Source organism: Emydura macquarii, unplaced genomic scaffold (genome assembly GCF_026122565.2).
Source record: "Emydura macquarii macquarii isolate MOO-44397 ecotype Brisbane River unplaced genomic scaffold, CSIRO-AGI_Emac_v2 contig_312, whole genome shotgun sequence".
NCBI lineage: Eukaryota > Metazoa > Chordata > Testudines > Chelidae > Emydura > Emydura macquarii.
Window position 1 is genome coordinate 9,518,362 of NW_027130449.1, and position 108,317 is coordinate 9,626,678.

Here is a 108,317-nt window from a genome sequence, read left to right on the forward strand (position 1 = left end):
GCTGCGCCAGAAGATGCAACGACAAATGCACCGGGCAGAGGACACAGCTCCCCGCCCCTGCTGCAACTGCCAGCCGAGGCAGCACCTGCGATGAGCCCCGGGGTAAGTAGGGCACGGACATAAGAACATCGTTCCCTGACCCACTGAGCTGGGAGCGGCTGAGCGCTTTATCCTGCCTTACGCAAGGGGAGCAAAGCTGGATTGCCTTTCGCTCTCCACCCGCGCGGGCTCCCCCGTCGAAAAAGGACGCCGCCGCCGGCCCCAATGCCCAGGGTCTCTCCCCAGCCTGCACGAACCAGCCCCTGAGAGAGCCAGGGGGAGCCCCTTGCCCCCCTGAGACCGGGCAGGATGAACGGGTGCGCGCCTCCCTTTTGGTCCGGAGAGATGGGAACCCCCGTGCGCCCCCTAGGTCCGGAGAAATGGGGACCTCCGTGCGCCTCCCTTCATCTGGAAAGAAGGGGACCCCCCGTGTGCCCCCCTAGGTCCGGAGAAATGGGGACCCCCGTGCGCTCCCTAGGTCCGGATAAGGACCCCCGTGCATCTCCCTTCATCTGGAAAGATGGGGACCCCCCCGTGCGCCCCCCCTAGGTCCGGAGAGATGGGGACCCCTGTGCGCCCCCTAGATCCGGATAAGGACCCCCGTGCGCCCCCCTTCATCTGGAAAGATGGGGACCCCCCCGTGCGCCCCTGGACAGATGAGTTTCCATGCGCCCTTGTCCCGCAGTAACTGGGATGCCCGGGGAGCTTACCTGCCAGCGCTCCAGGCCGCAGCCGGGCGAGATGCTGCTCGCCTCCTCCGCCCCTGTAAGCAAAGCGTCTCTCGGTAACAGGAACCACAGAGCGCCGCGCCGGATTGCCTGGACGCCGGCTGCAGACAGACAGGATGTCGGCGTGGGGTCGCCTGCTGGTAGGGAGGACGGACGGCAGCACGGAGCCAGCTGAGCAGGAAGCAGTGGGAGCAGAGAACAAATTCCCTCCAGACCCCCCCACGGACAGGGTTTGGTTTGTGTGTGGTGGTGGTGGGAAAGAAACACAATAACCCCGCCTCTGCCCCGTGCACAGCCTGCGGGAACCGCAGTCTCTCCCAGAGCACAGGGGAGAGGCTGTGGCTTATTCTCATTATGTATATTACAGTACTAGCACCCCCAGGGACACCCCATCCCAGGCCCTCCTTGCACTAGGCACTAGCGGAAGGCATCCCCAGCCAGGCACAAACAGAAGCAGGGAAAGAGCTATTTCACCCTCTTCACCCCATGCACCGAGCCAGGGCGAGGCAGGAGAGATTACCAGACCCCACCCCTATGCAATACATGACCCCTAGTGAACGGCTGCATGACTGTCTCAGTGGGACTGGCCCCAGCATCTGAGGCTTTCTCACTGGTGGGGGAACTCTGCTTCAGCTGGGCTAGCAACTGCCTCTGCAGCTGGTATGGACCGCCGAGGTCCAATAAAACAAAATACAGCCACACTCGCTGTCTGGTCACCCTATTCTCCTTGAACTTCCTCCTTCTCCTTTAGCTGTTCCCAGCTGATGGGTTGTTGGTTCTGATCAGCCTCCTGCTTAATGAAGCCATTGAACACCTACCTCCCAGTTCAGTTCAGTTCAGTTCACACCAGGGGGAATAGCTGCTACCTTAGTGGGCAGAGTGCTGAGTCAGCTCTCAGCTTCCAGCACCGCCACACAGATGCTTTGGCCATGAGGCCATACCCTAGAGACCTGGACCCAAAGAGGAAGCAGTGGGGTTCTGGAGGAGGGCAGCAAGGAGGGGAAGGCAATACATTTGCTTTAGGAGAGAGGTCAGCAAGGAAGCCACAACTGGGGCCACAGCAGTACTGGGTCCTACCACCCCCCATCTAAAGAGAGAGACCATACACAGCAAGTTTATGCACAAAAGACTTTATTACAAATCTTGTCAATCCATCCCTGGTGGTGCATTAATAATTAAACTTCAGCAAGGAGTTCATGCCTCGTGCGGCTCCAGTCACACAACCTTGGCATATCCAAGGGCTCCAGCTGATGTGCATGCGTATTTCCAGGAAGACTCCGTTTGCATTCCCAGCCATGATGCATTCAGAATAAATGTAACCACCTATGAGGCTGCATCTTCGCTTGCTTTTTCTTCCAGTTCCCCTTCATTTTTCTTCTCTCCCCTTGAAACTGCAGCTTTCCTTCCTGCCCCCACGTGACAGTCTCTCCCCCACCTCCAGTTACGCTCCTCCACTGCCCTTCCTCTTCAGCTCCCATCATGCATTTCTGCATTCCCCATCCCCCCAACCCAGTCACCTGAGAGTACCACTTCTCCCACCCTCAAGCTCAAGGCAGATAACAGCTCAAAGAGGGGCTGCCACAATAGACCAAATAAGAGACTCCATATAATGGGGGGGGGGACCCTTGGATCATCACAGGATTACTATAGTCATTCATCCTCTCTTCAAACTCCCCTAGCAGGGGTGACACCAGGGCTTTGACAGAGCAGGGGGAAGGCTTTCCTTTCCTAGCATGAACTTTCAGAGGAAGGTGGAGTGGAAGGAGGTAGAAAATCAACCTAGGTAGACTGAGGCCAAACACATGGTCCTTTAACAGGAGATGTTTTGCAGCAGAGCTGAAATTGGAGTTGCTGTCTCAGGCACAGCGCAAGCCAGCCACAGGTAGAGTCAGTGCAAGTGCAGCAAGATTAAAACAAGCGTCCCTGAGAAGTGGTGTCCATGGTGACAGATCCTGTGCAACAAGGCCCCAGAAGGGACGCTGCTTTGAAGCCTGCGCGCAGACATTAACTGTCACAGCTGCAAAATAGTCTCTGGTTGTCATGTGACTATAGCATTAACAAAAGATACTTGCTTCACAGCTCTGAAGATGGTTTAGATGCAGATCAGGTATGGCATGGGGGCAAGATTGTCCTCTATTATCCTTCACCTGGAAGGACTCTTCTAGCAACAGGGTAGGGGGCAGAGGGCGGGCTTCAATCTCCACCTCCCCTTCCATCCCTGCTCTTACATTGCTGAGAAGGCCAACAAGCACCACTTCACTGGAGCACCTCTCTACGAAGAGGTGGACTGAGCTGATGGGCCCAGCTCTGATCCCGCTTTTGCTAGTGCAAGGCCAGAGTAACTCCACTGAAGTTTCATGCCTGTAAATAAGATCAGGACTGGGTTGGGTGAGAGCGTAAGTACAAACAGCAGAAGCAAGACTAAGGGGCGTGGGGGAGAGGGAGAGGCATTTCATTGAAAGCAGGCAGGCAAAGACATGGCCTCAGGTATTAACCCAACTAGAGTTCCAGCCCTTCACAGAACAACTTCGCCTCTAAAGATCTCAGGCTCAACCTCAAGAAGTACTTGGCGTCTGTGCAGTGCCGTGCCTCTCATCCAAGTGTGCATTATGCTGTTGCACAGCTTGGGAAAGTGAGGCTAAGAGTAAGGGATTTGACTGTCTCACAGCTGGTAGTGGAGCTGGGCAGACCAGACTCCCCACAGACCTGCTGTCTGGTTCTAGTCCTAAAGCAACGCGGAGGAGGAAGGTGGAGTTACAAAGTGTGCCTGGACCAAGCAGTTTGCCTGGAGCAGATTGAACAGCTTGAGTGGTACCTGTCATCCCTTTCGAGACCCTCCCACCTCCACCTCAGTACCCGAGGAGTTAGTATCTTCACATGGATCTGTGGGATTGGCAAGTTATTTCGTCTTCTGCTTTAGCCCTTTCCCCATCAGTATTTATTAGCCACCTACAGGACCATCGGATTCAGTCCAGGACTAGCCCATGACAGACCACTTCACATTACTGCTGGCATTGAACCGTTCTCTCTCACAGGACTTGCTCGCCGAGGCCGGGATTCCCAGTCCCTTATCCCCAGGTTAGACACATTCATCCCTTCAGCGTGTGGCGTCAGATGCCCATTCTTTTTCGGGAGTACCCCCCTGCTGCTCGCATTCCTCCAGGCATGGTACTTTTTCAGCAGTTTCCTCCTGGCGAAGCTGCAGATTTCGACCATGAACCCCAAGGACACTACGTACATAGCCAGGCCTCCAGCCTTGAGTAACCACATGGGGTTGGGCGAGACGGTCATGGAGTACAGGATCCGCCCTCCCACCCCAATCCGTAGCACCAGAAAGAGAGCCACAAAGGAAAAATCCACCACGTCCCCTACGAAGCTGTGGTAGCGCCCGGTTTCCCGCAGGAACCAGCGGGCCTGCAGCAGCGGGTTGGTGATCTCGCTGACGAAGATGACGGCGTTGATTTCGGTGGCTGACTGGCCAAGGCCCAGCACGATCATCATGCCACAAATACTCAGCATGTGATGGGACAACATTAGGTCTCCCTCTGTCTTGAAGTACATGCACCAGCTGAGGTCAAAGATAAAGTAACCCAGGGTAAGGCACAGCACCCGGACTTGGACAGGTGTGTTTGGTGTCCCTGAAAGGAAAGACACGTGCATTAAACTGAGAAGGGTTACTCCTAAGAGCTCCATTCCAAGAGGAAACCTACATAGTGGATCTCGCTATACAGGGTCTCCTTCCCACCAGACCTTGTTTTGCAAGCAATAACGTGCTGTTCTATCCTAGGGTGCCTATGAAAAACAATGGCCGCCTACTCAGTAGATTTGCTTTCTGCGTGTATGCAGAGTCAGAGCTGCCAACTGGAGTGAAGAAGAGACACTTCCCCAGATTTACTACTTCTGACTTCCATTAGCACAGCAGAGCTTACACAGCTCACAGAGAGCTGGAGTCTGCTCTGCCTCATGCATCATCAGTACAGCAGTGAGCTCTGCAGCTGGAGCAAAGGTATATTCCGCCAATGGAACGGCATCGGTATAACTGAAGCAAAATCTCCATAGTGATGCACAAGTCAGAAAGGACCCAGCTTGACTCTCAGATCCCAGGTTGAGTCTGCAGGGAACTGGCAGTCAGAAAGACAAACTGACTGCCTTCTACATCCTGGGCTTGTTGGGTGGGGGGGATTTTGTCCACCAGGAGGACTCTCCCACACAGACCCCTTCCCCATTTCTACAGTCCCGAGTACATAGCCTTAAAACTTCACAGTGCTCACTCACTAATGGTAGCAGATGTTTGTGTGTCAGATTGTGGCAGCACGGCCTGAAGAGGGGGAATTAAGAAGGGGGGTGGCCCACAGGTTCCTTTATGCCACTTAGTAGTTAAGCATGACTGGGGGAAACAGGTTTAAAAAAAAAGTGTGAGGATGGGGCTAGGCAGCCAGGGATTGAAAGAAAGGGAGATGGGTCTGAGGGAGATCACAGGGGCTTGACGTACAGGCAGGCAAAGAAAACATGGCTCCAAGCATAGATGGGAGCATGCAAAAGGGAAACCTGGGCCAGTCAGCAGGAGATGGCAAAAGAGCATTCAGGAGAGGGAACTCATCCTCCTGCACGGATCCCAGGCACAGTAAGACAGAGACACTGCCTCTTTCCAGCGACAAGATCACCTGTCCCAGGGCAAAACTCCACCAAACCTACCTGCGTGAGTTAGAGGCGAGGGGCCAGCGATAAGAGCAACGTAGCCAGAGAGGCCGGTGACAACGACCCCGTGCATCAGCGTGACCAGCCGGCAACTCCACTCGTAAGTTCGCTGCTTGTTCCAGCAGCAGAAACAGGCGTAGAGGAAAAGCCACAGTGTCAGGCTGCAGGTCACCTGGAGCAGGATGGAGAACATGGTCCTAGGATGGACAGAGAATGCAAGTTAGGGAGAAGTGATCTCTCGGAAAAGGCCCCAGCCCCACGTTAGCACTGACCAGCAAACTTGCCCCCAAGACCTCAGGTGGAAGAGACACACACAGTGCTCTGGGAGCCCCCCTCCACCTGCACTTCTCCCGTCAGCGCAAACGCTCCAGCGGCTGCAGCACTAGCCAGGTGCTGCCTTTAGAGCGGGCAGCGGAGGAGTGAGACGACAGCTCTGCTCGCATCGTAGCTTGCACCCGGCCCACCTGCCGCGGGGAACCAGCAGCGCCCCGCCTCGGACAGGTGCGGGGGGCGATAGCGCAGGGCCCGCCGCACCCTGGAGAGCTGCGGGAGGAGCCGGGGGCGCCCGCCCCAGCGCGCCCCGCCGCCGCCACCACCAACCTCAGCCGGAGCCGGGTCCGGCCCAGGCGGGGCCCCGCTGCCGAAGTTACCTGGCTGGGCTGGTTCGGTTCGGTTCGGGCCGGCCGCCGCTCGCCTCCATAAACCCAGCTGCGCCGCCCAGGTGCGAGGAAGGAGGCGGGGGCGGGGACGTCGGTTCCCTTCACTAGGCACAGCTGCTGGCACGGGGGGAGGGGAGAGGGGCGCCCCCCCCTTCACTTGTAGGACTGGAGATTGGGGAATAACCCCCCGCCCCCGCAGCACCTGCACAGACCCAGGAGGAAGAGGGGTAGATACCCCCTAAAGCGAGCACAGGTGTGCAGAGAGGAGCAAGAACCCCGCGCCGTGTACCGACCTAGGGCAGGGGGGAGAGGCACTAACCTCTGCCCCCCTCCTTCCCGCTCAGGTCGAGGGGTGCGGGGCTGGGCAATCTCAGATCCTCCCCCCCCCAGAAAGGGACTGGGATGGGGAACCAGCTAACGTCCCTCTCGAACCGGTTTGATGTCGTGAGGTCTTTCTTGCGGCTGCGAGAGGAAGGGGGGTGATCCCGCTCTGGTGTTTGTTTATTGGGGGGCATTAGATGGGGCTGGGGAAAGGGAAGTGAGGGGGTACCCTGGCCCTCTGCCCCAGCCCCTCTTCTGTCCAGTTCCCCGTCGTACCAAACACAGCAGCTCATCCTGGGGTTCAGAAAGAAGGGGTGGGGGATACAGGAGAGGGCAGGGAAAAGGATGGATGTGGGGAGGAAAAGAGACGGGGAAGGATGCAGAGAGGGAGTAGTAAAATGTATCTGCCCCTGGTGGAGGGGTGGGGTCCATGGTTATTTCAAGATGTTCCAAGGGAAAAACAGATGTACTCATTAGCTCGCTCCGGCTGATGGGTGTTGGGGCAGGGGAGGCGGGGAAACCGGGGCAATCAGCTGGACAGGCAGTGGTTAGAGGGGGTCATTAATTTTGCAAATTTTGCCAAAACTCTCCTCACCCCCCCAGTCATTACTATTATCAGACTGGCTTTCATAGTGACTTTGGCCAGGGTTTCATTATTTCACAGGCAATGTGATCACATACCTGGATTCAGAAGTGTTTTCCGAAGGGTGCCTCCAGCTTTCATAAGGGTGGGTTGAAAAATACATGCCCTGTTTCCTCTGAGAGCAACACCAGTCCATTGGCCACTTACCCGGGGGCAGGAGGGGGCAGCAGCTGCCTTCTTAGGTACTTCAGTGGTCCCTGTCCCCATAGCATCTGTGTGCTGCCCTCTCAGGGGTGGTGCTAGGAGGGGTTAGGGGGGCACAACTCTGTGATTCTTTTCCAGTGAGTTGTGGGAAATCTTGTTTGTCCTGGGCACAGAAGAGGTAGGGGGAAGGCTTCGGAGGACTAGCAACACGCAAGTGATTGAACTTGATTCCTCACTGCAGGGTGCGGAGGTTACAAGCCAGAGTGTAAGCAGCACTACGGCTTTGGCCTGTCCTACAGCACCACTGTGATTGAGGAGAGGTTGTGTGTATGTGGACAGAAAGGGGGCAAGGGGCAGCACATTAAAAAGAACTCAAGTTAACTCTGCAGTGCGGACGAGCGCTAAGGGACTTGCCCAAGGTCAAAGAGAGAGTCTGTGGCAGAGCAGGGAATGGAATCCCATCCTCCCCCCAACGCTCAGACAAGCACCCTATGCCGAGGCCCATCCTCCCCTCTTCTCATCAGGAATTTTAAGGAATCCTGTTATAAACTCTTGGGAGAAAGTTTACAGTGGGAGAAGTAAACAAGGGAATGATCAATCAGGGAAACAAAACCTGAGCCCAGTTTCCACACCTTTTCACAAACCTGCTCAGCCACGGCGGCCCTGAGAGCACGGCCACAGAAGGGGACCCGGTTAGTCATTCGCTGCACAGCTACCTTCAAGGAGCTGCTTGATCTTGCGGGGTTGAGGGTGCAGCCTCAGACGGGGGCTGTGTGAGGGAGAAGAGTCTCCTAGGGTAAGTCTCTACTGCAGTTTCGAGCTGTGAATGGCGTCTGAGTGTGCTTTAATCTGGTTAGCGCTGGTATAGGAGCAATGAAGCTGTGAGGCCCGAGGGAGGGCTAGCTGGCTGCATAATTACCCAAGATTCGGTGCGGGGATTTGTACAGCTTCACTGCTCCTCTCTCTGAGTTAACAGTATAGCTGCTGCAGTGTAGACACCCTGGGACCAAGGTTGGATAACATTTTCCTAGAGATCCTGGCTCCTGGACACCTCCCCTCCCTTTTGCACTCACCCCCTGGCTGCCACAGCAACTGCTTTCATGGGAATGTCACGTTAGAGCCCAAGAGTTTAAATGTAGTTTTTAGCTTCTTTTAATGCAACTTGGCAGCTGGAAGCCAGGAGAAGGGCCACAGCATGTGACAGCTAACACCCTGCAGCCCACCTGTAGAGCTCTGCCGACCACAGGCTGGGGACCTGTCTGAGACAACAGCAGGCGCAAGATGAGAGCTTCCTACAGAAAAACATTTCACACAGAGAAGTTCCGTGTTGACTGAAGTCCGGGGCTGCCCCAGCTCAGGGGTCTTTTCATCAGAGGCCTCTTTAAACATCAGCAAACTACATATCTATATCTAAGCTTGGAGTGGCTACTCACAAACACAATACGGATGGGGCTCACCCAGATGTTGTTGAAGCAGAGGCTCGGAGCACAGCAGATAGTTCACTCTTCACCCCCTTCTGGGATTTAAGTCACCGTTGTGTCTGTCGTGAAAGGCAGATGGACAATGAAACTTTCTCTCTTCTCTCCTTGCAGAGGGGCGCTGGGACAGTGAGCTATCGCCAAGACCTGTTTCAGGCATATGGGTTCCTCAGGAGAAGTTTATCTGAGCTCTCACAGCCTCTGCATCCTGAGCAGGTCTGTTTGTGTCAATTTGTCCTCTGCATTTTTTAGATGGTATTGTAGCAGGTGACAGTCAGGCTTGTCAAACTGGAATTTCCTGCCCTGTGCTTATATTTATGCTTCAGAGTGCGGGCCCAGGATACCTAAAATCATCCAAAGACCCCGATCGACAAGTTGGGTCCTCTGGCACAGCAGAACTCTCAACAATAAGAGTAAAGCTCATCTGTGTGGGAGCCGGACCCTTCCCGCACGGGCGGTCCAAGACTGTGGAATGAACTCCCCCAGGAATTAAGGACCACCACAATCTTCACCACCCTTTGTGGCATGTGTAAAGTGAATTTCTTTGATCTTGCTTTCTCTAATATAAACACGGAGGGGTATGCTTATTCAAACCTACCAAAACAAGACCTTCTCGTGCACACACTTCTCCCTCTGGGGAGGGTATAAGAGAACAAACGTGCATAGTCAGGTTGCTTACTGCACTAGGGTGAGAGCTTAGAGTAGTTCTCAGACAGCTTGCAAATGAAAATATACACACCTGAAATTTACAATGTTTGCAGGATTGAGATGTGTGTGTGGAAGTGACTGAGAAACCCTAAAGATCCATTTAATTCATTGTAGGTGCAACCCCGGAATGTAGAGCTTTTTTGGGGGCTTTTAAAAATAACATTGAATAAAAAAACCAACAATTGTTCAGAGCACTAATAAAACAGGGTTTTTACTCCTAAAAGTTTTGCTAGCGTTTGCCTTAAAATAACCATCAGACATCAGTAAAAGAAATAGAATAAACTGCAAACCAAAATGTCTATTTACACTTTTATGACCCAGATTCTCAGCAGTAGAGCTTCCGTGATATAGAAGTCCCTGGAACTATGACAATAGACAGCAGTTGAGGATCTCGCTCATGACTTTGTAATGTAATTCATGTCTTAATTCTACTCTACAAAATGAAATATTTACTCTTTTCAGATAGACAAGCTGTGAAATAAGCATGATTTCCCTGTTGATGTTCTGTGAAATGTGTTAGATTTTCTATACTTTGGTTTTTAATAACATTAAACAACACACACACACACACATGCAGAGAAACATAAAATCCACAAAATTCACACCTGAGTTATACAAACTGTCCTCCTAGGAATGGAAGAACATACCACATAAGAATGGGAAAGCTATTTACATGTTTATAATTCAGCAAAAATGATCAGCGCGCAGACACACACACACACACAAAATTAGGGAGGTCCTGTTTGGTAGCTGATGAAGCCCAATGGATAAATAAGAGGGAAACAAAAGAAACGTGAGGAGAAAACCTTAGACAAAACTCCTGTTGGCTTCAGTGGAGCTGAAATTTCACCCATGACGTCTAACAGTGGCAGTCTACAAGGGAGCAGTGAGCTGAGGCTCAGAGTTGAGCAATGACCAGGGCAGTGTCTTTACAAACAGGGGTGCATTTTTTAAAGGGAAAAAAAGTAAAAGAGGCACGTGGCTTTAAACATTTAAAGAGAGAGAGGAAAGCGTTTTAGAAAAGGGCAGAATCATTCAAAGGAAAACTGGCTTAGTAGGGAATAAAGCACAATGGCATTAACCTGGGAAGTGGATAGAACAGCAAAGCACACACGTAGGTGCAGGGTCTTTGGTGAAATGAATTTGGTAACCTGAGTTCAATTTTGGGGTTTCGGGGACGTCTGCACGCATGTATGTGGGGTCAGATATGGCACCCGAGACCCGTCCCATGTGAAGCTCAGAACTGAGCTAGAAGAGGGAGGATTATAACATGTAAATCCTTCCAGGTTAGCTATTATCAGGCAATACAGAGTATGGCGGATATCCGCACATGATGGACAGCGGTTGGTGCTGACAGGGCGGGTTAACACCCGGGAGGGTATTACATTTCACTGCTGGAGTTGAGAATGGCCTGGGAGTTTCAATTACAGCTTGAGTCTCTTAACAGTCCAGCTGTGTTGGGCTCCCATAAGCAAGACCTTCATTCTGCTGCACGTCGAAGGCACCGTAGCTCCAACCGTTGCCCCAGAAGTTGGTCCATAGCTAGAAGTCAAGGCTCCCTTTATGCATGATGGAGCAAAAAACCTCAATGGAGATAAGTGGGTTGATTCCATCGGTACCAAGATCTGCTTGAAACAAAGGAAACAGACATAAATACACTGTTGTTGTTTTCCTTTCCCCTGAAACGTGACCTAATCGTTATTTCATTTGTAGCTCTCCTTAGACTCGGAGCCAGCAACTGGTTCTCTGACCCCAACAGGGGGGTGGTCTGTAACCAAATTAGTCTTCTCTGGATGGCTAACAAGAAGCGCCCACCTTGCTCAGATTTCACGCATGCGGAGTCACAAGGACAACCTAAGAGAAGTTCCGGCCTCATCTCAGTGCTGGATCAGAGCGAGTCCCTCCATGATTCAGGAGCCACAGCAGCTGCTGCAACAGCCAACATGGGGTGGGAGCAGAAGCTGCGGTGGCTGGGGGTGGAGGACACCAGCAGCAGCACAGCATGTGATGAGGAACAAGAAGAAGGGCTTCACCCCAGGGCATGGGGGATCTGTTGAGGCCAGAAGAGACAGAGGAAATGTATCCCTTCTGCTTTATCTGTCACCCAGCACCACTGCCGTGAGTGGACACTCAGTCAGCTCCAGGGAGAGCAACTTGGATGCGGAGGAGTTAATTTAAATAGGAGCAGCAGCAAAATACATCTTCTCCTCTGCCTCTCTCCTTTCCCCACTTTTCCTACCACACACAGAAGGAAAGCATTGCCGTCCCATACCTGCTCTCTCACTGCATTTTTGCTAGCGTGACGTTTCAAGCAAACGTGGCATTTTCTGTAAGTTTGGGGGCACAAAACTGCCATTTCTCCTGGACCCTCAGAGTGAGCATGGATTCATCTAACTTAAGAAAAACTAAGTCCATCACTGTAATATGCAGCGAGCCCTGATTGTTCTTCTCTAGGGTCCCATTTTCGCCCCCACTCCCTGGGCATTTCTGCCAGGGGCTCCCCCGCTGCCTTACCCAGAAGGGTTGAAACTGGACGAGTTCATTGTGGCTTTAGAGTTGCTTTGGGATGCGCTGGGGCTGGTGGCATGGAGCCCTGTACTGGGGGACGAGGGCCTGCTGGTGTTCCCAGGGGAACACGACGATGTTACTGCAAAAGAGGAGAGACAAGAATGAGGCTTCTTTCCTACTGGGGAGCAGGTACATCCGTCCCACTGCTCTCCTTATCCCTGGGCTTGCTGCAACAGCGAATGCATTTTAACTGTGCCCTGGTCTGACAAGCTAGACACCCCTAAACCAGGGGTCAGGGGACTTTCTCCCTACAGCGAAGCACAGCTACTGCAGCACATGGTTCCTCCGGTGTGAGATCTGCCAGGGCTCTGCTGAAGAGATGCCAGAATCTTCTTCCAAGGACACACCCCATGCAGCATGATCCCAGTCCAAAACCCTCGGCCCGAACGTGGAGGCAGCGAGTTGCTTTTGGGGATAGAATGGAAGGAAGGAAGACAGCAAAAGAAGGGGGGGGGGAGGAGAGATTAGAAGAGAGCAAGTGAAGGAGTTTTTTTTTAAAAAAAATCCCGGGTTGGGGTTGCGGAGATGAGTCTTGTTCCAAAGCCCTTCACGTTAGCAGGGAAAGACGCGAGCCCCTATCAATCATCATCGCCATCGCCCAGGAGCCCTAGTCATGGACCAGGACCCCCTTGTAAGAGGCGCTGCACAGAGACAGAACAGACAGACAGTCCTTGCCCCAAACAGCTTACAATCTAAGTACAAGGCAAAAGACAAGAGAGAGAGAGATCCAGAGCCAGCTCCCCGCAAAGTTCAGGAGTGTTTGGATCCAGCGTTGTGCTCTGGTCTCTTCCATCCCTAAATATCAGCGTTTGCCTGTGAGGCTACAGGAAACGTTCCACCCAGGGGCATTTCCTCTACTGGGCCAGCGTGAAGATGCGGGTTCTACCATCTGCACCCATCACGGATGCACTGGCCAGGTCAGGCAGCTAATTATGGTCAGCCCAGGGGCCCAAACGTTGAAACACACACAGACTTCAGGCCAAATACAAGGTCTAAGTACTGATCGGCGGCAGAGCAAGAAGGAATTTGGTATCAGTGAAGGGGAAAAAAAAAAAGAGGCATCAATCCTTGAGCCAGTCTTACCTGTCCCGGGCATGGTGCTATGGATTGGATTGGCTGAGAGGGGGCCCAGGGACCCTGAGGTAGAGACCTGGAAGAGAACAGAACCAACAGTGGATTAGTGACACAAGGTTATTAATAAGAACACAGTTTCCAGAGTGCCATTCCCTTAGGAGTATGCACAGTCATGCACAAGCTTCCCATTCCCACAGGAATCCCTTCGTATACTATAAAACTAGCCCGGCTACCCCGCTGGAACTTTTAGTATGCTATGCACACACCCACACAGATTTCTTAGCCAGATACAGTTCAGATTCCCACAGACTGTTCTTAGTATTGCATTATTAGTATTGCAATATATGCACCCCATTCCCATGGACAATAGCCTGCTCTCTACACCTGTAGATGTCACTCTTGCCAGCAAAAATTCACTCACGAAAACATTCATGGAGAATGAATGAAAGAGGCCGCTAACGCTCTCAAAGCTAATTCCCTGAATGAGGGTTTGCAGGTACTTCTGTAGCAGGATTCACCTGATACTCTCGCCAGGCCTATTAGACCGTCGGCAAGCTACAGACCTGCCTCAATAGGAAACTTCTTTGTGCCAAGTCAAGGCCTGCAGTGACCGAGGTGGGTGAAAAAATAGGGAGGGTCTCTTCTATATGCAGTGCCCCAATACTTGGTGGCAGCTCATGCTCTGTAGCGAGGCTACGCAGGAGACACATGGGAAGGCGAGAATGTGCCACCTCCCGCTGGCACCGCCATGCCTCCAGAGAAGAAGGGAGCCATGTCTGCAGGTCAGGCTGTGAGCGGTTATAATGCTGCACTGCAAGGCGTGGTGAGGGGCGAAAGAAGCTGCTCTGAGGCCTCCTCCTAGTCTCAGGTGCCTTGACTCAGCAGCGCTCTTACATACGTGCTCAAAGTCCCACTGAAGTTAAGCATGTGCTTAATGCTTTACTGAACTGGGGCCAAAAGGGAAACGCATCACCCTCACCTGGCTCCTCATATGTGGCTTAATACTTCACTTCCAGGTCCTTGAGCCATCACGTTAACGAACATGACATTAAACGCGAATTCGTGGTCAGTGTCATGTAGGCGGGAACTAGCTTTGTTTAACATCCTGTGAGCTGGTCATGGGTAACGCTAGCTTTCCCAGCTGGCTTTATCCAGGACCAGCTGGCACCTTGAACAGGATTGGGCTCCCTTTAAACTGACTGCAAGGTCACATTTGCCATCATGTTAGTTAGCACAACCTTCTCAAGGCCGTGCTCTGCCACACCCTCAGTTTCTAATCCATTGTGTCTTGCTTCTAGGTGGCCCTCCCAATTCTCCCATCCCTGTAAATTCTCCAGCCACCACCATGCATGGCAGGAGAGGAAAATGGATAGATTGGTGGACTAGTACTCCACCCGCTGTTCCAGAGCAGTTCGATGTTTTTGCTCACATGTTCTGCAGTCAGCTACTTAACAACATTGAGATTAAAACCAGTAGGCTTCAGAGTTAACAGCCCACTGAGATGAATGGATTCAGTTTTCACCTCTCAGTGCTACTGTTGAAGACTCAGTCTCCATTAGCACTTGAAAGCTTTTCTTTGAAACTTTAAGGGCTAGAAATATTAAGGCCAGATATTTAGCTGGTGTAAATCAGCCTAACACGTCACTGATTAACAACAGCTGCGGATCTGGCCTTCAATTAAAAAAAAAAAAAAAAGAGAATAAACTATTACATTCTATGGAGAGGGATGAGGCCATCAGACAAATGCAGCCCGGCATGCTGAATGCCAGCTCAATCCATCCCCTGCACAGCAACATCTGCACACCTTTCTCCTCCTCCTTTCCTGGGAGGTGCTGGGGAATCAGAAGTTGTTACTTCACAATGCTCTTCCCTCTGAGTCAGAGTTAACCAAAGCCCCAGCTAGAGGGAACCGTACAGCGGGAAGTGGAGCTGATGATTCAGTAGATAGTGAATCAGTGCTGAGCCAGTACCCTCTAGGGTGCTGTTGAAAGCGCCGTATTTCTGGGTGCAACTTAAAACGAAAGAAGTCTTGCCCGCTTGCTGTCAAGGTATTAGCCCCAGAAGCGTTTGGGTAATTGCATTCTGATTACATAACCCATGCTTGTTGTTTCATCTGGATGCAGGATTCTTCTTACTTCCTCCCTTTAGCTATTGCACAGGGTGCCAGTGCTCCAACAGCTGTCACAGTCCACCTTGCTTTCCAGCGGTGGGCACAGCAGTTCCCACATGGGAGTCTGCAGAGGGTTTGGGGCGGGGCACTTTTCCGTGCCATACAAATGTACGGGATCATCCCCTGCTGCTGCCTCCTTCTGCAAACCACGTGTTTCCCTAGCACCCTGCTACGTTTGCTGCCTCCTGCAGAGTAACCGGTACCCCTTGGTGCATCGGGTCTCACCAGTCTGGAGTTGTAGATGGGCGATTTTATGGGGGATGGCATTGGACAGCTGATCCGCTTCTCCTTCTGGCGCCGGTTACAGAACCAAACCCGAACCACTTCCTTTTCCATGGAGAGCTGCTCTGCGATCATGGAGATCTCCTCCGAGCTGGGCTTGGGGTTCTGGTAAGAGAGGGCCTTAGTTTAACAAAGAAAACCCTTTAGAGCCGCTGTTAGAGCGGCAAGAAGAGAGAAAGCTGGATGTGGCTCTTAACTGGGGAGGGGAAGAGATGTGGGTTTCTCTACGGGAAAGGGTAGAGATCTGGTGGAAGATCCACGTTTTCTGAGTCACACTGGTGAAAGCCTAGTGACGTCTGTGAAGACGCACAGTTGTACCTTCTCTGCATATGAAGCACTGCACTCTATTCTAAGAGCCTCAGATTGGTATTTAAGGAGAAGCTGCCACCTAAGGAGAAGCTAAGGAAGGATAGTCTTGCGGTGAAGGCACTGAACAGGGACTCAGATATCTGGATTCTACTTTCTAGATCTCCCACAGACTCCCTGTGTGATCTTGAATGAGTCTCTGCTATAATCTCTCTGTTCCTTATTTTTAAAATGGGAATAACGAAACCTCCTTTCTCCTACCCTTTGTGGATGTTAAACTCTTTGATGCAGAGATGCTCTCTGTATGTTTCTACCGCTCTTAGCACAAAGGGGCTCCAGTCTCAATTAGGACCTCTAAATAATAAAGAAAACAAAAGCCTAACACCAGGATATTGAGAAAGTTTCCCCTTTCTAAAAAAGCCCCAGAGTAGGAAGCTCCAGGCTGGCCAAAGTGGCAATGTTTCTGATAATTTGAGAGAGGCTGCCTATTATTCTTTCACCAACCCTAGGAGGACAAGTTTGATACACTCAGATTTACGGCAGGAGGGTAAAAACTGGAGCCAGTCAAAAATTTTCCATCTAAATTTTTTTTTTTTTAAATGGAAAATTGTGTTTTTGACTGTATACGTTTGTTTGCAAGAAGTGTTTGCTTTCTGTAGCAAATTCTGATCTCCCTTTGAAAATCTGAATGTTCTAAAACTGGAAAGTTTTGATTCTGAAATGTCGCCGTGGTGCCTCATGCTCCCATCCTCCTCTGTGCGCTGATCTCCCCAGCTGGAATTTCATCTCCCACGAGACACCATAAGACTGTCATAATACACCTGACAACGAAGGTAGACCATGGTGCATCCTGGGAGATGCCGTCTGACCAGGGATCTCAGTCTATCACGGGGGATGAGAGCTGAGGCACGCAAACTAACAACTCCCATGAGGCGGTATTTCTGAATTAAAATATTTCTATTTTTGATTTTTCACCAAAAAACTCAAAATTTTCTCTGGAATAAAATACTCTTTTCCAACCAGCTGTAATAAAATCCTCCTTCTGTCCCTCTCTCCCCTGAATCAGATACCTGTCTGGCAAATAACGGATATTTTGGTTTGCTGGCAGATCCAAAAAATTAAAAAAAAAAAATCATTCATTTTGTGTCAAACCAAAATTGCAATTTTTGGTGAATCAAAGAAATAGAAACATTTCATTCTGCCTGAAGTGTAACGTTTCTTTTGGATGTCACACATCTGATGTTTTGAAAATTTTAAAAGTAAAATGAAAGGAAATTTCTAAATGAAAAAATCATTTCCAATCGAAAAATTGAAACTTAGCATTTTAAAAATGTCAAAATGAGATGTATAGGTTTTTTTCAGATTTTTTTTTTTTTTTAAACCAAAACAATCTGCTGAAATTGACATGCATTCATGAAATGTTTTGGTGTTCCCAAATCTGCATTTTTCACCAAAAAAGTTTCCATCAACACTTTAGCTAAAGTTGTTTTGGTTAATAAAAAACAAAACAAAACAAAAAACCCTGAAAGAAAAAAGAAAATTTCTCTTAGCTCTATCCAGAACTAGCAGGAAGTTCTGGCTAGGAGATACAGCTCATAACAGGTGGTAAGATTTTCCCCTCACATCTTGAAATCTCTTCTCTAGCGTGGAACGAATGTTGGTCTCAATGCTGGTGCGTTTCTTTCTCTTCCGCCCAAACATCTCGCTCACTGAAGGGTAGGAATTCGGGGTGCTCGTGGAGGAATCCAGAGGAGTGGATTCTGGGGAAAAAGAGGGAACAAAGTGATTCAAGATGATTTGGGACCAGTGATGTTCACGCCGGGAGGGTGTGTTTCCTGAAGCTAACTGCTTGTGACAATCTGCTGTCCTTGAAACTGAAAAAGCCAAGGGTTTGTCCATGCCCCTAAGGCAAAAATTACCAATTAAAGTTTGCAAAAGGGCCATCCCTGAATCCTGACTGTTGGTGCAAATGTACTGAACATACAGCCAGTCCGTCTTAAGGACCTAGCTAGAGATCAATCTGCATGGTGCTCAATCTGCTAGGAGGCTACGTCCCTTTGGGATTTGCTACAATGATAATGAAGATTTATTCATGATTTATTGGTTGTTTGATTTTTGCTCCTGGAAGTTAGCAGGGAACCACTGGCCCCTCCCTAAACAAGTTAAAGATCCTGGCTCAGAATATGGTCTAAGAACCCTTCCTTCCCTAGTGGTGATACCTTTAGAGTGGCTCAAAATAGCCCCAAATTCTAGCGTCTAATGAGGCTGGTCAGAAAAGGAGTGAAAAGTTGCCCAAAATATTGTTTTCCACCTTTTTAAATGACATTTCCAAACCAGCAACTTTGAGCACTATGTTTTCAACTGTTGTAAATTGGTGTAGCTGCAATGACTTCAGTGACGCTATGTTGATTGACACCAGGTGGGGACCATGCTGGGAGTTTCACCCAGTTGCTGAGACGTTTCCTGTTGCAATAAAAATTGGCTGAATGTGTCCATGTCACCACTAGATGATGGAATGTCACAGTCGCTCAAGTGTATGTGGCTACAATGCAGTCTATAAAAGGATATGAACCACAGAACTGCTGTGCAACAGCTAACAGGGAGTCTCTCAATAATAAATATCTAGCTCTCATAATCATGGTTCATGAGTAGATCTCAGGGCACTGTATAAAAGGAGGTAAGTCTCAATATCCCCAATTTAGAGATGGGGAAATGGAGGCAGAGAGTAGCAGAACGATTTGCCCAAGGTTAACCAGCAGAAAAGCCAGAAATAGATCTGAAAAATCTCCTGAATGTGCGGGCGACAATCTGGCCAAAGGAGCACACTACTTCTCAGGTGGCTGAGGCGTGCGTTTCTGGAATGAGAGGACTCCCTGTTTGCGTGGCTTAGCTTGCAACACCATGATAACTGACTATGGGTTCAAGACATCGTCGGCGACCTTACCCTTCTCCCTGCAGGTGTATCCCATTGGTGAGCGTGTTTACCTGTCCCCCTCTATGCCCAATTGCCAGAGGACATTAGCCTGTTACAACCCCAGGCTGGGAACTTGGGCAGAAGCTGTTGCAGTTTATTCTTTTAGCTAGGGAGGTCCACAGTTCAATCCCTGTCTCGTTGGCCAAGACGGCAGCCTTCACACAAGCACGGCGTGGTGCCCTACCTGCATCACTCAGCCACTTCTCCAGCAGGGGTTTGAGCTTGCACATGTTTTTAAAGCTCAGGTTGAGAGCCTCGAAGCGGGAAATGGTGGTCTGACTGAAATCGTTGCCGTACAGCTTACCCATGGCCAGCCCAACATCGCCCTGCCAGGGGAATCCAAATGAAAAGATTAGCTGAGGAAACCCGTTTGCAGCTCCCCACCGTGTTGTTAATTCACTCCCAGGTAACTCCTACAGTAACAACAAACCAGGTTCTTCACCAGCCTAGTTTCTTCCATCACTGGAGATAGACCCCCCCAAGGCCTCCCTGCGTCTTTCCTACACTCCAGTATTCAAAGAGGCTGCAGGTAATTGTTACGCTTGGCCGGAGTTTACAGGTAATGCATCTTCAAGAGGGGTTTGTTCATCCATTGTTCATCTGTGCTTTCCAAGGGGTGTTCCCATAAAGTACACATCTGTACAAATCCCCTCCTCTCCGTGCCCACATCCATATTAAATCCTCCCCACTTTGTGCATCTCACCATTAAGCCACTCATCACGAGACTGCCTTTTCCGTCTCACCTGTGTGAACCCTAGTTTGATTCGCCTCTGCTTGAAAGTCTTAGCAAACTTCTCTAGTTCCTCCAGGTCGCTGGGTTCGTCAGACACTGCTGAGGATGGCAGGTGTTTTGCAACTTGCAAATGCTGTGGCATCTCCAGATGGGGCTCTAAAGATGGCCCAGAGAGCCCGGAACGTCCCACTGTCTGTTAAAAACAAAATCAGAGGTACAACAACAGAAAAGCCACAGGATTTTCTGCACCGTCCTGCCTTAGGGAACATGGCTTTTTATGGCCATGCTGTTAAACAGCTACCACTTCCCACTGCTGAGGGGGCTGCATGTTAATGGTGGGCAAAATGATCCTTCCAGACAAGTATGGGATGAGAAGGGTAAACTGTTTTACGGGAGATGGGCTCAAAGTTCTGGCCGCTACAAAAAGGCTGTAGAACAAAACCTATGTAGATCACGGAGAGCTGGCATTCATTTGGGGATCAGGTATAAAATAGCAACAAATACCTGGTGTTAAGGGTGGGCATTTAAAAATGAAAGGATGGACCATTGGCTCATCTGATCAGCTGCAAAAATCAAGGGAGCTGCTGTTTGAGTTACTAAGAAGGGCAACGCCAAGGGTGTTTCCGCATAATCTTGTGGGTTGGGTTGTGAATTTGCAAACCTAGGGCTGGTCTGACTCTGCATCCCATCCGAGCCCCCACAGTCTGGGGTGGCATGGGAAAAAGGAAGATAAAAAGGTTTCGACCTCCGGGTTGTGCCTGATGCAAGTAGGGCACAGGTCTGGAGAGTATTCAGTTCGCCTGATGAGTGGAGGATGGTTTTTGGTGAGCCATGGAGGGTCATCTATGGAATTCCATTGCCCACGGAGAGATGTGACCAGCCAGAACCCGTAACTCCTCAAGAGCCCTTCCTCTGCATGATCCCATTGAGGGACCTACAGACCAGCTGGGGCCACTCCCCTTAGGAACTATGCATGAGGGGAGGTGAAAGGGGCAAGTGGCTCCAGTGGAAACTGCTCTCTCCCAAAGGGTTCAGAAACTGACGGCCCAGGTGCCGAGAGCCCACAAGTGGGAAGGAGCGGAGGCTACCACAAAGGCAAACAAGCCAGCAAAAGCAGAGGCGGAGGGGAAATATTTTGGAGGTTATTAGTTTTATTTGCATAGCACCTGCTTTGGGGCAGGTGCTTTACAAGGCTGGAAAAGACAAAGCCCCGGCCCTGAGGAGCTTCTTGATCCAAGCAGGAAGCCAGCGCATGCAGGGGCGAGGAAAGGAGGCAGCGCCATGCCATGGGAACGAGCTAGGACGTCTGGCCCAAGCCCCGCAGCCGCAGTTGTGACTGGATGGGGGCACTGCCAGCGCTGTGGATCGGAGGCGAAGAGGACCAGCATGGGGAAAGCTTGAATCCCCTCAGCTTGGCTGCGATCTTCTTCCCTGGTGCAAATCAGCCGAGGCTCTCGGGCTCCTGCCCAGCCGCTGACATGAGGCCCATGACCAATTCAATCCCACTTCCGGCTGAGAAAGTAGTTACCTGTGACGCTAGGCTGGGTCCAGGCTGCGAGAGGATGAGGCTGCTCTGTTGCTGGGGAAAGGAGAGGATGTTTGACTGCAGACCTGATAAGAGAGGGAGAAAGAGAGACCGGATTCGCCTGACCACTCCTCAAGTATCTAGACAGATCTCTCGCACTCAGCAAGGCTGGGGCTGGAGCCTGCAGTGCCCAAAGAGGGGATACGGCTGTGGGACATGGCACAGTGGTCCGGCAGGCAGGTCGGACACTGTCTCCAGAGACAGAGAAGCACTTCAGCTTTGAAAGAATGGGCTTAAGACCCACTGAAAACAATGGGGCTGAAGCACATGTTTGGGTGTCTTATTGAACTGGGGCCTTACTCTTTGTACGAGAGAGACAGACGTTTTCTTCTTCTGTTGGGCACAACAGCCCCCAGAGATGTTCTGTGATATTTCTATACCTGTTATACAGGGCTTTTCATCCAGAGATCTCCAAGCATTTTACAAAGGAGGTAAACATCATTTTCTCCATTTTACAGATGGGGGAACTGTAAGGCATCATAGGCGTGTACAACTTTTTGGTATCTGGGCTTAGGCATTATGGGGATGGGAAACCAAGTAATACCACTGATAGTTAGTAGTAGATTTCCGTGCTTTGTTGCTGAAGGTCCCTGTGTTTAAACCCTGGGAAGTGTGTCGGCGTGTTGCTACGTGCGCACACTCCATCTGAATGATTGCTGGATCTTGGTACTTTAACCCTGGTCCTACCTCACCCTTCTCCCTCCTGTTAATTATGCTGACTCATCACATCACAGCTAACATCTGACTGAGCTCTGTTGGGGTTATTGGGCCTAAATATTTACCTTAATTGTAAGCTCAATTGTAAAAAGTATGCGAAAGTTTATAAGGTGTCACAAAAACCTATCACTTTTTGCCTGCTTGGGAATTAACCGTGGAAAGTAGATCACGTTACTTTAAAGAAAGAATGTTATGAACTGGTGCAAGAAAACCAGATACAGAGACTGAATTATTCCGAACAGAAAAAGGCCTACTGATAAGATTCAAGGACAGTGATTGAGGTTGGACTTAATAAATAAGACGACGTGGGTCCGGAAACTAATGGACCAAAAGACCAGGAGAGTAGGCCAAATTGGTGGACACAATAACAAGGGGATAAACTATGCTGCACACTTTTTCCCCTTTCTGCGGTTCTTTAAAGGAGACTTTGAAAAAAAAAAAAAATCTTATCCCAATGCCTCTTCACTTCCTATCTCTCATCTCGCCTCAGCTCATCTTCCCCAATCCCAACACAGAGGGATCAGACCAAACTGAAGGATTTTCTCCCCAAGAGGAAGGCCTTCAGGCCTTTCTCTTGTTTAAAGAGCTTTGTTTTTCCACCTATGAGTCCTGAAAGCCATCGTATCATCATGACATCCAGTCCTCAGCCCATCGGTGGGAATATGTAATTGCCAGGACTGCAGAGGCACATAAGATCCTGTTCTATTTCCTTTCCCTTTTGTGTTACTTTCTGCCCCACTATTTCTTTCCTTCTATCCCATCTAAGGTTGCCAAGTTTGGCTGGACATATTCCTGGAGGTTTCATCACATGACAATCTTTCATTAAAGATTAATTCCTGGAGACTCCAGGACAATCCTGGAAGGCTGGCAATCCTAACCCTATCTCTCACTTTCTCGGCTTTTCATCGAATCCTGAAATCAACTACACTGCATTAGCACAGCAAAACGAGATGGCCACAACCCCGCCTTGACGAAGGAGAAAGGACCCAACTAGATGATGTCCTTCACTGAAACGTGAACCAGAGTCCAAGCAACAGATGTCTTGGTCAACCTGCCAGCCAAAGCATCCCTTAGCAATTGACCAGCCATTCAGTGCTCTAGAAACCTCAACCAAAGCCGTAGTTCCCTCACCTTTTCTATCCTGTCTCTTCTCCACCTCCTGTCTGCCTGTCTGCTAAAATCAGAAGTGAATACCCCTCACAGAATGGACTGATAGCAAAACTGACTCTTTCCTTTTTATCAAAGCTTGTTAATGAAAAGGAGAGGCGCTGATATTCTGCCTCCAAAAGGAGAGAGACAAACACATTTTGATGAAGTTTGTTTTGCATGATTACTTAATTTCAAGTTTCAGTATAAATGCTTGTTTTGATTTCTTGTTCTCTCTTGTGTTTGTTCAATCAACTTTCAACTTTAGAATGAATACTTTCCTGTGCCTGCCAAGATACTGAGTAAACCAGGGACTCTGTAGAAACGCCCCCAGTCCCCTCCATATCTTTGTATCACTGTTTTAATGTTGGACAGTGAAAGAGTTTAGGACACCTTTAGCTCTTTTGACTGTGAAGATTAATACCATAGCTCCTTTGGATAGAGATCTGGTCCTTTTCTTTGACCGTTAAAGCATTTGGCTCATTTTGGATGCTGCATAAACCATAATACTGTCTTGCAGAAATCAGATGATGAGGGTAACTGTACTTAGCCCTTCTACCATGCTTATTACTTTCATGGTGCTTTAACAACCTTAACTAATTGAAAAGACAAAGCTCCCTGGCGTCACCATCCGCCTGGAGACTGGAGGAGTCTCACTGTATTGACTGTCTTCCTGGAATTTAAATCAGGTGCTTAACATTTAGATTTATAAAATGGATGCCATGGAAAGGATCATCTGATGGGCTCTGGTTGTGCGTGTCTCCAGAATAATCACACGCTGGTCGAGGTTTATTCACTATTGTAAAACCAAAACACATTCCTTCCCCGACCACGCAGAAAAATGAAAGCGTGTAATAAGGAGGGAAATTGTATCCGAGACGCAGATTCATCAGGGAGTTAAAGTTATGGCCTTGATTCAGTATGCAGTACTGAATTTCAGTGGAGAGGCGCATTTCTGACGCATGCCTGAGATCAGTGCATACAGCCCCTGGGTGGCGCTACTGCTGCACACAAATGCAGCAGGAGGAGCATCTCCCCAGCTGTGTAGCCCGAGAAAGAGGAGAATTCAGTCACCAAGTGGTTTAGTTCAATTTGCCTTTTGGTTGGAGCGGCTGCTTGGTGTCAGGGCTTGAGGGCGACTTCAGGCACATCCGGGGAGGGAGCTGTCGTGCACGAGAGAGGGAGAAGGGAAAAACTTTGGCAATACAGTAGGGGAACGGTCAGACAGCAACAATGGGTGAACCATTTTATGCTCTTGGTTACCATGGCCTAGATCTGGAGCGACTCTCCTGGCTTCAAGGGATCGAAGCCACTGAGAGATCGGTGTCTGGCCCTGGATATCACCTTCCCATCTAGCCAAGGGTCAGAGGTGGGGTGATTCTTGAATCACTCTATGTACTTGCCTGTGACTGCACCTGTATCAAGGGCACTGCGTTAATTATTCTAGTGAGTGGTCTATAGCTATTACCTTGTTGCCCAGCCTGGGCCTGAGAGAGCAGGAACTGAGGAACTGATTGCATGGGACCAGGAACCAGCACAAGCTGCTGCAGGGTGTGAAGAGAACTCATATCCTGATGAAGAAACGATGCCGATCAGATGCGTTTACCCTTCAGACAGCACCACCCTTTCCCACACCTTTTCCCAGATCCCTTCTCTCTGTAAGTGGCACTTAACACCCCCTCCATCCTCCCCGCCCCGCTTCTCTCTTCAGCCACAATAGACTGCAATTCAAGTAGCCTCACCCCCCGCCCTCCCCCACACAAACCTTCTCCTGCCAAGGGATCTTACAATATGCACTAAGGAAAGAGGTGCCAAAAATCTTTGCGTTTCTTCCTCAAGCACAACACTGCCTATATCACCACTATATCACAACTCTGACTCCTTGGCTGACTTTACAGACAGGAGGCTGGGCTCACTGGGGTGAAATTCACAAGATCTATGCACCAGCTGAGCCCATCAGCGTCAGCACCCGCAGTGGGGGGGTCAGAATTTCAAAGGAGCTCAGCAGCCAATGAGCGCCCCAGTGTGGTGAACTCAACAATCTGCCCCTCTCTTCTGAAGCAGTGTGTAACTGTAAGTGCTGCCGGTGCCCTGGGCAAGGGCTCTGCACAGGGGTGAACTTCACCCTTTCATCTAAGGGGCGAGCATAAAGGAGGAGATTTTCAAAGGGACAGACAACAGTCAGGCATCTCACTCCCGTTGGAAGTTAATGAGAGTTAGGTGCCTAACTGCTATTTGGGCCTTCAAAAAATCTAAAACACATTTAGTCTCTGGTGTAACTCGACTGAAGGCAACAGTGACACGAGGGATGGCCGTGACCCTTGCAAAGCAAATTGAATCAGGATTCTCAGTTTCTGACTATGGGATCCCTCTCCATTGCCATTCCAAGAGGCATCTCTAGCCCGGTGCCTCTTTAAAACGACTTTCAAGCAATGTGTGATCCTGAACCAATACCACGAAGGACTCCTGGAGTTCTTGGGGATGCTAAGCCACTGACCCCTGTTATTTGGCTTCCAGGCATCATCGATCCTTGTACTAGGTGGCCTGATCTGGACGGTACCGTAGATTGCAAGGAGTCACTGAGGTCTTCGGTTTTAATCTGCAGGGGAGAGCAGAGCAGTGATCAGCAGGAAGCATGCACAGACAACACTGAGTCAGAGGAAGGTCGAAGATTCAGGAAGTTAGCAGGCTGAGAGTTATGGGCACCTGGGGAGGATCCTCTCTTGTACCTGTGCCCTGCATCACACCAAGGTGATATCTAATCATTAGTGTCAGGACTCCTGGGTTCCATCCGTGGTTCTGCAGCCGCACGTGTGAACTTGGACAAGTCACTTTCTCCACTCTGCTTCAGTGTCCCCACCTGCAAAATGGGCATGAATCTACCGACCGGCTTCTCCAAGGGAAGGTGTGAGGTGTCCTTAATTAAAGGCATTCTAATTAAAGCATAAGTTAAAGCCCTACTGACTTCTACGATGCTTAAGTGGTCTTTTGAATCAGGGCCTCAAAACATTTTGCGGATCTTGGAAGAAAAGCACAAAGTATTATTAGAACAGGTAATGCACGGGAATTGATGGGATGGCTGAGTCACTACTCCCCTTTCTAGGAGCTGCACTCTACATCCGGCCTCTCTGCTGTTCTAGAGGTGGCAATGAGGGTGAGGGGACCAGAGAGGGGAAGAATAGGGGATGGTAGGATTAAAGCACATGAAAACAGGGCAACCTGGGCTTGGCTGCCGGGCTTGGAATGTTACCAGTCCCTGCACTAAAGCTACTTGCTGACACTTTGCCGCTTATGAAAACGGAAAAACAAATGCTGTTTGACTTGCCTGACAAAGGGGGGGGGAGGGGGGGGAGGGGGAAGCTATTTGCCCAGAGCAAGCAGGCAAGTAGCATTTTGCACATTGCATTGGAGTTACCTCCTGGACCATTTGCCCTATTTTAAAGGTCAGGCAAGACTCGAGCCCACAAGATCTGGATTTCTGTGTCCAGCTTTCTAAGACAGGAAATTCACCAGGCATGAGACCTGGAGTTTTGAGTTTGTCCTGTTCAAGTTAATTTTGATCATTTCTGCTCCAAAACAAGGCGAAACCCATAGCTTCTCGGTACACTGGGTGTAATCTGTCATGGAAGCATGGAGCCGCCGTTGGGTGGACAACAGGATTTCGGAGAACAAAGAGAAAGGGATGCTCACACATAACCATGGGAGGCTGAGTGGAATAGTGCAACATCAGGTTAGGGTCTTGCTCATCCTCAGTTGGTAGAGTGATATCCTGTACTTGCAGGGGGCAGAGAAAACTTTTTGGCCTCATCTAACAGGTCTTTTCTATAGATGGATCCAAGTGGCAAAATTCTGATCCAGAGCCAAACCTTCCCCCAGTTTGAGGGTGCTTGGATCTGGGGTTCTAGTTTGGGTCCTTTAAACTGACAGTCTTGCTCCAAGTCTAGCCTTTCCCAAAGTCATGAAAACCCTGGGCTTTGACTCAGGGATGTGGGCTCTCTCTTAGAATCTGGGCTGTATCTTGCAACCAGCAGCAGTTAATGATGGAATGCAACATCCCTGCAGAAACAAAACCTTTTCATTCGCCAGTATTCTAAGATGCAGGTGCAGACCGTGAGCAATGCAACCTCCTACCAGCAGAGAGAGACAAGAAACCTAGGTTTTCCCACAAACAATGAGCAAAGCATGCCTTTCCCAGTTGAGAGGACCTTTATTACAATGAGTAAAAACAACAAAGAAAGAACAAATATAAAAGTCTCCACGAGAGAGAAAAAAAACACAATGCCACTCTCACTCTGAATTGAAACGCATAAAGGAAGCGGCCCCATCAAGATTAATTTACCCATTTAAAGGGGTAGTATACAAAAACCAGAATTACGACATCTCTTTTCAATAACATGCTGTAGCAATATACGCTGCATACATTTATTGTGTGGTATTAATCCCTTCCAGAGGCAACTGAGAGTTCTAGTTCTTTCCCCCCTCTCAGGAGAGGGTGATTTTCTGCTAGACAGATGATAAGAACTTTTGATTACTAACAATCTGGACAACGTTTGAGTTGGTGACCATTAAATGAAAGGCCCTATGGAATACTTCATTTCCCCTTCTCTGAGCCAGTCACTCCACCACAACTCTTTCACACCCTCCATGCTCTTTCTTTCCTGAAAATAGATTTACCAGAAACAACCACATTAAAAAAACAAACAAACAAACAAAACGAAAAGAACTTTACCCCTACTTGCAATCGTTTCAGTTAAAGATCCAGCAAACTGCCAACGGATTCATGTGCCTGTGGCTCACATGACTCAGGAATCCAAATTGAAACAGCCATCAGGAGAAAAGCCACCATGCCCTCCAAGACCAGGGGGCTTTCTCCTGCCTGAGATACCATCCCGATCGGAGCCGAGTGTTCAAGAAACACAAGCCATTTCCAAACTGAAATCAATTTTTACAGCTGCCAAATGGAATGATTTGGAAACATTCCAGGAAGAAAGGGGTGTGTGTAGCTGCATCCCAACATCATATAAAATGAAAACAAGAGGTGGGTTTGGCAAAAAACTGGTTCCCAATTTAGAAAACAACATCTCCAACAGCTTGTCGCCCACTTTCTGGAATTCTCCACCTTTCTTCTAAGAAGATGGGGGTGGGGAAGGGAGAGCTTGGGTGTAACTGACAAAATTCTTCTCCACTGCACTTTATTTCATTAGTTTTAGACTCAAATTTACCTCTCTCTCTCCACATATCTGCTGCTTCCTAACTGTTTACTACTGTATATTTGGGATGTAGCCAAGTCACAAAGTTTGGGGGTTTTATGCAGATCCATCCATCTTTGGTTCATCCAGAGAAAGCATTGCAGTATTTCCAACCCGAAGCATTCAACAATGGTGAGTCAGGCTGCTATCATGAGAGTTTAAATATACTATTTTTCCCCTTCTGGTTTCAGAGTGCACCTGGGTCATGTTTTCAAGCCTTTTCACCATAACCAAAAGGGTCAGAAATTTACCTTTTTATAAAAAGAAAACAGATTCTCACATAATCGCCTGACTCCAGGCGTTAGGACTTTATGAAAAAACAGCAACTATATTGAAACCCATGATAAAGTCAGTATCTCAGCTCTTGTGATTTTAAGTGAGAGCGCAAAATGAAGGTCAGCTCACACTGAGTTTCTCTGTGGTCTTTGTACTGAGGTCAAGGTAGATTGAGCCAAGTGAAGAGAAGGTTGGCAGGGAGAAGGTAAGTTTCTTCCTCTCCTATGTTAAACTCAGGGAAATGACGCAATCTGCCTTGGAAAAAATTGCAGATTGCACAGGAAACTTAGGAATATACTCACTGTGCCCCTGACCCAGGGAGAGAACCCTGCTGGGGGATGAAATACAATGACATCCCACAAACAACCAACACCATTAATATATAAATCATGCACATGGGGAGGAGGGACTAGAACTCTAGACCTTCACCTGCAAAACCACAGATATTTACCACTTCAACTAAAGGGGATCTCCTAAGAGTGGTATAATAGTAGGGCAATTATTCTCTTGGCGATCCACTATTGGGTGACAAATACACAAATGAAGCTACTGCATTAAAGGATTACTGGTGCACAGGAAAGGAATTGCTCCTGCAAATCTAATCTAGATGTTCTCCCTACCTTGAGATAGTTTGTTTTGGGGCAGCTGACCTCAAGTGAAAAACAAATGGAGGGCAAGCTGGTTTAAAGGAAGTCCCTTTCCTCATGGGCTAGTTGGTCCCTTCACAAGTTGGCAGGTGGGTCTGCTCATCCTGACAGCCAATTGATGGGTTTCTCACCCAATTCTGGTGGAAACCTCCCCACTCCAAACAAAACAAAAAGCAAATCATGTGTAATGGAAAATGATCAAAGCTGTTCGGCTCACTTGCGTAATCCATTTGTGGAAGATGTTTCATAAACATTTCACAAGACAGAGAATTATGGAGAGAACATCTCCCAACCTGCCTGCAATTATTGTACAAACTTTTCCTTACCAGTAGAGAGAAGGTTAAAAAAAAAAAAAAAGCACATCTGTTTTGCAACTGATCTATATACATTTGGCAAAGGCTGAGCTCATGAAAACATCCTGAAGACATCCTGCAAGCTGTGAAAGTCCAGGCTCACGCAAGGCGGTTAGAAAAGAGCATGCTAGCAGCTCAGATGCTATAGTGATGAGGGTTATGTCAGTGGTTGGTTGGCAGGTAGGGAGGTAGGTAGATAGGAAGGCAGGCCGGCCCCACATTTAGTCCTATGAACTGCATGTTGGATTTCCATGGGTGAACTCAACATCCACTCTGTCCTCCTCCTTGTAAAACACAAAGTCACCTTCTCTTCCTTAGCATCTATGATGCAATGTGAAAGCCCTCCCCTCACCCTGTTGGCAAGGGTGGGTTTTTATTTACTAATAGTGATGGGGCCCTTTAAGGGTTGGGGTTGACTCAGCCCGCCCCACAATCTGAATGCTTCTTCTAACCACCCGGACTAGAGTTTCACCAGGCACTATGTGTGTGTAGCCAATAACACCACCTCTTACATACACTACACGTTAGGCAAAATGGTACTCTGGTAGCTGAGAATGTTCTTGGAGGATCCATCTCAGGGTGCTGTGGATGAGCATGCATTTATTATGTAGCTTCAATTTAGACTGTCAGCTCTTTGAGACTCAGACTTCTCCTATTTATCTAGCCCACACTGCTGTTGCATCTAAGCAGCTCATAATCATTAATACATTTACTCTCACAACAGCCCTGTTGAGATAAAGTTGCGTTATTATTCCTCTTTAACAGATGGGGAACTGAGGCACAAAGAGTCAAAGGGGCAGCTTTTGATTCCCTTACTCATGCTGAGAAGTGTGTCACCCCACCGATGGTCTCACTGCAGTCACTCCAGAGTAAAGTGCTACTCAACCGGAGTAAGGGTGTGAGAACCTGACCTTAATGGAGTTGGCTACAGTCACACAGGAGTTAGTGACAGAAATAGGATTCGAACCCACAACTCCCAGGGTGCTGCTTGAACCACAAGACCATCCTTCATGCCTTGCCTGTTGTGTTTTTCTGCGAAGTACCTGGTGCCCTTGTGGGTACTATGAAGTAAAATAATTTACAAATAATAATAAAGAATAGCAATAATATTAATAGCTTTGCAATGACCATTTCCACATGTACTATGCTCAATGTGCAGATAACAGATGCCAAGAAGTCAGGAACGTAACGTAAATACAATGCAAACCCCTGCCCCCACTATAAAACTCTGCAATGTTATGGGTCGGTAGGACATTGAGGAGCAGGATTTGCAAAGGCTTTCAGCACAATGCAGCGTTCAGAGTTAGGCCATGGCTGAATGCTTTGGAAAAAACCATCCTAACGAACAAAAGTCAGGACATTTATAAGTTATATAGTTCCCTTCTCAACCATAATGCACCCATGTTATTGCACCTGAGTTATTTTTGTCTTATTAAGATGGGCGTAATCTAATATTCCTTACAGTGCAAGATCAAATCTATGTGGCTAATAGTTATGCCTTAATATGTAACTATTTTATGGGGCTGTGGGAAGCAAAACTTTCGATGCACAAAAGTTACACCTTAAAAAGTGTCACCCGCAACTTTACATTAACATACATTTTTGTATGGAATTTCCTTAGTGTTTTGGTTTTTTTGGAACAGGAAAAAAATAAGGTAAATAAATAGTCCCTTCAGAGCAGAGAATTACATACATCAAAACAAACATGTCTGGCACAGCACAAAACAAATGGGGGAAGAGGCAGAAGGAGAGAAAGGGGGAAAAAAAACCAAGGGGAAAAACAAACAAACAAAAAAAGAGCAAATGAAAAAAACCCAGTTTGAATGCTATGTGTAGTTGCTCAGGTAGATGCGTTCAGATAAAATGCAATTGTGAGCAATCATTAAATGAAAGGGTGTCTGCCGGGTTTATTGCAATGTACCGCATCCCCGGACACAGAGTCTAGCGATTGCCTTTATTTAGAGATCTGTGCTCAGAGGGCACTGATATGGCAAAGGAAGAATGGTGCATAGCCAGGATATTCTTTCCAACTGATTCTAACTTATTTACATCTCGGCCAACATGGCTTGGAGTTAGCCGAACTGCTTGCTCCATGGGAATCCACAGATATGCTAAGCCAGCCGTTTACAAAATGAAGCCATTTGAGTTGTCTGCGCAACGGGAGATTCGGAGAGCCGTGTCGAAAACAGAAAGATGAAATATTGCTCTTGGATTTCTACTGTGTACCTATCATGGAGTCCTTTCAATCTCCTCCTTCCTGGCCTTCCCCTCCCCCCAGTCATCCAAAATCCAGCCACCAAACTTATCTTCATGTCTTGCCCGTGTCTCTTCCCACCGCACAGCACCACCCTTCCACCCCTCCCTGCCCCCAACTCCCCGTCTTTTCTTAAATGCAGGCTCTTCATCTTCAAAGCTCTCCAGAACTCCACCTGTTGCCCACATCTTTGCTCTGCTTTCCTCTGCCCCCTTCCTGGGCTTGATCCCTGACTCTCTCCTTATCAATCCCTTTGGTCTGTTTCTCCCACTACAGAGGTCCGGGCTTCTTCCATGCGATGCTGCACACTTGAAATGACTCCACAGGGTCCAGTCCTGTGCCCACTGAAGTCAGTGGAAAAACTCCCCTCTGATATCCATGGGCCAGGACTGGGTGCTTTAACATTCCCCAAGAAATTCCTCTCTCCCGGGACCATTCTGGCTGGGATGACCATCCCGCTTTTGTTCTGTATACTGCCTCCTGTGCCCTAGAACTGCCAGACAATCAGGGCAGGGACCATCTAAGGGCCACCTGCTGTCGTCCATGCCCTAGGCAGAATGGCGCCTGCTTGGCATCTGAGATATGAGAACCAGGTGCAGCCACCCCCATGCCGCAAGGCTCCTCGCGCCGTGTCCCACATTAGAAGGAAATTATCTTGGCATCAGCAAGAACCCATGACTGTGGATGGCCTACTTCTGATTCTACTCTGTTTCTTGATTGGCTCAGGTTAGTTTTGGCACCTCTGGGAGGAATCCTGTCCTAATGCCAGAAGGAACTGGGACACAAGAACGGCAGCCAAAGGAACTGTTTTAAATACATACAAGAAAAATAATTAAAAAGAGATCGGCTCTATCGTACAATATGACTTCTCTTTCCATGTCGGGGCCAGGGAGTGTGGCCTAATGATTAGAGGCGTTGGGAGCCAGGGCTCCTGGGACCTACTTTAACTGCATTTATGGCTAAATCACTGCAGGACAAATTTTCATGGAAGCTAGTGGCTTTCATTTTTTTTGGGTGCCCAACGGGAGCCGGCCTGGATCTGATTTCCAAAGATGCCACGCACCTGCAGCTCCCACTGATTTCACAGAGAGTCCCGGCTGCCTGGCACCTCTAAAATACCAGGTCTGAAGTCGGGCATCCCCAATTAGAGATCTTGTTTGAAAACTGGCACCTTCCCCCACTGTGCCTCGACTTGCCTTCTGAAAAATGGGTGTAGCCCCCCTCTTTTCCAGGGTGCCAAGAGGCCTTTAATTAATTAAGCATTCGCAAATGCATCGAGATCTTGAGATAAAAGGCCCTAGAGAAATGCAAAGTCGTGTTATTACCGGTGCCGATCATCGCAGGAGCTAGCTAAGCAATTTCCAGGAATTTTGGTTCACCCAATGCAGGGCTTTAAAAAGAGTCCGGCAATAGCTCCTACAGTGTCATCCATGCCTCTGAGCTTAGCTTTTAGTGCGCAAACAATGGGTGTCCCTGCAAACAGCTTCTTAAAGCCAGGACTAGCCCACAACAAGCTTGGACAATATTTACCCAAGGATTATAGGAGTCCACTTGGAGCAAGGAATTTGCATGAACTCTGCAAATTCACCTACTGGTGAATGAAGAGTGATGGGGGGGGACACTTCCTTATGTGTCTCTGCGTATGTGTGTATAGCAGCAGCTCCTGAAAAGCTGAGTCCTGCACAGAGTACCCGGGACGGGAGTAGTAATATGGGAAATAGCCAGAAACCGAGGCTTCCCTGGGGCAGCCTGAGACTGGAGACTAAGTGCTGGCAAATGGTTTGGAGAGAGGCAGATGTAACTGGAAGCTTTCTGAAGGTTTAAGGGTTTGGTCAATGGGATATTGAAGGTTTCATCGCTGGGTCATTGGCTCAGCTCCAGCTCAAGTCAAACGAGGACTATAAGTTGTAACAAGCTGTTTGAGGAGTCTGGTGGGTCTCACTCCATCCCCAAGTGGACGCTACGTTTCCCAAACCACTACTGCCATTAATGTCCTCCTTCACAGTTGGTGGCGATGGGGTTCCTCTGAGACAGGGCTGCATCAAAATAGCAGACAGTGGTGGTGGGGCCAGCAAATGGAGTTGGCTTGTACTGCCAGGGCCTATGCTGCAGCTGCCGTCACCACAAGAATGGCCATCTTGGATCAGACCAACGGTCCATCTAGGCCGATATCCTGTCTCTGAAAGTGGCCATTGCCAGGTCCTTCCGAGGGAATGAACAGAACAAGGCAATGTACCGAGAAGTTATGTCAACCTAACTTTTAGGTGCAGAGAGGGCCTGATGTTCTTTGTTCAAGACCTTCCAGCAGCTCTGCAATTCTGTCCCTCACACACGACCTATGTTATAAATTAGATTTGGATTTCAAAAGAGTATTTGGCATTTGCTGTGGTGCCTCTGGTTCTGGCCAAGGGACTAAATCAGAGGCGATGAGTGGCTACCATTAGCTTTGAGACACTGCTGGCAGACTGAAGGCAGAGAATTTACGCTGGAAGCAGCTACTGTGAGAACAGGCTATTCTCTTGGGAATTCTGGCCAGGTTAAAACCCTGCACCCATGACGTGGATGGTCCAATTCTGGAGGCTTTTGGGGGCAAGGAAAGTTCAAAGAAAAATTAAATTTTAGGGGCTGATTCAGCTCACTGGAAATTCACCATCAAGAACACCTTCAGCACAAGGCTGAGCTTGGAGCAGAATCACTCCTAGGCAAGGATGAGCCATGTGATGACACATAGTACCTCTTTGTCCTGTGCTTCCTCCTCAGGCAAAACACCCATGGATGTGGATGGGAGTGGTAGCAAGAAAGAATATGGAATGAGCGAGAAGCAGGCACGCCGGCGGCAGGCAGAAGGAGCAGTGGGAACCTCTTGGGGAGAAGATGGGTTGGAAGGGAAGCAAAAGGTGAGTTTAGCACACCCTCTATCAATATGGAAGACCCACATTGGCTTGGGAAAGAGGTTCCTCTACACACGTGACCTAGCCCAAACCCTGCCACATACAGAAATGGAGGAGGACAACCCCTAAAGCCAGATCTTACTCTGGATCCTTTTCCCCAGGGGTTGCATTTAGTAGAAGAACCAGCTAACAGATACGGGTCCATGCTAGATACACAAGTGCAGGGAACGGTGGGGAAATGTCAAAGGGGAAGGGACAGACTGGAATTCAGCTCGCATGCTGTCGGTCGATACAGATGTGGAGAATAGAGCTGGTTTCAAGCCAACGAGGTTCTTTTCCAAAGTGGTTCCAGGAGAGACAAAGCAAAACTAAGACCCAGCATGATACTTCAGGGCAAGGAGGGAGAAGAGAAAGTGAAATCTGAGCTGACACCTGGAGGGGAGAGGGAAGCAGGATAGGAACTGACCCCAGACAGGAGGGCAAATCAGGGAAGGGGTGGAAATCTGGAGGGCAGAGTGAATCCTGAGCTCAGCTGATACCCACAGGGGAGAGCCAAGCAGGAACTGAAATGACATGTGAGGAGCACATGATACTGAATGGTGGGGGTTGGGGGGGTGGGAGGCAGATGACTTGAAATGAAACAGGATGAGAATTGATCCCGAAGGGGAGGGAAGCACAGGTCTAGCAAAAATAAACCTGCTGTGAGATTTTTCTTTCAAAGAATTACTAATAAAAATGCTTAGCACTTCAACAGCATTTTGCATCTTCAAAGATATTTGTGGGAGGAAGGATATTCATCTGGTTACAGAGCAGGGCTCTGAGTCATGACATCTAAGTTCATTTCCCAGTTTTGCCATAGACTCTCTGTATAACCTTGGGCTTGATATTCAGAAGTGCTGACTCCCTGCTGCACCCAGAGTTTCAATGGCAGTCGTGAGTGCTCAGCACCTCTGAAAAAAATCACTCTCTCTATGCCTCAGTTTCCTCATCTGTGAAATGGAGATAATACTTCCTTCTGTCTCTCAGGGGTGTCATGGTGCTACACTAGTTAGCAAAATGCCATTAGCTTCTTGGATGGAAGGTACTAAACAAGGGAAAATTATTATTAGGGTGTTTTTTTTAAAAGGCCACTGGGAATTTTAGGTCTCTCAAGTGGAAGTAGTGTACTCTGCCATGTCAGTGACAATGTCATTTGCAATGTTGGTCCCAGGATATTAGAGAGACAATGTGGGTGAAGTCATACCTTTTATGGGACCAACTTCTCTTGATGAAGCTTCCTGTCTTTCACCAACGGAAGTTGGTCCAATAAAAGATATGACCTCACCCACTTTGCCTCTACAATGTCAACAACAAGGAAGATCACGTGTTACAGAACATCAGCTCTGGGATCCTTCCCCTGAGAAGAGTCAGTGTCAGACCCTCCTTTCTCCCTCCATGGCACCTGATGTGAGACTCACTTTAACCTCAAAAATCTAAGGTCCCCTGATGGGGCTGGTATGTGAAATCTGCCTTCCAGCAATTCTCCCCCTCCCAAATATGAAGCACCTTCCAGATCAAGCTGCCATTTGAAAGGCTGAACTTCTACAAAGGTGAAAATCACCCCTCTGCAGAGAGCTATTGGCCTATTTGGAGGGGTTAAGTGGGATTAAGTAGCACATAGGCCCCTGTGCTGGCTGTCTGCACAAGGGTGAATTTCACCCTAGAGGAGACTTTGCTTTAGATACTATGGGAGTGTTTTTCAAAGGCACCCAGCTCTAGCTTCTCTCTGCTTCTACTGATGTAATGGGACATTTTATCATTGTTTGCCCATGGGAGCAGAGTTAGGCCAACACTGCGTGCTTTTGAAAATGCAACCCATAATTACAATGGCCTCAATCAATGTGGCCTAGTGGACAGAGCACGGGACTGGGATTTAGGAGATCTGGGATCTATTCTCTGCCCTACCACTGGCCTTCTGGGGGACTTGTGGGCAAGTCACTTCCCTTCCCTGTGCCTCAGTTTTCCCATCTGTAAAATGGGGCTAATGATACTCACCTCCCTTTGTAAAATGCTTTGAGATCTACTGATGAAAAGTGCTAGATCAGAGATAGTTATCATCATTATTAGGTCTTATTATCCTTTGGTCACATCTCAAACTATCAGTGGATTTGCTATCCTCTCAATTCTACCCTATCAGTTCTCCCCAATCTCATCCTTCCTAAAATCCAGTGTATCATCAGCATTACACTGGAGAATGTAAACCAACAGCAAACCTCTACGTTATTCCCAGCCCTGGATTTCCAGTGCAGTCTGGTGCCCGCGGTCTGTCTACACAGCAAGTTCTTTGGGGCGGGATATCCTTTACATTTGTACAGTGTCAAACGCATCATTAGCACAAAACAAATGACATCTTATCTGCAGGGATTACCTTCTGCTGGGATGAAAGGACACTGACATCGCACTTCCTGATATTTCCATGCAATCTCCACACTGTTGTATCAATAGACCTCCAATCCCTAGCTCAAGGGGACATGCCATCTCCTGGAGTTAGAGGGGAATTCAGCCTCCTATCACCCCACCTATATACCCTAAACTTGCCTGGAAAGGTCCCTTTGCTCCCTCTGCTGGGAGAAGAAGGAAACTGAGTCTCCTTTTTTGTTCAGTGTCCCATGTGTCTCCCCTCTGCCAAGCAGTAGCAGATATTTTGGGGTCCTGCAGGTTGGCTTCCTAAAGAATGAGAAATCAGTGATGTAGAGTCTGGTACATTCCTAGGGTAACACTACAGTTACAGAGTGTACTACATATTTATACAGCCTACCGCTACATACAACATGTGTGCTGTACAGACCTGTCCTTAAACAGAGGGGGCCAAACTGGCATACAGGCAATCCCCTCCTCCAGAACTCTCTGCCCAAACCCCAGTGCCCTGCTCCCAGAAAGCAATTTTGTCCCGAGAATTGACTCCAGTCAGAGAGAAAATTCTCTTGCTGTTTGCAACAGCTCCCCGCAAAAGCTCGGCATCACGGAATTAACCGTACAGCATGTGTTTAAGGACTGAACGCTGCTTGCACACTAAGAACCTGTAAAACTATGTGTAACAGCACCACCTGGGGACTCCTGGCACAACATGTGCTGGAAAAAAACTCCCACAAGCTTCTATGGGCTTTGGTTCAGACCCTTTGCAGGTGTAGGTGTGTTTGGCTTCCCGCTGCGCTCCGAATTTCTCCAAGCAAATTGAGACGAAACCCATTTAGTTTGAGAAAGAAGCTGTGTTTGCTGAATCACCCAGTTCCGTCGCTGACAGCTTGGGAGAGATCCCGCACCCCAGGGAGAAAGTTTATTGCTGCCTGTTTCCCTGGATGTAAACAGGAAGCAATTGGAGTCAGACTCTCCAACCAAAAAACCAAGCCAGACAGGCAGAGCAGGGGATGCCTGTCTCTCTTTCGCTCCCCAACCCACATATAATCACACATGAATAACCACACTGAAAGGATGTGGTTCAGGTTGTGAAGTCAAGCACTCCAAAGTTAGGAGATCCCAGAGAGGAGAAGCTTTACATGATGCGGGATTTGTGATCTCCAGAAATGAGCACAGCAACAAGAGTGCAGCAACTGTTCAAGTCAGCCCTGAGATGTGCTTAGATCCAGAATTCTTCAGCTCCAATTTGAAATCCTGAACAATGGACTAAGGAGCTTAAGTAAAAATAAAAACAAAACCAATCCTCTCCTTCCCCCCCCAAAAAAAACCACCACCAGATTTTTCATGGATACCTGCAACACCATTTTAGTGATTGACCAAATGCCCATTGAAGTCAATGGAAAGATTCCCAGTGGCCGTTGGATTAGTCTCTTAACATCTAGGTGGGACTGGACAAAAATGTCACACAACCCTGGCTCTCCAATTCCAAACTGGAGCAAGTTATGGATGGAGCCTGAATAGAGAGAATCACAGAAGTTAACACCTGCCCCTGCTCTCTTTGGGTTTATCTGTACCAGAGAGGTATTTCAACTGTACATAAATCGACTGCAGCAAACACAAATCAGCGCCTCTACATGTCACTAGGATTAAACTCCGGTTCTAAAAACATAAGCCTCTAGCTACTGCGCTAAAGGACTTACAAACTACACCTCGTCTAGCCACCCCACTGGGGAGAGGGGGGGGGGGGGGACAAAGAGCCAGGCTTTGTTAGCAAGGGTTACACACGTCTGCTATTCACACACATATCTAGACAGCTGGCTGTTACCACAATGGACTCCACCATGGTTAGCACACACGACTAAGCTCAATGGGTATGTTTGCTGTCGACGTCTATTGGGGAAGGATCAAACCTATTTTGCCAGACACCCTTGCTGTTGCGGGCTTGTTTCCTACTGTATGCTATTTTGGCAAGTGCTTGTGCTTCTCTGAGACATGCAGAAGTCAACAAACAGTTGTGTGTTAAAGCGGGATGAAGAGATTAATGAAAGCACTGCTAATGCATAGCTGTCTGACATTCTGATAAATGCCCACCGTCTTGGAAGGAGTACACATGGAAAGTGATGACCTGACGTTTAGTTTCCCCCCCCCCCCCCCCCTAGTCATTACAAAGAAATCCCATCTGGATGGCTTGGCCAGCACTGGGGAGACTATGGGCAAACAGCCCATTGCGGAGCCTGCATTTCTGATGTAAATCACTTAGTATAGTAGGGCCCACTCCTATGAGATGCAGAGCGGCCTCTGGGCCTGATCCAAAGTCTGGTGAAATCAATGGGAGTCTTTTCATTGACATCAAGTGGCTTTAGAACGGGTTCTATATCAGGAGCTGAGTGCCCTCAACTCCTACTGATGTCTATGGAGGTTAACTGAATGTTAGGAACCATTAGGAAATGGATAGATAATATGACAGTATATTTCACAATGCCACTATATAAATCCATGGTACACCCACAGTTTGAATACTGGGTACAATTCTGGTTGCCTGATCTCAGAAAATATATATTTGAGTTGGAAAACATACAGAGAAGGGCAACAAAACTAATTAAGGGTATGGAACAGCTTCCATGTAAGGAGATATTAAAAAACCTGGACTTTGCAGCTGAGAAAAGAGACGACTGGGTGGGGAAATGATACAGGTCTATACAATCATGAACCTTATGGGGAAAGTGAATCAGGAAGTGTTATGTACCCCATCACATAACGCAAGAACCAGGGGGCACCCGATGAAATTAATAGGCAGTAGGGCTTAAAACAAAGAAAAGGAGGTATTTCTTCACACAACACACCATCAACCTGTGGAACTTGAGATGTTGTGAAGACCAAAAGTATAACTGGTTTCAAAAAAGAATTAGAGAAGTTCGTGGAGGATAGGTCCATCAGTGGCTATTAGCCAAGAAGGTAACGGACAAACCCAATGCTCTGGGCATCCTTAGCCTCTGATTGTCAGAAGCTGGGAGTGGATGACAGGGGATGGATCACTCGATAATTGTCGTGGTCTGTTCATTCCGTCTGAAGCATCTAGCACTGGCTGCTGTCGGCAGACAGGGCTCTGGACTAGGTAGACCATTGGTCTGACCCTCTATGGCCATTCTTACGTTTTTATTCAACACCCATTGGACTGGGTTCCTAGTTATTTCAGGCAAATATTCTCCTCACCACTTCCCACACCCAGTCCTGGTTGTGCCATGAACCCTGCTGCATGACGTTGGCGAGGTCACTTCCTCTTTTGCTTAGATTGGAAGGTCTTTGGGCCAGAGACTGGCTCTTACTAGGTGTACACACACTTAGCAAAATGGGGCCCTGATCTCAGCTGAGACCTCCAGGTGCCATTGTGATGCTAATAATAATATTGTGAGATATCTGATGTGCAACTAAAGACAAAAAAGCGACTTGGTAGTTAAGTTTTTTCACATTTTGCTGCAAACTTGAAAAACGTGACTGCCAAAACGTTGCCACATTTTGCAAGATTATTATTTTTTTGCTCAAACATGGGCCCCTTTTCGGGGGTAGTGGAGCTCCTCCTCATTGAAAAGTGGTTTCCAAAATCTGATTTTTCATGCATTCCCCATGGGTGAAAACAGGAATGCCTTTGAATTTCATGGAAAAGCAAAATCTAAGCAGCATCCAGCCACCAGGAAACAAAACAGCAAATAACTTTGTCACGACAAAATGTTTCAGTGGTTTTTGCACAGTCCTGATGACAACAGCTGATGAAGGAACAACAAAATGGAGGCATTATATCATTGCAAGAAACACTCATTGGCTGATCACTAAGCCTGAGAGCAGGGACACTTTTACCTAGCACGTTCTGGTCCCGACACTGCAAGACACGTGGTTATAGTGCTCCATGAGGATGCCCATGCAGAAGAGCTACAGGAGCAGGGCCTTAAAGATAATGAGCCATATCCTTGAAGCTTTGCCAATTTACACCAGCTGAGGAGCTGCCATTTTTTGTAGCCTTGCCATGGGGAAGGTTCACACCCCAGAACAAAGTTGTACTTTCACTGCCTATTTTTTATCTTGAGGGAATTTTCCCTTATGACTAGCTGTGAGCAGCTCAGATGATCCCCTTGGCTCACGGAAGTTCCCTGCTGTCAGTTCTGGAGGCCACGGTGTTGAAGTCACAAGGCTTTTTGTGTTTAGCGTGATTTTCCAATGGAAGATAACTGAGCGTGTTAAAACACCTCCGATGGGAAGGGATTGAATCCTCCCCAAGTCCAGACGAGCCAAAGCAACAAACAGTTCAATGGCCCACTCACACCTTCTCAGATGGAAACCACCAGGGCAAACCCTGAGGAACAGGGAAGACAGTGGGACAGGGCGAAGGGCCAGAACAGCCCATCCACCAACAGGGTGGTGAGTCTAAGTCATTATCGCCCTTAAAGTTGAAGAACTTGAAACTCAGAGACAAGTGGGTCACAGCTGCAGGTATGCAACGTCTGCTCAGATCCCTAATGACAGCCCTGAGAGTCACGGCCTCTAATGGCTTTCCCCTCCCCAACCCTACGGCCAGAGGCCAGAGCTAACCTGCAAATCTGCCGCCTCCCACGTCTGTCTCTAGACCTTCTCCTTTAGGCTATGAGGATCTGATCCAGAGCCCACAGAAGTCAATAGGAATCTTTCCATTGGCTCCAGTGAGCTTTGGATCAGGCCCCACACCATTTTCTGACATCTCCATGAGGAGCTGGGAGCTAGACTGCAAGGAGTGCTGACGCTACCTGCCTCACCGTAGGGTTTTGACCCTGGGACTCAAGACTCTGGGAGACTTCTCAACACTGTCCGCAAAAATCTCTGGGCAACTTGGGGCTACACAGGTGCCATGGCTGCAGATACCACAACCAGGAAGGTAACGTTGGCTACAACAGAGCGGCAGGGGAAAAGTCCAGGGAAAGTTGCAAAGGAGACAGTTCTTGAGACCCTCGTGTCCAGATGGAGACACTTATACCTGGAAATATACTGCCCTGAGATTTTAAAAGATCTACATTTATCTAATTTCCTTCTCCTCCACTCTCTTGCAAAGGGAAATCTGCAGAGGAATGGGAGGCTTTTCCGCTCCCCATCACAGGAAAATAATGGTGTTGATCCAGGCACTGCCAGAACTCAAACCACGCTTGCCACGCCTATCCCTTGCACTCATGGGCATCGGCCTTGTGCACCCAGACATGTATGCTCAGGGTGACAAGGTCACACAACAGAAAGTCTGTGGAGTCATGGAGCCAAGGCTAGATTCTCCCCAATGGAACAAAAATGCCTTTCACAGTGTGATCGAAAAGAAAATGTTCATGTGGATTTAAGCAAAATCTAAAATCAACAAAGGGCCTATGGAATAGAAAGGCCAATGCAGAGAAGCAGCATCCGTCATCCTGATTCATGAGGGGCAGTTCCTGGAGACTCAACAAGATATATCTGTACCAGCATATGCACGATGTACCCAATGAGATCAGCAAATACAATGTCCTGCCTTGCAAAAGGAGAGGAACGTTTGGTAGATCTTACCTGTCTGTTAAAGTCCAGCCCATTTCGTTCATTTCCTACAACGAGAAGAAAAGAATGAATCTTGGTTTTGCTATACAGCCGAGAGATCCCATCTGGCCTCATTGTGCTCAGCCCTGTACAAACATATATGAAGACCCACTCCTTTCCCCGACATGCATACAATTTAATGCAGGACAAGAGACAACAAGTGAGCATGACAAACAAGGGCAGGGAGATGGGGTGGCAGGACATAGGCAGTGAGAATAAGATCATGCGGTTAACTAAAGCCGCTGTTGCGCAACTCATTGGCTGCGGAAGGTACCAAATCTTTACCGAAATAAACAGAATCAGCTCTCCCTGAGTGATGACTTACTGCACTGTGACAAGGGAGGTCAAGAGAGGGGGGTCTTGGAGGTTACTGAGGGAGGGATGTTCCATGGTATCAGGCAGCTAGGAAGCAAGCGCAGAGAAACTGTGGGAGGTGCTGGCAAACAGGTGACGAGGCTGTTCACCTGTGATCCTTTGGGGACTGTGTGGTGCTGAGCAATTATGGGAGATCTAAGGGAAGGGGCTGAGGGGGTGTGCTAAAAAGGCAACTCTGTGATTCAAAGGGAGACAGGCAAAAGCAAGGGGAATCAGACAGGATCCAACCCGAAGATGCAGCACAGGCCCTCACTCATTTCCCTTGGATGATAAACATCCCCTTCCCCGCACCCCCAAATCCCGTGAGTTCATTGGAACTTGGAAGTCAAACCTGGACCTCAATTTTCAGCCAGTTGCTACAATGTCTTGAGCCAAACCTCCCAGATCAGCACCCCAAACTTCAGAGGGTTCAGATCCTTGTTCCACATTTCCCAGCATAGGCTCATGTCTAATCCGCAGCTGCTGCCAGTCTCAGCGTCACACGTTCTTCCTTTTGCTCTATCCCTCCCAACACAGGCAGCGATGTCTGCCTGGCCATTATCCTTCCCTTTCTCTTCTGCTCCTTCAGCGACTTTACACAGTTTCCTTCGGCTCTTGGACTTGGTTATCTCATTGTCATAGACAGCGGCTGGGATGGGGGTTGGGTTTTACAGAACATCTGGGCTGGGATTTTTGAAAGGAGCATAAGGGAATTAGGCACCCAGCGGGAATGTCAACGGGCGGTGGGTGCCTAACTCTTTTTGGCTCCTTTGAAAATAAGCTTGAGGTTAGGCAGAAAGCCTTTCTTTCAGCAATTTAAACCAATGATTACCCAAGAGCAAACAACATAAATCCATGTTTTTATCTAGTTTCGATCTACACCGGCTTGCATGGTTGTAGGAACTTTTTAAATCTCACTAGAGGAACATGCGCCGCAAAGAGTAAGGATCTTTGTTTGAAATCTTGCTTTGCTCAGCACCAGACAACCAGAAAGAAAGCACACGAATGAGTCAGATCCTCAACTGCTGTAAAACACCACCGCTCCATCAGCTTCCTCTGGTTTCAGTCGGCTCGGTACCCGACTCTTGGTGCTCTGCCAGATTCAGAAGGCACCTAAATCTCCCAAGCCTGGAGTTTTGCTCTAAAGTTAGAACCCAGCATTTCCAAGCAAGGTCTGAACCTGCCAGAGTGACTCTGCCCCTCTTTAATCATGAGGGTGTGTGGCAAGCGCTGGTACAGAAATGAGGGAATGACGTGCTTTGAGAAGTACTCTGAGGGCGGGAGGAGACTTTCTCCCAGCTCCTACTTTGAGGGCGCTAGGGTTGGAAGGAACAAGCATGGTTGGCGACCAGTCACACATCGGGTGAGGATCCAACTCCTCTCCCTGGTTCACCTGGCAGTCAGCAGGTATGCGGCTGTTTTGCATAGTTCTGGCAGGAGCTCTGCTGCGAGTTTGCCTGGGGAGGTTTCTCTAGGGATGGGAGAGAAGGGGAAGCAGCAGGCTTCCGGCCAGATTTTTTTTGCCTGGAGTGTTTTGTTTACCACAGAAAAGACACACAAACAACGTGGTTGGTTCACAACCAGCGCAACCCCCGTTCGGATCCCTGGTGTCACTGTGACAAGCAGTGCAAAAATATGTCGGAATGACAGCATGATCTATTCTGGTGGGGGAGTGGCACTGTATGTGAAAGAAAGCATAGAGTCAAATCTAGCAAAAATCTTAAATGAATCAAACAGGACCATAGCATCTCTAAGGAGAGAAATTCCATGCTTGAATAATAAGAATAGAGCAGTAGGCGTATACCGCTGACCACCTGACCAGGATGGTGATTGTGAAATGCTGAGGGAGATGACAAGAAAACCCCAGAAAACCCAATTATAATGGGGGATTTCAACTATCCCTATATTGTCTAGGAGCACGTCACCTCAGGATGGGAGGCAGAGATAAAATTTCTGGACACCAATAATGGCTGCTTCTTAGAGCAGCTAATCCTGGAACCCACAAGGGGAAAGGCAATTCTTGATTTAGTCCTCAGTGACACACAGGATCTGGTCCAAGAGGTGAATATAGCTGAACTGCTGTGATAGCGACATGATGCAATTAAATTGAACATCCTTGTAGGAGGGGAAATCCTAAAGAAACCCACCGCAGTAGCATTTTACTTAAAAAAAGGGAACTACACAAAAACGAGGCTAGTAAAATGAAAATTAAAAGGAACAGTCACAAGAGTGCAATGCCTGCAAGCTGCATGGACACTTTAAAAAACACCATAGCACAGGTTCGACTATCTGCATAGCCCAAACAATATATCTGTTTAAAAAAAAAAGTCAGAGGACAAAAGAAAATGCCATCATGGCTAAACAACAGAGTAAAAGAGGTAGTGAGAGGTAAAAAGACATCCTTTAAAAATTGGAAGTCAAAACCTACTGAGGAAAACAGAAAGGAGCATAAACTTTGGCAAGTCTAAAATATAATTAGACAGGCCAAAAAAGAACTTGAAGAGCAACTCGCAAAAGACACAAAAACTAACAGCAATTTTTTTTTAAAGTACATCGGAAGCCTGCAGAACAATCAGTGGGGCCACTGGACAATGAAGGTGCTGAAGGAGCACTCAAGGAAGCGAAAAGCTATTGTGAAGAAGCTAAACGAAAGCTTGGGACCGGTCTTCACTGCAGATGATTTGAGAGATTCCCACACCTGAGCCATTCTTTTTGGTGACAAATCTGAGGAGCTGTCCCAGATTGAGGTGTCATTAGAGAAGATTTTGGAACAAATTGATAAATTAGACAGTAATAAGTTACCAGGACCAGATGGTATCCACTCAAGAGTTCTGAAGCGACTCAAATATGAAATTGCAGAACTGCTAACTGCGTTATGTAACCTATCACTTAAATCAACTTCTGTACCAGGTGACTTGTGGATAGCCAATGTAATGCCACTTTTTAAAAAAAGGCTGCAGAGGTGATCCTGGCACTCACAGGCCAGTAAGCTTAACTTCAGTACCAGGCAAACTGGTTGAAACTATAGTAAAGAATAAAATTATCAGAACACATAGATGAACACGATATGTTGGGGGAAGAGTCAACATTGCTTTTTGTAAAGGGAAACCATGGCTTACCAAAGCTAATAGAATTTTTTGAGAATGTTAACAAGCATAGGACAAGGGTGATCCATTGAATATAGTGTACTTGGACTTTCAGAAAGCCTTTGACGAGGTCCCTCACCAAGGGCTTTTGAGCAAAGTAAGGAGTCTTGGATAAGAGGGAAGGTTTTCTCATGAATCAGTAACTAGGAAACAAATGGTAGGAATAAATGGTCACTTTTCAGTAGAGAGAAGTAAATAGCAAGGTCCCCCAAGAATCTGTCCTGGGGCCAGTGCTTTTAAACATATTCATAAATGATCTGGAAACAGGGGTAAACAGTGGGTTGGCAAAGTTTACCGATGATACTAAATTACTCAAGATAGCTAAGTCCAAAGCAGACTGCAAAGACTCACAAAGGGATCTCACAAAACTGGGTGACTTGGCAAGAAAATGGCAGATGAAATTCAATGTTGATAAACGCAAAGTAATGCCCATTGGAAAACAGAATCCCAACCACACATACAAAATGATGGGGTCTAAGTTAGCTGTTACCACTCAAGCAAGATCTTGGAGTCATTGTGGATAGTTCTCTGCAAACAGCTGCTCAATGTGCAGCATCAGTCAAAAGAGAGAACAGAATGTTAGCAACCATTAGGAAAGGGAAAGATAATGAGATAGTAAATATCATAGTGTCACTATATAGATCCGTGGTACAGCCACACCTTGAATGCAGTTCTGGTTGCCCCATCTTAAAGAAAGATGTATTAGAACTGGAAAAAGTACAGAGAAGGGCAGCAGAAATTATTAGGGATATGGAACAGCTTCCACATGAGGAGAGATTGAAAAGAGGGACTTTTCAGCTTGGAAAAGAGACGACCAAGGGAGGTCTATAAAATCATGAACGGTGTGCAGAAAGTGAATCAGGAAGCGTTATTTACCCCTTCACATAACAGAAGAACCAGGGGGCACCTGATGAAATGAATAGGCAACAGGTTTAAAACAAACATAAAGAAGAACTTCTTCACACAAAGTGGAGTCAACCTGTGGAACTTGTTGCTAGGGGATGTTGTGAGGGCCAAAAGTATAACTGGGTTCAAAAAAGAATTCGATAAGTTTATGGAGGATAGATACAGAAGTTCATGGCTATTAGCCAAGATGGTCAGAGATGCAGCCCCATGCCTGTGATGTCCCTAAACCTCCAACTGCTAGAAACTGGGACTGGATGACAGAAGATGATCACTCAGTCATTGTCCAGTTTTGTCCACTCCCTCTGAAGCATCTGGCACCGACCACTGTCAGAAGACAGGGTACTGGGCTAGATGGACCATTGGTCTGACCCAGTACAACCATTCTTATGTTCTTAACCTCAATGTGAATCCCTGGCGTAACCGGCGCAACCCCCTTACGGATCGCCAGTGTAGCCATTACAAACCAGCACATCTCCTCCAGTTAGTTCCGAGCCCTGAAGTCTGTAGTGCTCTGGGCTTCCACTGGACAGACGCCCCTAGGCCTGGCAGGGCAAGCTTCCGTTACATCACCCCACATCATTGTGGCTCAGCTCTGACCCAGGGAAGATGCCCTCTAGGGGGCAAGAGGTGAGCTCCTCTTCATGGCCCATTCTGTCACTGGTCTCTCTGTTGAGATGGCCAGCAAAGGGGCCAGTTAGTGCTCATTGTGATGGTGGTTTTATTACACGGACCAAGATCCACCAACTCAGTTCACACAGGCCACTGAAAAGCTCTCACATGAGGATGCTTTTGTCTCTCTATCTTTCTCCCACCAAGGGCCATCGATACTTTGAGCAGCTAAGAATAATTTCTGGTACAAGAAGCCATGGAACAATAACGGCCAAGGGAGCAACAGTGATGTGACAGCTGATGATAGGTCACCTGTGGTAGCAGGAAACTGAGAATGTGGCATCATTTATAGAGACAGCCCACAAAGCAGAGGGAGTAGAGTGCTCACCCATTACCAGCAAAAGGACCTGTGGACAATTCTGTCTGCACTGACTGATCCCAGACACTCTGTCACTCACCCACTATCCCAGGCTTCCCTTGGGGTGGCTGGGTTGCATCCTTTTGCATTTTAGTTTCTCAGATGAAGTAGTGAGCCTGCTAAGGAAATTCTGGTGTTGTTATTGCTAACTCCTTGGGTTAGTTTGTCTTCTCTCCATTATCCCTAGCTGGGTCAGGTCTCCGATATGGCTAACAGAGGTGTTCATTTGCAGAATTTCTCTGTCTCTTAAACTTCCCGTTTGGGACAAATGCAGAAGTAGAGGAGACAGCTAGCTGTCACGGTAATGCAAAGAAAAGAAATCAAGAATGCCACAGTCCTTATCTTTGCCAGGAAACCACAAGCTGTAATTAACTCATGACACAACAATTGGTCTTACAACTTCTGAAACCATTCTCTAGTCACGTACAGGGAGCATCAGTTTGCCAAGAAAGCAACCTGTTGGCAACATACTGACTACACGAAAAGGGTTGTAGCCAGAAAAAAAGGCAAAAACAAACCCTAAATTAATTCACCCTACAAATCTGACTGAGCTGTGAAGAATGGAAGGGGATTGGTCCCTGGAAAATTTGGGCCATATGCTGATGGTGAGTTAAATGTTTATAAGGAGGGGCTGGGGAATTCACAGTGGGAACCGATTCCCCATGTGCTGCTTTGGATCATTTCATTCTGTGCAGTTGAACAATGAAAGAGGAACAATGTCAAGTAAGGAACAATGCCAGACAGACAGAGTGCTAGCTGCACTTATTTAGACAGTAAAATGTCATTACAACACCACACAGGGGACAATAGGAAGAACATTATTGCAATCGGATGATTTATATATTTGAAAAAAATGGTTAGGAAATTGGCTTGCTCACATTGACTGTCTATTGACATGATTGCTCCTACCACCAGCTCCATCATATCAACTATCCCATGATATTCAATGCCCGCTCGGCAGCAGAGAAGGAAAAAACCCCAGCAGCAATCATTAGAGCTATAAACGGCATTAGAGTCAGACGTTATAAAGGAGCAAAACCTCTTAGCTGCATTGAAAAGGACTTATGTTAAGCATCAAGTTAAAAGTGGTTAAGAAAATGTTCCTACTTACGGCCACAAATAAACGTGACGATCAAAATGAAAAGAATTGTAAAAAATCTAATAGACTCCTTGGTATTTACGTTATTTGGTTTTACATCTCACTCAGCTCGGACAATTCACAGATTTTAAGGCCAGAAGCGACCATCATCCAATCTGAACTCCTGCAGAGCACAGGCCGCAGATCACCTGATGATTCCCGCATTCAGATTGTCAATTTGTGGCTGACTAATACCACTACCTAGCTCTCATGCAGCAGGTTCATCTGTAGATCTCAAAGCACTTTACAGTGGAGCATCATTATCCCTATTTTACAGGGAGGGAAACAGAGGCACCAGGTGATGAGATTTGCCCATGATCGCCAGCAACCCAGTGGCAGAGCTGAGACAGAGCCCAGATCTGCTGCATCGCAGACCATTACGCTATCCACTAAGACACACTGCCTTCCCTACAGCATGGCTCTAAGTCAAGACAACGAAGTACGGAGACAACAGTCTCCCCACTCACTTCCCGCTGCTAGTCATTTTCGCTTTTCTGTTCTCACGCACTAGGACAAAGAGGCTGCGTTTGAATGGCACATATGCAAAGGAATGGTTTGTTTACTTTACACAAACAAAAATGCATGGAAACATTTCTATACATGTTCAATTTTTGTCAAAGTTCTTTTACTCAAAAGCTACATATGGGGCAAAATTTGACCCAACCATCCCTTGAACGTACATTGCAAACTCACTGGCGAAGGGATGACCTATTACTACGCCTGTGCATAGTGCCTGGCAGAAGGGGGTCCAGAGTTTGATGTCTCTGGATGTTAGCAGAATACAAATAAGTAACAGTACCAATAATGGTTGGAAACGGGTGTCATACAGTTCTGCTATATCAGCGATAACAGTGTCAATCAGGGATGTTCTATTATTTATTAGCTGTATTGTGGTAGTGCCTATGATCCATGGTCATGGACCAGGACCCCTCATGCTAGGTGCTGTACAATCACAGAGTACAAAGCTGACCCAATTTCACTCTTCTATTTTGCTAAACATAAAGGGACAGATCCTCAGTTGGTGTAAATCCCCATTCCTCCATTTACTTTAATTAACAGCCCAGATTCTCTCCTTCTGTACCGGTTGCTGGGCACCACTCAGGTGCTACTAAGTGGCAGAGTCTGGTCCCAAATGGCCAGCTGAAAGCATCCGCAGTGTAGGGGGGGGGAAATCAGCTGGCCACAAGTGGCATTGTGAGCTTCGACCCCCACATCATGGCAGCAGGCTGGGGCATGCTGGGGACTGGACGGAGTTCACCTGTGCCACCCGACATTTACAGCTGGCATACGGTCCCCTGGAGACCATACCCCGTTGGTGTAAGTGACAGCAGGCTGCGGGGCGGGGCAGAGCAAATGCGCTAAGGTAAACAAGGGAGCATAAATTCTGCTCGACAGTCCCCCTCCAACCCTTGGCAGTGCCAGGATCTCTCAGTGCAAGAGGCGATCTGGGCCCCCGTTTCCAGAGCCAGCACCATTAGTTTAATATATGGCTGGTGCCCAGAGTAGCTCACCAGACACCAGAGCCAGGAAAGACACATCTCCTCACTCCTCTCTCTTGCTGTCGGGAACGTGGATGCCTGGCTGATGAATAATTTTATTGACTGGAGTGCTGGCAAACTAGCCCCGGCCACTCCCCATTTATGGTCTGTCTGTTGGAGTGCCTTTTAAAACATCCTCCTCCTGTACACGGCCAGTTAACCCAGTGCAGGCCGATGTGCTGCAGAGCGAGGCCACGGGGCAGCACGGAGCAGGAAAGACAGATGCTTCACTCCCACGTTATCCAGGCTGAAAGTGCAGGCGGGGAGTTCCTCAGGGCAGGAGGGCAGAGGGGATAGTGGGTAGGGGTGGGCTATGGGCGAAGGTGAGAGTGAGTGAGATAACAGGGAGGAAGCGGATAAAGGAGAGGCAGCATGGGCTGAACAAAGGGAGGGAGACACCAGAGAGAGGCAGGTACATTCAAATAAGATTCTGCAGCCGCAACTACAAATGGAGCTATTCAGAAAGCCACGTCGTGCTCCCACGTCACCCAATCCCTGCTTGCCACCTTGGAATCACACTCGCTCCAAGGTTAGATTCAAGAAACATTTCTGGCGGGGCCCCTAGGATTCTTGAGGAAGCCGGGCAGGGCCTCGGCTGTCAATGGACAAACAGCCTGCTGGACAAACCTGGAGTCAGCTTCTGGGCATCCGGCCTGGTCTCCGTGGGAGAGTTGCTGCCGTTTGGTTAGAGGCGTGAATTCAAACCGATTGATGCAACTGGGGCAACCCCCTGTGCGGAGGCTCTTAGAGTGGCCTGTTTTGGTGCAGCTGAAACTGTTTAGGTTCAAAACTGATTTAAAGTTAAACCCATGCAGCTCTCCTGTGTAGACAAAGCCCCGGAGAATGCCTGTCTAGCCTACTTCCTGACAGAGAGACCCAGACGCTCCACAAGAGGGGAGGAGGACGGCAAGGAAAAGTGGAGGTGGGGGACACAGACAGGGTCCCAGAAGGAAACCCCCCAGAGTGGCACTTGTTGCCATGAGCAGCATTTCAGATTGCAAGGGCGGGGAGAGAGGTCTGGGGGAAAAGTCAAGCGGGCCTGCCCCTCCAAAACATGCCTGCTCTTCTGAGAGCACGGGATGCGCTTGTCCCTCTGATAAAGTCCTGATTAGAGTAAAAGCAGCCTTTGTCACCCCCCTTCTGTCCTCTCCCCTCCTTAAGCTGTAAAACCCCCTAATCACCTTCATTTGAATTTCAAATAACAGCCCCTCCTATGCCTCGTCCCACACCCCAACTGCCTCCGAGCTGGGCATATGGAAATTTCTCCTGCCTTAAACCCAGCTGCACTATGGAAATCAGCAGCCATATGCAAATCCGAGCAGGCCCTAGCACCATAGTAACCAGGTGTTTGCAGGCTGGCTGCAGCTGCCTTTATTTATCTGGGACCTGCCCTGGGGCTGATCCCTCTGCTGTTCTGGGCGGGAGAGGAGAGAGGCAGGCGAGCTCATTGGGTGCTGAAGGGAGTTGCTGGGTGGCGAGCGAAGGTGTGTGGTTATCCGAAGAATGAGCACAGCAGGGCGCCCTTCCCCTCCCCGCCCCACACGGCCCTGCCCGTCCATTTCAAACCTGCCCAGGCGGGACTCCCGGGAGAGTCAGCAGTGGGTGAGACATGGGGTCAGTGCCCCCGGCCGCGCCGCTGACTGTACCGTGGAGACAGCCAGTTAATGTGAGCCTGTTCGTGCTCCACAGTGGGCTGAGAACTCACCAACTCATTTCACATCAGCCACTGTACTGCAGTAACAGCACGAGAGAACTGTTCCCTTGGCCTGCATTTGAACCACTGACCTAGAGTGAAAGACTCCCTACCCCATTGAGCCGTAATCCAATTAGCTTTAAATGGACCCATATTATAAACAGCAGCACCTACGGCCCCCCAACAGTGATCAGAGCCCATTACTTCTGGTGCCGATCAAACATGAAGGGGAGGTCTGCGCTGGAGCTGTATAGCAGTACCTGCCTTACCGCTGATTGAGCCAACCTGATAAAAATAGCTGCATGGCTTGCAGGGCAGGGTAGCTGCCTGAGTACGTACTGAGGGTCAGGGGACAGGATTGTACGTGGGCAGCTAGCAGGGGCTATGCTGCTATTTTTAGCACACTAGCTTGATCAAAGCTAGCGTGGGTACGTCTTCCTGAGCTGGAAGCTCCACCTCCAGCTGCAGTGTTGATGGAGCCCCAGGGGGAGAGACAGTCCCTGCCCCAGAGAACTTACCATCTAACTAGACAAAAGGTGGGAGAGAGGCTTATTGCCCCCTGTTTTACAAATGGGGAAACTGAGGCACAGAGGTTGTGTGACTTGCCCAAAGTCACGCAGAGAGTCTGTGGCAGAGCTGGGGATTGAACCAAGCTCCCCTGTCCCCTTCACAAGAGCATCCATCCCCTAATCACCCAGCAGTGTCGATACAGATTAGCACGCTCAGGACTTCCAAAAACAATAGAGTATGGACAATAGAGGAAGGGAGAACTTTTGCTCATGACGTTTTTGCCTGCAGCGGTGGCTTTGGTGGCAGACAGACACAGCCTCCCATCTCAGGAACTGCCTCCAGTCTCTTGAGCCGCCTGCCAGTAAAGTTTGGGTGCTTCCGTGATAGCCACTCTTTTGGCCAGCGGCCTGGAGACCACCTGAGCTAAAGTTGGCTCGCTAGGGCTGTGACAATTCACATCCTCTGCTGACTGGCACAGAGCAGGACCTGTAACACACGCTGGGCAGTGGGAGGATGTTGGTACGAGGCCAGGCTGGGGTTCAAGAGGGAGAAGAGTGGCTCCCAAATCAAGGGAAACAGGCTCCCAGGGGGATGATTTTCAGAAGTGTGGGGCAGCCGCAATTCATTTGCCTTTGGTGGGAGCTGGGGTGCTCAATTGGACAGATCTTTGCTTAGGCTCCTGGAGGCGCCTCGTGGGGGAAAACAAAGACCCACCGGTTAAATAAGTCAGCCTGTGATGTGATGTAAGTTACGTCAACAGTAGAGTAAGACAGAGAAACCAGGGCTTCTCACTCCCAGTCCAGCGCTCTAGCCATGCCACCACGGGCTGTCCTGGAAGGGTACACAGGGGGACTCCTGAGGCATTGGGCAGCACAGATTGTGCTAAGCTGGGCTTCAGAGGGCTGGGCTGCTTTGTCCCTCCTGCCCTAGGATGCCTATGCGCCGTGCTCTCCCTGGTCTCCTGTGTGGCCGTACAGCTCCCCACTTGCCCGGTGGAGCAGGGTGGGGATGGAAGATGTTCCCAGTGCCTGCAGCCATTCAGCTACTGACGGTTGTGTTTGAAGTGCTTCCCCATTGCACTTTTGTTTAAGCCTTGGTTCTCCCCTGACTGCGACTGAGAGAAATCAAAGCGAAGTAGCTCTGCTTGGAGCGACTGGTGGTTCTGATCCAAACAGACAGCACACAGCAAAGGCCTGCCGCAAAGCAAAGGGACCCAGGAGAGTCTTGCCTTGTTATTTCATTACACCAGATATGGAGGTTTCAGACAACCGCAGGACGAGGCAGCTCTCTGCTTGCTGGCTTGGAGAGCCGGAGCGACGCTGATTGGGGCTGAGCCCCTCCATGACCTTTGAAGTCAACCCATTATTTGCTGGCATGGCCATGTCCATTTCCCCATCTTCCACACCTGCACAAACCGGGCTCAGAGACGCACGGCGGCACAGGCAGGAAGAGATGAGACGAGACGAGAAAGACGCACTCAGAAGCTCCACTCCCTCGTGCCGCCTGCTTTCTCCCAGAGAAAACACACTCGGTGTCTCAGCCCAGACCAACAGATCCAGCACATCAGAGGGGGCTGTGCCCACCACAAACCCCCGTACTTTCTTTTATTTATCCCCCTCCCGATCATTTCAGGATTATGATGTAGTATTTCACCAGTCCCACAGAGGAGAATGGTGCCTTCCAGGAAAATACAAGGGACGTCCCCAACCCAGCCCCACGAGGCTGCATACGTTTATTAATACTCCATTGGTGCCAAGAGGCCGGCATGAGAACGGGGCTCCATTGTACTTGGGGCGGTACATACACACAGTAAGAGGCAGTCCCAGCCCTGACAAGCTGACCCTGTACCACAGCCCTCGTTACTGTAGGTAGCTCCATTTGAATCAGAGGGATTGCTCCTCGTAGTAAGGGGAGTAAGCGTGGCAGCATCAAGATGGAAGACAGACACGACATAAAGGCTAACAAGGATCCTTTGAGTAGAAGAATGGTCCAGTGGTTAGGGCTCTAGCCGTGGTCTTGAGAGAACCAGGCTTAATTTTCTGCTCCATCACACACTTCTTGAGTGACCTCAGAGCAGCCTGAGAGGAGACAGCTACACTGCAGCTGGAGGTGAAACAGGCAGCTCGAGGAGATACACACCTACTATCTGTAGCCGGGCTAGCGAACCGAGGCTATGTCTACACTGCAATTAAAATCCCACGGCTGGCCCGTGCCAGCCGACTCGGGCTTGCGGGGCTCAGACTGCGGGGCTGTTTCATTGCCATGGAGACGTCTGGGCTCAGGCTGGAGCCTGGCCTCTAGGACCCTGTGAGGTGGGAGGGTCCCAGAGCTCGGGCAATAATCCGAGCTGGAATGCCTGCACCACAACTAAACAGTCCTGGGTGGCTAATTGTACTTGAGCCAGATCCCGAAAACAGCAGCATAGCCGCAGAGGCGTGGACTAGCTGCCCGAGTACGATCCCATTCCAGACCCGAGATACACACTCAGGTGGCTAGCCCAGGCCCCCATGGCTACAAACTGCTCACAGATACTGAGGTAGAAAGATCCTACAGGAAGGGGAGCCAGATAAGACCCTAGTAGCACAGAACACCTGCTGGAAGGTGCTGCGCATACTCACCTCCTGTTAGCACTAGGGGAACTGAAGATGCACCGAGTGGATGGGGGGTAACGCCGAGCTGGCTGAAATTTTTTGAGACTTTTTTTTTTTGTTGGGCGGGTGGGAGAAGGCCTTTTTTCTAAAACAAGAAGTTCTCATCCCAGATCACGTCAAGATGGTTCCTCTTACGTGACAGACGTCATGTCTTTTAAAAAAACATATTCAAAGTGTTTCGTATCTAAATAGTCAGGATCAGTTTTGATGGGCTTTTGGTAAAGGAAAAATGTGACTAACTTCTTCTGGGGAAAAAATAGAAAATTCATGGGAAATTTTGAAAAAGAAAATAGGAAAATGGGTCCACTTTGAAATGAAAATCAATTTTGAAGTTAATTCTTTTTCCCTCCCCCTCCATGAAAATAGGTCATCATATTTCAGCCAGTTCTGAGAAAAGTCATGAGTTATGCTTTTGTTGTTGACACTTCCCATCAGAGCCGGTAGCTTTGTTTTTTTAGATCGGGAGCCAGTTCTACATAGGTATTTAGGTGCCTGAAGAGGCAGATACATGCCTAACCTGCTTTAGCAGGTAAGAAAATCCCAGGTGCCTAACTCCCATTAAAAGTCAATGAAAATAAATGTAATTCCCACTAGGTGCCTATCTGTATCTTTGTGTGTCTGTAAGTCTGACCCTAGTACTTTTTCATTCTTTATCATTACAATATCTGTAGCTAGGTAACTCTTCCTGGGAAGAGACAAGATTCCTGGGGGGCTGCTGTTTGGTTCATTCCAATTCATTAGATCTTTGAGAAATGGAAGAAAACCAGCCCTCAATTAATGAGCCTTTCAAAGGGACTTTTTATTTGAAGCTCGTAAGCAAAATAGGTTACTACTCTGAATTGCAGTAGTCCTTCCCCTGACAATATGAATGAGGGAAAATAAAATGAACTTTTCTGGCAGTTCAGTAAATGTGTCTGGTTATTTATTAATCAACAGAATAAGAGTTAAAAAAAGTTTTATTTAAAAATAAAATATATGGCCAGTTCCCTTCAATTAGCTTAGATCCATTGATATCAGTGGAACTAAACCACTTTACACCAGCTAGGGATCTGATGCATCAAACTCAGCCAGAAAGCCCAATCCTGTACAGAGCAACCTTACATTCCACTGATATTTGTGGGAGGTGAAGTCCAAGAGCTCTTAGCAATTCATAGAATTGAGGCTTGAGGGTTTATTATAGCTAGGACAAAACTCCTGGGGGCAATCCTGAGAAGGTTAGAATTTCATTGCAATACCTGCACACATGTGGTTACAATCTCCCCCTTGTTTATTCACCTCTGAAGATCCTAAACATGCCAGACAGCTACAGAGGTTGTGTTAAAAGAGTCGCTAAAAAATTAATGACCAGATCATTGCTGCTGACGGAACAGAACTATTTCCTCCAAAACTGAATGGAAAATCTTTACAGATTTTTTTTCTCTCTGCATGACTTCAAGGTCTTGAGAGCACTATTGACTCAGCTCCAATTATAAATTTATGTTTTTAAACAAAGGTGCTTCACCCACGTGCTTTCACTTCCAACCCATCACTAGGAAGAGGACCTATTTTCCTGTTTAAATACAGCTAGTTACTAAGTGAATTTAAAATGAAAGTATTTTATCCAGCGAGCCCAATTCTGATCTCAGCTATACAAGTTTCACATCAATGTAACTCCACTGATTTCAGCAGAATTACTCTGCAATTAACCAAGTGTTACAGAGCAAAATGGGGCCCAATCACTAGGTAAAGAACTGATACTAGAAAGAGCACTTGATGTAATGAGCTACGGTTTCCCAGGCTTGAAACAATTAAAATGAGATTAGTGTGATCTTCCAAGAAATACAGGGTCAGAATTTCAGAAGAGTTCACCATCAAAATAACTGGCCAGACTGGGTGCATATTGGACTGTTTTGAATATCCGGCCCTTCTTCTGAGTGCGGAAGACTTGAAAAATCTAGCTCTGAGTTCTTGTGACACCAATGGAACTTTTGACGTTGACGTCAGTTGAGGCAGGCTACCATCCCCACCCTTTACACAGAAACCTGCATTGACTAATGGTGGTGCTCCTGGCTAACCCAACAGATCAGTGAGCTTCGCTATTTTCCCAAGCGGGAGCCACTTTGGCAAAAGACCTTCAATGTGAGAGCCACTCAACTACTAAATTTACACGTTGGTTGCTGTGGTAATATTACACACATTACAATATTATACAATGGATATACTTAGATGTACTTATTGTTGCACATCACACCGTGTGGTCAATGTGACGTGTAAAGGCGGCGGACTTTGATCGGCTGGGTACATATTCTAGTGTTAAAAATAAAATAAATTGGAATATAAACAATTAATCAGGGAGCCGCCCTTAGGGTCGATGGGAGTCACCACTGACTCCCTAGCCTTGCAACGAAGAACTCGGCGACAGAATTTTTCCACTTCCAAATTCTAATATCTAAATAAAAGGTGAGTTCAAGTCCTATTAAAATGTCTTCAAGATTCTTTTGTTGTTCTAAGATGATCTCATCTCCTCCAAATCTTTTTAAATGAGAAGAGTAAAATGACAGTGAAATCATGGCATTTAAAACTCTGTTTTGTTGTAATGCAAACAGAGATTCTTCAGAGGCTCCAGCGGCAAAAAAGAGTTCTGCACATTGGATACGCGACGTCGTACCGAGATCTTTGAAATACCTGGCTACGTCACAATGGGTGCTGCTGGGTTCTGAGAACAGTTTGAAATGTTGGTCCATATTTCAATGCATAAGTGGGAGCTAGCCCTTTTGAAAACCTGGCCCCAGTTGTGAATGCCAATCACTTAAAAATCTGACCTTTTGGGAACCTTTGTCCCTAAAAGCCTCTGATTCAACGGGAACCTGCTTGTGAACATTGTAAAATATTGAATTGACACATCCAGCATATTTCAGGCTGTCCTACACTGGGACTGGAGGATTTGGTGGACATTTGTGCTAAATTTGCATCCAAAAAAAATCAACCTAAAGGCACTGTTCATCAGCACCCCATATTCACGGAGCACTGGAGTGAAATGAGAGCCAAATGAATCCCTGTTGTAACTTTACTGATTCCACTTGCATATACACCAAGGAGAAACGTGACCCTGGGAGTTTTGTCTGAGTAAAGACTCCTAAATAAGCTCTTAACTGTACTTCAGGACCATCTGTGCAAGGTTGGGTACTTCAAGAATATTTTAATATTATTAACCCACTTAACAGCATGTTGGTGTATTTCAATGCTTAATCATGATGAACATGACTGAAATTTGAGCTGGTTAATAGCGATTAAGAAAAAGAACTTTCATGCTGTTCTGGCTGCGAGCTCAGTTCTACCCCACCACAGATTCTACAACACACAAGCTGGTTGGATGAGTCTGGACGCAGAGCACGAATGCAACATCCAGAAACGCACACCTCCCCCTTCTAGCACCCCAAATCCTGGGAGAGGAGAGAGAAGAAGCTCTCTTACCTGGTTCCACTTGGTCAGATTCATTCGGCGCTTCCGTAGAGTCTGCCACATCGCCACTCATCTTGAGTGCTGAGAAGAAGGCATAACTGATTTTAATAACCAGTCACAGACCCAGGCATATGTGGCTTCCACTGACCACCACAAATCGATGTGGAATTACAATAAACCATCAGACTTTCAAATTCCTGCTTCCTCAACATAGAATATTCATCAGCTCCAAGAATGCTTTTTCCCTCCTGTTGCTCTCCACATTTCCCTCATTCCTTTCTCCCTCCTCAATTCACCATTAGATTTTTCACCTTTTGTGCCGTCCATTTCGGACATCAAGGGGAGTCTTTGGCAATTGGGATGGGAGGTCCCCTTTCCAGATCGGGCTCTTCCTAGAGTTTATTAAACTGGTTTCCTGACTGAGCTAACTGGGGAGAAAATGTCCTACTGATGCTCCTCAGTTTGGGGCCCAATCATGAACTTTCCCTACCTCATTCTTCATCTTTCCCCCTCTCCCATTATCTGTTCAGCAACCACAACATGTCTGGTGCTGTACAAAACACACCCTATAGATGGCCCCTAAAGAGGCGCACGCAGAGGTGATGAGACGCAGCAGAAGAGGGAATAACTTAGAGGGCGGTCTCTCTCTCTCGCTCTCAATCTCACTCTCCTGCCAGTTACCTCCCAAATTCAACTTGCCTCTCTCAGTCCCACCCTCACCTTGATCACAGCCCCCCACCCTTACCCTCACAGCCCCCCACACTTTGTTCTTTAACTTCCAAAAAGACAGTGCGCCACTTCTGGCAAAGTGACCCCCCAATGACAAGCGGAGCCATCTGCTATCTAACACCAGCATTTCTGCCTGAGCCCTTTTTATCTCAATAAATCAAACATTTACCCTTAAAGTGACAGCTGCCACCACGCCTGGGGTCAGAACCTTCTTCAGGGACAGCTGAAAGAAAGGGAAGGTGAGAAATAGTCAACTTTGCACTAACTTGCTGTATAGGTCGTCTCCTTATTAAAGAGCCAGAGTACAGAATCAGTTGAAGAAGGAAGAATGCTATAGTCAAATTCACACGGACTCCCCCCTTTCCAGGAGGGGGTTTAACTCCTTCCAACCCAGCTGGACAAAATAATAATAATAATAAAAAAAAGAACAAACCGATTAATTTGCATAGACTTCCAGCAGCCAATCCCCCTTGAGGAAATAGGCTGATTTGCATGAGGTAATAATAATACAATATGCAAGCTACATGTGTGCGCTCATGTGGTTTGTCCTGGATAGAAGAAGCAGGTGGAAACCGTCCCCTTAAAAAGACATTGTCTGAATCAGGCAAACTCTTTTTAAAAAACATAAACCAACTATTTTCATGCAGCAAGAAGAGAGGAGAAGTTAATAGTGTTTTCATATCCACTCCCCTGTGTTGCTAATGTTAATGCTGCTTGACAACATTCCAATGAAGCTTTTATTTTTTGGATAGAAAATTCCTTTTTTGACCAAATTTAAATTTTGTTTATTGTGGACAACCTTTTTCAATGGAAGTTTCAAAAGAGAAAATTACGTTTCATTTTGGTGGAGGAGGAAAGTAACTGTTTTTTACCAAAACAAAAATTAAAAAGTGGGCAAAAGGAGTTTCTTTACTACCAAAACTACATTTGGGCCTGGATTTTCATTGATGATAAGAATAAGAATATAACCAATTGTACTTCAGTCCTGCCCAGAGTCCTAGGCTGAGATTGAGGCTATAGCTGGTTGAAAAGTAGTTTTTTATGCCCATGAAACATGTTGACAAAAAACAACAAAAAGTTTTTGGCTTTGTCAACATTTTTTCTTCAAATCTTTTTTGGGTCTCAAACAACCACCAGAACCAAAACTAAACACAAACAAGCAAAAAATGGGTTTTGCAATGCTCCCCCACCCCAAAAAAATAATTAACTCAAAACTAACATGGAAATTTCCATTTGGACAAAAAGGCCATTAAAAATAGTTTAAGAAAACCTAAAAATGCCAAGTATTTCTTGACGATCAAGGACAGTGGTTTTCAACCTTTTTTCATTTGCAGACCCCTAAAAAATTTCAAATGGAGATGGGGACCCCTTTGGAAATTTTAGATATAGTCTGTGGACCCCCAGGGGTCCATTGACCATAGGTTGAAAACCACTGCTCTCAGATGTGGATTCTGATCTGGTTTACAGCAATGTAACTCCACTGGCTTCAGGAGAGTTACTCCTTATTTACCCCAGTGGAAGGGAAGACCAAGGCCATCTGCTGTAGTTTTTTTGGCTGGGATTGCTGGTCCCAGAGGCAGGGCTGCCAACTCTCATGATTTTGTTGCCATCTTTGTGATATTTGGGATTGGAAATGCTGCAGCTCATCTCCTCGGAAGATTGTTCTAACACGGGTGAGAGATAAACCAAGGCATAGATGGCTAAAGAGATGTCAGGCTGCTCTGTGCAAAAGGAAACACCTATTTATTGACCATTCAAAAGCTCCAGCAACAAACATGTGAGGTTTAGGCTGGATGATAAAACAGACAGATCAATAAACCTGAAACAATCAATCCGATAAAGTACACTGCTGGACTGGAAGCCAATTTAAATTCATAATCTTCCCACGGTTTCATGTTTCCATTACAGCTTTGCTAAGCAGGAGATTCATACCGAATAAGCACGGCAATACAAATAAAAAGGAAAACAATTATGTGAATCTGTTTTAATGCCCCCAGATGCTGGCCAGTGCTGTATTGAAGGCAGTCACTGGGGTCTGCTCTGCACTGGAGCACACTAGAAAAGGGTCGTTGGTGAAGCTAAATGGAGATAGGTCTCCTAGGGGAGATGCAGCTTCTATGCAGAGCGTTTTGGCGGGTATAGCTCATACCACTAGTCCAAATAAAAGAAGCTTTCCTGGCAAACCTGCCTTTTTGCTGGTATGACTTTGTCCACTGTTACTGGTATAACAGTGTCGCTGTAGCTATGTTGGTCCCAGAATATTACAGAGACAAGGTGGGTGAGGTAATGTCTTTTATTGGACTGATTTCACCTCACCCACCTCGTCTCTCTGATATAACGCCATTAGAAAGAAGTCATCTTTTAAAAAGAGTCAGCTGACTTTACCATATTTTTAAGGGTAGACCTGGCCTGTGGCTTTAAGGAGAAACTATTAAGCAAAAAAATCATATTGGCTGACATTTTCAAATGGATCCTATGGAATTTCCAAGGATTTTAGGTGTCTAATTCACATAAGCCGAGGTGATGGGTGGAGGGGCGCATCCAAATTACGAGCCTCCCCAGGTTTGTTGCTTGGTGTGTTCTGAGCATGCTCAGTAACATCTGCTGAAGCTGCTGCCCTCACTCTGCCCGTCCTCCCCCCCCACCATCAGCAGGTATGGGTTGCATCTGCACATAAGCACCTAATTCACATAGACACCTCACAAACAGAAGATGGTCCAGTAAAAGATATTACCTTACCTACTTTGTCTCTAATTCACATAGACTCCATTGAAAATGCTATCCATTATAAACACAAAAAAAAAAAAAAACAAACAAAACAAAAAACCACCAGACACACACACACACACACACACACACACACACACACACACAAACAAACAAGAAATCTGCAAAACAAAATCCAGACGAACAACCAACTGCAAATGTTTTTCCTAGTCTGATAACACACCAGGGCAATATTTTCAAACAGAGGATCTAAAGTTTAGATTTCTCATATTTAGGCACCTAAATAATAGCAGGTTGATTTTCAAAGGTGTTTGTGATCCTCCGAACCATTCAATGCCAACAGGTTCACTGTTCTATAACAGCAACTCCTATCAGACCTGACAAACTCATTACACCTAACCCATTGCTTTTTGTCCATAAAGAGTGTTAGGTAAGACCTTAAATGAAAGCTAGGCTTATGCTGATCATTAATATCAACGGTGTGACGGATATATGGATTCTATTTAAGGAGTTGTGTATAGGTACTGAAAAATACATCCTGCAACCAGCAGCATCCACAAGTCAGCAGTCCCTTCTGTTCCCAGGACTTAGGGTGGCCCTGAGGGATAATACCAAGTTGCTCAGGCTTCAGTTAGTCAGTCTGGGAGCCAGAAAGAACCATGGGTTCAGCTCTGAGTCCAGCCACCTCATTAAAGAATCCACCTTCTATTGACCGCAGCCAAATCCTCCCAGCTCAACGTGATGAGAGAAATGACCAGGGGTGTCTCCCCCGCCTCTGTCTGAAGGCTGCGGATCCTGACTGGCTAAGGATGAGTTGTGTGCAATGTCTCATTACAGTTCTGGGACGGGGCAGGAGGGATATTCCCCACGTTAAGAAAAATGGTATCTAAATCATAACACAGAGAAGATGTGTGTAGAAGGGCCACTGATTTTGAGGGCCTCCACTTTTGGGTGCCCAACGTTAAATACCTTGAGTCAGATTTTCAAAGGCATGGCTGAGCACCCTCTGCTCACACCGACCCCAGGATTGGATGCTGTTAGAACTCAGCTCTTTTGAAAACCAGGCGCAACTTGGGCTCCCCCAAATCCGTGGCCGCCTTGTAAACTTGTGGCCCTGATAACAGATGGCTAGGTAGGGTGCCCAGTCTGACCCCGAGAGCACGAAGCCTGCCCTGATGAAACACACCAGGCCAAATCCAGTCTCGGCGCAACTCCATTGACTTTGACGGAGTTGCCTCTACTTATACCACGACGGGAACCTGTCCCCTGAACAGAGCTGGTTCACTCAACTATATTTCTCGTCTTCTCTCGTAAGCTCCTGTGTTTAAGATGACAGCCCTAGTCCGGCTACTCTCACATCAGTGTCACGGCGCACAACAATGGGCTGGGCAATCTCCTTGGACGGGGGAGGGGGGGCATATTTACACACACAGAGATACACACACTCAAGTGCTCCATGCTGACGGCTACACAATGGACTGACCCAAGAGGCATACACTCACCTGCAGACACTAATCTATGCCCTGATGCACGCAGCTCTGTGTAACATCAAAGAAATGCACCCCCTGATTATATACACCAGTACATGTGTAGACACAGACGCACTCCTGCGTGTACTCCAACATGCACACACCCTGCTTTCTCTCTGGGGGCTTGTTAGGGCTCATCTGCACCGTAGAGTTAACTTGAGTGTTGCCCCTCACTCGAATTCTGTCTATACACCAACGCCCTGAACTGGAGTACGGTCGTGCGTCTACGGGGAGCTGGCTGGGCTATTAGTGGGAGAAGGGCTACAGTTCGAGCGCGCCCCACTCCTCAGCTGCGAGCACAACCTCACTGTGCAGCTTGAAGGTTGTTTCCCAGGTCTAGACTCAAAGGGTAAGTCGGAAAGGAGTGGAAAACGCACACTCCTGAGGGACGTGGTTAAGCTGGCCCAAGCCCCCGGCGTAGAGAGCGCTGCGTCGACGGAAGAATGTTGAATTAGCCACAGCCTCTGGGGATTAACTATAGCAACGGGAGAAGCTCTCCTGTCCTGTCACCACAGTGGGTATCTCCACTGAAGCGCTAGGGCAGCACTGCTATGGCCATAGCGTTTCTAGTGTAGACAGCCCCTCGGAGCAGCCACTCCCTCTACAGCTCAGCTCCCTGGCAAGGAGAACTGCAGAGAAGACATACCCACAGACGAGCACGTGAACCCTGTCAGGCTTGGGCCTGGCGTTCCCTGCTAGCTCCCTTCCCCTCTCAATGACCTGAGTCGTCATTTTACCCAGCCTCACCTGCCCAAATCCCTACCCCACAGCCCCGGTCTCCCCCATTCCTTCGCTCTGTCTTCTCCACCCCTTTTCGCCTAGCCACTGAACCTGCCCCGCCATCCTTCAGTGCCTCCTCATCGATCTCCCTTAGAACTGCTAACTCATGGCATGTCTCCGCCCGTTCCTTGCCTCCCTACCTGCCCCAACGTGGCAGGGGACGGGCAAGAAGCTCCACGGGTAGTTAACTTGCAATAGGCAATAGCAGTTTTCCCTGGGGATGACAGATTCAATGCGGGAGGGCGTGCGCGCGTGTGTGTGTGTGCGTGGGGGGGGAAATCGTCCACCCTTCCCATCCCCAGCCTGACTCTGAAACCTCTGCAGCCTGCTGGATCACACCAGAGACCATCCTTCCTCCCACAGGGACCTCTTACCTGTGTGCAGAGACTCCAGAGTCACCATCCTGCTGGCGGGACAGAATCCACAGCGTGCCCAGCCTTCTGCAGCCCGCCCCAGACTGGTCTGTGGGGCTGCCAGTTTGCCCCCACCTCTGAAGCCGGGCTCAAGACAGCTCCAAAAGCACCTACACCTGCATTGCCTGGTGACACATTGGGCCAGGTGAGCACGCTGCAGACGGGTGGCCACGCCCCCCACCCCCCTGCTTGGCAGTAGCCTGGTGTTCTGGGAGCTGCTGGCAGGCAGCCCATGCAAAAAGCCAGGATTTGCATATTAGTAACTCTGGAACTGTTGAGTCCCTGCAGCACTAAACAGGGGGTGGGGTGTGCAGGAGGAGAAGGCAGCTGTCTCCGTAGACTCAGCGCCGTATACACACCTTGCAGCACCTGCCTGCCCTCCCAATGCCAAGCCCACAAGAAGGGGGTTTGCTGAGACTCGGCCATCCGCGAGAGCACCAGATCCTGATAGCTCCCTGTAAGAAACGAGGTGGGATCCCTCACTCCTCAGCGCAGATAAAGGCCAAGACACCTGCCTGGCCACGCTGAATGGAAGCCAAAGGACCGAGAAGGAGGATTCTACCTACCCGGCTGCTCAGCCCTTAGATAAGGCTTTTTGGTCTTCTAAGCCCTGAACAGATGCTGGGCCCCCACTCCAGCCATCAGATCTGGGCTGGCGCACCGCTGCACCCCATGGGATTCATGTGGGCATGGGGTCTGCCCATGTGGCTCGGATTGCTGGGCCAGGGTAATTCAATGAGCCCTGCAGAGCCAGGGTAATTAACTCACGAACCCCCATGATACCTGTCCATACAAGGGGGAAAGGTGGGCACAGAGAGATGAGGTGACTGTCCCCAAAGAGCTAAGGCAGAGTCTGGATCAGAACACAGGAATTCCTGCCTGCCAGACCTGTGCTCTGTCCACTAGGCCATGCTGCTGCTCTGTGGGGTGCACACCTACCTTCCTTCCTACCCGCCATCCACTTTGGCCAAAGCTGAGGTTCTTACCCCTGGCTCTAGCCAGCAGAGTGGAGAGGCAGAAAGAACCACGTTTGGTTTCTGTTGGGTGGTCTCACAAGGCTCAGATCCTTCGCTCGCCAGCACCAGACCCACGCTGGTGTGACACCACCGACTTGAGCGGGGTCGCTCCACATTTACGTCGCCATAACAGAGAGCAGAATCAGGATCCCGATGGGTGCCAGCCCAGACAGCACTCAATCACTCTGCAGCCTGGGTGGGCCCGGGGCTCTCATCAAGATTTCACACTCTCCTTCAGCGTATGTTCAAGGCCCACCACAGGCCGCGAGGGTCACCCACCCCAGCTCTCTCATCTGCAATTTCAGGGAGCCATAAAGTCACCCCGAATTCCGCTTCAGAGCATGTCCACACAACACAATTAAGTCGACCTAAGTTACGTCGACGGACAGCCACCGCAGTAACTGAATTGGTTTTACACGTCCCCTCCACGCGCCTTGTGTCGGCGGTGTGCGTCCTCCCCAGACCAGGCCTCAGAGTGCACATTCACACACCCAAAGTTGTCTGTGGTTTCCTGGTACGAAGCCTCCTCTCCTTTCCACCCCTCCCCACGCAATTCCCTAACCTAGGTCTTCTGATTTAAGTGCTCCTACTCTTTATAGCTGAATGTCTGAGCTCAGATCTCCCCAGGCCTCTGTGCCCGGAATCCATCCCGAAAATGTTAACAAGCTATCAGTAGCTGCCAGGTGCAAGCCATCACACATCCATTTCTCTCTCCCTAGCCCACGTTCTGGAGCTCTTCACTTTCCCACATACCGCACCACTTCCTGCTCCCTAGAAGTACAGGTTTCTCCTAGGGATGGGCGGGATCATTTTGCCCAACATCAAACCCCCGTGGCTTTGAGAGCCTGAGTCAGATTGTGCAGCCAGGAGAGACTGGGGGGAAGGAGGGGACAGAGCGGGAATCCCCAGTGAGGGAAATAACAGTGTTTGAACAAAGAGACAGCGAGAAAAACAGGGCAGAGAGCTGGAGTGTGAAAACCAGAGGGGAAGTCAGTGGGGTGGGACAATTCTAAGGGGAGTCTAGGAACCATTTCAGAGCTGAAAGGGCTAAAATGAGGCTCAGATCCATATTTAGGTACTCATGGCCTGATTTCAAAGGGGAGGAGCCCTTCCTGCTTCTATTAGCTAAGATGGGAGTTTTGCCCACATTAGCGAGTGCAAGATGAGGCTGCCCGATTGCATGAGACATTGATTTGTCTCAGGCCACCAGTAAAAGAAACAGTTAGAGGCAAAAAGGCATCTTTTAAAGAGTGGAAGTTAAATCCTATCGAGGAAAACAGGAAGGAGTATCGACTCTGGCAAGTGAAGTGTAAAACTATAATTAGGAAGGCCAAAAAAGAATTAGAAGAACAGCTAGCCAAAGACTCAAAAAGTAACAGCAAACATTTTTTTAAAGTACAGCCAAAGCAGGAAGCCGCTAAACAACCAATGGGGCCACTGGATGACTGAGCTGCTAAAGGAGCACTCAAGGAAGATAATGCAGAGAAATTAAATGACTTCTTTGCATTGGTCTTCATGGCTGAAGATGTGAGGGAGATTCCCATACCTGAGCCATTCTTTTTAGGTGACAAATCTGAGGAACTGTCCCAGGTTGAGGTGTCAGTAGAGGAGAATTTGGAACAAATGGATAAATTAAACAGTAATAAGTCACCAGGACCAGATGGTATCAACTCAAGAGTTCTGAAGGAACTCGGATGTGAAAATGCAGAACTACTAACTATAGTATGTAACCTATCATTTAAATCAGCTTCTGTACCAGATGACTGGAGGATAGCTAATGTGACACCAATTTTTTAAAAAGGCTCCAGAGGCAACCCAGGCAACTACAGGCCACTAAGCCTAACTTCAATACTAGGCAGATTGGTTCAAACTATAGTAAAGAACAGAATTATCAGCCACATAGACAAATGTGATTTGTTGGGGGAAGAGTCAACATGGTTTTTGTAAAGGAAAATCATGCCTCATTAGTCTACTAGAATTCTTTGACGGGATCAACAAGCATTTGAACAGTCTAACTCGATGCACAGCACTCTCTTATGGTCCATTAGGAGACTCTGATGCTTATTCTGCAAGGGATGAAATGAACGTACATGAAAGGGGTTGGAAATTCTGCAATGACCAGAATGAAAGCTCAGTCTTGGAGTTTAGGTGCAGCTTGGGAGGCCAGAAAAGTAAGGCACTCCTGGCCTCCTCCTCTGATCCACTCGGGAGACATTTTTGATCAACTGAATGACAGAGAATCGTTAGGATTGGAATATAGGAGCAGGGAACCAGATTCCCCTTTTGGCTTCAGTCCTGAAGTCTGAAGCACAGGGGAAGATCCCTGCACCTCTGCAGAAGCCTTCTTAATATCAATAGCATACCGCACAGGTCTGTGTTCACCAGATCAAGCCCTTTGTTACTAACTGCTTCAACTACTATTCCCACTGACTGAAGACAAATCCAGTGCTCCTGCACCAACTCATTATTTAGTTAGATGCAGCCATGGAAATAAATTAACATCTAACAAATCCACAGGTACTGGGATGTCCTGCTATCTAAACTGCAGAAAAAAAAAGCCCTCTTCTACTGAAATGTCATCCTTCCTCCACTTTCATCGTTCATTATGGTCTTGCTTCCCTTCATCTCAGCCCTTATGGAAAAACTCCATTTTTCTACCAGAAAATGACAACTTTTCTATAGAATTTATTGGCCATTCTATACCATCCAATGAAGAATTATATCCCTGCTATAGAATTCTATAGGATAATTAGAAAAATACTCCCACTAGATGGTCATAATAGTCCCCTCTGGCTTTAACAACATACGAGTCTATGAACAAGAGTGGATATTATTCCATTCCCTTATTCCGTGGCCAACATTTTCACAAGTAGGTAGTGATTTTGGGTGCCTCAGTTTCCCAGGGCCCAATCTTTTGATGCTGAGTACCTGGAGTTCTTTTTGATTTCAATTGGAGTTGTTGATTCAATAGATGAAAGTCAGGACGCAAGCTGTTTCAAAATGGACCCCCTACTCCCCACTCAAACTGCAGCATGTAAGAGTGATGGCCACTTTGGAAAATCTGGCTGCATGCGCCGTTTCAGAACATCCTTGAACTTGTCCGCATGAACGTTTAGTTGGTGGCAAGCTAGGTATAAATGTACCCCACACTGACTGTGTGGGCCCTGCTGCCATTCACTAAAAGGCCCTGAGTGGTTTTAATTTACTCCCATTTCAAAGTGGGATTAGATTAGTTTAACCTAATCTTTGTGTAATGTACTTAATAGTTTATATTATCCACTTGTGACCATAATCAAAAGCAATCTTTAAAATAACATGATTGTAGATTTTGTGTAAAATAGGGCAGGGGAAAGCACTGGGTGAACTTCATCTGCATTAGATTAAGACCATTTTTCCAGCCTAAAAGGGATTTGCTTTTACACTGTTCCTTCTGATGGTTGGTTTAAAGAGCGTGACCCTTCCCATAAGACCTTAAAAGCCAAGCTCCCATTTCAGATTTGCATGAATGTTAAAAATATCCTGATGTTTTTCCTGAGAGCATGGATTTATCCCATTGTTCTAAGCCAAAATTTCCTTACACTGCTTGTGGTGTGTCAGTTTGCTCCTGCAAACAGCTGCCTTTCAGTAGTGTTGACTGTACAGGTGGGTTGTGTGGTACTTTGGAAAGAAAATATTTGTGCAAAATGAAGCTTATTCCTCTCTTGGATGCATTATTCTCATTCTTATGGGGACTGGGATCTCTTGCAAAGATTGGTGAGTGTCTTTTTATTTTGGAAAGTGGGGGGAAAAAAAAAAGGTTTTAGTGCATGGGATTTAGCTTCATGTTGCACCAATTGAGTTCTCTTCCCTGGGAAATGTATTGCCACAAACTCCCTCCTCAGCTGAAGAGGATTCTTCCTTCAGCTGCACAGATGTTTTCCTAATTCTCAAAGCACAAAGCAAGTGAAGTGCTGTGGAAATTCAGGCCAGCAGCACACTCTTGTGGAGACTTTGAAAACCACACTGCAAGCCCCTGGCTCCGCTTGTCTCACTAAAGGAGACAGCAAAAACCTTTAGGTAAACCAGGAAGCCAACGTCCCAGCTGGGGAAGCTTACAGATTTCAGGGGGGCTACACTAATGTACAGGAGCTCGCCCCTGCTGGTTTCCAACCCCTGGAGCATAGCAATGCAGCTACTCTGGAAGATCAAATGGACTCTGGGCACACCTTGGAGACCCTGAATAGCTTGCCCCAGGGGACAGCCCAAGCTTTTGCTAACAGAGAGGATAGCACGGATCCCTGAAACCCCCTCTATTCCAGATCAGAACACATGGCAGACTGAGGGCCTGAACCCAGGCTTCGGGCAGGTAAAGGTCTTTCAGACCTTGGCAGAGTGGACGGGGGCGTTGCTGTATTTGGTCAGCTGGAACTGGGATCTCGCATGGTTTTGGGGGAAGAGCTCACCTGTAAATGCAACCCCCTGAGGTCTCACAATCCATCAGCGGCATTGCTGGCTGTTTCGCAGCTCTGCGTCACGTCCAAGCCTGGACCGCTGGTCTGGTCAGTCGAGGAGGTGGGGGGAGACCAAGCAGCACAGGGGTCTCCAACAGGAGGGAGAATTTCCTTCCAGCAAGATCAGAGAGCGAGCCCGTTATCCAACGACAGACAGGCAGAACATTGCCCTGTGGGCCATGACCCCACACGGCCGAGAGGGATAAGACGGTGGGAAAGACGGCAGCAGAGGGGAAAATACCTAGGAACATCTTAGAGAAACAAGCCCGGCGCTGCAGCCTGAAGTGAGGGTGGTGCCTGTTCTCCCTCCCTCACAGAAGGATTGTAACTGTTTAGACTATCATGGTGCCCCCGTCTCTCCTGGGGCATGTAACCGCAGAGAGAATCCCAGTGCCCCTGCCGCCCTGTGGGGTCTGACTCCATCGCAACATGGCTGCAAATCCTCTCTGGGGATGGAACAGCAGAGCCACGTAGGTTTCCTGGCCCAACCGTGGTAGCGGAGGAACTGGAAGCCTCTCCCCAATCCCCACGAGCAGCCCCAGCCACAGGCATGGCTTAAACTCATTTAAGAATAGAGGGAGAAAATCCTCGGATGACCACGCAGAACGAAATGCAGGGGGCTCAGTAAGCGGAGAATGGAAACCCCGGGTGGAAGAGGGAAAAGTTTGCCATTTGGAGGGTCCGTGGAGGAAGATGAGAGATGGGGCAGACACTCAAGTGATTTGTGCCAAGGCCCTAGATGCCAGGCAGCTGTCGCTCAGCCTCCCTGGGAAGATAAAGGGCTGCTCTTTGGCTGCTTTCCTCCAGAGGGAAGCAGCAGCCCAAACATCTCCCTGCTCCAGTCACAGATCGTGATGCTTTGAGACGGGAAAGGCCTATTAAGCCAGAGCCTTCACCCCTCACTGGGCAGTGTCAACAACAGACATGACTCAGCTGTAATGAATATAAAGGGTTCTTTATTGAGGATGCTGGACCCAGGCAGACCCTGGGGTTCTCTCTAGCACCCAGACAGTTGTCTAGAGTCATCAGTCTGGGTCTCCTTACATCTTGGCCTGGATTCAGCAATCATGGAAGGGACTGCGAACCACACAAATTGAAATAGGCTCTAATTCCAGCCCCGATACCACTGGATTTCCACCAGAAAGCAGCAGCCCTAAATCCAAAGGAGCCAGACAACAGGAGCAGGTCGAGAGCGAGTTGTGGAGGCACTGATGCTAGAGAGCTTTCTAAAAATCCATTTATCTTACAAATGATAAATAATTTGCTTTAAAAATCTTTTCAAGTCTCTTCTTTTTTTTTTTTGGTTTTTACTTCATGTGGCAATATTAAAAAAAACGAAAACAACCTTCCCCTTAAGAGATTGATACAAAAATATTTCTATGAGCAATTTAAAAAGAAAAAAAAAAAAATTCAAAATAGCTTCTTGGTTTTTGTCTGAAATTTTGCCTGGATTTTAGGCAAAAAGGCACGTGGAGAGGGTTAGGGTTAAAAACTGCAGCTACTCGAGGGCACGGCTGTGCGCGCGCCCGATCAGTATTTTCCCCTCATGCTCCAACCCTAGGGAAAAGGGAATACAGTAAGAATGCTCAGCGATCAAGTGGCGCCTTTCAGCTCAAAACCTCCAAGCACTTTGCAAAGGAGCCAGTTTCTTCCTCCTCCCCATTTCTACAGACGGGGAAACAAAGGCAGAGCCGTGGCGTGACTCGCCCAACTCACGCAGAGGGACAGCAGCAGAGCCGGGGATAGAATCCAAGAGTCTCCATCCTCTTCTCTAACTGCTAGACCAACACCCCCGCCCTCCAAGTGAGGGGCAAAGCCAGCCTGGGTGCGCCTCTCCCCGTCGCAATCACAGTCTGGCGGTGGCGGGAGGAAATGTGTGGAAGCGTCTCTCTTACTGGGAAGTTAGTGGGACACGGGAACCTAATCCGCAGCAGGGATGGGTCATGAGAACAAGCCAAACCAGAGACTATTTAGTGTCCTTCAATTTTCAGAGGCTGAGGGGGGGGTTTAATGACAACTCCTGCTACAGACAGCTCCCTCCTCCAGACAGAGGGAGGAGGCAACATCACCAGAGCAAGGCTCCTGATTTGTGGGCCCCGTACGATCCTGGCCTGGGAGTGACCCCACAAATCACCTGGCCCCCTTTGGTGGCAAGTGCTGCTCTGGTGTCGCCGGAAGGTGGTGGAAGTGGGAAAGGGGTCGGAGCTGCTCCTCTTCCCACCCCACGCCCGGTGGCTGCGGCTTTTTAAGACAAAACACCAGGTCACATTTTGGCGGTTGAGAGGCTACAGTTAAAGTGGCTCCCCACTTAAAGCGGCTCCATCCATGTCCCAGTCTCCTCCCCAGAGCCGGGCAAACTTGCTAGGTCAAAATGCACCCTTCCCGCCCACAAAAGGTCATCCCCCCTGCCTCCTTGTGGCCCCAGATTGCCGTAGGTGAGTGACGCCCAGGGGAGCTGGGGCAGGGCACTCAATAGGTGGCAAGCTGGACCAGTTTTCACAGTGTGAGGCCGATGGGGAGTGGGAAGGAAAGACGCACACAGAAAGCACAAGGGACCTCCATGGCCCTTCTCCCCCTCCGAGCAGCCAGCTCCACCCAGAGTCTCACGGACGGGCCGCAGGAGGCAGAAGAGATGCCGCTTGGAAAGGCCTGGCCAGGGCCTGCTAGGTCTCCTCATCCCACAGGCACAACTGCTTCTGCGGCACGTAGTAGTCAAAACTGTAGCCCTTCTGGCAGCTGCGGATGCCGCACTTGTAGGAGGAGACCTTGCCGCTGGCATCACGGCTCTTGCAGTATTTGAGCATGCACGGGTACCACTCGATGCTCAGGGAGTAGCTGCAGATGCAGGGCTTCCAGCGGTCCAAGCACAGCTTGCAGCGCTGCAGGTCGGGCAGGTCGGCCGACTGGGGCAGGACCTCGAACATGGACCCATCCACCCCTGTGGGAGGAAAGGGAGAGAGACACACGCACAGTTTAGGACATGGTCTCCTGCAGTGGTGGAGAACCATTAGGAGAGACTGGCCCATACAGAAGCCATCAGGCTAGGCTTGGGCAACTGGGAATAAGCTAGAGACCTTCTCCCCTCCAGGGCAGCAGTTCAAATCTGGTCCAAGTAAGCTACAGGCCTCAGATGGCTGTTCAGTAACCCCATTCATGCAACAAGTTTGGTGGGGGCTCAGCTCAGTTCCTGCTGGTCAGGTGTCCACATCACAGAAGCCACTAGTTACCTTCCCCCCACCCCTCCAATTGGCTTATGGCCTCAGCCAAGAATTGAATAGGACTTACTTATGCCCAGGGGTCAGGGTCATTGCACCCAGGCAGGTATAGGTTTGGAACTGGGGGGGGAGGGTCGCTGGGGAGAGGGGAAGGGGAGCGGGATCTCACACTATGGAGATGCGGGCCCTTGAATGTAGCATGCTCCGTGTGGATTAATTAGGAGAGCAGCACGTGAAAACAGACGTGTAGCAAATTAAGCATTAGTGCCCCCCAGGCAGAATGCAAAGGGTCTGGAGTGCACCAATAATCCAGATGCATCATGCAAGGGCCCAGTGTGAACGGATTATCCACCAACAATGCAGAGGAGGGAGATCACCGTGGCTTGCGGACCCGGTCGCAGTTTTAGTGCTAGCGGGACAGAGCGGAAGGAGAGCCTTACCTTTCTCCAGCCAAAATTTAACGTCTTCTTCTCGGGTGTAAATAGCCTCTTTGGCCTCCGAGCAGACGTTGTGAATGTGGGGGCTCAGCTGGGCCCCTTTGCTGAAGTTGACAGCTACGTCCATGCTGAGCTGCTCCAGCCCCCGCGCCTCCTCTGCCTGCCGCACCGTCTTGGGGTTTTTCTGGCAAGGAGAAAGTGACATGGAATCTAATTCCTGCTGCATTATGGGTAACAAATGTGGTCTGCGTCTTTCTCCTAGAGACTCCAGAGAAGTTCTAGGGGCTGTGGGAAGGGCTGGCCATTCAGTAAATGGCCCTCTTCTCCATGAGATGGCATTGAATTGACAGCAAGGACCAAAGGGACCCTGCCTATTTAGAGGAGGGGCAAAGTGGAGGTCTTGGCCATCCTCCCTGTTGATGGAACACGGGCTGCAGCCATCGCTGGTTGGAGCATGCACTGGGAAGTGGTGAGCATTGAGTGGGCCACTGATCTGAGGCATTAGTCCCTACAGGAAAGCACTTAGCCCGACGGGACCAGGGGTCGTGGGTAGGAGAGGCACCAGGCCTTCTTGGGCTGCCCCTCACCTGCCGCAGCTTCGCCATGGACTCGCTGGGGATGATCTCGTTGCGATGAAGCCGCGTGACGAAGCAGAGCGCCTGGAACTGGCTTTGGCCCCTTTCCAGCTCCCCCAGGATCAGAGCGCGGAAAATCTTTACCTCCTAATAAAAAACAGAAACAAACCATGAAGATTTCACAGAGTTCCCAGGCCCCAATCCTCCAGTGCTGGCGGGGGGCCATTCAGAGCTCTTTCCGGGAAGAATGTGCCCAGTGACGTCCTCTGCCTCGGCGGGGGAGAAGAGAAACATGCGTGCACAGCCACCCCCAGCTCCTTGTCCTCGATCCATTGCACGCCTGTGAGAACATCCCTGGTGCTACGTCAAGGAGGGAGAGAGAGAGGGATGGGCTTCCCTCCCCGAACCACTCCACCGCTTGCCACCCGCCCCACTGGACCACTGATAGGGCTGTCACACGTTCGTCGATCTCTGCTTAACAGAGCTGGCCCTTTTTGCAATAGAGGCTCATGCAGTTAGCTCCAATCCCCACTACCAACGGCCCACCCAGGCGTGCAAGGGATTGACCTGGGTTAATAACCCTTCAGCCAAGGCTGCAGCAGGTTTATCAACTGCTATCGAAGGCCCAGCCACCACTAGAGGCTGACAGAGCCCCCAGTCAAGTGCGTTATACTCGCACCTGACTCAAAATATGCCTTTTCCGTACCAAGGAGAGGCACTGACTCTCTAGGATTACCAGTTTCTCCCTCCAAGAAGGCATGCTGTCCTGTAAATCAATGACCCTTGGCCTCCGCTTCCAGCAAGTGCCCCATGCTTTCCTGTGTTGGTTGGGCCCAGCGTGATGTGTTTTGCCCTTAGATAGTAAAAGCTTTCCCTGTGGATCCATCTCCTTCCAGGAAAGGACCTGGGTTACAGTGGATAAGAAGCTGGATATGACAACGTGCCCTTATTGCCAAGACGGCTAACGGCATATTGGGCTGCATTAGTAGGCGCAGTGCCAGCAGATCGAGGGTGCATGGGGTTACGGGACAGCAAACAAGATGCTCATCTCTGGACCCGGCGAATGGCAGAGCAGAGATGAGATTCATAGATTTTAAGGCCAGAAGGGACCCATTATGACAAATCTCATCTGACCTCCTGCATAGCACAGGCTAGGGAATTCCAGCTCGGGGTTCCTGCAGCTAGACCCTGCATCCAGATAAGTCATCTGTGTATCAAAATTCAACTCAGGACACCGGCGCTTAATTACTCCACCGAGGCCTCACAAAAACTTTGCTCTATAAGCAAACATTCTCTGTGCCAGAGATGCATCTGGCGTAAGTCAGAATAGGCTCCATTGGCTTTATGAAGCCATGCCAATTTACGCCCTCTGAGGTGCCGGCTCTCCGATTTGAGGGTACTCAAGTCCTTGGGGACTCATTCGTTTGGAACATCACCGGTCAGAGCGTCCTGGTGAGAGAAAAAATGCCATCTCCTGAGAAGGAGGAGGAAAGAGGCAGGTGACTCTCCCGTTTCAAAGGAAGGGATCTTTAGATTTGCAGTTTGGAGTCACGGGAGATCAGCGATGGAGGAGCGTTCCACTGCTGGAACCCCATGAAAAATCCAGATCAGGCGGATAGGGACCAGCTGACAATTGTGTGAAACTATCACAGTCCAGTCCCTAGGGGACAGATGTCTGCATCACAAAAAAACACACCATCACCATGGACACTAAATTAACACCCACGTTAGAGCAGCAAGGTCAAGGACTGACTGGATCGTGGATACCGAACTCGCATCTGTAGGGGCGGTTCTCCCAGGCCGAGAAAGAGATCCATTGACACGCCAGCATGCGGTGAGCTGGTGTGGAAAGCTTGCACTGATGGTTTGTTTGTTTGTTTTTTTTGCTGTATCTGTTCTATGGACAGAGATTCTCTGTGTCCTGGCTGTTAATCTGGCACCATTCACCAGAGCTAAATTCACTTACAAATGAATTATGTCACAGAGGTGGCATTTCCCCAGAAGGAGCAGTGAAACGCTGTTCACATCCTTTGGAATGCACCCAAGAACACAGAGGTTAAGACCAACTTCCATGGAAGAGCGGGCAGAAGCTGCACTGACCAGGAAGAAGCACACCAAGCTGCTGAGAAGACCTCTCCCCCCCTAGGATCTCTGGGGCATTCCCATTACCTGGCTCACAAGGTTTGGGACGAGACCTCTTTTCATCCAGAGCAGGAATCAGACTTCCGTTTCCCACAGCTCTGAGCAATGTCCTCTCTGGGGCTGCCATCTGGGCCAGTTCATACTTTCCACAACTTACTCACCGTCTTCTCTCCCACGTACAGCAAACAAAAGGATGTGGATTTCAGGGCACATCTGGACAGCTGAAAGAACAGCTGCAGATTGAGATGTGATTCCTATCCCATGGCTGAAGCAGGAATTTTGCTGGATGTATTTATTAAATGCAAACTGAGCCAGAGAAGCAGGAAAGAGAGGGAATTGCTTTCGCCCACAAACTGGATCATTTTTTATCATTGCCTTCAGTCCTCAAGGTTGACTAGCAACCCAGCACGCACAGGGGATACCCGTGAAATGACTCACAGTAGCCTTAAAGGAATCACTGAGATCTTGAGGCTGCTGTCATTTTTTGGGTCTTCAGTAGCAATATTTGAAAGTATCTTTTCCAAAATAGAAGTCAGAGAGCAATTATCTTTCCTGAGATCTGGAATTACAAGCCTGAGGCTATGGATGAAGCAGGACAACAACAGGGGGAAAAGCAGAGGAGAGCGAAACTATCACCATTTCAAATTTTAACCAAGAAAAAAAAATGTGCACAAAAATGTTGGGGAGGGATGGACAGGATAATTTCATCCTGTTTTTCAGTTACTCTAATGAGAAGACTCTTCCCTAAACCTGGCCCCAGTGGTAGAGCCCAGATTCACTGGAGAGGCCTTTAAATTTAGGCCAGGGGGTTTTGATCTGAGCTCTTCTGCTTTGATCTCCCCACAACAGGCAAGGCCAAGCGAGGCTCCACCAAATAAAAATGAAAATCCCAACAGTCCCAAACAGAATGAGATTTCATTTTAATTTATTTGAGAAAAAGGAGACCCAAGGCAGGCTGACAGCCACATTTTTTTCCCAGACAATCAAATCTGAAGGTTTAGCTGCCCACGGGCAAGTGATTAGGGGGAAAAAAAAAATTTAAATTCCCAGGTTGAAGATGAGTTTTGCAGACTGACATGGAGATACCACGGAACTGCAGAATTCTTCTTGATCTACCCACCCAGAGGTACATGTGTATAAATCTTTGTCTCTTTAGTGGCTGATCCATGAGTCTATTACTGCTTCTAACAGGTGAAAGCAGATGAAGCTCATGATTTTAGCACTGATGGTCCCAGGTTCAAACCCTGCAGTTACATCAAAGCAGGAGCAGTTTCACAAATGCACCTGGCAATCTGTGCACCTGGGCGAGATGGAGCATGTTGCTCTTCCTAAGAGATGTAGGACCAAGCTCAGGGCTGGTAGAAGCAGGCACAACGTCACCCGACTCGGTGGTAGGAGGTTGAAGTCAGGGGCATGAGCCTGCTTACACCTCAGACAGCTTCAGCCTGGATGCTGAGGAAGAGGGGAAGGGAAATGTGGGATTGCACTTTAAGAGGTAGGGCTGGATTCTGTATCAATCGACCCCCACTGTGAGACCAGGGGCTTCAAAGGGATTGCACGGGGGATAAATCAGTGCAGGTTTCACCCCATGGACACACAACCCTGCGCACATGCAGCATCTCCATATGGCTGGCTGGATTGCCAAGTACAATCCCAGCAGAGCGGGGGCCCCAAACAAAGCCCCACCGCTCTCAGACCCGGTCTCATCCTCTCTTGCTTGATCACTCACTCCTGGCTCCCCTCCCACTGCTCTTTCATCTTCTTGTATGTGACTCTTGTAGTCTTCAATCTCTTTCCCCTCTACTCTCCCCTCCGAGCTCACTCCCATCACACCAGACAGCGTGTGATCTGGCCCTGTCGCTGAGCCAATCTAAATATTTATCTACCCGGCTCTGCTGACCGGTGATTTATAGGCTGTGGGTTCCATGGGGAGCTGAGGGAACGGGAGGCCCTCTTGCATGGACCGCTGCAAGCATCTTCATTAAAGGGACTCACAGGTGGGACAAAGGCGAGGGACGAAGCGGAGAAAGAGACAAAGGGGGGTCAGAGAAAGAGAGACAGAAAATACAGGAGGGCCAGGGGAGATCCTGAGGAGGAAGAGGGATAGGGAAGACGGGATAGCAGAGCAGGGAAATGGGACAGAGAGAGACTGGTAGGAGGAGAACAAGAGATCACACGAGATGGGGAGCAGATGCAGGCAGGACATCAGAGGATCTTCATGGATTAACTGCCCCCTTGCGTTTTATGGTCCTCGAGACAACAGCGCTGCGCCCCCCTACCCCCCTCCTTCTCTCTCTCCCCACCTGCATTATCATCCTGCCAGAATTCTCCTGCAGCCTCCCCTGTGAACTCTGTGTGCCAGGCTCTGACAGGGCCCAGCACCCCTCTGCCAGCCCTTCCCTCTCACAGTGCGCCATCAGAAAGGCTTTCCCTTGGCTGTCTGAGATGGTACGGTAACAACAAAGTCAGATCTTGAGCTACATAAACCACGTCCCACCGAACGCCTTTGGCCCTGCACTTCCTCCTCTGCCACCGTCCAACTCCCAGCCCGCAAGTCTCGGAGTCTGGAACGAGGATCTTTCCACTACATGGCCAGAGCTACATGGGCTGCCAACTTCCCCAGAGCCACGGTGGCCTCCCGCAGGGCTCAGGCCTCTCCTCTCTGATGGCGAAGTCTTCACAGGGAGCCAGTATGGAGACCCAGGCAGAATCCAAGACAGGGAGAGAGACGGCAGCTGGTGGGGAGCCTCCCAGCCCGGACAGACAGACTCGGGCTAGCCGGACTCGACCCTGAGCATTAAAAATAGCAGCATGGATGTTGCGGCTCCAGCGGAGACTCGGGCTAGCTAGCCCAGTTCAGACCCAGGGGGTCACTGCAATGTTTGCATGGCTAGTTTTTAAGCACGCTAGCGTGAGCCCCCCCTCGTGCAAGTCCGTCGACGTGGGCTGTGAGGCTTGACCCTCCCCCCCCAGCCGCAGCATAGATGTCTCCAAGGGCAAATTCTAAGCCTAGCCGGGACCTCCCTTCTCAGAGCAATGCCACAGACCAGCAGAAAAACCACAGCTGACCTGCGACGTCACACCGATACGGTGGTTCCTTTATCGCGACTGCCTCGGCTTCTTGCCCAAGGCAGCCACGGGGAAATTTTCTAGGCCTCACATGAACGGCCTTGGATTCTGGGCTTCCCGGCCAGCTGAGCAGGGATGGGTCACACACCAGCTGATCCTCTAAAACCAGGGATTGCCAGGGTCCCACTACTCCTCCTCCAGGGACTCCAGTCATCGCAATGAGACCCAAGAGGTAAAAGGCGTCAGAGCCCGGGTGCAAATACACCCCAGTGATGGTTACTGGGTAACACTACTGTAAGCTCTGTAGTATTACAGAAACGTAGAGAGTGGTGGTGGGTAATTGCTCCTTCTCTCCGCAGCCTCTCACCCCCGAGGAACCATACCTATCTTCTCTGTAATATCTACTTGAGACCACAGGGAGAGTGAGACGACCCGGGTTGAGCTGCCAACGCTCAAACTATGCATTTCCTTCTCAGCAAAATGGGAAATTCCTTTTCCTCCTACCCCAAACACGCTCTTATGATACAGGGCCAAATCCTAGTCCCAGTGAAGTCAATGGAGTGATGCAGTGGATTTCAGTGAGACCAGAATCTGGCTGCATGATCCCTTTCCATGCACTTACCTCCCCATGGAGCCCACACCTACCCAAGAGGGACCACCTTCTTCTGGGGAAGAGGGAGAATTCTTTTTCTATGTTTCCTCAGCTCTCCCAGCAGGCTTCCCTCCCCCCAACTCCTCCAGCCTTTCCAGAACTTCTCCACCCCATGCAGAGGCTGAGGCGGGAATCCAGGATTGCCACACCACGAATCAGTCATGCAAATCTAGCAGAAAGCTGTCTCATTGTTCCCGGAGGCTGCCCTTCCCTGGCTGCAACCTCAGCCCCCTCACTGCTGGTCCTGCCAGAAGAGTGAGGTGACTCAGTGCTGAGCGGGTTCCTGGCCAAGTCAACGGAGGGCACAGTTATCAGCTGGGGATTTCTGTAAAACTTCCCGGCATGGGAACAACTTCCAACAGGACACCTGAACCTCCCCAGATACTTTATCTCAAGGACTCTCTGCATTAACCCTTTCAGGAGGGCCTGGCCCCGGACCCACGGGTCTGAACTTCGGTGCGGTTAGTACAGTCACTACCATTGTGTAGATTTTGGCTATCAGCTGCTTGGCAGAGCTAAACCAGGCAGCCCGAGAGCTCCTCCTAACCCCTAGGCCACAACCACGTCCCTGCCCTGGGGCGGAGGCCTTGTGCCCAATGAGAGAGTGCAGCAGGTCTCCCAGGCCCAGCGTGCAGAGAATTTGTGGGGAGGAAACCCAGGGGGCAATAAGCCCAGGGACCTCAGCCCTGAAAGAAGAGCCAACCCTGGGAAGAAAGCCTGAGATGGCTGGGTAGGAAGAAGCCCAGGGAAGCTGCAGCCAAGAGTAGGAGTGTGCAGAGCCTGGCTGCTGGTCACAGGATCCCTGGGCTGGGCCTGGAATAGAGAGAGGGCCTGGGTTCTCCTACCAGCCACCGGGAAGCTGGCATGAAGCCTCCTGGCAACAAGGAGAGACGGATAATTCACAGCCTGGAGAGAGGCGGTGACTACTGACCCCAGAGTCAGGGGTCGCAGATCCGATGCAAGGTGCACACTGTCCTTTGGCGGACCTTTCGTTCGTTGAACTTCGTCACCCCAAACGGGACGGAGATGAACAGCATGACCAGGCCGCAGGACCGAGTTACGGGAGAGAGATCACCCCAGCCACAGAGTGACTGTCAGCACGGGGCACCAGCGTGAAAGAGAGCTGCCACGCTTGGCCATGAGGCGGCTCTTCTGCAGCGCATGAACTCCGTTACACTCCACTGAAGGATGTGCCCAGCTTCAACGAGCCTCCTTTGTTCTCCATTTATCCTTTCCTCACTCCATCTCCTTGCTCCTCAAACTGGCCTCACTGTCTTCTTACACAGAGGAAGAAAGGCGACGAGGGTGCTAGCCAGGGACTTGGGACGTCTGAGTTCAATTCCCTGCTCTACCCAGTGTGACCATGGGCAAGTCACTTTGCCACTCTGTGCCTCAGTTGCCCATCCGTAACATGGAGATCACATCACAGCACTGCCCTGCCTCACAGCCGGTTGTGAGGATAAATATACCAAGGACCGTGAGATGTGGAGATACCAGGGTAATGGGTTCCAGGGAAGTACCTAAGCCAGATAGATGCAAAGGCAGAATTTGACCGGCGTGGTGCGAGGGTGTGTTGCTCTTCTACCAAATCCTCCAAATAAAAATGGTCTAGCAGGGTTATGTGGGTAAAACTCACAGCAACCAGAGTCCCTTGTTTGTAATGGAAAGTTGGATCAGTTACCGCAGAGCTCCTGAAATAAATAAATGATGCTTAGCATGTGCGCAGTGTTTATATTTCCAAAGCACTTCACAAGCATTCACTGATGGAGCATCATGAAATCCATGTGAGGTCCTCTAGATAATAATAATAATGCTTTACAAAGAGGGACCTTGTGGTTGAGAGGGTAAGCCCTCATGTGCAAGCGGGACAGGTAATTTCAGAGGCCTCCATTTTTGGTACCCAATAATGGGTCTCATTTTGATAAGGACTGAGCACCTGAAACTCCTTGGGAGCTGTGGGTGCTCAGCACCTCTGGGGGAAAAGTAAAAAGAATCAAGCTCTAAAACATCTCATGCTAGAAAGTAAGGCATGTACAAATCAGTGGCCAGTTTTGAAACTGGAGTCTCAGTGACTTGCCCATGGCTGGGCAGTGAATCGGTGGCGGAGCTGCAAGCAGAACTCAGGAGTTGTGGCCTTCCAGCCCCGTGCCTAGCTCAGCACACTAAAATACAGTATCAGATACAAGAAGTGCAATCATTCCTTGCTCTTCAGCTGCCTGGCTCAATTAAAATAGAGTGTTTTCAGACTGCGGCGCTACCCCCCAGGATAACCAGCTCAGAAGTCTAATAAACCGCCCCCTGTCAAATATCAAATCCCTAGAAAATACATATTTTAATAATGCAGCATTAAACTCTCCAATATTTAACGTCACAGAGGGAGACCTGTGGAGAGCCTGAATCATGGTTTCTAGTCTGGCAGGTTACATCTCTCAAATTGCTCCGTCCCTCCTATGGAGAGAGTTAAAAGGCCTCCTATTACCTCACAGTAACGTGCAGAGAACTGGTGTTGTATGTTCTGTGACCGAGTCCAAGGGCACTGTTAGGAAGCCTTTGAAAAGTGCACCCTGGAACAGCGCTCTTCTGCATCTTGGATTCTGCTTTGAAAATCCTGCCTCGGAAGGCTCCGACCACAGAGATTTCTGTGAGACAAAGCCTCTGAAGCGTGGAAAAAAGTTCAGCCAGAGAGCTGGAGATCACATCTCAGGATGGAGGCAATTATAGTACAGTACAGCTAAAGGGAGAGGGTCCGGACAGTGGCACAGTGTCTTATAGCAACACAAGAGCAGGATTTATCACATTTCTACTCATTCCCCCTCTCCAAATGGAGTTAAGAATGCTTGGTGTAAGGCAGAGCCCCCTGGCTTGAAGTAATAATACCAACCAAATGCGTCATATACAGGGTCTACGGTTTGGTTCAATGGCTTTCAGCAGCCTCACTATGAAAGTCATTCCAGCACCCCTGCCCGAGCCTGCTGGTCACAGTTGTACAGACACAAGCGAGGGAGCGAGAGCACCCAAATGAAAGAAATCCTGCCCCAATCGCTAGCTATCTGAACACTTTATATCCCCCAGATACAGGTGACAAGTTTTCTGGGAGGAGGGGGAATACAGGAATCACCAGGCTGGATCAGACCCAAGGAGCATCCAGGCCACTCTCCTGTCAGTGACAGCGCGGCCAGCTTCAGCAAGAACCCTGCAATAAGCAGATGTAGGATAATTTATCCCCCGGCCCCCCTCCACACTGGGTCTCATCCTCCTCTCTAAAAGTCAGAGATCATCTTAAGCCCTGAAGCAGGCGGTTTAATTTCCTTTCCAAGATTGTATCAGCATTCATTAGGATAGTCTTGATCCCCATGAGGGAGGAAATTCTGGAAGAGAGGGTTTCCAAATGTAATGCATACACTTCTTTGAGGCAGAGGCTATTGTTCACTCCATGTTTGTACAGCACCGAGCACAAAGGAGCCTTGGTGTGGTGGAGGCTGTAAGGCATTATCACAATACAGACAGCAACATTGGATTTCACATGGCAATCCAGCGTTTCCACCATCTGTCTAGCGCCCTGTTTCTGGCTCCACTGTAGTCTGCTTCCATGACAGCAGCATCTTTCTCAATGGTCTTTCTGTGTCTCCACTGTTGTCCTCCTCTTTTCAGTCTTTCACCGAGTGGCATCAAGTCAAGGGCTTGTCTAGGAATAGGTTTTTTGTTTTGACACCTGTACAACATTCTCAAACCACTTCAATCTTCCTTCTCGAACCATTGTCTCTACAGTCTGATGGCCAATCCTTCGTAATACACCTGCATTAGTTATTTTATCCCACCAGCAGACACCAAGTATTCTCTGCAAGCGTCTCTGATGGAATGTGTTACGTTTTCTGTTGTAGGCTCCTAGCATTTATCAGGTTTCAGAAGCATATAAAAATGTGGGTACCACCGTGACATTGTATTATTTTATCTTGGCTCTTGTGTGAATCTTCTCATTTTTCCAAATATTTGCTCGTCTTGAATACAGCAGCAGACACCTGTAGGCAAGCAGGGAAGCTACTGGCACCGCAAGGGTTAAAATAGTATGTCCTCCCCTCATGCAGTCCCACATAATTACTGGCAAATTAGCGTATAAGGACAATGGATTACCTGCATCCTCGGGCTGACTCCAGTATTAACTGCACCCCCCATTCTCAAGCTGCAGTGTGAAAACACAACTACTTTTGCAGAGATGCTGTCAAGTAGTTTAGACTCAACATTTAGCGTCTTTGTAAAATAACAAACAGCCATAAAATAGAAACAGAAATGTTTCATTCCTTTCAAAACGCAGTGAAGAGAGTGGTGTTTATTGTTACGATAGCAATTTCCCTGCAGTGCTAAAAACCCAGACATATCAGGCACTGGTGCCTGATGATAAATAACAATACACACTTAGGACTTACAGCACTTTTCACCCATCCCTCTCAAAGCATTTGACAAAGGTGGGTAACATGTTATTGTCCCCATTTTACAGCTAGGGAAACAGAGAGGTGAAGTGATTTGCTGAAGGTCACCAAGCAGTTCAGCAGCAGAGCTGGGATTAGAATCCACGTGTCCTGAGACGCAGTCTAATGCCCTACCACCCAGAGCCTGCCACCTAGGAGAGCCAGAACATGAAATTAACCACACTCAGGAAATGTGCTTTAACCCCAGGTCTTTACTTCCCAGAGTCTATGCTGCTCCAGTGGCTAGTACATCCCCAGCATACGTTAGAGCAACCCCAGGGCTCCTCTAACTCCTGCTGCAAATAGATTGCACCACAGCACAGAATAGCTTGACCACAGAGTGCTCCAGCTACTCCTCTTCCAATCCCTGTCATGCCTCTCACTGGGAATGGGCAGCAGGATAGCACGGCGGGGGGAAGGAAGGGGTTTCCCTGCGTGCTGCTGTGGCAAAGAACCGCAATGGGTGGAAATTGAATCATAGGTTTCATTTGGCAGGATAAATGAAGTGCAAGAAGTAAACAGAAGTGGGGAAAGATCAATGGTATTTCTAAAAGTACTTTCAGTTTCAATCCTGTATGGGAGAAAAATTCCCCCCATGTTCTGGGCAAGAACTGCTGAAGTCCCACATATAGCCTCAAGACAGGGCATAAATGTGGTTAAGCAGTGCATAACCCTGCATCAGGGTGAAGATCACTCAGGTAACATAGGAAAATGGGTTTCACATTGATAGTCATATCACGGCAGATACCAACAGATTAGACTGTGTAATAACTTCCCCAGGGACAATACAGGCTTGTTCCTTCCAATACAATGCAGAGATCCAGTCTCGTTTTGAAAGTCCCAAGGGATCAAGCTCACACTGTCTCCCCAAGGAGATAATTCTAGATACCTTAGATACTTATATGGCTTCCCATTACCATGGTATCCATGTGCCTCACAATCTTTATCAGGAAATATCCCCATTTTACAGATGGGGAACTGGGACACATGGAGTCTGTTGCAGATCCAGGTCTCCCAACTCCCAGGCTGCCCTCCTAAACTTTGGGCCATCCTTCCTCGTGATTTCACAACCTACCGTTTTCCATCAACAGAGAGGGAGAAAAAAGCAGCAGTCTGTCCCTGGACTAACCTTCCCCCGCACAAGCCAGGGAACTGGAAAAAATCGTGTGAGAGAAAAACCAGCCTTTTGGCCACACTGAAATCCAGATCAACAACCCTATCTGCATTTCCAGAGGATAACAACCCAGAAGGCTTCTCGCTGGCAAGGGGAAGCTGTGAAATGCCATAGAGCGGGCTAGTTCAGGTCTCAAATTTGCAGACACTCAAGTGCAAATCGCCAGGGGAGATGAAGGGGTGGGGAAGGATGCTGGAATGAACTGCACCATCAGCACTTCACCAAATGGCACTGAGAACCCCCATAGTCTGGCTAGAAGATCTGGAAAGTGCTTGGGATTTCCCTTGGCAGAAAATATGCAGCAATATACAATTTGGACTGACTATGGATTTTAGCTCCCTTCTCTGAACTTCCCATGTTCGCGGTGTCTTTTACAGTACAAATTCCTTAGGGCAGGGGGTGTTTAGTTCCATGTGTTGTACAGCTCCCAGCACATCACTGACACTTCAATAATTGTAATTTATTAGCACTGAAGAAAGGTGCTGGCTTGGCGGCCTGGCTGAGTAAAGGTCTCTCCCCACAGCATGGAGAGCCAGCTTCCCCCCTACCACCATCCCCTGTCCGTTTGCCTTATCCCTGGCACAGAGGGACCATTGTTAGAGGTGGGAGGCAATTTCAGATCCCATGGTCCGTTCTGTCCTTGGCGAGAAGGTTTGACTTGTGACAACTGGGGAAGGAGTTGGGTTGAGATATGGACACGTGCTCCACGGAATTGGACTGGACTGAAGCCCTCCAACACCCGACCAGGGGCCATTTGATAGGCTAGAAAAGAGGTTAAGAAGGGACTTGTGACCAAATGTCGTATTGGGAACGGGGAGTGAGAAATCTTGTACATCACTCAGCAGGTCATTGGGAGTTCAGGCGGTCACAACTGCCCATGGAGATAGCTGCAAGACTCTCAGTAGGTCCGGGAATGATAGCCAGTTACGTTTTAGGTTTTAACTTCCTTTCGCTTGAAACCAGAGTCAAATCCATCTGAGCAAGCAGTAGTGAGATAAGGGTCGGGACACAACAAAACGCTAACCACCCCAACGGATCACTACACAAAGCAGTGAAGAGAATGCCCTTCCCCAGTGCACCGAGCGCCACGGAAAACCCACAGCATCCACCCGTGCTTGGCACAGACGCCAGAGAATTCCATCCCGCACAGGGGCTTCCTTCTCTGCCATGAGCCGCGGCTCCCACGCTTCATCTTACAGAGAGTGCCAACTTCCCTGCATAGACTCCGTCTCATACCAAAGTGGATGCGGGGAGAGGAGAGGAAAAGCCACCCTTTCCTTCCACCAATGTCTGACACTGTCTCCTGGCCCACGTTGCAGCCACGGTCCCGGAGACCGCTCCTCTGCCCCCAACTCACTGGCCTGGCCCTTCAACACACTCCAATGATCCATCCCACATGGACAGGCAATTTCTAATTCCACAGAAGAATGGAAACATCCAAAAGTGCTGTTCTACTCAGAGATGGCCCATCCTAGATACGCTGCCAAGCACAAATATAAAGAAGGCTGTATCCCACTCAGACAGAACCCCTCACCCCCCCAAAGACAGAAGGGATCCCACCTCACCCACTGAAATACCAAAGGTTCCCAAAGGCCGGGGAGATTCCATCGCCCCCATCTACAGATAAACGCCCCTCCCACATTGAGATCCCATGCAGAGAGAAGAGATTCAGGGAGAGATAGGGCATTGGGCCAGAAGTCAGGAAATCTGGGCTCCATCCTGGTCCTGCTACTGTCCTGCCTCGGCCAAGTTCCTTCCCCGCTCTGTGCCTCGGTTTCCCCCAGCTACACTGGGCGGGGGGGGGGGGGGGGGATTGACAAAGGGCATGGAAATCTGCGGATGAGAGGTGCTATTCGTCAGCTAAGTGTTATTATCCATAAAGATAACGGCAGATTCACCTTCTCCCAGTCGCAGTGGGACTTACCCAGGCACAGAACTTGTTACACAGCGGGCAGGCCCCTCCGCACAAAATACCACAACACTCCCCCCCCCCCCCCCAACGCAGACTCCTGACCTACCAGTCCTGCCTGACCCTCTCTATAAACACAGACCCCCTCAGCCCACTCCATGGTCTCCCACGAGATGTCCTGCCCCGCGTTCCCAGGCTGTAGCCCTTTGATCTGCTCCATCCCAGCAGGGAATGCCGCAGGAGGCCAGATAAACAAAATGCACTCCGGATTATCCCACCGCTTCTCTCCACGGGGCAGCCTGGGGGAGAGGGGAAGGGGGCGGATCCTGAGCAGCGGGGTGCTCCCCCAGGCTAATGGCATGGAGGCAGTGTGCCTGCCCCGGAGCCCTGGGCTCCATCCCCTGCTCCAGGGCGCTGGGGGTGAGGAGGGACGGTCCGTGGGGGTTGGATCCCTTGTGGGCAGTGGATGGAGGGGGCGGTAGAAGAAGGGAAGAGAACAGTCTGCCTGTGAAACCTTCACACAGCCCGGGCCCTGTCCCCTGTGTGTGAGTGGGGGGGGGGGGGCTGAGCCACTGACCCCCAACCCGGGGCCTGACCCCCCCCCTCTGTGTGTGTGTGTAGGGGGCACTGAGCCCCCCACCTCCCCAGTGTGTGTGTGTGTGGGGGGGACTGAGCCCCCCACCTCCCCAGTCCGGATCCTGCCCCCCTGTGTGGGGGGGCACTGAGCCCCCCACCTCCCCAGTCCGGATCCTGCCCCCTCTGTGTGTGGGGGGGGACTGAGCCCCCCACCTCCCCAGTCCGGATCCTGCCCCCTCTGTGGAGGGGGGGGAGCTGAGCCCCCTATGCTAGGTCCTGCCCCACCCCCGTGTGGGGGGACTGAGCCCCCTGCCCCCCAGCCCGGGTGCTGCCCCCCCCCGTGTGTGGGGCGGGGGCTGAGCCCCCCAGGCCGGGCCGGGCCGGCGCCCCGTACCTGTCGGAAGTCGGCGGTCAGGGTGATGAGGGTGCCGTCCCCTTTGCGCAGCTCCAGGCCGATGCAGTCGGCGCCGCTGTCCGCCTGCAGGCTCTCCTCCGTCACCTGCCCGTCGGGCAGCCGCACCCGCACCCGCAGCTCGGACAGAGCCCCGGGGCCAGCCCGGCCGGGCCGCGGCCCCAGCTCCGCCAGCAGCAGCAGCAGCAGCGGCGGCAGCAGCAGCGCAGGCAGCCCGCAGCCCGGAGCGCTCATCCCCGGCTGCAGGAGCCGGAGAAGGCTGAGCACCCCCTGCCCCCCGAGACTGCCCTGCACCTACACCCCCTTAGCTGAGCCCCCAGCCCCCTCCTCAGCCCCCCACCCGCGAGCTCTCTCTGCCCCCGCCAGAGGCTCCCGGGACAAGCCCTTCCCCAAGAAGTTTCCAAACTTTGGCCGAGAGTTGGGCAGAGCGAAGAGGCGCCCCGAGCTGGGAGCTTCCCCTCCCAGCAGCGCCCCGCGGGACCCTCTCCTCTTACCCCTCGCTCCTCCTGTCCGCCTGGACTCTGGACGGCACATGGGCTACGGCTGCTCGCCCTTTAGACTTCCCAGTGCATCGCTGGAGTTTGCTGGTGCCCCCCACTGGGTGCCAGGGGCCCCTGCCCTGAGAAGCACCTCTCCCCCTCCTGCCCTGCCTCTTCCCCCTCCCCCCGCTCCCTCTGTCCCCTACTTGGGGCTCTTTGATTCTGTTTTTCTCTTTTCATTCAATCCCCCCCCGCCCGTCACTTCCTTCACTAAACACAACCCACAGAGACCTGCCTTAAAGAGACAGCTACCTCTCTGCCTTTAAAGGGCCAGAGCAAGCCCACAGCTGCTCCCCAGCTGGGATCCCAAGTTGCTCATGCTGCCAAAGGGGAGGGCGGGGGGGGGGGGGGAGTTGGAAGGGAAAGAGAAAAAGACAGCTTTGTAGAACAGTTCTTGCCTAATTGCTCTCTCTTCAAAACACCCCCACTCACCTTGATCTGGTTTCAGGCTGGCGTCAGGATGATTTACACCGACTGGGAAAAAAATTTCCCCATGTCCTCAGTCAGGATGCATCCTGCAAGTTTCTTTTCTTTCCTGCAGCCAGAAATCGGTTTCCCCTTTAATTCCGAAATGAATTATATTGAAAAGCTGCAGTTAAAAACAAATCTGGCAGAGAAACCAGGGGGAAAAAAAAAAGGAGTGATTTCTAAATGTGCAATTGTAAATCGACAAAATTACTGATTTACTGAACACGTTAACCCTCACTGTAGACAAGGAGCCACATTCAGAGGTCTGCGCTGATACAAATGTCACATATTCTGGTCCTGCAATGTGCATCTTACACCAGTTTAGATTTCCTCTCAAGTCCTTTACTTAACACTCACCTCCACTCACCAGAAGGTACCAGCCTACAAGCCTGCACATTCTTTTTTAATCTCTCCCACGATCTCTTGCCCTGAATCGGTTACAGAGTGTAAGCTACCCATTCTGTAGTTGGCGACACGCAGTTCTGCAATTGATTCCAGATGGGAAGCGCTTGTGCCCCAGCAGAGCCCCATTGACTTCCATGGGGATCCGACTGCAGGATCAGGGCCTAAACACAGCTGAATAACATTCCCAAGAGAAGGCAGGGAGCTATTGCTAGAAATGGGAAACGATTTAAATCTCAGACCCGGACAAAACTCCAGAGTAAGAGCCCACTTGCCTTACTGTAGTCTCTGTGCAGTCAGGGGACAACTCACATGAGAAAGGCAAAGAAAATTTGGCCCTAATTTTGTATAATCTCTTTCAAACAAACTGTATCCTTGAAATACTTTCCATTACAATAGCAGCTGGACTAAAACAATAGAGGGAGAGAGAAATTAAAAGCACAGGCAGGGGAGAAAAGAGATAATTCAGCTCAGATGTGAAAAGACAGAGAGGTCAATGAGGTAGAAGAGATACAGGGAGACTGTCCCACAGGGCAGAAGCTGCAGAGGTGAAAGCTCTTGCACACACAGTAGTGAGATTATGCAAAGAACACCAATGCCCGAGGAAGGGAAAGGAGAGAAGTTTCATGAGGCTAGCTAGAACAAATCCTTTGGGGAAGGCAGCTTCAAAAAATGAGGAGCCATATTCTGCTCACGTCATAAATCTATACTGGCCCCAATGGAGTTACTCTAGATTTACCAGGTTGTAACTGAGAACTGGGGCCTAGATTGCAATTTGGACTACATGCCCAAGAAGTATCCAGGCCTTGCAGCTCCTGCGTGGGATATGTGGACCTTTGATTCAGGTGCGTAGATGTAAATGGATGCTGTGTGCTCACTTTCTCTCCAAAGCTGGTGGGCAGGGAGTGAGTGGACTCCTGGATCTACCCCTTTGTGTGTTGTCCCTAGCAGTTGAACTGGTGTGGGGGTCGCAGGTATCAATTTTCTGCTGATATCTTCCACAACAAAGGGCAAGCAGGGAGGGACTTGTGTCTCAGGGGGTGTCCCACACAGTGTCTCCCGAGAGCTACTCCAGGGTGGTGAAGCCACAATCTATCCTTGAATTTGTCTCAAAAAGGGCCATCCTGAGTTCGATTCGGGACTGAATGGGCATGGGCACACAATACAACACTATCACTACAACTGGGTGTCCCCAACGTTGGCAGAGGACAGAATTAAAGAGGTACTCACAGCTGAGAGTGAAAGGAATCGAGATACACGTGCAAGAGAGGAAAGGTTTCCACTCATTGGATAGTCACAAGGCTATCCAAGAGCTGGATATCGCAGAAAAAAGTTTTCTGCTCCCTACTTCGGAAGTCACAGCAAACTTAGGCCCACTTTGCCCCTGAGTGAGCACGTCTGTGTGGGGATTTAATGCACTTGAATTTATGCACGTTCATTTCACACCTTAAATTGATTCATCTCAACTTTCCCGAGGCAAGGTAGATAAACCCTTTTGCAGTCCTAGCCAGCTACTCTCATTTGTGTAACAGTCCGTCATTATCAGATGCAAGGAGTTTCTCAACCCCAGCAGCTCTGCAGCGGAGAGGCAACTAGAAAATGGGCTTGTCCTGTGTGAACAGCCTGCAGTGCTGCAGCAGGTTTGCTTCTTTCTGAAGCGGCATACAGCACCACACCTCTTTTTCATGGCCATGCTGTCATCCTACGTGAACCTGCTGTTACCTCACCTTTTTACTGCTGGCCGCGGATTTGCCTTGCTGAATCACGCCACACCAGGTTACGAGAAAATGCTACCTAGGTTCAAGAAATGAATCTCACCACATTTTAAGCCTACTGTGTCCTTCATTTGGGGGTCTGGACCCCATTTTGGGTCTCAGCAGACAGGTGGATATCTATCTCTGAATCACTTCTTTCTTTTAGGGGCTGCATAGTTCTGTGTATATTCTTTCTCCCCTCTCCCCTCATCAGTTTAATAAATAAATTGAAGAAATAATAATAATACCTAGCTCTTATATAGAGCTCTTCATCAGAGATCCCAAAGTGCTTTACAAAGGAGATCAGCATCATTATCCCCATTTTACAGATGGGGGAAACTGAGGCACAGAGCGGGGCCGTGATTTGCCCAAGGTCACCCAGCAGGCCAGTGGTAAAGCTAGGAGTAGAATCCAGCTCTCCTGTCTCCCATTCCAGAGTGCTACCCACCAGCCCAGCAGCACGAGCTGCGTGGATGGGGAATTGCATGCAGCAGTCACACAGCAGCTAGGAAGTTTAGGTTGTTTGGGTGGAACTCACTCCTGTACAGAGAGCCAGCCTCGGGCCTATGCAACAGTGAAGCCCCATTCAAAACAGAGCTTGAGTGGTGCATGGTCCTCACGCTGGCCCTCTGCAGAAGGGGGAATTCTTTCTCTTACTCGAGGAAGGGAATGAGCTCTCATAGAACACACCCACCCGCCCGCCCTGCCCCCCCCGGCGCTGCAGTACACTTTCTCCAACTTCAAGACAGGTTTCAAACAGAATCTGAAACAGTGGCTGACCTTTGGAGTTGGGTGTGAACAGAGGCGTCTGCCAGTGCTGCTGGATTTCTTTACTTCTGCCCTCAGCCATGCCCATGCAATCACACCGATCGCAGTGCAACCAGTGGCCCATGAACCTTGGCCTGGATCTCCAGGGAGGCGCCATTCGGAAACCAGGCTTTAGGTTGCGTCCACCTTAGCGGCTTCATCACTGCTCCTAATTAAAATTGAAGAGCAAGGAAGGCAGCCCAGTTCCGTGTCACAAAAGAGCAGAAGGGCATTTTCCCTTCAGAGGGTTGTCCTGGAGAGCAGGGAAACGGCACATTTCAAGGGAAGGAGGTTATAAAAAGGGCACTGATGAAAGCTGCTCTCACAGCAGTCACAGTACCACCAGCCTTTGCTTTATTCTTTAGATTTGATTGATTGGTCTTCATGCTAAACTATATACCAGTAACCGAAGCCTTTGTTTTTAGGGAGAAAAGAGATGGGTGGTATGGAACCTCAAGCCGCTGCATGTGGCTGTTTTCTAGCATCTCTCAGCAGTGTAAGTGACTTACGACGAGGTTGTTTATAAAGGAACAGGAAGACATGAAGACTGGGGGAGTTTACTGCAGGCACTGGTGCTAGACTTCTCCTAAGGAGAGGAATGGGCTAGCTGAGCTGGGCCACCACAGAGAGGTAGGACTGCATCCTGCACCCCTTTAGAGCACACAGTGGGGTCTGCTCAGGGATGGGGCTACTGGGGACATTATGTTTGCTTCAGGTCTAATACCTTGGGAGCAGCCGCTGCTGTGCGCCCCAAACTCCTATCTGTCTAAAAGCCATGTTTCTCTGAGGTACAAGAGTTTGTCAGACACAGGGGAGACATCCTATCATGCAGTGCGCCGACCCTGTGCCATTCCCAGGTCCTGATTGCTCATCCATTTAGCGGATATTTTTAACCACCACTTCCTCCTCCTTCCCTGGGCACCTTGCCCTAGGTTGACTAAGCACTTTCCTCTCCCGCTCCAAGCTCATTGGGTTTATTTCTCCTGCACCATTTGAGGAGAGCTCAGCGAGCGTATGCACAAGGACACCCAGACTGTGGGGCCACTTTTTCCTCCAGCCCTTTCCCTAAGTAGCTGCACTGAATTATAAGAGACTCAGGATGGGACCGTGTAGATGAGGGGAAGGGAACCAAGATTCCACTGTGCCGGAGAATCCCTGAGTCTGGTTCCTTCACTGAGCATGTGCTATGTGCTGGTGAAAGCAGCTGGCTAGGCAGCCCTGCAGACAAAGTCCTTGGTACAGCCACAAAATGAAGACAGCCATGCGCAATATGCTTCAGTCCCGCTCTGCTAGATACAACTGTAGGAGGGCACTGCCTCCCTAAGTGAGGGGCCCCATTCTCATGGATAGATGCCTGGGAGCAGGCGGCCATCAAATTCAGTTCATATTGGTCACCTAACGCTAATGACTTGGACTGGAATTCAGCCAGCGCCTGGGAGGTGAAGAATTCTCTACTCCAGAAACTCTGCCCTGACCCATCTACGCCCTCATCTCTTAGTATCCACTTTGAATAGCTACCTGTATGGTCTATGTAAAAAACATAAACCCACCAGTGCACTTGGGGCCAGATTCTGACCTCAGTTATACTGGTATAAATCCAGACTTACACAAATACGTCACTGAGATCAGAATCCGGCCCCTTCCATATTTCTGAGTCATGTCTGCCGATTCTACTGACCAAAAAATCGGGTTCTTGCTACGGTGGAGCCGCCAGAGCTATGGGAGGGCTAGCTGGATTCTCTCTGACTTCGTGCCACATCAGACCAAATCCTAATGATTACTGGTGATGGTGGCAGAAGTGAAAAGATCGCAGGTAGAGAGTTTGCAGATCTGGCAGGCACTTCAAATCCTGTTATAGGAAGAAGCAGAGTTGAAGTTATTTTTCACTAATAAAAATAAATGCACTGTTTCTTTAGAATTATTTCCCCCACCCCCAATTAGCTTAGACATTACCTACAACAAGGTTCTGAATGGTATTTTCCAAATGTTTTCCTGGCTCAAATCAGTGCCCAAATCAGTGACCTTTTTACTGACCTACTCTGTGTACCAGGAAATCAAAAGGTTGAGAGACATCATAAAGCAGGAGTAAGTAAACGAACGCTTTCTGGCAGCAGAGAGTTAGAAGATTAGCGGGTGCTTGCACTTCCACAGCCAGAGGTCTGAGGTATAGAGTCTTTGACAGAGATGCTGAAGCTCTTAGTAAACACAGGTTAATTGAGACATCGGGCTAAGCTTGTTCTAAATCAGTTTGTTTTCGGAAGTTGCAGTCTCATGTACCAGGGCATAATCCTGGTCCCCTTGCACTCAGTGGAGCCACATCCGTAGCTGGGGTAAGTTGGTGTAGTGCCATTAATGTCAAGGAAGCCATGCCAATTTACACTGGCTAAGGATATGACCCAATTGCTACTGAGTTTGACATCAGTGGGAGCAGGAGCAGGCCTTAGACATTTGTTTAAACTCTGGGCATATTTAAGGACACGCCCTGCCCTGCAAGACGTGTAAGACGTTCAAGTAGCTGGTTCATCTCCACCAGTGTGATCAAAATTAGAATGGGCTTCAGGTGGGCTGCAGGGTGTGATGCACCAAGTGGAAAAGGCATGCTCTGAGCAAGATTGCATGATGCGCTGCTGAGAACACCTGGGGTCCATCTAGACTAGAGCTCCCAGCATTGCTAACACTAGCTCAGTTGAACTGGGCTTAGCAACCATGAGAAATGTTTGCAAAATTTCCCTAGGGCTATTGGGACCATTCCCCTGAGGGCTGCTTTTGAAGGGGAGCGTAGTGAATAAGCATGAAATGCTCATTCATTTCACCTTGGCCACGGTTCCTCTTTGGAAGTCTTCAACCACTTCAGGCCACCCTCTACCCACTGACTTCAGTGACATTGCACAGAACAGAGAACAAGAGCAAAGCATGTGCATTTCCTTATGCCCCTTTCCCTTTGCTCATGATGGGAATTTAGGCTTAGACTCTTTTCCAGTGTAACTTCCATTTTTTGGGAGGGGGCTGAATGTAACTTGCACCCAGTCGGACAAATTCAGGTCACACCTATGCTACTCTGCTGACGGGCTTCAGTGGTTTTGCACTGGTTTAAATCCTGATTCAGACTCTCTCTCTCTCTCCTCCCTCCCCCTCCACCCGGTCTGTTTCTGTTCCACTCAGGCAGCTCACTCCTCCTTTCACATCTGGATCTGACTATCAAACAAGAGTCTTTCTGTAAGAATGGAACTTGTCCACCCACCTCCCCCATTGCTGCATACTTCAAAGACCCTGGGGAAGGGTGTGTGTGCGGGGGAGGATTAGGAGTCTAGGCAGGTGAAATCTGTGTCTTTCCCCTTCCTTAGCCCAGATGTGTGTTTGTCAGTTTGATGGCAAATACTCCCACGCTCCAAACAAACACTGAGTTACCCTGGTGAAAAACAGTCCCATTCAAAAACACATGCCAATGGCCCTCAGAAACAGTCTCCCTAAAAGATATGCCAGTCCTCTACAGCAACGATGCCAAGCAGCTTAGAAACCCCTAGAGCTGCCTGTGACATTGGGTCTGAGAGATTATTTGTTTAAACATCCTGCAATGCCATGACTATATTTGCCATTTACAGGCAACTGAGGCCTGGTCGACCCTGGAGGTTTGCTTCAGTTTCAGACTGGTGCAGCTGCACTGGTGCAAACCCCAATTGTAGACAGGATATGTCATGAATTGCAGTGGTGCAGTTTATCCCAGTTTCAAGCAGGGGTAAGAAGCCCTGGAGTCAGCTGTGGCTTTTAGTTTATCTACACTAGGATTCTGAACTGGGGCACCTAACCCAGCAGCTGGGTGCTGATGGCTGAAATCCATAGTGCACAGAGAGCCTTAGTGGAAATGCAAAAGAAAAGAATGAGGGGGGATTTCATAGCAACCTTTCACTACCTGAAGGGGGGCTCCAGGGAGGATGGAGCTAGGCTGTTCTTGGTGGTAGTAGATGACAGAACAAGGAGCAGCGGTCTCAAGTTGCAGTGGGGGAGGTCTAGGTTGGATATTAGGAAAAACTTTTTCACTAGGAGGGTGGTGAAGCACTGGAATGGGTTGCCTAGGCAGGTGGTGGAGTCTCCATCTCTACAGGTTTTCAAGCTGTGGCTTGACAAAGCCCTGGCTGGGATGATTTAGCTGAGGTTAGTCCTGCTTTGAGCAGGGGGTTGGACTAGATGACCTCCTGAGGTCCCTTCCAATTCTAATATTTTATGATGCAAATCTCACAGGAGCTAGAAATAAAACTGGATGTCACCAAAGGTCTAGGAACAGCTGTACCAGAGCAGACCAAGGGTCCACCGAGTCCAGTCTCTGCCAGCGACTGGCACCAGAAGCTTCAGAAGAAGGTACAAGCTATCCTGTAGTGAACATACGAAACAACAACTCTTAGGGGAAGTTTCCTGCTGACGCTTGTCTGACAGAGGTTGCCGTATGCCCTGAAGCATGAGGGTTTTGTATCCCTTCTATTTTACGTCTCTGTCTCATGTAACTGTGGATGGACCGGGTATGTACTGCCAGGTCCTCAACTGGTGGCAACTGATGTAACTCTGCTGACTTCAACAGAACTATGGGGATTTACCTCTGCTGAGTTTCTCAGGTGAAGTGTCTAGGGAGCATCACCTGAGATGAAGTTTATTTGATGCCCTCCCCAGCAGGTACCTCTAGGATCTAGACATAACACAAAATGGGAGCTTGAGAATGGCTGGGAAAGCCTCAGAAAGTCTATCTGGGGTATTGCACTCATCATCCTGGTATCTGAGCACCCACTGGGAGTCTTTGTGCATGAAGGAGCTAGTCCTGTTCTCATTTATGCAGGTGTAAATCTGGAGTGACTCCATTTAAATCAGTAGAGTTACACTGGAGTAAACTCCCTGGAGATCAGTAGAAAACCAGGCCTGAGTATTTGCTGGAATGTGCTAGAAGTCTACCATTGGAAATGACCAGACTAACTAAAGTGATATCCATGTTAACTTAAGCAATATACATTTAACAAAAATGGATAAATCTATTCCAAGCAAGACAAGCCTAACAAAAAAGCTATTATAAATCTAAGTGAAGCCCTCAAAGTCAGGAGGGATATAAATCTAATTAAATGATATAAATCTAACTAAAGTAATATACTGTATATCCAACCAAAATTATATCCATCTAAGGCAAGCAATGCAAATGCAACATCAGGACCATAAATATAATGAAAGTAATATATAGGTATAATGGAAACAATCTAAAACCTAACTTGAGTGGTATAAATATAACAAAGAGCAATATAAACCTAATCCAAGTGATTTGTAAAATGGACTTTTTTAACGAAAGCATGGCCAGCAAAGGAAGTGGATAGCTGGAAAAAAGGGCTAGATAGGTTTATGAGCAAGAAAAACATCTGCAGCTATGGAGGATAAAATAAGGTTAATCATTTGCCCTACTACAGGACATTAGCCAATTGCAGTAAGGGGCTGGAAAGATTCACATCTCTGTGTATAATACCGTATAATTCAGGCTGTATTCTGTTTTGTCTAAGATGGGAAGCACAGCAGGATGCACAGGAGAGGAACACAACAGAAAGGGATAGTAACAAACGACTCTAATGCTTTTCACCTGAAAATCTGAAAAATCTCTACATTCACTAATAAATTTAGCCTTTCAGGAGATGCCTGATTAAAAGGGTATGTATGGGAAAGGACCCAGTCCCACATGTATGCATGGTCTTCATTACATTAATCTTGGATGTGGAAAGTTCAATGTGTGTTTATTGCTGACTCTTGCAATATTTGCACATGTAATTTGAACTCCCTCAAGCCTAGAGTGAAAGGATAGGCACATATCTAGAAATCCAAATCAACAGACCGGGCTGTATGATAGGTATGGTGGCAGTCATCAGAAGATCAACATTTCAAACAGCCTTCTGGGAGGCAGTGTTATCTAGTGGCTAGGGATTCAGGACTCTGGGATTCTATTCTTAGCTCTGCTACGGCCCAGCTCTGTAACCTTGAGCAAGTCAGTTCGTCTCTCTATGCCTCAGTTTCCCCATCTGCAAAACAAGGATAATGATACTTACCTTTCTTTGCTTTAAGATCTACTGATGAAAAATGATATGGAAGAGTTATTTACTGAGGGGTATGTGAGACCCTGCAGGTTCCTCCTGTGATGCCTTCCTGCTATCTGTTACCAAATGCTGACTTTTCATGGTGATCACAGCAAATACTATAATCTGAATTTCATGGATATGGAAACAAACAAAGAGGGCCATTCTTTACCATTCACCTGGGATCTTTCTGTTCTTTTATTACGCCGATCACGAAGGTATCTGAGTACGTGCATGCCAAGCCATCATTTATGCCTTTGCAAAATAAGTGTAAAAACTACCAGCGCCAAATGGTAGTGTTTTGCACCCACTGTGCGCAGGTGTTAATGATGTTATTGACTCCACGAGGAGCAAGGCAGAGGAGAAAAATCAAGCTCAGAGAGATTAAGAAATTTGTCCAGGAACTCAACATCATAGCCACTGATAGACTCCTAGATTCCCTGACTTCCAGTCCAACGCTTTCAGCACTAGACCCCTTCGTAGGATTATTAGCATATTTTCACACCTGGCCAAATTAGCTTTAATTTTTAAAGACAACAATTTTATGGAAGTGCTAACATTGTGCATGTCATGGGGGTTTATACACCACGTCTCTGTGCGTAGCATTGCACACCTTATTATAGTTTGTTGCATTTGCAAGTCTAATGAAAGCAATCTAATGTGAAAGCAATACAAAGTGATTTTTCTTTTATATCTCCCTTTCATTGAATCATCACAATAAAGCCCTACAGGGCGTGTATTTAGATCCTGCAATCACACAATTTGGATTGTTGAAGGCATTTAGCTTTCAGCTCCATGCCCTATAATACACCCAAAGCATATAATTCTAGGGTATCAGTGTATACCCTGCCGTGTCTCATTGCTATATGATGACTTTATATATGTATCTATTGCAATAGCAGTCTCACTAGAGGGCTATCCAACCGCTATTCTCCATGTTAGCAAGTAATGCATTTGGATTAACATCCTGGGGTCTTCCTATATTGCTTATTGCATCCCTTTTCTGTAAGGTCACATGGCTGCCTGTTGGGGGTATTATATTTCCCCTGGCATGGTGATCCTGGATTTGTTCTCTTCCGCAGTCTGTTGTGACTTTAACAAGGCTGGTCAAAATATTTTCATCTGTTCCCCCCCCCGCAAGAAAAAAAATGGCTTTTTAACTAAAGGAAAATCTTTATGAAAAAAAATGTCCATTTTTGTAGAAAATATGCAGGTTCTCATTGGGAAAAAAAAATGTTTTTCCTGACCATTTTTTAGTAAGTGACACTTTTTGGTTTAACAAAAAACAAAAAACTTCTGGTTTTCAGTTTCCAAAATATTGAGAAAACCAGGGGATCTCCTTTTTAAAAAACAAACAAACAAAAAAACTCCTGAAAAATCCAGATGAAAAACTCACTTTTGCAACATTTTTCATGGGGAAAAATATAAAAGCCCAGCCAGATTTTCCCTTAAATAGCTGCACTTTTAGGCATTTAACTCCAGCCAAATGGCCCCAGCTGGGCTGGTTTCTGAAGTGCAGAGAGGAGAATATGGTGAGCTCTTCTGCTGGGAATCTTAGTAGGCTTTATTTTCACTGAAAGAAGGGTTGTTTTTTGTTTTGTTTTTTTTTACTGTGGGGGAACTGAAATATGTGAAAGATCCTTGTCTTCAGCCAGGTCTACACTACAAAGTTATGTCAGCATAGCTAGCTCAGTCAAGAGTAGGATAAAACCACCCCTCCGAGCTGCCGGCAGGATGCCCAGAGTAAACACATCTAGACCCACAGAAGAACGGTTCTGTCAGTATAGTTCATGTTGTTTGGGGAAGTGCTGTTACTATGCAGTCAGAAAATCTTCTGTCAGCAGAATTTTTCACAACTGAGTGTCCTTATGTCGGCCTCTGTTTTACATGTAGGCTAGGCCGGAGAGTGACCATACTGTGAAACAACGCAATGACTGGGATTAGCAGAATGATTGCATTAGCAGTTGGGAGGTTGTATCTCGAGCTGCTGCATCTCCATCGAATAACTAGCTCCAGAATCAGCAGCCCTTAAACTTCAATCCATCCCACTCTCCACCCCGGAGTTGAGATGAAAGCACCACTTAACTCAAACTAGAGATTTTGTGTCTGTGGATGGGTGCCGAGCAAATCAGGGGCAAAACTTGACTTCTAGCTTTAGCTAACGGTGCAGTGATGGCTAGCCCAATCTTCGCTAGGATTTGAACCTGAGTTACTAATACTTTTTTTTTGTTGGATTTGAATTTTTCCCAGAGTGACAAATGCCCATTTCATGGGAACGTCTTAAAAAAACAACAACAACAACAAAAATCTAGGCGGTGAAAGAGCCTGGAACGAAATAACTTTCCATGCAAAATGTGGTGAAAATGTGTCCCGCACTTTCATAGAACTCCAGTGTAAAATGAGCAAATCTGTTAAATTTGACGTCTCCTCAAATTCAAACGTACTTTTTAAAGCCCGTGAAGCAGTAAAACTTATTCATGTTATCTTCATCCTGACACATTCTATTTTGTGTCCCTGTATTCTACATGCTCCTCAAATGCATTCTAAATATTCCTTAACTACATTTTACAACAGCACCCATGTGATAGCTGTAACTATCAACCCATTTTAAAGATGGGGAAACTGATGCACAGAGCGGTTTAATTAAGCCAGCATTTTCAGAAGTGTTCACACACAGTCTCAATTTTCGGGGTGTTCATTTTGTCACACCTCGGGTCTGATTATCAAAACGTGCCGAGCGCTCCAAATTACAGCTGGACTAAAACAATAGAGGGAGAGAGAAATTAAAAGCACAGGCAGGGGAGAAAAGAGATAATTCAACTCAGATGTGAAAAGACAGAGAGGTCAACAAGGTAGAAAAGATACAGGGAGACTGTTCCAGGGGGCAGAAGCTGCAGAGGTGAAAGCTCTTGCACACACAGTAGTGAGATTATGCAAAGAACACCAATGCCCGAGGAAGGGAAAGGAGAGAAGTTTCATGAGGCTAGCTAGAACAAATCCTTTGGGGAAGGCAGCTTCAAAAATGAGGAGCCATATTCTGCTCACACCATAAATCTATACTGGCCCCAATGGAGTTACTCTAGATTTACCAGGTTGTAACTGAGAACTGGGGCCTAGATTGCAATTTGGACTACATGCCCAAGAAGTGTCCAGGCCTTGCAGCTCCTGCGTGGGATATGTGGACCTTTGATTCAGTGCGTAGATGTAAATGGATGCTGTGTGCTCACTTTCTCTCCAAAGCTGGTGGGCAGGGAGTGAGTGGACTCCTGGATCTACCCCTCTGTGTGTTGTCTCTAGTAGTTGAACTGGTGTGGGGGTCGCAGATATCAATTTTCTTTGGGCACCCCTGAAACTTAGGCATGAGTTGTCACCAAGTTGGGGAGCCAAGATAAGGAGCCACACAAAAACTAGTGCACATGTCTGAAGTTATGGCTGTTACTTGACCACAAAGTCACACAGGAAATCAGTGTTAAAACCAGGATCAGACCCCAGGAGACCCAATTCCCAGATCCGGCTGTATTCACTAGACAATGCTTCTGTCTTTTCTATCCTAGCACTGTAAATAACCTCCCAAAGCGCTTACAATACAGTTAAGAGGCTCAGTTGCACTCTCCATTACGGTGGTGTTAATCATGGAAGTCAACAGAGTTACCACTATGGATCAGATTCCGGTACCTTGACTGGATAGTCTCTCATGCCACAGTTAGTCCCATTGATAGCAGTGGAATGACCCAGACTAGTCACTGTGAGCAAGACTGTTAGTATCCACCCTATGCATTTACCAGTGCAAACAAGAGCTGAATTGGGCCCATTGCCTTTTGCAAACACTCACAGCCAAAGCTGTTTCTCATCCAGCATTCGCTGGGGGCGTTGTGTGCAGAATTCAGCAGAGGTGCCGAAACAGTCCTCAAGATACAATCAGCAAATTACAGCCCAGAAGCGCCCGACTTTATACCTTCATTAAAACTTTTTTTTCAGTGGACTAAATGAGGATTACAGTTCTTTAATAAGGGGTCTCGAGGGATTGCCCTCTCAGTTATTCCACATGCTCAGTTATAAAGTCTTGGGCAGCTTTCTCACTGGCGGTTACAAAGCCCTAGCCGGGTCAACCTCCTCGTGGACAGTCGCAGGCTTGTGCTGGGCAAGTCAGCTCGTTCTGCTCAGTTATAAACCCCTGAACCATGCAGTGACTTAAATATTTCTAATAGTTTCCTCTGGAAAAATTCTGGGAGGTCTGTTGGCTGCCCTGGAACAGAAAAAGCACATCTGTCAGTGCGGGACTGGAGCAGGGCTAAGCCAAGGAGCCGGAGATGCTGGGGAACTGGAGTCTCAAAGGCACAAAACCATACACGAATGCACACTGCAATCATTCAGCCCCCCCCCGCCGCCGCCAGAGAGGTGTACAAACACACAGACCCACACCGAGTCTCCCTACGCAGCGCACCAAGATACGCACACCGCACGGAGACACGCAGACATACGCCAAGACACACACGTGACACCCATAGACATTCGTGCCACGCCAAGACGTACCCACAGATGAGACACACACGGGGCAATATACTCGCTGCCCTGCCCTCTCCATGTAGCAGCCATGCCAACCTGCACCCCCTCTTTGGATGCACTAGCAATTCAGACGGGGGGACAGCCCCCTTTCGGGGCATGGAGTCCTTGTTTCTAGGGCGGTCCTGGCCAAAAGGGGAGTTCATCACAGGAGGCCCAGCTACCTGAAAAACAGCAACAGTCCAGCGGTGCCAGCAGCATGCGAACACAAGCCGGGATCATATCAGTGACGCTTCTCCCTGCCTTTCGAGTCCACGCTGCCTACTGTGCTGAGAGGCTGGGAGAGGGAATGGCGGCACTGGGGCGTTAGCGTGCGTGGCTCAGACACCGGCAGCTTGAATCCCAGCCTGGGAGTGAAAGAAATGGGGACACTCTGGGCGGTGAGTGGAAGAGAGGGAGACGAGGGCGCTGACGACACTGCAAAGACGAAGGGCACGCTGGCTTCGCCTTAGTTTGACGTGGCTGATGTCCTGCTCGCGGGAGCCGCTGTGTGCTTGGTACAGGGACAAACTGGATTTGGCTCAAAGTTGCGAGCCCTTCGGGGCAAGCGCTTATTGCTCTGGGTTTGTCCAGCACCTAGTACACGGGGGGGGGGGGTCGTTCCTGGGCCATGACTTTGGCTCTAGGTACCACGACGACACCGAGGGTCCAATCCTGCACCTCGGACTCCCACTGACCTAGCAGGGACGGCTGTCATGAGTGACAGCGGAAGTATTGCACACCCAGGGGAGGGATTGGTTAGAGAGGATCCGATTAATTAGGAGGAACGGGATGCAATGGAGCAAGGGGACTTTCAGAGACCAGGATGAGGGCGGTCATGCCTACTGGTTAGAACAGGAGTCAGTGGCCAGGAATAGAAGCCAGATGCCTAAAGCAAGGGCCAGAGCCGAAGTCGGAGGCCAGAGCCAAGGGTGGAGCCAGAGTCAAAAGCCAGGAACTGGAGCCGAGGGTCAGAGCTGGGTTACCTGGAGCAAGGGGGCAGGGCATGAGAGCAGAGAGGCATGGCTGGACTGGGAGCACACTGCATGACAGCACGTCTCTACTTCTCGGGATACGTCTAGACTGCAACCTCAGGGTGTGACTGACGGATGAGCCAACGTACCCAGAGCTAGCCGTAATCCAGCCAGATCGGGGCCCAGAGCAGTGAAGCCGCATCAGCACAACTTTCAGTCTGAGCGGACCCTGTGAATGATTACAGGGCGTTCTGAGACCCATTAAAAGCCAGCTCAGCGATGTCTACTCGAGCTGCAATCACAGCCTCTGACTGCAGTACAGACATCCCTTCAGAGCCCGTGCAGGGTCCTGTCACAAGCTAGAGCGAGCCGGAGGCTGCACTATCTTACCCTGGGCACTGCATGGCCCCAGAAAATTGAGAGCACACACTTGGCTTAAAGCCACATTCACCCCACTCACTTAGCACAGAAGTGGAGTCACTGAGGATCGGGGACCCCTGACTGCAGTGGAATGACAGCTGATTTACACTGGTGTCAGTGAGAGGACAGCAGGAACGCAAGTCCCTTCGAGAGCGAGGAGGGAAGCCCACACTGAAATAAGTCATAGCCCAGATGTTGTAGGGTTAACCACAGGCGTGGGAGAGGCATGGCTGGGTCGGCTCCAGACCTTGGTGCTTGCTTAACTGATGGATCGCAGCTCTGGCCTAACTTTTGTTACAAACTTTCCCGGATGCTGCCAACAATCCAGCCAGCTGGAAACTATAGAAAGAAATCGCCTCCAGGCTGGGTCTGTGCAGTCAGTCACCCTTCTCCTTGCCCTGGCTGTTCCAAAGACCTGCCACTCCGGCTGCAGCTCCCAAGTCCACAGGTGGCTCCATCCCACTGTCTCTCTCACCCCCAGCCCTTCTCTCCTGCTCTGAGCTCAGGGTCCCACCCCCGTCCATGTGCAGAGGAAGCTGGAGCCTGAACAAGAGCCAGTCTGTTTCTGATTGAGGTCATCCTCCTGCAGCTCGGAGCCTGCTGCTGATGTGGCATTTTGGAGACAGAGCGAAAAAATCCCCTGGTTGCTGTTCAGCTGGCCTTGGTGGCAATGCTCCTGCCGGACTGAAAGTGAGAGAAGCACGAAGCCAGCAAAGGAAACCTAACACTGCCAGGTAACCCCCTCCACCCGGAACTCCCACACCAGACCCAGCCAGCCGGCGAGAAGCGGGGCCAGAGTTTCAGAAGAATGTTTTCCTTCTCTCTAGTCACATTCCAAGGCCCCTTCCTTTTTCAGCAGCCCCCTCCCCCAATTATTTCAGGCTCAGGGCTTCCCCCAAAGCCGCTTTCATTGGTGATCTCATATGCCCTGCGATTCAGTGGGGCTCCCGCACTGCCTCGGTCTCTCTAATAGCCCTGCTTTATTAAACGCAGCTGTTGATTGTGGGTCAGTTTCACAGATGCCAGTGAAAACTCACAGTTGGCTGAGAACTCCCTCCCCACCAAATCCCTCTCAAGGGGCAGCGGTGAAGGGAAGGAAAGACTAAGGGCCCTCTGTGAACTGGTCGCTTGTCAATACTCCAGGCACCAACGGCAATGCTTTGCCCTCTGCCTCCTCGGTGCAGAAAAGAGAAGAGCGGCCATGTGGAACGCAGTTCTAGCCCCAGGCTTGCTCGGATACAAGGCTGGAGATGTCCTCCCACACTGGGTGGAAGGCACAAACCTCCTACCTGGATTCTCCAGGTCCGGATGTCAAACACCCCAGAGTTCGAAGGGGTTCACATCAGGCAGTGGGGTGGTTGGGGTCTATCTTTCTGCTTTGAACGACGCCTTTGAGGCCTAACATGAGGTGTAACACGACCCTTGACGTGTCTCATCCCCGTGGCTGGTGGGACCCTGGGACAAGCACAAAACAGGGCCGAGAGACTGCAGGATCTGCTGCTGGGAGGCGATCTTTGTCCCCACTAGCACCCCCGGGGCACTGGCAGACACTCAGGCGATGATGCTTCTGGATCATGCGTACAATCTGTGACAACCTCCTGAACACCAGGCGTTCTCAGCCTTTTCCACAACCTGGCCCCCTTGTCCCTACTGGAACCCCCTCCCAGTTACCCACGAGAGAAGGGCAAGGTGGTGGCATCCCCCAGCCCCTGTGTGCAGCCTCCAGCCTCAGCACCCCTTCCCTAAACCATAGCGATGCTCTGGCTGTTCGGATGGCTTGATCTGTTCTGATACCTGCCCGACTATCCTGAGGGCCAAAGCACCAGGATGCCACCTGGCCAGCTGATATGAATTCTGGGGCCCCGAGCTGCTGGGGGAGCGGAGAAGGGGAGGAGAGAGTGAGTGTGACATGTACATACACATCTGTGCACACTAGGAAATCCGATCCCTGAATCCTCCAGCCATAGAAGATGGGAAGGTTGTGGGGCCAGATGGGGCCAGGCTAGCACGTGCACGAGAAGCGCTGGCTTTACCCGCTCTCCCTCTGGGAGCAGAGCCCGACTGAAGCCCTTCCCCACAGTCACATGGGGAAGATGGCTCGGTTCCAAGGGACAAAGTGCAGGAGTTTCTCATTAACAGGGAATGAAAACTGCCTGCCTGATCCAGCCTCAGCTGCTCCAGCTCCACGGGGAGGCTGAGGAGGAAACCCAACAGACAGGACGGCCTTGAAATCCCCGCGCCCCAGGGCTCTTGCTTCCCTACCAACCGCCCACACTGGCAAGGCTAAACCCAGGCCTGGGGCTCAGCCATCCATCCCCGTGCTGTCCGGGCCTCCACTAACCTCCCACGGCCCCAGCCTGGGATAGGGCTGAAAGGAGCGTGCTTTGCTTCTTCATTTCATTGGCCCCACTGGGGGAGGCAACTGCAGCAGCCTTGAATTTGGTTCCTCACCCACATCAACACCCACCCCCCGCCCCTGCATCCTCTCAGCTAATGTCCAGCTGCTCCCTCCCCCCCACCGCATCCTGGACATTCTCAGCCCCTGAGCATCAGGAGTGTGTAATGCCGGGGTGACAGCTTCGTGTCTGTGAAGTTAGGAAGAGCAGAAGGCCAGGAAATGCCAGGCTGGGACGTTTACAGCTCTCCATCCCTCCCTCCCCCCACAAAAGAAACTGGAGTTTTGATTTCCCAGTGCAGCTCTCAAAGAAATCACCCATCATGCAAAGCAAAGGCCTCCCGTTCCCCACCCACGGGCCTGGCTACGAAGAGCTCCCGCGCCGTCAGCAAGAAAGAAAACCCCACATTGTTACTGCGAGTCCAATAATCCCAAAGTGGGCGACCTGCCTGGCCCGAGCGGGGAAGGGGGGCAGGAGCGGGAGGGAATGAAGCAGCCCTTTATCCCGTGCCCCAGAGTCAGCACATTGTTAGCACAATGTCACGCACACTGAACAGAAAGCAGGAGAAGAGAGGATCAGGGGAGACAC

At 49.0% G+C, this 108,317-nt stretch overlaps 3 protein-coding genes across 6 annotated transcripts; all 3 read right to left on the reverse strand.

The window, feature by feature from the left end:
* Positions 1–1,607: 1,607 nt before the first annotated feature.
* Positions 1,608–6,727, reverse strand: LOC137164226 (TLC domain-containing protein 5-like). Of its 3 annotated transcripts, none has more exons than XM_067564916.1 (3): positions 6,116–6,727; positions 5,463–5,662; positions 1,608–4,405 (listed from the first exon to the last, which is right to left on the reverse strand). In XM_067564916.1, exons 1-3 carry the CDS (start codon positions 6,163–6,165, stop codon positions 3,765–3,767), a joined length of 891 nt encoding a protein of 296 aa, XP_067421017.1. In that variant the 5' UTR covers positions 6,166–6,727; the 3' UTR covers positions 1,608–3,764. The 3 variants fall into 3 exon arrangements, with proteins under 3 accessions (XP_067421017.1, XP_067421028.1, XP_067421036.1); XM_067564927.1 differs by lacking the exon at positions 6,116–6,727 and adding an exon at positions 6,066–6,092; XM_067564935.1 differs by lacking the exon at positions 6,116–6,727 and adding an exon at positions 5,930–5,946.
* A 3,449-nt stretch (positions 6,728–10,176) lies between these two features.
* On the reverse strand, positions 10,177–65,191 carry POU2F3 (POU class 2 homeobox 3). Its single transcript, XM_067562731.1, has 14 exons — positions 65,164–65,191; positions 59,923–59,976; positions 59,037–59,105; positions 42,594–42,628; positions 25,471–25,572; positions 24,442–24,544; positions 21,054–21,136; positions 19,536–19,718; positions 18,977–19,118; positions 17,442–17,578; positions 15,456–15,617; positions 13,070–13,136; positions 11,933–12,065; positions 10,177–11,043 (listed from the first exon to the last, which is right to left on the reverse strand). The coding sequence occupies exons 1-14, from the start codon at positions 65,189–65,191 to the stop codon at positions 11,004–11,006; spliced, it is 1,338 nt and encodes a 445-aa protein (XP_067418832.1). The 3' UTR covers positions 10,177–11,003.
* Positions 65,192–71,644: 6,453 nt separating this feature from the next.
* Positions 71,645–89,919, reverse strand: OAF (out at first homolog). Of its 2 annotated transcripts, XM_067564985.1 has the most exons (5): positions 89,830–89,919; positions 89,318–89,575; positions 74,948–75,082; positions 74,364–74,544; positions 71,645–73,646 (listed from the first exon to the last, which is right to left on the reverse strand). In XM_067564985.1, the coding sequence occupies exons 2-5, from the start codon at positions 89,567–89,569 to the stop codon at positions 73,372–73,374; spliced, it is 843 nt and encodes a 280-aa protein (XP_067421086.1). In that variant the 5' UTR covers positions 89,570–89,575; positions 89,830–89,919; the 3' UTR covers positions 71,645–73,371. The 2 variants fall into 2 exon arrangements, with proteins under 2 accessions (XP_067421086.1, XP_067421076.1); XM_067564975.1 differs by lacking the exon at positions 89,830–89,919 and having other exon boundaries at positions 89,318–89,625.
* Between the last annotated feature and the right edge of the window lie 18,398 nt (positions 89,920–108,317).

Coding starts and splice junctions, on each gene's coding strand:
- OAF (XM_067564985.1), bottom strand. CDS start 89,569: ATGAGCGCTCCGGGCTGCGGGCTGCCTGCGCTGCTGCTGCCGCCGCTG. Junction 74,545..74,947: donor CCATGGCGAAGCTGCGGCAG/GTGAGGGGCAGC, acceptor TCTCCTTGCCAG/AAAAACCCCAAGACGGTGCG. Junction 73,647..74,363: donor TAAATTTTGGCTGGAGAAAG/GTAAGGCTCTCC, acceptor TTCCTCCCACAG/GGGTGGATGGGTCCATGTTC.
- POU2F3 (XM_067562731.1), bottom strand. CDS start 65,191: ATGGTGACTCTGGAGTCTCTGCACACAG. Junction 59,977..65,163: donor TCTGGAGTCTCTGCACACAG/GTAAGAGGTCCC, acceptor CCTTTCTTTCAG/CTGTCCCTGAAGAAGGTTCT. Junction 12,066..13,069: donor TAGCACCATGCCCGGGACAG/GTAAGACTGGCT, acceptor CCTCTTTTGCAG/TAACATCGTCGTGTTCCCCT.
- LOC137164226 (XM_067564916.1), bottom strand. CDS start 6,165: ATGGAGGCGAGCGGCGGCCGGCCCGAACCGAACCGAACCAGCCCAGCC. Junction 5,663..6,115: donor AACCGAACCAGCCCAGCCAG/GTAACTTCGGCA, acceptor TGTCCATCCTAG/GACCATGTTCTCCATCCTGC. Junction 4,406..5,462: donor CTCGCCTCTAACTCACGCAG/GTAGGTTTGGTG, acceptor CTTTCCTTTCAG/GGACACCAAACACACCTGTC.